The sequence below is a fragment of the Calonectris borealis genome, chromosome 2 (assembly GCF_964195595.1).
Source record: "Calonectris borealis chromosome 2, bCalBor7.hap1.2, whole genome shotgun sequence".
In the NCBI taxonomy this organism is placed as follows: domain Eukaryota; kingdom Metazoa; phylum Chordata; class Aves; order Procellariiformes; family Procellariidae; genus Calonectris; species Calonectris borealis.
Genome location: NC_134313.1, coordinates 106570996 through 106715174, shown reverse-complemented (window position 1 = coordinate 106715174; position 144179 = coordinate 106570996). Strand labels below are relative to the sequence as shown.

At 39.0% G+C, this 144179-nt stretch overlaps 1 protein-coding gene across 1 annotated transcript; it reads right to left on the bottom strand.

Annotated features, from left to right (window-relative positions):
* Positions 1 to 30279: 30279 nt before the first annotated feature.
* SLC9A3 (solute carrier family 9 member A3) lies at positions 30280 to 83911 on the bottom strand. Its single transcript, XM_075140723.1, has 16 exons — positions 83716 to 83911; positions 56091 to 56393; positions 50851 to 51011; positions 48680 to 48758; positions 47692 to 47869; positions 46591 to 46811; positions 44460 to 44662; positions 43548 to 43637; positions 41578 to 41648; positions 39186 to 39315; positions 35798 to 35913; positions 35046 to 35175; positions 34339 to 34515; positions 33687 to 33762; positions 31876 to 31989; positions 30280 to 30527 (listed from the first exon to the last, which is right to left on the bottom strand). The coding sequence occupies exons 1-16, from the start codon at positions 83909 to 83911 to the stop codon at positions 30280 to 30282; spliced, it is 2493 nt and encodes an 830-aa protein (XP_074996824.1).
* Positions 83912 to 144179: the final 60268 nt, after the last annotated feature.

The window sequence follows — 144179 nt, the reverse complement described above, 5'->3', positions numbered from 1 at the left end:
AGGTCCCACTAAGTAACAGAACTTAAGCTGTCAACCGCCTCCTGGCCAGCCACCAGGAGGAAGATCAACAAAAGGAATCCCTATTACTGTGGGATCCTGTGCCCACTCCCTCCATTTTTAATTATACTTTAATTGATAATTTTTATTTCATTGGTTACAACCTTCTAGGATCAAATTGATGCTGAGAGTAAGTTGCATCAATAAAATAACACTAGATTATACTGTCATTACTTACTGTAATTACCAGATTATACTGTTATTACTGTATCTGTTATTATTCCATGAGGAACACCACATATGAAATCAGAATGAATCATTTTGAAGATCAGCATCTCAGAATTGTAGAGCTTGTATTCTGCTTTTTTGGGCCTAAAGACCAATGGAGTTACTACTAGGTTAGCTCCAAAACTGACTTGTGCTGCTGGCCAGTGCAAGTGTCATTATGTTGCTCTGGACCTTATCAGCAGCAGAAAGGAACAAAAATGGGGGCCTGTTCAGGAAAAAATTTTTACCTTTTATCCTCAGTTAGCTTCTCACAGATCGGTCATCATTGCGTTTCATGATAGTGCATTCTTAGGGGCCTATACCAGCCCTGTGGAGAAATGTGAAGAGCAGGGCTGAAACCTCGCATGTTCTGAACAGCTTGAGCTACGATGGACCTTGTGAAGTGATACAATGGCATAATGACAGATGACCTTCAAGCTGGTCATTCTCCTATTAATGGGATCCAGCTCAGCAAAGATATCTTTGCTGACCAGAGAGAGAAATAGTATCTTAGGATATTTCTACATTGTTAAATGAAACAGCATCAGAGAGAGATTCCTGGACTAGAGGCAGAATAGCACACGGTGGCTTGGATCCAGATAGCTGAAATCTTCCTCTTCTTCCTTCACCTTACAAAACAGAGTTGACACCAAGTATTGTTTAGAGAGATCTCCAACTTGGTGACTATACCACACACCTTTGCTCATCCTCACATCTCCTTAGCACATGGTACACACCACTCTCCCTTCAGAGGGTGTTCTGTGCATAGTATGTAGACTTGCAGGCAGGCTCTGTGGAAGGGTTGCTGAATCTGTGACTGCAGGAGGACTTTGGTTAGCACTCACTTCCACAACATGGAAGTGCCCACCTGGTTAGTGCTACATCTTAAGTTACTAATGATCTTGCTGTGCTCTGTTTGCTGCTCATGCTTATGCCAGGCAGACTATGAGTTTTCCTCTGACCAGCCTGTCTCTTCCTTTGGGAGCAGGAGTTCTGCCAGTCTGCATCATAACAGGTAAGTGGAACTCCTGCAGAACACTAAGTCATGCAAGAGACAGATGCCAGAGAAGTAAATGTTTAACAGTGGCCCGAGAGGCTGTTTTGACTACCACCTTTGCCAGTCTCTTGACAGTAGGAAAGAGATTTGAGCTTTTAGAGCTCCATCTAGGCACTCACACTGATTAATTTACTCCTGAGTGATTAAAAGTCTACTTCATAGGCCTTTGGAAATCAGGTTTGTATGGCAAACACTGTTTGTGTGGTACGTAAGGACATATGAAGGCACAAGGTCTTCTGGAATACTGTTGAGAACTGTGCAAAGAAACAGTCCAGCAACACTGTCATCCACGTTGCCTATGGCAGTGATCTCTGATGCAAAAAACTGAACTCAGCTGTTGTCTCAGATGAAGCTAACTGGATTTCTCTTAACAGAATCTAATAACAAAATAAGAATTATGCAGTGGTAATGATCAGGCATTCAGTGCTCTGGTTTATTCCCTAGCATGGCTTTATGCAGCAGAAAGACATACTTTCAGTTATACATAACTAAAAATGAAATTTCTGGGTCATTTTCTCCAATGATCCAACACAGTTTACCTTTAGCTCCCCAGAGCCTAGTATGAAATCCTCTACAGTCAGTCATTCTTTTATGATAATGGTTAAGATAGCCTGGGAAGGCTCCTGAGAGTAAATGTTCACATTTTCTTAAGTAGGTTGTTTAATTCTATGTCTGCATTTGTCTTGTACTTAGATGCCGTCATTTCAGGTGCACTACATTTTACTGCATGACAGGATTTTTTCATTCATTCAATCTATTTAACAGACTAAATAAATATTTTAGAAATTCTCCCTCAGTTTGAGGGTCAAGTGATTCAGTGATTAAATTAATTTTAACAATGAGTCTTAAGACTTACTTCTCACTCCCAATTTCATTTAAAATAAAGTCAGTTCCTTGCCCTTTTGAAACAGGGAAATGGGAAATACATAATCTGCCAGTATTAAGGGATTATGCTTTTTTCCCCCAGTACCAGTGCACAACTTAAGTGTTGTTTGAGTTTTGTTTAGATCTCATTTGTTTCACAAGGATTGGATGTTCAGCGGGCATATAAATATACCACCTGAGAATCATATCTAGTTCTGTTCCCTCGGATTTCTGATGTTTCAGCCAATCAGTAGTTCTGGGAAGAGAATGTAATAACATCGTCTTAAACTCCCTCTGAGTTTAATTCTTCATTGTTAAGTGGGCAGTATCAGATTGGACCACAGCACAAGTATTCCTTTTATAATCGCCAGGGCCTATATTAATCTCAGCTAATTGCATATCATTTTCTCACAGTTTTACTGTGTCTGTTGAGCTATACTTTTGGGAGGTCTCATACAGAAACATTGAGCATGTAGAGATGGGTTTAGGATAGTCAAAGCCCACCTGGAATTCAACTGGTGAGGGATGTCAAAGGCAACAGGAAGAGCCTCTATAAGTTTATAGGTGACAAAAGGAAGACTAGGGAACATGTGGGTCCGTTGGTGAATGAGGCAGGGGATGTGGTTACACAGGACGTGGAAAAGGCTGAGGTACTGAATGCCGCCTTTGCTTCTCAATAATTTTTGATCATGGGGACTGGGAGAAGTGCCTGAAGACTGCAGGAAAGCAAATGTCACTCCTATCTTCAAAAAGGGCAAGAAGGAGGACTCAGGGAACTACAGGCTGGTCAGCTTCACCTCGATTTGTGGGAAGGTGATGGAGGTGATCAGGTGACTGATCTTGAAAACCACTTCAGGCACATGAATAACAAGAAAGTCATCAAGAGTAGTCTGCATGCATTCACCAAAGGGAAGTCATGCTTGACCCACCTTATATGATTAAATGACAGACCTGGTAGATGAGGGGAGAGCAGTGGTTAGTGTCTACTGGGCCTTCAGTAAGGCCTTTGACACTATCTCCCATAAGAGCCTCATGGCCCCTCAAGCTGTTGCTGTAGGGGCTGGATGAGCAGACAGTGAGGTGGATTGAAAACTGGCTGAATGGCTGGGCCCTGAGGGTGGTGATCAGTGGTGCAAAGTCTAATTGAAGGCTGGTAACTAGTGGTGTACCCCAGAGGTCAGTACGGGGTCCAGTCCTGTTCAACATCTTCATTAATGATCTGGATAATGGGGCAGAGCGTACCCTCAGCAAGTTTGCTGATGACACAAAGTTGGGAGGAGTGGCTGATAAGCCAGAGGGACATGCTGCCATCCAGAGGAACCTCAACAGGCTGAAGAAATGGGCTGACAAGAACCTCAGGAAGTTCGGCAAGGAGAAGTGTAAAGTCCAACACCTGGTGAGGAACAACCCCATGCACCAGTATATGCTGGGGGCCACCCAGCTGGAAAGCAGCTTGGCAGAAAAGGACCTGGGGGTCCTGGTGGACAGCAAGTTGAACATGATCCAATGATGTGCCCTTGCAGCAAAGGCGGCTACTGGTGTACTGGGCTGCGTTAGGCAAAATATTGCCAAGTGGGCCAAGGGAGGTGCTCCTTCCCCTCTACTCAGCACTGGTGAGGCCACCCCTGGAGTACTGTGTCCAGTTCTGGGCTCCTCTGTACCAGAGAGACATGGACATACTGGACAGAGTCCAGCAAAGGGCCAGGAAGATGATTAAGGAACTGGAGCATCTCACATATGAGGAAAGGCTGAGAGAGCTGGGACTGTTTAGCCTGGAGAAGAGAAGGCTCTGGGGGGATCTCATCAGCGTGTATAAATATCTGATGGGAGGGTGCAAAGAGGACAAGAGCCAGGCTCTTTTCAGTGGTGCCCCGTGATAGGACCAGTGGCAATGGTCACAAACTGAAACACGGGAGGTTTCCTCTGAATATCAGGAAACACTTTTTCACTGTGAGGGTGGCCGAGCACTGTCACAGGTTGCCCAGAGTGGTTGTGGAGTCTCCATCCTTGGAGATATTCAAAAACCACGGGGCAACTGGCTCTAGGTTGCTCTGCTTGACCAGATGACCTCCAGAGGTCCCTTCCAACCTCAACCATTCTGTGATTCTTTGATTGTGTGATTCTGTGATCAATGGAGATCATACCAAATATGAAGTCCTATTTCTGGGTATATTTAATACAAGAGCTCAAAGAGGAGGGAACTGCTTTTGCTGTCAACAAAGTAAAACAGTATTTGGCTACATATACCCATAGACAGAAATTTTAGATATTTTATTCTGATTTTCTCATTAGATATAAATTCTAATGTAGAACTGTACGGAAAAAAAACAGACTCTGTATTTCATGCATAACATGAAATACAGTTTGTATTCTTTTCTTACTTTTCCTAAATTAAGTCCAAATAAATTCTTGCTGTAGAACTCAGTTCTGCAGCTTTTTTTGTAATGCAGGCATACTTGTCTGGCAATTGGATGTCCCACTGAGCTCTCAGAATAATTAGTAAGGACTGTGAAAAAGGTCTTTTTGGTGAGTCTCCTTTGCTTACAGGAACATCCTTGCTAACCTGGGCTCTCAGTGCATATCACTATTAGAATATTGCAGCAACTTTGAAGCAACCAATTCTACCGTGTTGTGACTTCCCTTTCCCCTAGTCTATTTCCTGGAGAAACTTTTCTAACTTTTTCTGCTATGCTGTTGTATTTCCTTCCCAGGTCTAAATAATCATTTGAGTTTGTCTTCCACAGAGAACCAGGAATTATCAGTGAGAATTTAAAAGGAAAATGCTTTCATTTCCTCCTGACCAAAACCTTTTCTGATATAGCTCAAGGACCTTAGAAAAAAGGAAATCCTTTTAACCATTTGCCAGTTTCTCTAAATCATCTCTAAAGTACCTTACCTTCCCTAAAATCCACCAACAATCTCAATCTTTTGAGGACCCTGAACTTTGAATATGAAGCTGAAAAGGTTTTCTATCCTTTAATTTAGACTGTTTTTTTTCCTTTGGTTTTTAAGCTTTCCCTCTTAATACAAAATAACAACAAGTTCTGTAGTCATGATAGCCTAGTGATAGAGTAGGTAGCAAGGTGAAGTAATGTCCAGGGTAAAATTTACACTGGAGTTTGATGCTGTTCTTTGACACCTGAGGAGAGGTTTGTGTGCTCACCAGCTTGCCTGGTCTTTTTACCCCTCTGTATGAAGTTGACTAATTGTTAAAAGCTGTTTTCCCTTTATTTTTAGGCAATAGCAACTCTACTGCTTTTTTTGCTGGCAGAAGCCTCCACAGAAGTAGCAGACTTGTGAGCATTGCGTACACATATATAATGGAATAGAGGTTTAAGAGAAGAGTATTTTACAAAACGAGACCAGTGTATATCATTCATTATGAAGCTAATACTAGCCAGGCAAGCGTTTTTACTTATACATTGGAAAACGGAAAAAAGGCCATTGTCTTTTAAAGGATCTTGTAACTTTTCCCTATGTGCCCCCTTTTGCCCAAGATATCTGCTAATCTCCACAAGATTGGTGATACTCACTGAAACTTCCATTGAGGACTACTGCATAATCAGACAGATGAAGACGACCCTTGTATTGCAAAATCTCTACTTTGCAATTTCATTGAAAAAAGAGGGCTAAAGCACACGATTGTACAATACATTCTTGCTACTTACCTCACAAAAAAAAATCAAATGATAGCTGAGAATTTTGAACCTTCAACTTTTCTGCTATGCTCCACTATTTATATTTAGGTCAAATTGCTAGCTGCTCATCTCTGAGATTTTGGAAATAGCCTATATAATCCCCACGGAAGCCTGCTGCATACTCAGTACACTTTCTGAAGGTGAGTTGCAGTAACAAGCTGGGTCTAATAAGTATATATGCTAATATCTACTGTCCATGTTTAGCACAAGAGGGAAGTAAGACTCAAAGAGATTTTACCAAGGACTATAAAATAGTGGTAGGATCCTGTTGGAGAAAGTTAGCCAGACTAGGCCGCGGTGGGAAAATTCTGAGTCATGCTGACAAGGGAGAAAAGAAAGTTATGCTGACCTTGCTCTGTGCAGATAAGCAACTTTGAGAAAGTACAGTATAAGGAAAACAGGATGGAACCCGGACCACGTAGCAGTAACCAAAAGTAGGAGGAATATGATAATGTAATTTTTAGAGCTAAGCCAATGATTGTGAGACAAGTATGCATAAGGTAGAACTTAGTGTATAAATATGTGTAGGGTTTTACAATAAAGTTGAAGCTGGCCTTATCACTCACATTGAGTCGACTGCCTGCCTTCCCTCGCTCGTCGCAAGTGGCGCCCGAACAGGGGCCCCCCATCCCTGTTTTCCACCGGACAGCGAGATCGGAGAAGCACTGGTAGCAGCGACCAGGGAGCAGAAGATCAGTAGACGCTGTCGCGGCGTGCCTGATCCGTGCTTGAACCCAGGATAATTAAGAAGGGGTTCGCCGTCCGATAGAAGGCTACCCCTGGGAAAAGGCTGCAAACGACCGGATAATTAAGAGGGTCAGGAGAAGCGCGCAATGGAAGTAGAGGTAGCCTTCGATATTTTAAAATGCTTTTTAGAAAAGCGGGGAGTAAGCCAATTAAAAGACCTGGCTGGTTTAATTGCGTTAGGGAAAGCGAAAGGGTTTTTTAAAGACCCTGAAAGTATGTTTGAAGTAGACGAGTGGCGTTTTTATGGAGATTGTTTGTGGGATCTAGTAATTGATGATGATAAATCAGCAAGAAAATTAATGAAATCTTGGAGAGATGTTATTAATTGTATAAAAAGATATAAAACTGAAAGGCGAATAGCTACAGCCGCCTCAGATCGGCTTGAGCAGTCCGATCCTGCCGCTGGACGTCTCACAGCAGGGGGTGACTACTTTTCACCTCCGCCTTCGGGAATTCCTGTTCCCGTTGTTTGCCGACCCTCTCGTCCCCCTCCTGATCCGCCGACAGAAAGGGCTTGTCCCTCCGCACCGCCGGGGGAAAGGGAGGGGGAGGGTCCAAGTGAAAATGAGAGGGTAGACGGTAGCGGACAGGAGACTGCTCAAGCTGAAAGTCTTCTAAAGGTCCCACCCCCACCCCCCCCACCCCCCCCACCCCCCCCACCCCCCCCCCCGTCCCAAGCTTATCAACAGCCGCGTTTAGTGCGGATTGGTTGGGACAAAATAGCACGAGAAGCTGTTGAGCAAAAAGATTTTGATTTAATTAGATCAAATTAGCCCTCAAGCCTTCCCGGTAATCTACCAGGTAGATAACGCGGGGGCTATGACTGGGGTGCATCAGGCCCTAGATTGGAAAATATTAAATCAATTGCGAAACACAGTTAATGTGCAAGGCAAATGCTAAACTATATCTGGGGTAGCGGAATGCTATGTCCAGAAGATATTAAGAACATAATGAGGCTTATTTTGAAGCAATCACAACAATTACTTTGGCAAGCTCACTGGCAAAGACTTTGTGAAATATCTGCGCACTCGCCCCGAGCCCCAAATGATCGTTTAGCTGGAGTAACTGTAGAACAACTAATGGGTATAGGTCCTTTTGCCTCTGTAGAAATGCAGATGCAAACTGGCCCAGACGTGTTGTTAGAATCTATGAAATTAGCACGAGAAGCCTTGCAGAAAGTTAAAACTACACCAGCTCCTCCCTCATATATGTCAATTAAACAAGGAAGAGAGGAGCCTTTTGCATCTTTTGTAGATAGAGTCACAGACGCTATTGACCACGCAGATATGGCAGATTTTATGAAAGGACCTTTGCTGAGACGGTGTGTATTAGAGAATTGTAATACTTATACGAAGGGCATCCTTGTCACCTTACCCTTAGACGCCACCATAGAAGTCATGTTAGAGCGAATGAGTAGAGTTCCTGTAGGAGCTCAAGCCATGTTAGTTGAAACAACCAGAGAACTAGGGGAAAAATTAGTCAAGGCGCAGGGACAGGCGTTTGCAGCTCTTGCCCCACTGAAGCCTCCGGATGCCCACCAAAGTAAGACGACTGGCTGACGAGAGTATAAGTGCTTCCGATGTGGCTACCCAGGACATCTGCGTCGACAATGTCGGGAGCTGCCAGAACTGTCAAATGAATAATCATAATACTACGGTCTGCCGGCATTCGGGAAACGGGAAACCGAGCGCCAAGAGCCGCAGCGCGCCGACACCAATCGCGGCTCCGGTCACCTTCAGGCCAACGGCAGCCCCCAACCAAATGACAGTGCAGAGATACCAGACGCCATTACCCAACTTCGACCAGCAACCAGGGGGAGCCTCGGACTGGATCTGGCAACAGCAGTAGATGTCACGCTAATTGACGACCGGCCGCGAAAAAATTGCTACAGGAATTAAAGGGCCCATAGTTATCAATGGACAATCTCATGGAGCGTTGTTGTTGGGGCGATCATCCAGTGGTCTCCAAGGACTTTTTATATTACGAGGACTTATCGATTGTGATTCAAAAACTCAGTACCCACATCGTTGACCGAGCAGTGGATCATATTGACCCTGACTTACCTGTGGACTTAACCGTTTTGCACGGCCCCACACATTTTATTGGTGCACTCACGCAGTGCAAAAAGAAAAAGGGGGAGACTGTGAGAGTATTAGAATGGATATTTACCGGAATACAACCAAAGACTACAATTCAAGATAACGACACGTTTGATTGGAATGTGCTAGATTGAATTTATAGCTGTTACTGCTGTTTAGCTATTAATTCGCAGGCTCTTGTGCTTGCCATGGGGCTTGCTTGCCTTAATGTGTATTAGAGTCTTGTGCTCATTAGTGGCTGCTTTTTTGCTCTTGCTGCTTGCTGTACTGCTGCACTGCTGATCGTCTTACTGTGCTGTGCCTGGGAACATTCTGATAACAGCAATAGGGATGCGCCTGGGCCGGCAGATGGCCAGGGCATCGCTGCTGCTTCTGTGCTGCTGTGCTGGACAGGCTGGAACTGCAGCGTGAACTCGAGTCGAAGGGACTGTGACCTGTGGCTGAGTCCATGCGGGACAGGACGCCCCGAGGCGTCTGTGACTGTGGATAAGCCCATGCCCAAGCAGCAGGAACCACCTGAACCAACGGAGGACAAACTTTACAAGAAGCAGCGCAAGTGCAGCAGTGGCCCGACCTGAGCCAACTTTGGTGCCCAGTAACTCCACGCAACGCACCACCTCTGCTGACCTGAGTGACCACCATAACAGATGGAGCCCAAAGTCATGGACTAAATGAACGCAGTGGACATTTTGTGTACATTTATGGATATTTTATGGACATTTTACAGGGGATTGTGCGGGCCTGTCCTACGTGTAGCCACCATGGGCCTGGTCTTGGAATTGGCGTGAATCCCAGGGGACTCGAGGCCAGAGAATTGTGGCAAGTGGATGTGACTCACGTTGCTGACTTTGGCAGACTGAGATATATACATGTTACGATTGACACCTATAGCAAATTTATATGGGCCACGGCACAAACAGGAGAACGAGCACTCCACGTAATGCGACATTTGACTAGTTGTTTTGCAGTTATGGGAGTGCCACAAACGATAAAAACTGACAATGGCCCTGCATACACAAGCGCCAAAGTGAAACGTTTTTTCCAAACATGGGGAGTGCGACATACTGCTGGTATTCCGCACTCACCCACGGGACAAGCTATCATTGAAAGGGCGCATCAAACGCTGAAACAATATTTGCAAAAATTTAGGGAAATCTCTGATGTACAAGAAAGACTTGTTAAGACTCTTTTTGTGCTAAATCATTTATGTATTTTTGCAGATCAGAAAGAGCCACCAGCATGGGTGCATCGTTATCCTAAAGAAAATAAGGATGACAAGCCAGTTTTCGTTATGTATAGAGATCCAGCAACCGGACTGTGGAAAGGTCCAGCAGAAGTGAAGTATATGGGTAGAGGTTATATGTGTGTACTTACTCCCACAGGGCCAAAGTGGATTCCAAGCCGCTGGACCAAAGCTGCTGTTGCTGATGATGATCAATGCAGCTCTGTCTGTACTGATCCCAGCGATGCCCTTGCCCAGCCGTGCGAACTTATGGGTGGCGTGGGCGAATAAAACTGGGATGACAGATTTTTGCCTGAGTTCAGCTACGGCAACTGAGCCCTTTAAAACATGTCTGATAGGCTTTCCTGAAATTATTGCCAGAGATTTTGATAATTGGACGTCTGTAACAGTTAATTGTATAAATGTTACTGTAGCAAATTGCTCGGTACAACTAATAAGAGCCCTAAATCACACTCTCCCTTGGGACCCCCAAGAAATTGACCTTTTGGGGTCAGAAAAAATTGGAAATGCAACTGATAATGTTACTACTCAGACATGTTTTGTGTTTGGCAGCTTTAGCCGCTTTACCGCACAGGCCCAGACCTTTCAGTCATTGATCGGCATAAGCAGCCGCACTGATGATAACAACCCTTTTGTTAATACCACCGGTTGAACTGTTGTTTCACCTTTTACGAAAGGATTCGAAATAGGCCAATATTGTGGGAATTATAACGCTTCCAAAACACTCAGTGCCTATGGACGGAGTATGAAGGGAACCAATAACTCTTTGTGGAACAATGATACGGCCAAAGCTCTTCCCCCCGGATATTTTTTGATCTGTGGGGATCGAGCATGGCCTGGCATTCCAAAGAACGCCTTTGGAAGGCCTTGTTATGTAGGTAAATTAACTCTGCTCACAGTTAGCCAACAAAGTTGGCTCAATATAACTACAGTAGCGACAAATCGACACAAAAGGTCTATACATCAATTGCAAGCAGATTGTAATGACAATATAGAATTATGGTCAACCACAGCCAATGTATTTGCTTCCCTAGTGCCTAACATAGGCACTGCGCAAGCGCTGGCTTGGTATTTTATTAACAATTATAGTTATAGTAAAAATAGCATATCACTGTATTTTAAATAATGTTGTAAAAATGAACCACAATGTATTGGTGGTCCAAAAAGAAAAAGGGGGAAATGTTGGAGAAAGTTAGCCAGACTAGGCCGCGGTGGGAAAATTCTGAGTCATGCTGACAAGGGAGAAAAGAAAGTTATGCTGACCTTGCTCTGTGCAGATAAGCAACTTTGAGAAAGTACAGTATAAGGAAAACAGGATGGAACCCGGACCACGTAGCAGTAACCGAAAGTAGGAGGAATATGATAATGTAATTTTTAGAGCTAAGCCAATGATTGTGAGACAAGTATGCATAAGGTAGAACTTAGTGTATAAATATGTGTAGGGTTTTACAATAAAGTTGAAGCTGGCCTTATCACTCACATTGAGTCGACTGCCTGCCTTCCCTCGCTCGTCGCAGGATCCCACTATCTATAATTAAGAGACACCCTGTTCCTATGATGTGTGAGTTTAGATGAGTTTAAAAATATGCTTACCTCTATAAAATGTACCATCACAGAATGCCTGAATAGCCTTATTAACCCAAGAAATCTAGGCAGTGTTCAGTGGATTAAATTTAGAGTTGTACTTTACCTGTCAGTTTGATCCGGCCTTTAAACATTTCAAAGGAAGCGGGAGTTTGTTGGAGAGATGTTATAAATAGTCTTACTGAAAAACTCATCTGAAATGGCTAATTAATTAAATTATAATTGTCATTTTGTAAAGATGCCATCGTTCTTTATGGATGTCAGGTGATGGATAGAATCAGCTAATTATAAGCAGAAACCAGTTATTGAAAGTGCTATGACCGTGATCTGTTGGAGCAGGTAACTCTACTTATCTTGATAATCCCAGCAACGCAAAAAATACTGCTTGTCACAGACAAAACATAATCAATTCACAGATTTTAAATCATACAATGTTTGAAGAGGTTTTTTGATTTATTAATGACGTGTAGTTAACCAGCAGCCAGTGAACTATTTATGCAGGATCGATATCAGTAAGTGTCTAATACTAGACACTAACAAAATGCACATCTAATTTCTAAACACCTTCCATAGCTAATTCTAAAAAATTCCAACCCAGACACACACATACACACATACTTTCAAAATTACATGCTTCCCTTCCTCCACAGAACGTGGTTACCAGCACACAAACCCTCTTCTGGGAGCATGGGTTCCGCACTTTTGCAAGCATGCTGTTGGAGGTGTGGATGATCTAGCTTTATGTGTTCCCCATCTGCTAGTCTGCATGCTGGTAAGAGAACATCCCACAATGTCACATGCATACACACAAGTATGAGTCTCTACTTGGTACATCCTATAGTGTCAGTCCAGATGCAGGTTAATCATGGCATCAGACAGGGAGGAAGTTTAGCAAAGGTCATGCTGTTGGTGGGACAGTTTCTGGCACTGGGGTTTAACTGACTGGTCCTTTCCACACCAAGGTCTATCTCCATTATTACAAACCTTCATGCTTCTTTTATACTTCTTTATGAGATGACCCTTTGGTCCAAAAGTCTCTTGGTAATTTTCTGGTTACTGTTCAATCTGGTTGATGGTTATCTTCCTCTTTAGCCTTATCAGTTGGAGGCAAACAGCCTTTCAGACCGAGTGTCCCATTTACCTACACTATTTCCACCCACATTCCCATTGACCAGCTGTTATTTTGCCAGTGGTGGGCTATGTGACTGCTCAAGCATGTGCAGTATATGATATCTGTAATATCAGAATAAATATATAATTTTATTATATTTACTTAGCCCTTAATAAGTAAAAGTAGAAAATCTTTGTAATTTCAGAACTTTTTTTTTCCAGAATCTACAATGAAACTGTTAGATTATGAAATAAGAAGTTCATCTTCACACACACAAAGGAGCACAGAGGGACAATGATGGTCAGCAAACCCCTATAACCAAAGTAGAGAAACTGGAGCACTCTGGTCTGGCTCCTTCCAGGGCTGTCACAGGAGAACATTGTCTGTGTGGTGAAAGCCATCAAGATGAGTCAACTGGATAGGCTCTCTGATCACCTTACAGAACAAGGAGGGTTACTGCCTATGGGATGCTGGGCAAGAGCATCTTGGGATTCTGCAAGACATTTTATAAGATGTTTTGAAGAGGAACCAAAGACAGGGAAAGGGGAAGATCAAGGTGTTTTGGGATTGAACAAGTGTAAGAAGGTAGAGGGATAAGGGTATTTAAGGGACTGGTTTTGTGTAAACAGATTGCTGGTCAGTATGCTCTTCTGGCCATGCCCTGCACCTGATCACTGCAGTCTCTCCTGTCTTCGTATTAAAATGCATCTCTATTTTCCTGGGTAAAGGGCTCTCTATTCTATATAAAAGTGTATATATGGAGGTCAAAGTGCCAGCAACTGGAGTCAGACCACAGCTCACAGAGGCCTCTGTATCAGTGGTGCCAGCAACAGGAGAGACCAGACTGAGTGCATATGGTGTGGGTACAGTATGTGACACTGGCAAATATCAAGCCAGATTAGCTGGCAAGTAGGATAAGTGGTTTGGAAATCAGGAATTAAAGCAACCATAAGTCTGGGCTGTATACTGGAGAGACCAGAGGATGTGTAAGTTGGCTATTGGAGAGACCAGGAGGTTCAAGCTAGCCACTGGAGTGAGAGTCCTGTTTGCATGTGTGTGTCTCAATGCATGAGGCAAATGGAGGAATTATCTACAGAAGGGATGAGGTGGTCCAGTCCAACTATTGAAGAGACCATAAGGTCTAGGGGTCAACTGTGAGACACATTTGCATGTGTGTGTCTATGCATGGGGCAAGAGGAGACAGCAGAATCAAAGGGCTAGCCAGTGGGTAGACTTGAGTGTCTAAGCCCTGTTACTGGAGGGATCCATAGCAGGTGTGTCTGTGCATGTGTTAGTGCATGCAGAAGGGTCTGAATACCAGCAACTGGAATGTGGCTGCAGGTTTCAGGGGTCTATATGCCCACTTGTCAGCCAGCTGGGGAGATCAAGGGTTCAGGCCCAGCTTCTTGGTAGCCTGAGTGTTGAAGGCCAGTTACTTAGGAAGCTATAGTATGTGTGTGTGGGTGTCGCTGTGCATGTGAGTGTGCAAAGTATCTGGAAGGCCAGGGGATCGAAGGCCAGTTATTGGATAGACTGTGTCTATGGTGAGTTATTGGACAGTCCCTTGTGTGCCTCTGTATGTGTGTTGGGGAGGGGCTGGGGGTGAGTGTGTGCATATCTGTGAGTGAGGGGTTTGAGTACCAGCAACCGGGGCAGGGTTGCAAGCCTCAGGGGCTCATTTGTCCAGGTGCCAGCAGATGGGGAGGCTGAGGTCCAGAGCCAGTTACTGGACAGGCTGTCTAAAGCCAGTTACCAGAGGGATCCACATTGTATATGGGTATATATTTCCTATTAACAGACCTTCATCCTGATCAGCCATAGAGGGGAACAGAATGAGGCTGTTGGTGCTGTTTGTGTTTATGTGAGTGCTGCTTTTTCTGTATGCGTTGATCTGTGTGACTGGCCATGTGTTTGTGTATATGTGTATTGTGTATCTGTGTGTGTGTGTGTGCGCGTGTGCGTGTGCATGCATCTATCAGAAATACACGTGCAGCCTCACTACTGGTTCAACCTGGGGACAAGGACCTACTGCAGCCTTGCCTCTACTGGGCTACTGGATTTGGCAACCCCTAACTGAAACATTAATTCATCAAAATAGCACAAATCTTACTGTTGAACTGTTTAAAATCCACAACCTACTTTGCCAGAAGTAGGACTCTAAAGCTAGCCTTTTCTTATTTAAAAATTGGAATCAGTGATTTGAAGAGCATGTAGGAATGTAAATTGATCAGAATAGTGTTAATGCTTTGAAGAGATCAGACGTTGTTGGTTGCAAACACAGAGCAAATTCATTTATCTGTTTTGGTTTAAGCTTTTGTTGCCTTTGCAGTAGAACTGCATTTAGTCCTGGCCATCATTTTCACCAGGGATGGACTAATTTAAGCTTAAAAATTCAGAACAGTAGAAGAATCCCTGTGTCAGATTTGATATTCTACTAAAATTTGAACTTATTAAGGAAACATGCAAAAATACCTTGTCTAACAACTTCATACCATGGAAAGGAAAGCTAAGATTTAAAAACATACGTATTTTCCTTGTTTAATTAATTTTACATAGTTCTATCTTCTCTTTATAAAGAACAGATAAACTTCTATATTTTAACCTCCAGTTAGAATCTATAGTAATGTTCTGAGACACTGAGTATAGAACAATAGCAAGTTTTGTAATAGTCACATCGTTTCTTGATACAATCCATGTACCTTACTGCAGATAGTTGATAGCATCACTTTTAGTTCTTTGTTACAGCTTCCTGTGAAATTTTTTCTCACAGCCTGAGTTGTCAATCCAGGATTACTTGTAAGTACACTAATTGGTATTTCTACTGCTTTTACACTAAAGGAAATGTTAGTATTAACACATCAGCTAAAATTGTGCATTGTAGGGTTAACCTTTGGAAATATGTATTTGTAGGTAGGAATTAAGCTTTGGTTATTAGACAGGTCATATAAGTGTCTTGCACATACCTACATTATCTTCCTTTGAGGTCAGCTTTACCCATTTCAGTCTTTATTGTTTCTATCTTGACCATTCACATGCACATACTTAGCCCACATATCTTTTTTCCCGTTCTTAGCAGTACTAAGCTGATCCTTCTGTTTCAGACTTTTCTTCATCTCTGTTATCAGTCATGAATACACTTATAGTGCCTGTCAGGATTCCTTTTATGCATACACATGCATGCTTCCTGAAGGCACACTGCTGAATTCAGCAATAGGTCTGAAAAGCTTCTTCCCTTGTTGATAACGCTTGGAGAATCACCCTGTAAAATAAGCTATAAATACTTCCTACCACAAGTAGGGTTTTGTGTTTATCACTTTGCTTTTCTAAAACTTTGCTGAAACTGATGAAACCATTTCTAAGACTGGTCTGATCTTTGCTTCTCTGATGCTATTTGGTATGCTATAGGACTGACTGACTTCTTCCTTTCTTCACAGGACGCTTCACAATTTAATGTAATAGTGACTTGCTGATGCAGGGAACTAAAATGACTGTGAAACAAAACAGATAACAGCATGACAGAAAAAAAAAACAACAAAAAATCAATAAGAAACACCATATGCTTTCATTTGACTAAAACTGGAATTCAGTTTTCTCATGAATAACTTCTTGACATCAGCAGAAGTATGTAAGGACTAAGATTACAGTAAAACAGTAATAATAACTACCTTTCTAAATAATTGAATCAGACAGAAATTAAATGGCTTACCATTATTGATGATATTCTCCACTTCTAGGGGGTAACGTTTTTCATTAAAGGTGAGGTACAACTCACCTTTATAATGTCTTAGTCGAAAGACTTTGAGCTAATGAAAGGAGTTCTTAAAGCATTTTTTGTTTTTAAACTTGAAATGTGAGATAAAATCCACTTTAAATCAAGGATACATACTATGTTTGCAGTTATGAGTTTGTGACTCAACACAACTATTTCCTAAATTCTAAAACCAACTAAAAGTCAGGCTTTTTATAGCGATAGAGTCCTTTAAGAAAAAGTACAAGACCCTGATATAGAATTAGAAAGATACTCCAGGAAAGTTTGAGAAACTTGTACTGTGCTAGTTTATCCATTCCCATGAATTAAGGAAGATTTTATCACTGATATCAAGGAAAACACCTTTCCTTTTGCTGACATTAGAGATCTGCTTTCAAGCTAATTGGTATTTCACATCTGTGATATTCAGAAAATCTGAAGAGGAATACACTGAAACAGCATATAAGTGAAATGATTAAGTAATAATGAAAATAAACAGTTCATTGCAACTGTGATATTTATCTTTTAAAACAAGAACAAAAATTACTATAGGTGAAGAACATGAATTTTCTGTCCACATAATTTCAGAATATGCTTTCAATTTCAATTTATGTGCACATTCAGCTTATAATTTGCAGTTGCAGTACTTGCTTATGTCATCTATGAGCATGTTCCTCTTTGGGCTTCCATTCTTAGGCTTTCTTTGGGCTTTCATTCTTCTCCATCAGCAATGCATTTAATTCCCTCTGGACACATTGATGGTAGGTCTTCTATTGATACCGACATGATTCCTCAGTCCAGCAGAGTTGTAGATGCTCTTACAGTAACTTTATGACCATTCCTCTCGGGGTTTCGGAGACTTACTTTCCTTGCACAGCAGCGCTGCAGTTCAAGGATCCTGTTCTGAGGAGTTTGGCTGTCAGGGCCACTGGAGTTGTCAGGCCTGTTCCACTTCTCTGTTCAGCACTTTCAGCCAACAAGCATAAATAGACCATACAGGAGCATACTTCTTGGGCTTTTTGATAGGTGTGGATCTGGGGGTTTGGCATTATACCAGCTGTCTCCATCCCAGTCTCTAGGGTCAATGCCTCCCAGTCTAGGTCCTGCTCAGAGGAACACAAGTCTCCCATACGTCTTCCTCTTCAAAGACTGTGATTCCAGGCATAGCTTTGTATAGCACAGCTGTTTTACCCAATAGGTATTTGCCAGTTACTCTTACTTTGTGTATATCCAGCTCAAAGAATCTCTGTACATAAGGTAAAACTTGCCCAAACCAAAGTGAGTGAGTAAAGGGCTGTTACAGTGGGGAAAATAAGGGCTGATTATTCTGCTTGTTACTGCAGAGGGTAGAAAGGTATAGAACAAGCAGCCAATAAACACAGCAGAGAAAGTATTTCTGTGCTACTAGACTGAACATCAGTGCTAGTACAGTAGAGCTAGCTGTGAGGCAGGATCCATGTGGCAAAGAAAGCCCCAGGAATGTGATTATGATAGTAAATATTTTATCCTCCAATGTTTTAATTCTAATCAAAGTCTATGCCTTTATTGACTGGGATTAATTTGTCATTTTGTTGCTTGAGGAAATTACAGTGAGTAGAAGTAAGGAAGAAAATTTAATTCTGAAGGGACCTCATATCTGCCCTTTTCAGGAGAACAATGAAAGCCTGGTTCCCATTCTAGCTTCTAGTTGGCATTGACAGTATAAGCTTTCAGAATAAACTGTTTCACAACACAGGACCTCCAGCTAGTCTGGTATGGGCAGACTTGTAACTACAGTATGATACATTTTGTGTAAGCAAAAGGTTAGTTACAGAATTTACTCCCACTGGTATTAACAGTTATTACTGTCACTGACAAGACCAAGCAGAAATCTCATCTTTTTAAATTCTCCTCCACTGGATAACTGTTCACTCAAGGAATAACTAATGAAGCCATTTCCCTGACAGACTGGAACAGAAGAAAGAAAGAGGGACATTGTCCCCGCAGTTGTTTTTTCTTGAAGAGAGTGGAGTCATCCACCTTCAACAGAGTGACTGGAGCTAGCTGGTCAGCTAGAATAAACTACACACAAATTGAGAAGAAGAAACACTTCTTCAGTTCTTTTTTTCCTCAGAGGAGTATGAACTCCTCACTCTGCCCAATCACTGGAGAATGATATAAACAAACAAACAAAAATCTTCCAGAGAGTCATTAGCTTGAGCCTAAGAAATATGTTCTCATTGCATCAGGGTAAGCAACTCCCTCATATGCAATTCAGTTTTTCTAGATTGCCACTAGTACGGTAGTTTTGGTTAACTTTAGCTGGCCATCTCCCTGTATTGTTAACGACATACAAACATAACCAACCAATATGTCTATTCACTCATATATACACATTCTTTGTCAGCTTCATGGTAAATGTAAAAATGAATTACCAGATGCCTGTACCCGATCCAAACTTTTCGAGACCACCATTGTCAGAATACTTTTAAATGGCCCAAAAAGCTACCAGAATCCACAAGAAATAATCAAATGCCTGACAGCTGATCATGATCATAGATCTTGATTGCCTCACATTTTTAAGATATTTCCAGAATAATTTTTTTAAAAATGTAGACAGTCTGTCTCCGTTCTCCTTATGTTCAGGCAGAAGGAGATGTAGTGTCTTTCTCTGCTTAGCATCATTCAGAGTGCAACATCCTTCTCCCAGAAAGCCAACTGGAAACAGCATCAGTCCCACACAGCTCTGTGTCCATATACTGTTATTTCTTACAGTTGTTATTCCTGCAACCTATTTACTGACAGAGAGTGGAGATCACCCCTTGAGAATGAGAGACATTCTGAAGATTATGACAAGTTCAAGCCATTCCTTCAATTCCCAGCCTGCATATGGCTGTGAAGTAAAAAAGTCACCACTTTTAACACAGATCTTAAATTTGCATTTTATATATATAAAAAAAAAATTAAGTTTTTCAGTAGAAATGAATACATTTCACAAATGAAAACATGAACGGACTATACACTCTTGGTGGTGTGTAGAAACCAGACATTGACTTCGTACACACTGTTAGCTTGGGTTGGTTCCCTGACTGTCCACACTTCCTGCTTGTTAAGTCACTCCCAAGGTGCCTTCTGCAACAGGAACAACAAAGTCCTGCATCCAGCTCTCAGGAGAGATTCAGTGGCTACATGCCTGCACAGGATACTCCAACAGGAAGTGTGGCTGAGACAACTTCAGGCTCTATTCCCCATTTTGTGATCCAGTTTTCTAGCCTTTTCCCTTCACACACACACATTCCCATGCTTCTCTGCATGCAGTACACAGACATTGCATCAGGTGAAAATCCTCAGATGGCAGGCTTTAGTGCAGCTGTCTCTCAGAGGAAGATGACTAGAAAAAAATGGGTACATACGTTATTGGGGTCTTTTTATGTTTCAAGAATGAAGAAAGCTCCAGAGAAAATGCAAAGTTTAAATGATAGATTTTTTTAATGTGGTGAAGACTACTGGAAAGCAGAATTCACTACCTCCTGCAGAGTCTTGGCCACATACAAGACTGTTACAGAGCAGTTATGTGATCAGCACTACCAGCACAGCTTCCTGCAGTGCTGGTTAAAGCTAAAGAAAATGAAGACTACCTATCTGTAATCCTATGATCAGGATCATACTTGTAGCTACAGCCTCTGGGGAATAGAGGAGCAGTGTCTTTCATACAGCAAGGTAGGTCAATGCTTGTAGGGAAAAGGCCATGTGTTCAAAATTAGTGCCACACACATCAGCATAATAAACATCCCTCTATCACACATTTTGAGGATTAGTATATGCAGAAGGCTTTATTTGGCTGGTGAAGTGATCCTAGTCCACTCTTTCCTCAGCATACCATACCATGCCCCTCTGCAGTCTGGACTCTTGGCTCCTGTATATAAACCTCTAGACACCAGGGATGACAGGCACTTGGAATGTTTTCTTGGGGGTACCTTGATGGCCTTCTGCCAGGAAGGTAGGTTTTCTTTTGGTCAGCTGAGAAAGTAGCCTTGAGAGCTGGAAGTGTGTGTATGAAAGGAGGTGAATCCTGCCATTCCCCTATCATTCCAGATTCTAACCTGATTTGATTTCGGTTTGTTACCTCTAAGTTAGTTAGCCCTCAGCTAGCTCCTCAGAGATTGGATTAGATGACTTCCAGAAGTCCCTTCCAACTTAACTTCTTCTATAATTCTCTAATTCTCTGTCTTATGCAGTATCAGCCAACTGTTCACTCATCCATAGCCCCACAGTTCACAGCCCTGTTACAGAGAGAGTAAAATTTGATTTCTTTGGATTACATGTTGGGTGTAATACTGACACTTTCAGGATTCAGGATGAATGCATCAGTATTTCAGAACAGCAAATAATTAAATGGTAAATGCACACAAATGAGAAGGATCAGGTTTTGCAAATAACAGAATGCAGTAGCTCTAACAAGAGCAACGTTGGATGGTTATGTGTTCCAGACTGTTCTTGACAGAGGCATTGCAGGCCAACCAACTCACCTGTAATCAATGGAAGCACAGGTTCTGTGTGGCACATCACCTAGCCAACCAATCAGAAGGACCTGTTTTGTGAGGCAGAAGTGATACCACACAGATCCATAACAGTATCAAATGAAATTCACTGAAAGCCTGCTCTCTTCCAGTCTTCCCTATCCATAACTCTTGAGCATAGCGGGGTGTAATATTGGTAAGGAAACTTGAACCTCAGGTGTGGTTAGGATTTCAGAGTGAGTTAGAATATTGAAAACTCCCTAGGCATACATAGTTTTGACTCTAGATAAGCAAAAGGCCATTGTTGACTGAGCTTCACTTTATGTCTTTGTTTGAACATGAAACCCAATTTGTAAAAGCTCTGAAACAAAAACTCCTCCATCATCCTGTAAAGCACGATGTCTGGGGTGAAGGTGGGGTTTCCAGTCTTATCTGCTAAAACCATGACACACACAAATAGTGGTAGAAGACTATCTTCTGACATTCGCTATGATAGGTATGATGACATATGATGACTGCAATAGCCATTATCTTGTATCATAGCAGGAGCTGATATGAACTGATACCAGTAGATAAAGATACAACTTTTAAATATAGAGCTGCAATGCTCCAAAAATATAAGTTGAAACAAATGTAATTACCATGAAAAAATACACTCCAATTTATAAATCAAACAAAATGGCAAACAAAAGGACAAGCAAACAAAATGATGCAAAGCAGCAACTTTGTAATAGATGCTGCGTGCCCCAACACCAAGCTTCTTTGACTTTCTCATAGTTTGAATATTGTGCCTTCCAAAAGCCACTCTCTTTTGTTCGAGTTGAGAAGCGAGTCAGATCCAATGCCAAAAGCCAGTGTTTATATGTCACTCCATATTTCTGCTTGTTTTTGCTGAAATTGCTAATAACTAGCATTGAGCCTTTCTCTACCTCCAGATCCATGAGGTACAAACCTCAGAGGTACAAAGCTTTGGGATGCCCCTCAGAATATGAGGAGACACTGAAGCAGATGTGAAGGGGAAAGAATATAAAAGCTTTTTGTTCAGTCCACCAACACTGTTTTAAAAAAACGAATATACAGCTGGTATTTGAAACTTAGTTATAATCTCACTGTTTTTATCAGGGATTAGAATTTACGTAGAGTATTATCTAAAACCTCTTGGATTGTTCACTCTTTACCTTGCTTGGTTCTACTGTGCTGACCACAACTTTGTATTTGTTTGTGTTTCTAAGCAATGGACAACACTGAATTCTCTCATCTTCTGGGTGCCAGTTGTGTTGTGCACATCATTTTGCAAAAGCCAGTGATCTGTTTCAGTGTGATGTACCTCTTGGCTCATTAAACTAAGAAGCCATTAAATCTGACCTATCAGAATCCTTACCAATAGCTTTCAATGATGATTTACGAGTTTAATTTTTCCAACAGAAGTGGCTGTTCATGGCTTCTGTATGCTTTGTGTATCAACAAAGGTGATAAGGGATGACTCTCCCCCCCACCATTGATTTAATGAACTGTTAGCTAATTAGCTATTGCGTGGGCATACCACAAAAACGGTTCTATCTAATTTTGCCATTGCAGCATCTTATTTGCTAGCATATGGTTCGGTCAGCTGCGCTATCTTTTTAAACCTCTTCAAATCTGTGCTTAGAAAATAATGTTTATTTAACTCCATTAAATATTTAATTCCATTACACTATAAATAAATTTAGAAGAAGTTATTTTTTCACCGCATGCCTCCTATCTATTGTAGAAAGCAATATCAGGTATGGAAACATCCTAACAGCAGGGTGACAGTAGAAATGGTAATTTTCACTGGGATCACAGAGCTTCCAAGGAAAAATGATTCGTCCAATACAAAACACCTTAGATGATTAAGTTTCCTTGGTTTCTGTGTAGGAAATCAAGCTGGCTGGCTGACTACCAAATCTTCAAAAAGAATTGCACAGTAAAACAAAACCCCAGAAGATCGCTTGAATCTTTGCATCAAAAGAATGATATTATAATGAGATGCTATATATCATCATATATGTAAAGTTTAAATTATAGTGTTGTTGTAATGACAACATCTCTCTCTATATGTGGACAAAATAAGGACCCTTCTGTTCTAAGGATGGAAATATTGCCTTATGAAGTCAATGGGAATTCTGTCATTGACTGCAGTGAGGCTAGAACTATACAAAAAGTGTCATAGTTGTCAGAGAGATACTCGGGAGATCTTCTACAACTTCCATTGCTGCTTTTAATGATTTGCATTTTATAAATGACATGGTTTATCAGCAGCACACTGTTGTCTTTTTTTAACTTTGATTTGGGAGCAGAAATACAAACTTCTCAGCAGTCTTGTATGGAAAGTTTCTCCAAATGTACTAAACAAATGATTCTCTAAATCACTTGCCAAAGCAGTGTGATTCCATCAAAGTGATACAATTTATTGCCAAACTTCTCATTATGATATACTATTAAAACATTTCTATAAAGACACATTAGCAGAACAACTTGACTTGTTTAAAAATATATGCAGTACATTGACACCTTTTGGAAAGTACACAAAAAAATCTCCAAACCACAGCATTCCAAAGAGTGACAATTTAAGGCACGTGATTATTTTGCAACCTTTGTTACATAAATCTCTGGCTAGACCATATATTTGTAAAACAGAATTTCATATATTTCAATAACTAGCTTCACAGGTCAGAGAGACAGAATTCATCTGAATGCAGGCAACATTTCTTTTTTTTAACATTGCTAGGTCATAGTGCAGCATAATAAACATCGTTAAAAAGAACCTTATCCATGGAGCAAAATGTATAGAAGAGACATCAAATATTTCTGCATTTCATCTTTTTTACAACAAGGTAGGCCGTAGTTACTTCTTCAATAAATAGCGACTGTGGAATTCCCAATGTGCCTTTCTTTGACAGAGCATGTCACAAAAAGAATTTAGAGACAGAGTTTTCAGCCAGGGAAGCAAGAACTGAACTGGCGTCACCAGAGGTGAACTGATTTACCAACTGATCATTCCAGTCTAATTCACATGGTAAAAAAGAAGTTAATATATACAGCCAGATCCTCAGCAGCTCTAAATCTATGTTGCTGTGATGGAAATTAGTGGTGCTTGACTGATTAAAGTGTGCTGAAGAAAAAACCAAACACTTGCACCCACAGGACATGTACTGAAATGTGAAAGTACATAGAAAGAGTATGAAAAAAAAGAAGTGAGACAGATGATGAACTCTTATAACCTGCTTTTTGTATATACCCTGGTAGACATTGGGAACAATTGCCACAGAAAAAAATACGGAATTATAATCCACTGTATTCTAGCTAAGAGTATGTTCTCAATATAGAAATTGGGGGCATGAAGCTTTTTTTCCATCACATTTCAAATTGAGAAACTATGCCAAACAAAGCCTTGCTGTAGAGGCAATTATACTAGAAAACATCTTCCAGAGGCATAAGAGCTTCAGAAATTATGCAAACTATTCCAGGGAAAGGTCTCTTCACTATCAGAATTGTCCATTTTATCCTTCATCTGTTCAACTATGGTGACACAACATATAGACAAAACGCCTAAGGCCTTTGAAAGTAAATGGAGAGTTAAGCCCTTTGTATATAGTGTCTTTCCATTTCTTCTGTTGTTAAAAATGGCATAATGTTCCTCTCTGTTTTGCAAGAACTCCTACAGCCCACAGCCCTCTCAAAAGCATACAGGATCCTGCTGACATTTCACAGAGACTGCTCTATTTATAAACACTGTGGTGTCTGTTGATCCTCTCTTGTTTAGCATAAAAGCATACAAGAACATTAAAATCTTACATCCTGTGATTTTCAAAATTGCATACTCTTGTGTGTGCAACACTTATCTGGTGAAAACTCCCAACTGCTGATGACGATTTACAAATGTTTTCCTGAGGTAGCCTGTACACAAATAGATTAGGATGCTCTAACAAGCATGCAGAAAACACAGTCCACAGTGTGGTTCTTCTTCTCACTGCAACGCAGCAATGACCTCTGTACAGCAGCAATAAGAAATGAAAGTTTTATTTCAAAGCCAACACCTGACGAACGTCTTGCCAACTTTGGTGTTGGTACTTCAGCATTATGCTATGAGACTGGAGGTTAGATTTTGACACATTGCACTTTACCTGTGCTAATATTTGGGATCAGTGATGGTCCTGTTATATATCTATGCCTATGATTAAATTACTTGTTCCAATTATAATATCTGGAACAGCATTAACATGCTCTACTTCACCAAAATAATATGTTCATATGTACTCAGTTCACAAAAAATTATATTTACATTATTGAATTATAAAATTAGCATCCCTACTGATGACATCCTTATGTCTTGTGACCCTCATTAACAAGACTAGCTCTGGGTGATGAAGCTTTCCAGTTAGGGACACTGATGTGAATCAGTGCCCAAAATGACTGCAAACAGGCAGCTGCTTGTGGGTTGATATCAAAAGAACCAGTATTCTGAATCTAGTCTCTAAAGGCATATGTTATATATCTATCTAGGTTTGTATATGACATTTGCCATCACATCTCTGCAATTTGCACTAGCCTAACAGGCAGTTTCAGCAAAGAAGACAAAGATAGAAAAAAGTTGTGGGCATGAATTTTCACACATTGCTCCACTCTTTTTGGGTGTCTGGGTAAACCTCAAATTTGACATCTGACAGAATCACCTAGAACCTGTTCAAAATCTGGGTAGGTAGAGTGAAACAACCACTAATTCCTATAGTTAAAGTAAAATTTACCAAATAAGCCTCCGTTGGATCTAGTCTTAAGCAATTCAGATACCTCCCTGAAGGTGACTTAGCTCATTTACAAATGGTTTACGCTGGTATCAAATAGAAATAAGGTACACATTAGGATCATAGAAGTAGCTAAGCACTCATCTTCTATTGATGTCACAGAACCTTTGCAACTTATACCACTGAAGATTTCAAGCCAAAATTTCGGGACTGGAATCATCCAAGGCGAAATACAGATAGGCCAGAGGACTATACACTGGCATGTAGCATTATACAACCATGAGAGGTCTCAGAGTTTTCACTTTTGTTTAGTCTTCATCTGAGTTGGCTTTCACTGATGTCTCCAGCTGTCAAGGTAACGTGGATCAAATTCATACACAATAGGTGTCTAGTGCAATCTTAACTACTATCTTTTAACAGAAAACTGGGGACAAAAAAATAAAGGAAGTTCCTAACACAAACAGATATATGCACACACAGTAGCCAAACTACCTCTGTACAATACTTTGAACCATCAACATCCTGAGTCATTGTGGCACTTGAACCACATGGCAAAACACAGGATAGCACCTGAGACACCATTATCCTGATCAACTATTGAAAGTGATACATAAATTAACAAGATAATCTAACAGAGTATTTGGAAGATGTCTTCCAAAGCAGCAGTAAAAATGACAAATATTTACATTTCTGTCTGAGTGAGGTTATTTAAAATAGAGCAGCTTAATTAAGAAAATTAAATGAGTTGCTTGTGACCACACAAACTAAAATTCTAAACTAATTCTGGATGTTGTTTCATTCCAGTGCTATTGAGTAGAGAAAATGAAGGTGAAGGAAGGAAACGGCCTTCCTGGAGTCCTTGATTAAATTTCAAGATGCCAGGACTTTCCTCTCCCTGGGAAGTTTTCCACCAGAGTCAATATCCCACAATTACTCAGTGACACAAATATTCAAGAGCAGGAAAATATTTTTCTTTAGCTTGCACTTATAAAGGCACTGATCCATTTCAATCAGAGTAGACTTAGCAGGCAAGAGGCTAACCATTGGCTTCTCCTACATTAATTTCATACATCATAAATATTGAATTCCATTACTGAAGCAGCAAATGCAGCCTATTTCTTTAAATGTGTTTATGGCATAATGGCATAATAAACCATTTCCATTTAAAAAAACAACAAGGATTTCTCATTTGAAATGATTCTTGGTTTAGCCCTCCAAAAGTAATATTGATTTTTTGTAACAGTCTACATGAAAATATAACAAGGAGGCATATTTCCCCTTCACTATGCACCCTTCCATTATGAATGAGAACTTGAAAATATAAGTGCAGCAGAAAAGCTCTAGTGTTTCTGACATGATGGGACCCCACTCCCTTTCCTTCTGAAACAATTCTAGAGCAGATCCCATCTTCTCCTTTCAAGTAAGTCCTGGCTCACAACTGTGTTTCCTCTTGTTCCAAAGAATGTGGAGGGACATGGCAAGATGCTGGAAGAGATGCTAGCTTCTGAAGCTTAGGGTGTTGCAGAGGTTTTGGCCTGTGAAAAGAACGTCGGCTTTGTACACGTCTGGCTGCAGCAGATCTGTAATTTCCTTGTACATCAAGCAACATTTTCTTCTCTTGGGGCTCCTTCATATAAGAGTCTTCCAGCCCTTCAAGCATAAGTGGAGAGTTCTCTTCTTGTGAATTCTCTGACTTGTAGCTAACTTCAGAACAATAACCCGAGTTTACTGTCTCTTTGTTATTCGTATCTGTTCCTGCTTCCCAGAAGAGATCAGGTACATTTGGGTCACAAGAAGCTATATACTCAGAGACAGTAGAAAGAGATATATTCCCTCTGTTTTCCAATGAAGAGTAGTTTTGTGTCCAAGGCATTTGAAGATGAGATGGGAAGAAGTGGAGAGGAGTCACTGAAACACTTTGGTTTTGGTTTAGTTGGTCATCTGAAGAGGAGTATTCTGTCATTTCAACATCATGGTCTATATCACCTAGAGAGCACAATTAAATAGAAACATTTGTAATACACACTTTCTACACTAGTATGCTGGGTATTGGGCTTTGCTTTTGGCTAGTTTTATGAATGTCTTATGAAAATGAGTGGTTCAAGATGGCTTTTTTGCTGGGGAACTGTACTCTGTCCCAATTTCTATCTTGGACAACCTAAAGTGAGTTTATTAAACTTCTTATCCTTGCTGAGTATCAGGCAAAACTTAGTTCAGTGTGATGAACTGGCTGTTTCAGATATTTAGGAGATGGAGCCATCATCTGGTCGTTAAGGTGTATCTTTATCTTGAAATATTTAGTCCTGATGCTCGGCAAGGAAATCTTTCAGAAACTTTTGAAAGAAATTGTGCTCTTTCAATCAAGTAGGAGAGGGTATCACCAGGGCATCAATTTCTTATTGACTGGAGCCTATGATCAGTTTTCTGTATACTTTAGACTATGTAGAGAAACTTCACATTTCCAGCCTTGGCTTCCTGTTTAAATTGTTTTTTAAAACCTTTCATTTGAAATTTCAGTATCATTCTCCTATTAGGAGAATTTTGTTAACGAGATAATTCAGAGGACTCTTTCAGAGAGTAATAAAGGTCTAAACTTATTAGCTTGGAAAATCTAACTTCCCAAAACACTTTTTAAGAAACACAGCAGTCAAAAACCAGTGATTTTGATATATCAAAGATACCTGCACAAGAACTTATACATACCAGTTCCTAATAATAAAGTCAATTATAAATAAGGCAATAGAATGGAGGAAAAGAACGAAGGTTAGCAAGAAAATGTTCAGCAAGTCATATGCCAATATTTTACCACAATGTTCTCAGTAGGAAAAAAAAGTGAAGAGAATTTCAATATGGATAAGTGTCAAAGAGAAGTTTTCCTTTTGATTGTGCTCATTGTTCAAGTTTTTAATCAGGATATTGGAATTTATTTCCCAGTTCTTTAATTAATCCAGTGTTCATTTTAAAACACCATTTAAAAAATAATAAAAGATGCATTAATAAGGAACTGAGTACTAGAACCTACAGACCTACAGGCCACTCCAGTAAAGAAAGTGATGTGTTTCCTGTAATTACACTTGAACTAGCACATCTTCTGCAGGGACAGAAGCCAGAACAGAAGAAAAATGGAACTTCCTTTTCTATTTAATTTCAAAAGCTTATGAAGTTGTTCTCAAATCAAAATTAGCAGCATTCACTCTATCCTGAGGTCTTTGTCTGAACAAAGTTTCATCAACTAACTACAGAAGTACTTTCAACTTACCACATTCCTTTATTTATTGATGCACAGAGGACACTAGGTCATACATTTGTGATCATTCCACAAAAGCGAATTCATGGTGAAACTGACTATTGCATTTCATTGCATAATCCCCGCAGTGCCCTATGTTCTATTCAGTTATGATATCTGAACTGTGACCTGACCCACCTCATTTACAGCACTGACTGTGTTGATTATAGAAGTGAAGGCTGCTTCTTATGGTGTGAAATATTTCCACAAAGTGAAAATTAAAGAGCAACTAGGATATTCATTTAAACCCAGAGTCAATTTAATTTTCAGCCTCTAACACATACGAAGCAACAAGTTATTTACTGCATCAGAAAGTTAAGCATTTTTTCTGGTTTCAAAATAAGGTATGGATTAAGATAAACTCACAGTTTAAGGATAAATCTCTAACCAAAACTGGAATTCTGCTTCTCCACAGTCTGGCTGTTGTGTAATTATCTCTACCTGTGCAAGGGAACTCTGATTCATTCTAGTAAACATGCTTCATTTTTAAACCCTTTCTTAAAGAATTTAATGATGATATCAGCAGTGTCATTGAATACTTGTATTGTAGCAGTGGGACCATTTTCCCTTCCTGGGCACTGGATAAGTAACCTGGACAAATGTTCAGAACTGACTCAAGGCTTCTTAGCAATAGAGTCAAAAACCATATTCTAACCATGCTAAAAATGAGAGACTTAGCCCAGCTCATTGCTGGTCTGCCCTGCTGCTCCTATTGTACATCCGAATGCAATAGAGTCCAATGGGTTATATGACCCATCTGACCTCTTGTGGGCAAACCATATCCTTTGGCATCAGCAACTGGATTGTCTTTCTGGGGCTTCAGACTACTTTGCTTGCATCTGCAGACAGTAGTGACAATGTTACTCAAAAAGACCAATCTCTGTTTAAGGGGGTTGAATCAGAATTACCTGATTCCTGTTAGGGAATAAAGGTACAAATTTTATCATCTTGAACTGACTAACCAAGAAATCTGGAGCCTCTTGGAAATGGGTGCACAATAGTCTGGTATTTGGAATACTATTTTCTTGGCATTTAAAGTATTCAAGCCAAAACAAAGAGCAGGACCATTATCTGCTGTAAAAAATAGCAAGGCATTGGACCTCAAATAGTTAGACAACTCTTCTGCAGAAGGAAAATAGAAAGATGTTTTGTTATTCAAGCTGGAGGAAAATAGAAGATGTTTAGTTGTATGAAGAAATCAGGAAGGAAAGAGATGCTCCGGGTGAAGAAAAACCAGAAAAGTAAGTTTACTTGTCAGTAGTCAGGGTTGATAGGAAGGCTGATTAAAAATAAAGGTGGTAATATCATTTAAAATATTACATATGTGTTGATTCTGGGAGAAAAGATCTGGGTCGGTCCTCTGGGCCATCTGCTAGCAGAAAGGAATCTATTGATTTATTGCTGAGCCGGAATGGAGTGAGCCGTCTGAAGTTGTTTGGAGAATACGGGATCTGCACTCGGGCCCTTTGTGATGGTGCCACAGTATCTTCACTAGATAACCATGGTGAGAACTTCATGTAGATGCTTTGATCATCATCAGCTGAAAATACTGGGTTATCAATTCCTAAAAAAAGTTCACGAGTGACAAATACAATTAATCAAAATAATTTCTTGGTAATGCAGCAAGATGCTTTGTAAAAGGAGAATGGCTACAGTGGGAAAAAAATAGGTCGAAACACGCTGGTATAGGTGTGCCTATGCAAATACACAGACCGTGATACACACACAGATTGCTCTTTCTACCTTAGTTATTGCTAGTCCTTTTGGATTTCTATTAAAGAGAAAAATTGGATATTATATCCAATATGCAGTTATGTTTGGGATATGTGGAGACAAAAAATAAAGTCAATAAAGGAAGAAATCAGCAAATTTTAAGCAAAATAAAGCACAATATAAAATAACTGCAGAAAATTCAAATCAAACCCATAAAAAAGAAACAAAAGATGGAAAAAACATGCAAAAGCATAAACTGCACAACTCCATAAAGGAATGAGATGTGTGTGAGGGAGCTAAAGCAGGCCATAGAACAGTCAAAAGTAAGTTACAAGAGCCTTTTAATGTAGATACCAAGTTTGTAGTGTTTGAGCAGGAAAAGAAATTTTAAAAATGAGTCTAGGTCTGCATCTTGCCACCCACTTATTTCTGTATCGATTTCTGGATGTCTTTATAGATTATCAAACATAGAATTTGTCATGGAACAGTGAAAAGGCTATATCAGCATGTCTGCCAAAAGAATACAGACACAAGTATTTTTCTTCACTGTATGCACCATGTTACATATGAAGCGTACAGTGGCATGCTGAAAATTCAAACACAAAAGTGCTAAAGAGAAATACTAAATTTTAAAACTTTTAAAATCATTTAATATAATTTCTTTTATATATAGTGATACACTTTCAATCTGATATTTTCGATCATTTCAGGGCTGGAAATCAAATCCAATGAATGCTCCAGGAATGCTGTAAATCTGCCCTTTTCAGTGACTTCCATGAGCCTGTAAGGATCTGAGGTAGTTGTGAATTTAAGAGGAGAAATCCTGCCTGAAAGAAACAGCATGAAATTTATCACAACAAAGTGCTTCAAATGCAAGTAGAAAATAGTTCCAAAGGACTAATATTAATTGGTCTTGTGAGGTAGGACAACTCTAAAATAACATTTTCTGTTGCTAGAAATAATTAGTGGTTTTATGTCTGGTTTAGGCAGTCATGCTCACAACTTCTATCAGTAACAAATTTGATGCTCTCCATACTGCTGGATATCCAAAACTTGTTATCTGTTAACATTAATATTAAGCAAATATATTTTCTAATCAAACCAAAACAAAACAAAAAATACAGGCTAAATCAGCATAATTTCTAGTATTTTTTTAACATTTGAGAAAAAAAAACTCTGTAGGTAATTCATATTTTTACCTGTAGGAGTATCTGTGAAATTTTGCTTTGTCACATTAGCCAAGAAATCAACTCCTTTGCCTAGATGCAAAGTTTCATAATCATTATTTTCTTCTGATTCAGAAAACTCCAAATCTGGAAAAAAAAAGAAAATCCAATTTGATTAGAGATTTGTATCAGTACTGATAGAAAATGCTATTTCATGCTGTTTTGATGCTGGCATAGTTATCAAAGATAATCTTTAACAAGGATCTAGATAAGGGCAAAATTTAATCAACAGTTGTAGCACTGAAATGCAAATATGAATGTATATAGAGTTTGCAGCTTAGATCCCAATTACATCAGGAAACTCAACACAGGTTTCCGGCTTGCATTATTATCTGGTGCTATGATAGAGAGAGATTTCACACTCTGGCTAAGTTTTTGGCTAACAGAATTGCCTGCTTTCCTGGGACTGAAACAAATCAACCTATGACATGGCACTACTACTGCTGCTGTGTTTTGTGTCTTAAATGCTCACCTGTTGACAAATGTCATCCCCTTACAATGATCAGTCACTGCATTTTCATCATTTGACAGAGGTCAGCATTAGTATCCTGACTGATTTCAAAACTGGTGAGGTCATTGCTACTTCTACTGCAGTAGAATCAGTTTTACAACAGCTGCTAAACCACTTGTTAAGACTGTCTTCCAATGAAGCTTTTTTTTTTTAAGTTGAGGATGATATCTATACACAGTGTTCTTTAACAAGACAGCATTGAATGACCTACTTATAAGTATTCAGAAAGCTCTTCCCATGCAAAAAGGTTCTAGAATATTACACTTATTCAGCCAGCCTGTATTGCCCCTGTCAGTAAAAAAAAAATAATGCTCAGAAAATGATTCAAAGAACATACATAAAGAAAAATATCTTTGCTTGGAGCTATTGAGAAAAGATGAATCCCTCTCTACTTTACTTCAATTATCTTTGAGATCAAGGGGTTGCATTCATAAACAGAGGAAAGAACACAAATAAGAGCTAGTTCAGCGGCTTTTAAACCATGTTTCAGTTTTTAAGTAAGTGACACATATTATTTTGTAATTACATAACGAACATATTAGCGTCCATCACGTCTTGCTATGACTGACATCAATGCCAAAAGATGGCTAAAACATGAGATGAAAGAATTTAGGACTTTACGTGCAAAACCAACTTTTCTTAGGGATGCTCCCTAGGCCAGTCAGCTTCAGATTACACTTTCAAGGCTGATCTGTGTGTTAGATTTGTGCATGAAGTGCTGAAACTGGCCTCTGACTAAGTCTTCCTTTCAAAGCTACACTCTCCTTGAATTCTAACATGCTTGCTTACTGTCAACTCTGATTCAGACCCTTCTAAACAAATGAACCTTAACTCAGATCAGAATGTCATCTCAACTACTGAATTTTATATGGCATGGTATCCTGGGCAGACATATCCTGCAGTGATGAAAAAGAAAAATGGTAGCAAAAGTTGCTCTGTGCAGCTTACCCAAAAGGAAGCTGAAAGTTCATCTACATTGTAGCCACTGCATTGTTTTGTTTTCAAAATTTATATGTGATATTTTAAAAATGTGAGTAAAAAGGCCAATTAATATTTGGTTTGTCATCCAGCTGCCTAGAAAAACAAGTTCTAAATTATTGAGATGCTGCATTTAAGCATGGAGCAGATCCTTACTCTGAGTTCTGAATTATGACTAGAAGTCCCTTTTTAATATCAGCTTCACTGTTGCATATCATGAAATTTTTCAGTGGTGCTTTACTGACAATGTAGCTGTAAAATGCAGTTAATGAAACTGGTCTAAGAGTCTTTTTACCTTTCTCCTTCAAAGTAAAATCTTGTACTGGATTTTCTGAAGGTATTTTTCCATTTGGTATGACAGTGCTGTTTCGCTGAAAAAAAACAAACTAAGTTACCAAAACCACTACCATCATCAGATAGCAATGGCAGTGATATCCTTTGAAATCACGAGTTCAGCAGCATAACCCTGTAATCTGTTGTAATCTTTGCTTGAAACTCATTATGGATGTCATTAGTTTCTCCCCTGCACTCGTACTCACTACAGGAAAAGAAAGGAACTTTGGCTCTTTTTATGCTGTACATTCCCTCTTAGTTTCATGCAAATTTTGTGGAACACTCTATGCTATAGTGCTACCCTGCTACATCTACCCTGCAACATCTCCCCACAGTGTTGTAGCATGGCTCAAGGTCTGTTGTTTTTCAAATGATCAAAAATCTCTCACCCAGAAGAAGGGTCCCAAAGCATAGAGAAAATCAACATGTGAGAAGATGCCCCTTGAATTAACTCATAGTTTAATCTCTTCTTGCGTAGGCCCTTTAAGTTCATGAAGTTCTATAGGACAGAGATAAATGCAGATCATAGGACCCTTCAGAGTCCTCCCTGCCCTCCCCACCCCTTAGTTTGTACAATAAGTGGCTACATCTGGGTCCTTGTGAAAGTATTTTACCCTTTTTTGGCCCCGGTCTCGCTTGTGGATTTTATTGAGCTTCTTGGAATGGTTTATTCCTAGTTTGGTACTCTTGAACGATTCTAAGCGCTTCCTCATTGTCCTATGGAAAATCTCCTTGTCTTGTTTCTCATCTTCACTGTGCATGATCTCATGTCGACTGTACAGGTGTTTATGCTGTGGCCAGGAAGGGAAGACAATATTCATTTATTTAGAAATACAGCTGGAAGCCCTGAATCAATGCATTCAATCAGTGTCATGCAAATGTTAACAACTCCATAAAAAAAAAAGGAGCCAAAGACTAGTCTGAAGACATTAATGAAACTCCTATTTTTCTTCCTCTTTCTTCACCATGAAATGGGTATAAGTCCAGGAATTTTAAGTACATAAGAGTGACTGTCATTCAAAGTAAGCCTCTCCCTATAAGTGTCTGAATCACTTTAGTTGATACACTCCATTTAATCCTGCTTCAGAACCTGTATTGGACCAGTTCTGCATTCCACGGCCCCAGTGAAATCAAAGGCACTAGTTCTGTTAAAAAGGCATGTTCATAAATGAGAAAGAATATAGAAAAGAGCCTATCTTCCTCAAGGGTGCAGATTTTGCAGATGGGTTCTTTCCTTTTGAGTTTCACTCCCAAGTTTTGGTTCCTAATGTCTCCCAGTTTTAGACTGGAAAACAGTCCAATGCTAGCCTTCTGCTCTCACCTCCTGCCTGGGTTTATAGAGGTACTGTTGTAGGGTGTGATGAGCGACAGTGTCTTCTGTGTCCCGGATACTTTTCCTCCTCTGCTCTAAAGCTTGCATGTCAAGGCAAACTGGTCCAGCTTTTTCTCTCCTGAAGAAGAATACAATATACAAACAGCAGTTTTAAAAATCAGTAATTGCTGAAGGAAGAAAAAACAGGAAAATATGGAATGAGAGAGAGAAATGAAGACGAAGTTTAAAAAAAGAGGAAAGGTCAAAATCAGCTAAATGAAAATGAGTGAGCAAATACCTAATGGGAAATGTGAAAAGATTAATGGTTTTTTGTCTTTCAGGTGGGTGTAGCATTAATTTCTGTTTACATGACACACAGTGTGTTCAGTGAAAGAATCATGAAACAGTTAAGGAAGGAGCAATTTTTTTTCCTTGCCCCTCTCCTGACTTTTTCTGGAGCAGACACAGAAATGACATCTAGCCCTGTCTGTAGCAGTTGGTGAACAAAAGGCACATGAAACAACTGTAATGTGGATGTCTGCTTCATCTTACCCGTCTTTACTGCAAAAATTTGTGTGTAAAATGAAACAATATAACTGTATGTATACCCATTTTATATGAGAGAAAAGATTGAGGTTCAAAAAAGTAGCGAATGAAGCCTCTGTAATATACATTTTTCAAAATTTATAACACTGTTTCTATTTCCTCACATATAACATAAAAAAACCCACAACCCCTCCCAATCAGTCCACATTACTTACAGTAAATAAGAGACAGAACTTTCCACAGTACTTGGGCGTGGGGTGCTGAAATCCACATTTACGATGTTGTCTGTACTTGGAGAACGTATAAATGCCAAGGAACCTCTACGTTCTCCCTGGCCACAGAAAGAAACAAGACATTATTACATCTGTAAACACCTAGGGCAAAGTGTGTACCAGGAAATGCGGATAATTTGTGAGGCTGCTGTATGCAAATGGCACAAGAAGCAGGGGAGAAGTTGTATTTAGGTAATGAATACAAACCATTTTTTGGTTTTATGGTTTCTTTATGTTGAGTGACATTATCCCAATGAACAAAGGTAGGAGAAAAACTATTCCACTCTTGTAAATTGATTTTGAGGAGGTAAGTGATTTCTTAGGTCTCAATCTGTTTGCAAATTATATCCCTGCACTTTTGCAGTCTAACACTTCTCTCTTCACAGACCCTTTTAGGGATGGACCTTTTACTTTGTACCACATTGCAAACCAAGTGCATAGGGATATCTATGCAGATTTTTTATGACTTGACACATCACTGCACGAATAGTAGCATTTTCAAAGATACTACACTAAGTTTCCTGTTCTCTACCTGGAAGCAGCAAATGTTAAGTGGTGGTAGTTCCAGTCTCAGACTGGAAGCAGCAAGTTTTAAGAGGTGGTAGAAGTCTACAAGACTATTTGAAAGAAGTTATGACATGAAGAGATCAGATACTGAAGAGATGAGATTTGCTTTCAGTTCCAAAACTAGTGTCACAGAAGTGAATTGCTGGAAAAGCTCAGATTTATGTCTTCACAGTTTTCCCTACTGCTTGCGTAATCTCTTGTTTAGGTGAAGGGTAGCTTTTGAGTGACAACGTGGTTACATAGGCTGAACCCGTCTAAGGTTTTGAATCACAGCAGAGAGAAATCACATAGAGGTCTCTACATTTCAATGTAATAAAGAATACACCAAGAAAAACCCTCCCTTGCACAATATTGAAAGAGATTTAATCTACATTTCTCCAACTTTAACTGTATTGTGTCCCCTTTACATTTTTATATTCACAGAGCAAATCAAACAAATGTTTCCTTTTACTGTCATAGCCCACATAGATGTTACAGTAGTATGTGTTGGATCAGATCAGTGGCGTTAAGAAGTACACTCCAACCTCTGTAGACAGAAGACTTAAGAGGAAAAAAAACTACATTCTGGGTCAGCATCATTCCATCCATTTTCTTAAGTGCATCTGACTTTCCTTTCAAATCAAGTTTAATGTTTCATACATATGTCATACCATATCATCAGTGGAGGAATTTTAGCCAGAAGAAGTTATGAATTGTAAGTATTTTAAGTCGCTTCTATTCACTTGCTCTGGATTATTTTCATTTTGCCTGGCTTAGGCTCTCCCTTCTCAACTGTAAGGAATTTATTTAAGTTCAGACTGAACTCTCTCAAGCTCTTGTTTATTGTGCAGGTGCAGCATAACAGCAGAGCTGAAAAAAGAAAAATTTATAAAATAGTTTTTAAACTCTCAGTTTCTTGCAAGTGAGAAGAGAGTGAGTAGCAGGGGGAGGCAGATCTCTACTCCTCCTGGAAGAAATGGCTTCAGTTTCAATGTCAGCTTGTAATTCACAGATATTTAGCTCAAAGATACTTTTCACAAGTCAAGGAAAAGTTGTTAAAGCAGCGTATCACTGAAGTAAATATTAACATGAGAAAGGTAGAATAACTTTAGGATTCACAACTCATGACTAATCAGGCATATTAACATAACTAATTTCCACTGGAGGAAACCATGTTGTAAATCTTTTGTAGAACCTGAAGAACTTTTAATTTCTTTGTCTATTATTATGAGATCAGTAGACATTTCCCAATAGAATTTGTGTGCAAGACCACATACACAAATAGTATTTGGACTAGGGTAGCAAAAGTCAGTTTCCTTGTGTTATGAACTGTACTAAGATATAATGAAAAGGTAACTCTCCTGAAAATTAATAATCTAACTTAATCTGGCATCACTATATGGGATTCAAGACATTATTGAGTAAAGATTCTGGGGCTAAATCTGCATGGCTTAATGATCTATAGAGTCCTTTGCATCTGTGAAAGAGAAAAAAATACTGTAATGAATCTACTGAACAGATTCAGCAGTGAATCTGAACATGAGTCTCATGCTCATCAACATCAAAGTCATTATCTAACTTTCTTCCTCTCAGGTGTGACCCAGAAAGCACCATGAGAAAGAAAATTAGTTCTTGACTCAAATCGTTTGAAAGCTGAATGGGTAATTTACAAAATCTCAAAAGGAAGTTTTTGCTTATCTTGTGAACCACTCCCCATTTTTCACATTAACATAATTTCTGAATTTCATCTTATTTTCTGAATTCGATCTTTGAAATTCCATGTTTCAGTGGAAGAAGTCTGCCTGGCTGTAGCTCATTTTCAAAAAAAGAAGAGAGATTATTATTAATATTAGTTGCAGTAATAGTGTTTATTTTAATTAAAGAAATTAACTGGTATATCACCTAGCTGTGAAAATGAGTTCACTTGGAGATTACAGGCATAGATAGATTATCAATTCAAAGATCACTCTTTGAAATACTCCATTTAAAACTATCCTGTGCACTGTATGAATACTGCACATTTGTGGTGATTTGAACTAAGGTGGCCAGTTTCATACTAAAAAAGATTAGGAATTCTTACACAATTTGTTAACATTGCTCCAATCTGGGAATGGTACTCCTGCAGAAGGCTGGTAACTTTCTTCCATTCTGTAACTTTAAAAATTTCTCCTGTTGCAAGCCTTAAGTTTCTCTAACTTCACAATTCTGTGATTGTGTTTGATATCTGTAGTATATCACTTTAATGCTAATTTTTGAAGTGTAGGTGTTATGATTCCATTGAATTAAAGTTATCCTTCCAATTTTTTTGTATTACTGTGATCTGGCAGAATGACATTATAGCAGTCCACTACTTTGGTCATATATCCACACCATTTGGAAGTAAGCTTCTTCAAATCAGATTTGTCATCACATAGAACCACTATTCTGCAGGAGCCAGACTCTGTTGACACATTTAGAAAGACAGTAGTTTGCCTGATCCCTTTGGAATTACAGTATATTTTCATGCAATTAATATAGAAACAAAGTTATTCAGTAAAATCCAACAGAAAAGTACACTGACGTAAGTACAATATACTCATACCTGGGGGTCAGGCATAATACTGAGAACTACAGCCATTCAAACAGGTGATAATGAGTCAAAAAATATTTAGAAAAAAAAAGCAGAGCAGAAATGAAAATAGTTTTCTCTTAGACATCTCCTGCAGTATATCAACTAATTATAAATTAAAAAAAAAAAACCAAACCCAAATGATGCTATGATATGTCAACAAGTGTTCATAAGTACCTCAGCCACATAGCTAATTGCATCCTTCAAGTTGAGTTCATGGAAAACATTAAGGATCTGGTCTCTTGATTTTTGAGCAGACCTTCTCATCAGTAGTTTACTGAGGAACTTCCTATCAAAATTGGACCACCTGATAATTTAAACAAACTGTGTTAATGGCAACAAGCAATTTTAGTTTCACAGCATTTTTAGTTTAGCATAAATGATATTTTTGTGAGCTAAGCACGTCAAGAAAAATGGTGAACATAGCAATGTGAGGGATTTGTGTTTTGAAACTTTTCAAATAACATTTAAAGAAAGTTAAGGAAAAGTCTGCTACAGAGCTATGCAGCTGTCACAAAGCATTTAATAGGTTCACTTACCAAACACTACTACAACAGCAAGAGTACTATGATTGCAGTATCCCATTTCAGAGTCACTAGGACATTTTATACTCTGGGAGATCATGCTACCTTATTTTTCCACTTCTGATTATGCATTGTTATATTTAATAGCTTCATTCTAGAAGTTTAATTTTCTTTCCTCCTTTGGAAGGGAATCTGCTTTTCCCCAGCTGTATTGTAGGCCAGCCAGCCTAGAAAATCAGTTCACAACAACAGTGCCCTTACAAAAGCACTTACAGAGGGCCTTATTCATGTCATTGATGTACTCTGGGAGATAGAAGTGATGTATATTTTCTGCGATTTACACTTCCAAGCTTGTCTGATAGTAGGATATCTGCCATTTCATATTTAGGCTCCAGAAGATAAAGGCTGCTTTACTTTCATCTACCTTCCTCAAGAGTTTCTCTAAAGGGCATGAGGCAACTTTGGAGACTACTATTCAAAGTGATTCTATCCATCTTGCCCAATAGCTATTTTGAGTTTATGACTTTTTATTCAGATTGTTGAAACCTTTTTGTTGTTAAACATTATTCATAGAATTGATAACTATTCCTCTCCTCTAGCCAGAACATCTGATAGCAGTCTCTAATTCAGGGTGCCACACCTGCGCACATCAGTGAGGATGATAGGGTCTGCCATTTCTTTGAGGAAGCAGCACTTTCATGTACATATAGTCCAAAAGAAGCAGACTCAAGGTGATCTCATTCAAAATACATTAGTCATCAAACCATACACTCAATGAATCTACATTAAGCTACTCCTTCTCTTGTTACTTAGGAGATTACTTTTTGACATCTAAGAAGTCAAACTCTATAATCTGCCACTTTAAAAATATTTAGCTCCATCTTCAAGACAGTATTTCAAAACTGGGGATATATTCCCCTGTATTATAGCCTGCTGAAATTCATTCCAAAAAAGTAAACTAAAAATTTAGATCAAAAGAAAGAGGATGTTCTATTTGGGATGCCTCATGAAAATTCTTCACTGCATAAATGAACAAAAAGCAAAAGGAAATTAAGGAGACTGTCCCTATAGCTGGGTACAGACAGGTGAACAATTCTGCTTAGGCTCAAATACAATCTAGCACCAGCCTAGAAGTTGTGTAGTTATATGAGCATAATGCTAAACCTAAGCTAATACACTCAGCTTCTCAGCAAGGGTTAGCAGAGTGCTCTGCAGAAAGCTAACATAACCACATGGCTTTTGGACTGGAATTGACATGTTGAGTCAGCAGGACATTAGCAGGTTAGAACTGTGACTTTCTGCACCTATAAAATTACCTAACTCCAGGGAGAGAACTACCTAACCTTGAATAACACTCTTAAAGATGTCCAGATTTAATGTCCTTTTTTCACATTTATTCATCTAGATTATGGAATTCTGCCCATCACAATGGTCACTCTTCATGTGTACTTTAAAGAAAATGGTGTCTGTATCTTTCAGCTGAGTAATTTTGCTTCTCTTAGGGTGAATCAACTATAAACAGAGGGGGATGGAAATGATCCATAATTTTCATTATTGGTTTCAAACCAATAGGCTTAAACTAGCCGAGTCATTTCAAAGCACCCTCTGCCATCACTTTCAGAGGTGTTGAACACATCCTTTGTAGAAATAGAGCAAACAACTAGCACAGTCGTAGTTGAGTTTTTTAGTGTCTCTACACACAAATAATGTTCATGAAATGGAGTATTACAGAGAAGGACCAACATTAACATTTTAGGTTAAATCTTGTGCAAATGGCCAGTTCTCAAATCTTGAGAGAAGCTGATCCCTGGATGTGAACTGAGGCATTTGCAAAGGCCTAATCTGAACTGTGGAAGAAAAAGAAAAGATTCCAGTTGTAGGGGACAAAAATAAACTATTTCCACATTTGCTATATTTTCAGTATATAACCTTTTAAACCACATTTGACATACTTGCTGTCCCTAAACTCACAGGCTTAAAAAGTGATAATTTACAGATAAGATTTCCTAGCAGTATTTCAACATTCCAAGTCAGTTACTACTTACTTGTCTCTCAGATAATTATGTCCTATTTGTCCAGAAATGTCTTCTATAGCAGAAAGAATGTGATCAAAGGCCTAGGAAAGGAAAGTGGAATTAATATCTCTACAGAAATAAAAGTCATAATTAGAAAAATGTTCAATTTATATCAAGTTAGACCAGGTGACTATGCAGAATAATTTTATTGCTGCTAAGCAGATTTTTCTCCCATTTACAGAAATACTAGCTACTCTATGCTTTTCTTCAAAGGTCCTGAGATTTCTAACTAATTCTTTACAAATTCAGTAACTATTCTTGAATTACAAGAGTCTCAGCAAGAAGGTACTTAAGTCCCCATTTTAACATTCAATTTTAAGACTCTTTTTTTGACCCATTTTACTATCTCCATTTCTGCCCTATGAAGTACATCAGCCACTATTAGTGTCAGTGATTAGATCAGTTGAAAAATTGCCCTAGTGTTTCTTTTTAGACATTTCAGGAATCCATACTTCCCTCAGAGTAGAAGTAGGCACCATTCTTTTGATATCTAGGGCAAAATCCCATACTGGGTGTATTTGATGCCTGATAGAAATCCTGAGGTTTATAACTCTTAATTCAAACCAAGGCAGCTACAGGTAGAATTTGGTCTTTTTCTGTATATGGTTGTTAGCATTTCACTCTGAACATTGGAGTGATTACTGCGGAATATACAGCATGCTAGGTTTAGAACAACATGGGTGATATGGATTATTCCTGAATATATTTATTACTGCCTCAGGAGGAGATATCTGACATGGAAGTGGAGAAAATGATATTATAAATAAGTAATCTCCCTCCTACTCCATGAGAACAGACAGTGCTCCCTCTCTCTGAAGGCTGCAATTTATACAGTTCTAGGAGCACTGTGCCTCCTGAGACAATATCTGCTAGAATATTCTAGGAAGTGGTGAAACAGTACATACAACTTTAGAAATTGTTAGGATTAACATTACTGCTCGGCCTGCACTACTAACTGATGTGTAAAGCTATATCCCATAAATGTAGACAGACTGTATTTCTTCACCTGGGGGAAGAATCCTGATTTTCAAATAGTAAAATATTTGAATGGAAATGGAAATTTGAATTGCTGGATAACAAAAGCATAATGTATTTATTCAGTAGTCTGTTAAAGAATTCCTCAGAAACAATCCTGTCCATCGTTAAGTTGTTAATTCACTTCAGGTAACCCCCAACATGAAAATAGACAAGATTAGAAGCTCATACAAGGATGTGTTAAAATACAGCAGGATAGCTACGTAATCTGAAAAGTTTATGAATTAAAGAAGGCCATGAAAGATGTCTTATAGTCTTCTGTCCTTTAACCTATATTTGTATTGAAAATGTATGTTTTCTTTTACTGAATAAAAAATTTATAATGTTGTGTGAAAGTGAATTGGAAGAGATCATGTTTCAAAATCTTTTAAAAGGTTAAAGAAATGCAGGCACACACAGCATTCCCACTGAACTAAAACTATTACTATTAATCTGGAATTTCAGTATATAATTAACATCTGCATTGGGTAGCAGACTAGTTTTCTATGTAATATGCAAGATACAAAGTCTGCTTTCATATCTTTTACATAAATAAACAATATTTAAGAAGGAAAAATAAACTTACTTCCACATGCTTTGCCCTAGCAATCTTCAATCAAACGTCCTCCTCTTTTAGATGAAGAGAAAGAAGCATATTCCAGCCGTGCTGTTTCCCCAGTACTGTCAGCCCCCATTGAATTCTCAAGTGAATGACCAGAACCTTCAGTTGAGTATCCCCTCACAGGACTCAACCCAAAGACAAATTACAGCCTACAGATAACTTTTGAAATGTTTGAAGGATTTTGCACTTGAAATTCGGTTCTCCCCTCCCTTCCAAAACCAAATTTTTTCTAATTTTTGTTTTCCCCTTAAGGCACTTTGTAAAAATCCAAAAGATACCATAGATTTGTTTAAAAATATCTTACTCTGCCATGAAGTTTCTCATTCAGTTTTGGCTCTCTGTGTTCAGTTTTCTTCACTTTCAGCCACTGTACCAAGGGCTTGATAGTCAGTCCCTAAGGATTGAAACATGATAATAAATACTTAGGAATTATCTTAGACTTTCCTCCAGCTGGTCATTGTTAAAGAGAAATAGAGCATTTTTGTATGTTGTATGGTGGTTCTCATACTTCCTCTGTTGATGTCTGTCCTCTTTAGAAGATAAAATATTGCAATACCCTCAGCCTCTGTTACAAAAGTTTGAAAAGACACCAACCAGTGGAAAAATATATCTTCTGTAAGAGAAATATGGTAAGTGGAAGGGTTAAAGTGTTTCCTATACCATTGAATGTGGTATTTTCTGCACATATCAGGAGTTTGTCACCACAATTAAACTTTCTATAATAAATTTGAGAAAATTCCAAGCTGGTATATACTGACATATCTCCATTTAAATTAATGTTGGTTTTTTCATCCAGAAAGTGCTATTTTGTTTGCATGCTAAATACTTTCTTGTCCCACTGCTTACTGTTATATTTTAAAACAAGGATTTAGGCTCAGGTAGATCAGCTTAATGACTGTATTTGCCCATAAAAAGGATGGTTCCCTATAGTTATTCACATGAGGTGAAGGATGTTTAATCAGATATTAACTTGAGCACTATTAATACCAAGCAGCTAAGACTGAACATTTTTTAGCACAGAGGAAATTGTGTTTTGTCCCTTGTGGTGCCATATGAAAACATAAAATAGGCTCTTTGTTACTAAAATTACAAATTCAATTATGCTTTCAGTTCAGTGAAACAATATGCAACCTTCAGAGAGAACTGCTTTAAGCATTCGGTACTTTTGGGGGACTCCTTCTCCTTGCAAAAAAGTATGCTTAAGAAGTTGAATTACCTGGAAAATAACAGTAAAAAACACAACAATGATAGTTGTGCTGACAAACAGGTTTTTCTCTTTCACTTTTTCCTCATCCAGAAGTACGACCAGAGCAAAAGCAACCGCTCCACGTAGTCCACCATATGACATCACCACCTGGTCTATTATCTCCAACTGGACCATTCTGTAGTGGTTAAGAATCCATGTCTGTAAAACTACACCTATAAAAAACAAATGCCAGCATGTCTAGAAATATGCTTATGAAATGTCAATATCCCAACCATGTGTAACACGGTTACCACCAGTCTGCTTTCATAACAAATTCTCTACGCTTCTCCCTCTGTGTTGCTACACTGCCAAGGAGGGCAGGCCCACTTGGTACCTTCCCCTTTATGTTTAGCCAAAGGAATTAGATGAAGCTTCTTCTGTAAGCCAGCAGCTCTTCTGAGAGTGCTGCCCTCTGGCATAGGCACTACAGGTGAAATTCTGCTATGTGCTGACCTTTGAAATTCGCAGTTGAGAAAGAAGGGAATTTCTAGCATCATAGCCAGTGATATGCACAAGATCTTTTAACAAAAAGAGAAACGGGTTGAAACAGTGTTGATTTAGAGAGTAAGTGTGGTACTCTTTACAAATCACTAAAAATGACATTTATGTCATTGTCTTATGGAGGGTTGTGTAGTTATGCTAACACTGTCTTCAGGCCTACAGGTGAGATGCTGCCTGCTGTAGGAGACCTAAAGAAATCACAACGTCTCCCAGAGCTCCCACCATACAGAAGGAAAACAGCGTCACCTTTCCTAAGAGTGGCACAGCACGTGTGTCCCACTGCAGCAGGCCAGGACTGTTAATGAGTGCAAAAGAGATATTTCTCTTTTTAGACAACTTTGAACTTGTGCTAAGGGAAGAGTGTCTTGTGTATATCACTGTAAGCAAGTCCTCTGGTGGAGGGGACATTGAAAATTAATTCATGCCACCAATCTGACTCCTCCAAGGGTAAGAGAGCTGCAATTATGTAAGGCCCAATATCATCAGGTCTTCAGTAATTTATCAGTGTCTAAGCTCAACTACTTTAATATTGTTATTGCTGAATATTTACTATTTAATTATTGATCACACTTATTACAGGATTGTTAACCAGTCATTCCAGGAATACAAGAAATGACAAAGTCAAGATACTGAAAACTTGTTTAAACACCTCACGCACATCAGCAGTTCCTGAGAGGTGGCTAAATGAACAATGGTTACAGACTATTTAGAAAGGAGGACGTGGGGCTAGGCCCTTCATTCAGCCCAGGAATCTCTAGACAGAATAAGAATACAAAGTCTAAGAAAATTGCCAGCTAGATAGATGCATTACCTTTCATTTGAATTTAATTCAAGACAAACAGGTAAATAAACCCATTTTATTTATTCCCAGATGTAAGTACATACACCAAATCACTATGTGTGTTACTCTCTAGAGGTACTTCATTCTATGCCTTTTTTGCGATTTTAGCCCCTTTGCTATTTCACAAAACAGTGATTAAGCAGTAGAACTACTTAGCTGGTCAAATCGTCATTGGTATTTTGAAATGTTTGCAAATTTATATAAGCCCAGTAAACTGACAGTACGTAATCCCTACCTGCCACAGTCTTATTTACTCAGTTTTCCACCAGTCCCTGAGAATTGTTTTCAAGCCAGAGAACCTGCGGTGTAATTATGTATGGTCTTACATCACTGTGTGTCTCAAACCTGAAGTCAACCATAAAATTAGCTTAAGACAATCTCTTTATTACCAAATTGAAAGAGCTGAAGGAAAGAGATGGCTGACAGGACTCACATCTTTTCTTAGGCTGCAAGTTAAAGATCAAAGTCCATTTCACTGGGAGATTTTGGCAATACCATGTGCTGGGTCAACAAAGCTTAGCCACTGGGTGATTCATATCCACACACATCATCATCCTACTATATTTTCAGCATACGGTGAAGCTTACTGTAGAGACCTACCCTCCTAACCCCAAACGAATCATAAATTCAACTAAAATAAATGGAATATTTTAAAAGGAACAAGTCTAGAACTCCAAATTTTTTTTTTTTTCTTCAAAAAAAAAAAAGTGATTGCATCAACAATACAATGCAAGGACAGGAAGAAGATCATCCCCTTACCAATAACTCTATATACTGAGATGAAGACCAGAGTCAACAGAATAAAAGCTGTATTCCAAGTCCAGATAACTGGATTTACAGCTGAAATTCCCAGGAACATGAAGATAATAGTTTCTGCTCCACTAGCCATCATTTTCATGGTATATCTTACAGTTGTAGAAGATTGTTCTGATATGTTAGCCTTGACATATTTCTGACAGCAAATGCCACAGAAAGTTATCCTAGTAAAAAAAAAAAAGAAGCAATTGTTTGTTGTAACATTTAATATTATTTCCATCTGCCTGTCACACACTGATAAAAACCCACCATTAATTCCTAAGAAAAAATACACTCAGGAGACATTGTGGAGACTAATCTAGGTAAAAACCATTTCTCAAACATTCATCCTGAGGTGACCCCAAGAGGTCTGAAGACAGCATTTCATTAGATCGTAACAGACCTTAATTCTCTTCAGATTACCATGCTGCTTTACATGCAAAATTTTAAATCTTGTTTACATTAGACATAATTTTAAGCTAATGATCTGTTTGCAGTAAGATTTTCAGATCTTGAATATACTCACTGTAGCATCTACAAACATGACAAGCAAAATTGAGAAGAAAGGTATGCCAGGAACCAATGGATACTAAAAGAAGAAAGACCACAGAGGTCTTTTCCAAAGCCAAAACAGGCAAGATTTAGGCAAACCTTAACAGGCCAGTCAAGACAGTGAGAGCAGCAAATAATGGACATTCACATAATGCCTTAGAAAAATATTGTTTTAATTACAGATTATAGGGAAAGATGTCAATACAGATGGACAACTGTTAGTTATTGAAGTATTATTAATCACAAAGAGGAAAGAGTCAAGTTTGTATTTTGCAAAGGAAGTTCTCATGTTGCACAGCAGATACTGGAAAACTTGCATTCCTTTTCAAGGCCAAATGACAGTATTTGCAAACTATAATCTACTGCAATGTGATGATAGTAATATTCAGCATAAGCTTAATGAGTGTCATATTCTATAGCTGTCCTATATAATTTAGGTCTTTCTTTTCAATGTTTTTAAAAACCATATTCCCTTCTCAGCCCCTTCACAGGCAGTAATAAAAAGAGACTTACGCAAGGATAGCGGAAAGAGAAAGCATCTCTGCTGTGAGGTAGGACAGGTAGGAAATGATAAACACAAATCCAGGTTCAATGATTCTCACGTGCTTGGTGAAACGACTGACCAAGGAGAGCAGGAATGCAAAGAAAATGCCAACCAGTGTCCCACCCAGGCTCACCACAAAGAATGACACTGAAAAACAAAACCAAACACAGCTTAAACAGTAGAAATATAATGGTTTGAACTAGTTCTTCATTGTATGGCCAGCAAATCAGAGAAAGTTTTAGAGGACATGTCAAAAATTATTTCTAAAATGCAACAACATGAATTGCTTTTGAGCACTTGGTATGTGAATGCAGCATTCTGTAGAAAAAACAAGATTACTTTCTGTTAAGCCTCATGATTTTAGGCTTATTCAAAACCCACTACATTTCTTTGAACAATTTTTTTCCCACGTTCTGTAAATAAATGCTTTTCCAAAAGCATATGCCAAAGTCACTGTTAAAACATTGATTCGTAAGATAATATAGTATCATGTCATGCTTGGAATGGGAAATAGTGACTAAATTTTTAGGTAGGTAACATTTCTTGATAGTCACTGGCAAACGTTATTTGATGGCAATCAGCGATAAGGAGTGAAAATGTCCATATGCAGTCTCAACCTTCCTGGAATGCAGGGAGAGCATAGGCTGAAACTAAGGACATGTTATAAAATACAAAGAAAATATGTATAGCTGTGAAGTTTGGTGGTCTTAACAACTGAACTCCACATCTGTTGAGTCTCCTCAGAAGAAAACAAATCTGATTAAGTTTCCCCAATATTCAGGAATATTCACTTATTTATTTTCTTAAGCCATTCATCTATGCCACAGGAGTGTGGGAATATGAGTGACAAGGGAAAGGGCTGAAAAATAACAATTACTGATAGCATAATAATAATATTTTGTTTAAAAGTCTGCATATGTACATCAATTATGTGACATGGAATTCAATTCTACGCACCTATGCCTTTGACACATTCAATCCCCGTCACATTCTCTGGACCTATTGTAACAAAAGATTCAAAGACATTGTACAGCACCTGAAAAGAAGAGTAGACTAACTTAATATTTGCTTCTGAATTAAGCCTATTAAAATAATCTCATTATGGGCCCCAACATTAAGAATTCTGAAGTTATGTATGACTGAGGGAAATTCTGTGTGGAGGGAAAAGATTTTGCAGATTTTTGAATTTTTCAAAATGGAAAAAATGCAGTAGAGCAAGAATAAAAAAAAAAATTTAAAAAAACAACTTTCCATTTCTTATTTCTATGTAATTTCTAGCTACAAGAAGCATTGTTATGTCTAGATGTGTTTCCGAAAGCACTTCTCACTCTAAAATCCAGGTATTTGGCAGATTTATTTAATCGCCTGTATAAGATAAATAAGATACTTAATAAGATAATAATGAGATGCTAATAATAAGATACTGGATGGAAATAGATTGAACATACATAAAATAAGTTGAACATAAAAGAGAATAAACTATAATAATTGTATTAAATTTTTTAAAATAATTGACTAATAGTGATAGTGCTGAAAGTAAAAGATTCATCTTATCCATACCCCTGCCTAAGGAGGTTTGTATGAGCATCATTCTTGACACATGCCTATCTGATCTATTCTTAATTCCTCCAGTGATGGAGGAGAACTTTACTATGGCTTTCTCAGCTTTCCTTGTTGCAGCTAAACTTGTTAATTCTTATCATATTTACCCCAGTCATGACATACAGGTTACTTTGTTCTGTAATAGTAGTCTTTTACATATTTACATTTAAAGAATGCTACTTTCTTCTGTCCTCCAGTCTTTCCTTTTTCAAGGTAAGAACTCCAGTTGTTTCAAACTTTCTCATAGGCTGTCCTTTCTGACTCTTGATCATGCTTACTCTTCTCTTCTGGATTTTCTACAACAATCAAACTTTCTTTTATTTGTAGAGTGAGTGTGTGTATTCATTTCACAGTCACAAAAATTCCTTTCCTTCTGAAAGCCAGTGATGTTGATACTTGAGTTCATCAAGGGTTTATTTTAATATTTGTTTCTTGTAATATTCCAAAAGTACTAATAAGACTGATATCTAAAGGCAATTAGGTTTCTCTGGAGGTCCTAAATGTCATTTTCAAACTCCTGTGAACAGTTAGGCTGCTGCCAGTGACCTTGAGGTGCCTTGCTGCCTTGGTTGCAAAAAATTCGGTCACTGAGCCTGGTGGACAGGTCTTACCCTCCTTTGGAGATATGCAGGAGCAGGAATAGCAGGCTCCTGATTCAGGAGCGAATTGAAGCTCTATAGCAACTCAGTTGCATAGCATTTTTCTGCCATAGGACTTCCTGGTCCCTGCCCACTAGCACTGTACTACAAAACTATTGACTATTTTATTCAATTTTGAAGAATTAAGAAAAATTTTGTGTGAAAAGAAAAGGTGTTTCAAATCAAAATAAAAACATCAGTAGAAATTTGGGATTATTTTAAGTTTATTGAAGTCTATTAAGTTTTCCTTTTCTTTCTAAATGAAAAAAACCCAGAAATTAACATGTTACCAAAAAAACCCAACCCAAACTAGAAACTGTCTAAAATGTCACACAATTTTTCCCAAACTGGCTCTTTGTTATGTATCTGTTTGATAAAGATCTGATTTAAGTAAAAGGGAGGGAACAGGCATAAGCACTTTGGTAAGTATTCTCTCTCTCACTGTCTATATATCTGAGGTATGCATATAAATTACGGGCATAATGGAAATATTCAGAAAAGAGTTTGTGCATTAAAAAACAAGAGCAAAGAAAGGCTTAAAATCCCTGGAAGTAATTTCAGTAAGTCATGAAAGCCCTGCTTGAACAGCAAAGGCAAATAAAACATATGCACCTGTATTTTTTAATGTTAATTTTAAATGTTTTTATGCTCATCCAGCCCAGGACTGTTTATTTTTATGTGACTTTTGGGCTCCAAAGATCTTTTGTGCTCAAACATTTAATCTTTGCAATACAGTGTTTGTAAGCAAGACAGAGAACACCATGAGCTACGCTACACTAGCCCATGAGTAGATACGCACAGATGATACAGTATTCATTTAAGGGGAAAATACGCTTCAGAAGAAACCCTCTAGAGTTTGGGTGACTTTAGGATATATAATTTACTTACCACAGTTACAGCATCATTCAGAAGCGATTCTCCAAAAACAATGATGAATAGAACTTCGTTGACATGGACTTCTTCAAACACTGCGAGAACAGCTACAGGATCCACAGCGGCAATTAAGCTGCCAAACAGGAGGAAGTCCAGCAGTCCACTATTCAGGTGGCCTTCAAAAACAAAGCAAACAAAGTATAAGCAGAGTCAGCTCTGTATTATCTATAGTAATGACAGGTCGTGATATTACAGATAATGCAAAATCCTTGAAAACAGAGATCCTAAGGTATCAACTGGAAGGCAGGGCACAGAAACTATTTAACAAGTTCTGCATTGTGTCACCTTGTATCCTACAAGGTTTGTTGGATCCAGTATTGGCCCACGTGGATCAAAGTTGATTCTGGGAGCAGTACAGTCCTATTCTTATGGCAAGGCACTTGAGATAAGTATTTCCAGATTTAAACTGGGTTTGTATTTGTGTGTGATATGGTTTATCTAACTTGAGTAAATTATCTCATGGTAATGACAAGATGGTAAGAGGAATATACCAGTACTCCTGAAGTAAACGTTCCAAAATACTTCATGCCACAGGCCAAATTTGACTCTTGGTCGCTAAGAACTGGTACAGTGGGGCTTAACTGCACTCAGTGCAGTTAAACACCACTTGTGGCCACCTTATTCAAGTAGACATTCATTGATAGGTGCAGTTAAGACACTTGTTCCCAAATTATGATTCATGAGGCCACTGTTAAATTGTCCACAAGTGGACCATAAAAATAGATGAAGGACTAAAATGTATCTCAACATTTTTGGGTTGTAGCCCCTTGGGAATTTTGGCAATGATTTCAAAAGTTTTGGAACTCCAAAACTCTGGTGGCAAGTACTTATCCAATATTTTAAAATATTCTTTTAGTTATTAAGGTTATTTTGTTCAGTTGTGCAAACAGAGACAAGCATCACTATCATTTTAAAAGTAACAGAAAACGGAGAGCCACAAAGATCACTTTGCTCAGCTTCCTAAATATCTTGCAAAATTTACCCTCTTCATGCAATCAAGAGTGGTATCCCAGTCATTTTTTCTGGGGAACATATTTTTAAAAGGGTAGAGAACAGGAATATTCCCTTTGTGTTCATTAACAGATGGAGCAGGAAGGAAGGTTCATTAAGAGGTGATGAAGCCCAAAATTATATAAGAAGAGCAAAGAAGGAATATGTTGAGAGTTCGTTCATTAGAACACAGTGCAGAGGTCCATGCCCAAAATTAATAGGCAGTGGTATCAGGCATGATTTCTACAGGTCAGGGAGAAATCCATCTGATTAAATGATTTGGAAGCATGAGACAGACAATGACAGTCAGTAGCCAAAGGATCGATATTGCCTGTAAGGTACTTCCAGAACAACATGGCCACTCCTCTAGCAAGAACTCTCATGAGAGAATTTTTCAAATCCAGAATGTTTAGTGCTTGGAAAGTAATTGAAACAGAAACTAGATTCCAAATATTTTTGATACAAAATGGCATGGGCATATTTACTCAAGAGAAGGACACTTACATGGGCAGCCAGAGACAGGAGTAGACAACACCCTGTTGTACGCGACAATGGCCAATAATCTGGGGGAGCTGCAGAAGTACATACTCTCTTAGCTGCTGTCTGCCAATCAGAGCATCTACAATGTTTTTCATATAGTTTATAGGGACCTTGGTAAGGCCCTGAAAACAGAAATTCATAGTTTGCACAGACATATAATGACTTTATATTTTCAAAAAGAGAAATTGTCTTATTCACTCTTAGACATATTGGGCTGTGAATGAGGACTGAATCTATCCATTTTAGTCTGGGAGAGGTGTTGAAGCAGTAAGCTGAAGTCTGTGCCAAAAATTCTGACAACAGCCTTGAACCTGAATCTGAGTAATGGTTCCATCAAATGTTGTCTTTCTCTGCCATGCTTAAGGAAAGAACAAGCCCAATGACAACAACTATTGGATATCAGGGTATAATAGAACATAAGATTTTAAAATAAATGGGCTCACTGAGATTGCTTATCTTTTTATATGTTACCCATTATAATCATTGGTACATTCTTTAAAGACTTGCAAAGCTAGTGAGCAAATATTTATGGAAAGGTTAAGACACATCTGTAATTCCTACAAAGCAGTGTCAAGAGGCATGGGGTTTCTAAATCAGACTTTTATTTAGACTAATAATGCAAGTTATTTCCAAGTGATACATGACCATTGCTTCCTCCAGTTCACCAGAGTCTGGAGTGACTAGCTGCCAGCAGTGACAACTGGGCAAGGTAAGTTCACTGGGCCCAGTTTAAGACTTCTACACATACTCAGCATGTTGTCGCTATGACCTAGATTGTACAGGAAAAATTTTTCTAAGCATTAGTCACCACCACAATTTGTGTTAGTTCTCCAGCAGATGGTGAACAGTTAGGTGTAATCAGCCAGGAAGATTTAGGATTAGATACTTTTTCCTATTCTGTGAAAGCAGACTGGTATGGCTGTAAGTTAATAGTTAAGGTGCTGATCTTTTAATTTCACTCCTAAAGGAGGATTTCTTTGTTATTATCATCTTTTTTCTTTTTCTTCTGTAAATTATAATATCTGTAAGGATATTGAATACAAACAAAGAGCTACTTTTATGTTTATTTATGTAGGAAATCTATGTAATACAATTTGGATTATGTACTCTCATATTGATGGACAGTACTATAGGCCCATTCAATGGTAAAGTTGGAAGTAATTTGGTTTTAGTTCATCTTAGTCTGTAGTGGATATACATTACTACATTTTAACGGTATTACTTTTAGCATTATTCATTCCGATTGTAGAGAAAGTGGGGTAGAAACAAAAATATGCCGTAGAACTTCAACCAGAGCCTGCTATGAACTCTTCTAGAAACTGAGTAACTCAGCATTCTCCTGTCTTCAGCAAGTAAATAACAACAGCAAGGCTTTTAACAAAGTGTGATGCTCAGATCTTGCTGACATCTGAAGTCAACACAATGTATTTGGTGGACTAGTAAGTGTGTGTCATGTAGATATTTTAAAGTCCCACTTAGCTTTGCTGGAGAATGACATAGTTTGAATCCGGGACAGGCTTCTCTGGCCTTTTCCGTAGCTGAAATTAGAACTCTAGTAGGTTATAATATGTCTTCGTGGTAAAGACAAGTCCCCACAGTATTCCAATTAATGCTCATTCTAAACATTTAAATTTGCCAGGCATGTCAGTTTATTGTTTGCCGTTGTTAACATCCCTATTTTTAGCTTGTAGAGCTTTAGCTGTGACCTGTGGCAGGGGCTGATTCTCCTGTTTAACTGTAAGCTCAAAGTTCTAGTATATACTGTCACTGAAAGATTTGCATAATGACGAAGCAGAACATGTAACCATCAAATCCAGCTTTTACAGTTAGTTGAGAATTGTTTACGGATTGGGAGGAGAGCAAGAAATAAATGTATTTTTCACTTAAAATAAGATTTTTGGGAAAACACTTGACTTTTCCATTTCACATGTCATAAAGAGGACAATACTTTTCCTTTAATGATTTTTATCAACATATTTTTGAAAGTAATTATCATTCATTATATTTCCCAGAACAGGATGTTAGTAAAATATTTTTGGTCATATTTTTTAAATTGTTCCAAGTTGCTTGGATATTTAAAGAAAGAAATCCTTGTCCAATCTGTTGCAATAGCAATATCCCTTTGTCATCTTTTGCGTTTCTGAAAACCTGTATTTAACTATAAATGTGAAATTGTGGATGCAATATATTGTGCCTACAGGCTGAAAGCACATAAAATATCTTACCTACCTTAGTGTCTGCATCTGAGCTGTCACATTTGTATCTTCTAAAGAAAAATTGTTACTTATAAAATGTGAGTTATAGTAAGGTAAATATCTAAAGTATAAGCTAAATCTATCATAGATGTCTATATTACAAACATCTGCAGTTACGTAAGATGAGTCTCATATGAACAAGTCTGTAGTCTAGTTCTTCCAGACTGTGATTTTCAAATAAGGACAACACAGGTTTCTCTTAAAATGAATGGAAGAGATATCTCAATTTTATGCTCAGTTTTAAAGAACCTAGGCCCAAATTCTGCTACTTCCCTGCGCTGGACAATGGGAACAGTTTTTGAGGCTGGAAAACTCTACTGTTATCTTCTGTAATAATCAGCTAATAGTTTAATTCTTCATCACAAAAATGTTCTCTGTAACACCTACAACTTCTGACATTTGAGGCACTCTTTTTATCTGGACTGAAAAGGAAGTCTATGGTAAATTGCTCTGAGTCAATTTTGCATCACTGTGGTTAGAGAACAGCCCCATGACTAGCTGTTGAGCCTTTCGTACAACACAACATACCCCTTGTGATCTTGGAGCCACTCACTCAGTCCAGGATCTTAGCACTGGTTGCTGAGAACAGATGGGCAGAGTGCAGAGGCACAGCAGCACACTGTATCTGTACTGCTCGCAGCAGCACTCAGATGTGCCCTGTAAGTACTTTCTAGAATTCACTAACCTAAGAGAATTTTGTCTTAGAAGGGCTCTCGAGCTTCTTCAGTACAGACACTAAAAAAGCATAGATAGGATGCCTGTTTCAAAACACATGCAATCCACATACAGTGTGAATTATTGTTCTTCAGGTGGCAGCGTATAGCTTATGTGCATGCCACACCTGCTGAGGAGATTAAGAATTGGTGTTCTGTGCCTCTTCTAGTAGCCCCATGCCCTTATATTGTAGTATAATTAAGATAAAGTGTGTCTTACATGTGCTACTTGGCTCTGTAAGTCTTCAGTTACAATTTCCAGCCTCAGAAGACAAATGCGTCATGCATACATACCCACTCAGCAACCATTGCTTATTTAATATTAAAGCTGACTGAAGGAAGGCAGTTCCATTTCACAGTAACTTTGAAGGTTTCTATCACAGCAGAAAGAAACAAGCCCTTCGGAGTGTGTTTTTGTCCAGATGTCCATTAGCAGGGTGAATCCTAAGCTTTATCCTGAGAGTGTACACACACATTTAGAGCAGGGAAGTATGAAAAACACAGGTTCAAGTTCCTTCTGTGCTTGCTTCAGAGAAGATTTCTCAGATCATTCTTAAATTTGGTAAAAATATTACAAATTGCTCCCATTAAAATTGGATTTTTCTGCTGAAAAGAGTTGTAAAGTTGTAAAGTATCACCCATTTAACAGCTGGCATACAGTAGCATTCACAATTGTGCCTTCACAGATCAAACTTACCCATTATTCCTGTCCGATAGACACCATAGAGAGATAAACCAGTGGTGGCAGCATTCCAGACTGTCCCAATGACAGCATACAAAAGGATGGAACCAAGATTCCCGAAGAACAATCTATTTGGCATAAAATATCCAGCATCCAAAACGATGGGGGGCAGCAGATAGAAGAAAAATGCAGTTGGCGTAAGGGCGAAGGAGGCAATGTGATCTGCTGCCCATACAATGCCACCAAGGAAGAGACCAAGAACTATCAGCAGAGCACTCTCTGGAACCACCCGAGTGACTTTGTGGGACAAGTGGAAAACTGCAAGGAAAGAGGAAAACAGTTTGTCAGAATTGGAATGGAGAAACAATTTGAGCAACAAATGTTGTTAGCTGGCAATTTTGACTTCACACAAACTTCCTGCTTTCATTGTTATTAGACGCAAAAGCATGCATGGAATGCATGGGATACAGGCAGTGTCAGAACCCAGCCACTTATAAAATAAAATAAAATAAAAAGGTTGATTTTCAGATTTTATCCAGCATATTTCAACATATATGAAACCAATAGTCCATGACATTTATTTCCTTTATTGGATTATCCTCTCCATACAAGATCTGTTTAGGGAAAGAAGGTGTTCTGTGCAAAGCAGTAAGTGCAAGACTGAAAAGAAATTATAGAAGTGCTGGAAATGTATGACTTTATGGTTTATTTCTGTATCTAAAAATACACATCTGACCTCCCAACATTTGTCTTTAAGAATGGTCCGTGTACTAGCAGGTTTATTGGAGGATGGGAGAAGAATGCTGAAAGAAGAACTAGTTTCAAGAAAACTCTTTTTAAATTTATGAAGAATATTATTTGACAATGTAGCCTGCAGCAGGAGCAGAATGGAGCTGATAACATCAGAGATCCCTTTTGGGCCTTTTCCTCAAAATCTGTATAGTAAGGATTTCAGTTAATTCAGAGGCTTTCTGGAGGAACGGGGGCTTTAGTGGTGCCGTCTTTATATTTAGATATATTCGCGGGAAATGGTTCTGCAACAGGCTACTTTCTTTTGTATAAACAGTGTCATAAAATACTGTATCTTACAGTATTATGTCAAATCTATTAACAAAGATGAACAGTATATGGTATCAATTATAGAAAAAAATGTAATGGTATGGTGTGGTAAGACTATTAAACTAGCCAATAATTAGAGGGAGAGAAAATTACAGAGTGCCATGAGTGAATCTAAAGAGGCAGAAAGATGGCAAGGCCAAGTCAGAAAAAATAAAATGTTCAAGATGACAGAATCACAAGTAAGACTGCAAATATATGTGGCAACATATATTTACAGTGCACTTGTTAGATATCAGATAAGAGAAAAAAAAAAGCAGAGAGAAGAACAGAGAAAAGTCAAGTCTACAAAGAAAGGTGGAACATGAAAAAGGAGGAGGTTGCAAAGGCGTTTGATAATAAGGAAGCACAGGTGTGCTAATTGACTTTCTTGTGAGCTTTTCCTTCAATTTATCTTAAATATTGATGTGTCGCAGATGGTCTGAACCCTGAACCCATCCAATAAATGGGATTTTACTTATATAACTTTGTGTTGAAAATGTGAGTTTCTTCTTTAGGAAGAAAATTCCACTAAAAACCACCGAGTTTCTCCTGGTTTGATCATCAGCCTAGAACTGTGTTGAAGCTTTTACAATGGTAATGCAAGTTAGCTCAAAACTAGTCTGGACAAGAAGCCATCATTAAGTATTCCAGGCTTTTAAGATATAGTGGAAGAATCTTTCCCGTGACTATGCAGAGATCTTAGACCAGGTTACTTTACTGAAAGACTATTGTTTTTTCTCCCAGCCAAGTATTTGACCTAGTCAAACATTTACTAGTTACCTTTTAGAGTGTTTTAAGGGCCCCATTCCTGAACTGTCTGTCTTCGTCTTGGTTGCACCTACACAGGCAATATTAGAAGCATCACCCGTCATTGTAGTAACCCCACAATAAGATGGTTCCTACTAGTTTTATAACCTCCATGGCCTCATCAGAACAGAAAACACGAAAGGAAAAATGACAATGGCCTGCCTATACCAACAATGAACATGAATGTAGATGTTCCTAAGTGTTTGTAGACAAGACTTGAAAACTAAGCCATGTTAGAACATAGCTTCACAGTGGGATTAATACAACAGCAATCACACCTGAAAGCAAACTGCATTCAGTGAAGTTGGCTAAACCATGCCAGTTTTCTATATCACCTGTGCCATGTAATCAATAGCTGAATAACACTTCACAGAAACAAACACTGTGTTTTTTCCCAGTTAGTTTCTTCTCTTTATAATAAAATCCCTTGGGCTTGCATAAAAAAAAAAGAAGAAATTAAATAAAGAAAAACAAACTAGCTACTATTCCATGTGTATAAATTGTAGCATTTAACTTCTCAAAAGTCTTTCCTACTGATCATTCTTGACTCCTTGAATTTCCAGCCAGTGAATTATCAACTAATTTATCACCTCACAGAGTAGGGATTATCTCCTTATCCCTGAAAATGAATGTTGCTGAGCTAGTCTTACTAACCCAAGTCTGTTTTTCCTACTCTTATGCTTGCAGATAAGCCATGACTACAAGAAGTTAAAGTTAAAAATTTAAAATAAACCTGTGAAGACTTTTCAGAACTAGACATTTGGAAAAAACCCAATGTCCAGCTAAAAATTCATATTCTGTAGAATTCTCACCTTTACAACCAAAACCAATTTCTCCCAGTGAGTGCTGGGAAGCCAACCTGATTTTGGTTATAACATTGTCTCCTCCTAGAAGTTGCATGTTCCCAGTGAATCAGCTACATCATATCTGTCTGTGTTCCCTATAACTCCAATTGACTGATTATCTGTACCAGATTTTAATGCTATCAGCAATAAATCCTTCTACTCTGTTAGTTTAGGTATGCAGGCTGTGGACAGGAAAGTTATTGCATGAAGCAGGGCTCTAGAGAAGTCTCTTCTCTTTTTTGCATTTGGCCCAAGAAAAATCTGAACTCTAGACCGTATTTGTTTTAAGGTAACTGCCTAGCTAACTCTGCAGGCATATAGTCCGCAATATGATTAGCAGAATCCTAGTGTCTATAAACATAGAAATATGTAAATGGAAAATACCACAACTGATGAAATTCAATGATATAGCTTTAAACTAAGATGTAATTGGAACTTAGATTGGTGTTTGAGTTCATATTTGCACTTACAGTGATTGATTTTTTTTTTCCTGGCTATGTGCATAAAATATATGCATATATCTTATGCATTATGAGTAGATATTACATTTATAGAAATTGATAGAAATAAATTCCAAATTCCCTCAATGTTTTTTTAACAATTCATTATCCTGAAGTTATGTCTCTAATACATTCTGAGTGTGTTACAAACTGACATAATGATAGTACATTCATTTCATAAAGTTTGCCTTTACTTGCTTAGGAGAGATCCAGAAATAGTCCCAGAAAATGAATTATGTCCCCATGACAAAGTAGAAGAATTGGAAGCTTTAATTAGAATCAAAGAATCATAGAATCATTAAGGTTGGAAAAGACCTCTAAGATCATCGAGTCCAACCATCAACCCAACACCATCATGCCCACTACACCATGTCCCTAAGCGCTTCATCTACACGTCTTTTAAATACTTCCAAGGATGGTGACTCAACCACTTCCCTGGGCAGCCTGTTCCAATGTTTAACCACTCTTTCAAGTAAAGAAATTTCTCCTAATGTTCAATCTAAACCTCCCTTGGCGCAACTTGAGGCCATTTCCTCTCGTCCTATTGCTAGTTACTTGGGAGAAGAGACCAACACCCACCTCACTACAACCTCCTTTCAGGTGGTTGTAGAGCGCGATGAGGTCTCACCTCAGCCTCCTCTTCTCCAGGCTAAAAAAACCCTGTTCTCTCAGCTGCTCCTCTTAAGACTTGTGCTCCAGGCCCTTCACCAGCTTCATTGCCCTTCTCTGGACACGCTCCAGCACCTCAACCCTCACCTTCTTGTAGTGAGGGGCCCAAAACTGAACACAGTATTCGAGGTGCGGCCTCACCAGTGCCGAGTACAGGGGCACAATCACCTCCCTGCTCCTGCTGGCCACACTATTTCTGATACAGGCCAGGATGCCATTGGCCTTCTTGGCCACCTGGGCACACTGCTGGCTCGTGTTCAGCTAGCTGTCAACCAGCACCCCCAGGTCCTTTTCCTCTGGGCAGCTTTCCAGCCACTCTTCCCCAAGCCTGTAGCGTTGCCTGGGGTTGTTGTGGCCGAAGTGCAGGATCCGGCACTTGGCCTTGTTAAACCTCATACAGTTGGCCTCAGCCCATTGATCCAGCCTATCCAGGTCCCTCTGCAGAGCCTTCCTACCCTTGAGCAGATCAACACTCCCGCCCAACCTGGTGTCGTCTGCAAACTTACTGAGGGAGCACTCGATCCCCTCATCCAGATTGTTGATAAAGATATTGAACAGGACCGGCCCCAGTACTGAGCCCTGGGGAACACCGCTCGTGACCGGCCGCCAACTGGATTTAACTCCATTGACCACAACTCTCTGGGCTCGGCCGTCCAGCCAGTTTTTTACCCAGCGAAGAATGCACATGTCTAGGCCGTGAGCCGCCAGCTTCTCTAGGAGAATGCCGTGGGAGACAGTCTCAAAGGCTTTACTGAAGTCCAGGTAGACCACATCCACAGCCTTTCCCTCATCCACAAGGTGGGTCACCTAAATGTCTAGCATGACTAAGTATTTCACCTGATTGAGCAGTAAAATACAATCCAGCAATAATGGACAAGGAGTTTAGTTTGATTGTGTTGTGAAAGAAATTACAAATATCAGGAAGGATAGCATGCAGTGGTGCTCAGATAAATTACTCTGTGAGGGACCCAGAGATGAAATCAAGTCTGTTTTCACTGCTGTTAATAATGAAAAGTTCATGAATATATTTTAATGAGCAAAGGGAAACAGCAAAGGCAGAAAAATTATAGCCAGTCCATGACATAAAAGAAATAACAGTGCACAGGGCAATCTTGTGATCTATAATTTTTAACATTCATCATTTAGAATTCATCTACATAAGTCTAGGCACAGTATTAGTGAATAAGTTAAACGTACGCCTTCCATCCAGTACATGCTAAACCTGTCTTGAAAGCAGATTGGACTGGCTAGTGGATAACCTGTGTTCAAATTCAAGCTGAGGATCACTGAATTAGAAGTTTTCTACAAAGTTAAGAAACAATTATGTAGTATAAACTTCCTGTGAAATTTTTTTCTGACACTTCCTTTGAGATCCAAGAAAAGAGACTGTGACATTTAACGTACCTGATGAGAAAGGCAAAACAAATTAGCAATCTATGATTTAATGGCTGGAACCAGTTTCTTTTGACTCAAAGAAAGAAATATACTTTAAGTAGTATGTTATTTTTTATCACCTTTTAAAAACACAGTAACTTAGATTAAATCCTTCAGTGGAATTTACAGCATTCAGTGAAGTATCTGTTGCTTTCTGAGGCCATCTGAGACTTCTTTGCAAGAAGTGATTAACAGAATAACCTTTTTCTCATTCACTAAATGAAATGAAGACAGAAAGGACTAGTTAAATAGCAAGAATAATAAATAAAAGAGTAATCAAGAAGAGACAATGTAAAATTAATGCTCAGGTCACTTAATATTTGTAGACATACACAAAAAATTTTTCTGAACTAAGGTTTTCCCATATTTCTTTCCAAACTATCTCCAACAGCACCTGTTTTTAATGAATACTGATTTTTGCTTATCAAGCGAAGCATTTCAATGATTTAGTTCTAGAATTTTGTGCTTTGTTTCCAGCTGAAATGAACAATTCAAGATAGATTTGCCACCTTTTGAAAATACAGTGCTGCAAAAATAAAAATCTGAAACTACCTATTTAATATACTGTTAAATTTCAGGATTTATATGGTCATTTCAACACTATCTCAAGTGACTAATGACATTTCCCTTAACTTTATTAGTGTAAAATCAAGGCCCTGAAAACACCAAAATAATTTTTTCAGATAATATCACTGTCCCAGTCAATCACAAAACTGCATGTGCACCATATACAACATGTCATCCAGAAAAATCAAGAACTGACTTACAATAATGCTAGTAATTCTCTGCTGAAGTTTCTTTTCCATGTATCTTTGGATAAAATCCAAGGAATCACAAAATAATTTAGATTATTAAAAGATTTTCAACCTCTTTTTCCAGACTTATCATTTCCATAGTTCCCATGAAAGAATAGATATGAATTTGCAAACATTTCTCAGCTCCTCCTACCACTGCTAGTGTGTGAGGTCTACCATATGCATTTTTGCTAGTAGGTCAAATATGCACTGATATTATGCTATTAGTCTATTTTTCAGTTTTAACTTTTTATTTTCACTTATAAAGATGAAGTTATCATATTAAATCAAACCATGAGTGCTTCTAATTTGAGATCCAAGACTTGATTCTCTGCAACTGGTGAGAACCCTTACCATTGAGAGCAAAATGCTGCAACCTTTTCTTCGCGATTCTTTACATTTACTTTACAGAGATGCAAATAATAGTATCTCCAAGGCAGTATATAATCAGGTTCCTGAAATGCACAACGTAGGAGCTACTTAAGAGAAGGCATGAAAAATTCCACAAAAGAATATTCTGCCCAAAGGAAAATCTTTCTTCGAAACATCTTCCAGCAGCTGGACTCTGACTGGCAAGCAGGAAATGTTCATTTCTTATCTTGTCTACCTGTTCATGTTCTCCTTAGTGTTAAAGAGGGGGAATTCTCTTTAAAAACTGTTTAGTTCTACCCTTTCTGCAGTTTTTTCAGTAGTGTCTTCTGCAGATATATGTTATTACTTAAAAAAACCCCATAAATCTGAAATATATTCCAATAGCATACATGGAAAAATATGCTTTACCTTGCCTGTATAATAGCTCAAAGTTTAATCAAATACCAGTTTGTGAACTAAATTGATAAAGTGTAGCTGGGCAGTAATGCAGTCCAAAAGCCTCTGGAAAGTCCCAATCCATTCCTATTATGTTGGTCTACCTGACTAGGGAATGGCCACAACTGTCTAAAATATAATTTGGAGCATACCTTTTCAAGAAGGAATCATTTTGCTTCCACCATCCCTAAAAGGCATGCATCCCTGGCCGCTCTCTTGCTCCATATCTTCACACATTAGTTACAGCCAGTTAGTAGATCACAGATCAAACTAACCAGCTGCATCTGTACCAAGAAAGAAACAGCAGTGCTGTAGAAATGCGTGATATGGCCTACACAAGCCCCTGGGCAGAGATTGTAGCATTCATGGTGTAGGAACTGTGTGTGGATGCTGGGGCAGAGAGAACTGTGTATTTTCTATCCTTTTCCTCCTGTTTTTCATCTGCAAACTCCTTTAAAAGGTTATTTTAGATGCTTAGTGCTTGAAAATTTTTTCTCATTAAGTTGTATATGTAGGAGATCCAGATTCTCTGACCTCCCCAACATCTAAAAAGAAGCTGAACAATCTCTGTTTTAAAATTCCTTCTAACTCTTGGTTTACTAACAGTCTCATATAATCCCTGATCTTTATTGGCTGTCTGTAGTGTTCGCTGTGGTCCTCTCATGATGCTGAGGGCAATGTATGTCAGTTTCATTCTGCACATCACCTAGTCCAGAATAATAGTGAATGTCTCTTAAACAATGGACAGTATAAACTCCTTAGAAACTTCACTGTTGCAATTGTTTAGAAAATTACTTAATAGTAATGACCATTAGTGTTTCTCTTTTTTTTTTTTAAGGAAGGGTAGCTGTCTTCCACTCTTCAGTCACCTTGGCTTCTGTTTGATGGGCAACATTCTTTATACTTCTACAGCTTTAATCTCAAATTTCTCCAGAGGTTTAGCTACTTGTCCTTAAGTATTTGGTGTTAATTGCTATCTATCTCATATATTTGTTCAAGAGCACGCTTTTCTGATAAGTCCACTTTCTACTTACTCCACTCTTCTACTAAGAGAAGATTTTTGATCCAATTTCCTGTGTAATGAAGTTTCCTGTATTTATATTTCTCTTGTTATAGCTCCCTTTTCTTCTCAACAGTCCTGCCTACCTACTAGTTCTCTAATAAACTTCCTGCTCTTGCTATACTTGATTTCTTTACACTTACATGTCTTCCATTTTCTGCTCTATGCTTGTAACTCTTATTATTTTCATATGACGTGCCAGTTTTGCATCACTGTGCATGGACCTCAATTGTGCTGGATCTCTTTTTTAAGATCTCCTTCATGACTTGACTACATAAGTTTTCTATCCTTGCCACATTACCAAACACAGCGTTTCTTGCCTACATAGCTGTAGGCATACCTTCCAACTAATTACAGTTCTTTATGTGGCCTGCACAGAGGATCTAGGAATTTTAATTATGGCCATAAGAACCAGAACAGCTATTTGGTTGTGTAGCCAGGCCCTCCATTATCACACCACCACGTTTAGTGATCCTCATATCAGTGGACTTTTGCTCCAGCTAAGTCTATGTGAAGGCACACCAGCAGCCCTCATTGCATAGTTAGAGACTTCATTCTGATTTCTAGCCTGAACTTGTTCACAGCTATTTTATATCCATTTTCCTTTGTGACAGTGATACCTATTTTCTTAAATATATTAAATCCTTCATTTCCTATTACATAAGGACAGAGAGAAACATACTCTCTTTTTGTTGCTTGTCTTTGGTTTGTTAAACTAAACCACTTATTTTCAGTCTTCACTTCAGCTCTCTCTGTATATTTCAATCTGACTTCACCTTTATGGACTCAGAGTCATCAGAAATATTGACTGCATTCTGCATGAGTCACAGTAGTAGCAGTTCCAACAGCATTAATAATTTCCTATCACAATCTATAGTTCAGCTATATCCTGGATTCATTATCACATTGGTAACTCACAGTCATCCTGTATTCACTTCATACAGATGTGTACCTCTCTTCTCCTTCTCATTCACAACCTCATGTAGAAATTCTTGTCATTGAATTGAGTGAAACTGCCCTTGATATTATTGTATTTCATCCCTTCCCCTAGTCCTCAAGATTATATAGTTTTTCTAGTGCAATAGCCAGATCTACATGAATACGGGTAATGCCTAAGTAAATGTGTCATCAGAAACTTCAGTAGGATATCTCACCTCTTTGTGCAGTGGTAATTAGAAAAAAAAAACCACAACAAAACCCTGCATAAGATCAGTGCAAAACCAAAACTCTAGTGACTTCCACAAATAACCTTCTTATATTTTCACACTTTATTTTGTCCTTTCCTTACCCACCTGGTAGCTGTTCTACCCCCTGTCTTATTAACAAATGAATTTAGGCCTAAATCTAGGAAAAAAAAAAATCTTCCATTGTGTTCTAAGAGTGGTTCGATTGAAGCATTGATTCAAAGCATTAGGGAACAGCTTTTCTAGTCTGTCCAGGAAGTGTTTGAGCAGACTTGACATGGCTGAAGCTGATCATTATTACTTGTATTTAACTTTCTAATCTTTATCAACAAAATGCACTCTTTTTTTTTTTTTTTTTCCTGGTCAGGAGACTGATAGCATAGTTTATAGTCCTTTAGATTCTGTTCTGTGGACCTTGCAACAATGGTATTCTGCAAGTCTGATGAATTGATTTTGTCATTTTGAATTGTTTATATACAAGTGATACTTGTATATAAACAGAAAGAAAAATCTTTTACTAAAGAAAAGCTTTTACTAATTTCTTCTAAACAATATTACTTAGACAAATCTTAAATGATTTTATTAATCAGTACCTTATGCTTTTACCAAATCTAGCAAAAATTGAAAGATTTACTGAAAAAAACCCTCAGAGATATTTTATATTTCAGACATATTTTATACCTGAAGAAATTCAGAGATATGTGTATTACGTTACAAGCAATAAAAGCCATTTTTGGTATAGATCCTTGGGTACTGTCTTATAACATACTACATGAACACGACTATTAATACTATTCATACTTAATCTTGGACGTATTTTTCCTAAGCAAGGCACAAAGTCCTTCATATTTAACTTGTTTACATGAACTGGTTTGAGTTTGGTTTTGTCCAGCTCAGGAAAGCTTTCTTTATTTGTCACACATGTAATGATCACCATTTACAAAGTGTACAGCATTGTAATGAGTTCATTAAACAGAAGAGTTTAGGTTCATTGTTATTTGTAGGTGAACAATTAACAAAATATATTAGCAATTAAAAATGCGACCAACATACAGGTCAAGGTTCCCAGTGATAGGTCATAACATAACAAGGTAGCCCCAAGTAAAATTCAAAGAATTGTGTGAGTAAGCAACTATTACCTCTATAAGCACTTAGAACATAATGAAGTTTAAACAGTCAGGTACAGTTTATAATAATTATGCCAAATAGTTCTTTTTTGAAGGAGCAGTCCCACTGCAGTGCAAGTGTGGTTGCATTTGGCCCTTATGGAACTGAAAGGCATTAAAAGAAAAATGGGAACAGTCAAAAATAATATTTCAAAATGAGAGCAAAGTACACATTAGAAACACCTTGAAGTATAGTAGAGGATATAAAACAGGACAGCAAAAGTGCAAAGGTGTTAGAATTAATTTTGAAAAACAATCTTCTTGCTCAAGTTAATAGTCCTCACAGACTGAACTCAGTTAAGGGTTAATATGAGTTTTCTGTGTTTAGGATGCTGTCAGTACATGATATTGCATACTGAATATAAATATAAAGAAGTACAGCTGAAGCATATTACATACTAGAGCTACTCTGTACACAAAAGAATAAAAAGAGTATGTTTCTGTCATAACATCTTCCAATTACATGTTAAAGGGTCAGCAATAACTGTAAGTAGAATTAGCAGTAATTTTCTGATCACTAAGGTAGTTTTGACTAAAGTGATTGCCTGAGGTCTAAAAATCCAGCTGATTTTACAGTATAAATTAAAAAAGCATTTTGGGGAATGAAAACAAGGTAGAATTTACTGTCTATTAATGGTATACATTGCAACTTCTCCAGCTTTAAAATTATCTTCAAAAATACATGGAAATTTACTGACAGATAGTGAAAGCAATTTTTTATTTTTAAAATACCGAACTATTTTCCAGTAACATGGGGAGAACTGAGTTAAATAAAGAAATGCCAAGAAATGCTGAGTTAACTCATTTCACACTATGAATTTTAGAAATTTTTTTCCTTTTGACCTTCAATTTAATATGATAAAGGAATTAAAACAAAGGTCTCCCTTTGGGAATGTTTTGGCTTTTGCTCATACAGAGAAAGAACTGCAAAAAAATGCATTACTAGTAATACATAGAAACAATTGTTCTGGTGTCACGATAAATTGCGTGAAGAATTACCAAAGTCTGAACACAAACCAGAATCAGTTCTTCTCCTTGGTTCAGGTCCACTGTACAAAGAAGAAAAAGAAGGTGAAGAAGAAATAATTTAATGAATCCCAATATTAGGTTTTAATGAATCCCAATATTAGGTTGAAACTGAAAATTTTCTTATACTATAGGAACTTCCTGTTCTTCCCCAGAACTGCTTCTTGCAGGGCACAGTAAGGATTGCTGCCTGCTAGGAAGGGCATGAGGGACATAATTAAAGCCTAAGGGCTAGGGGGAATAGCTATGAAGGCTGCTCCAAGTCATGGGGTAGGAAAGCACTTTTTTTCAAGCCTTGGTAGACTGTCTTGCTTCCTACCCCCTACATTCCACCCTGGCAAGATTTTAATTAGTACAGCTGGAATAGCATGGGATTACACTGGAAGTATTCCTGATTACAGCAGTAAATTAAATAAGCATTAGGGTATTCAAATTTAGCAGTGATGCCCACAGACAAAAAAAAAAAAAAAAAAAAAATCACAAATGTCAAGTGGCTGTTGCTTAAAACTGAAAACAAACTTAATTTGAGAGAAGTTAAGAAAACATACCTGGCTAGTTTCCACTGAAAGTGAATACGGCTGTGCACCCTGCAAGGTTTCAAAATTTTGCCAGAGTTTTCCTGTCTTCCTCCAGAGCCTTTCTGGAGGAAAGGTTCCAGCAGCTTGATAAGAGGAGTTTCATGATGGATTACAACTCTTGTACATAATTTCAGAAACTCAAGTATGTTGTTTACATGTGCTAGGAATTTAGTAATCTCAGATTTTCTAGATGAGATTATTTTTAACTCACAAGTTAGAAACACTTTTAAGAGAAACACTCCCTGTTGCCATAAGGTGTCCAGAATGACAACAGATAAAGGACAGAGTCTTTTCCTAAGATTTTTACAGGGCTGTGGAAGCTCCTCAGTGAAGGATTTGTGATTCCAAAGATTTGTCAGGAAATGGAGAAGTGAGTAGAAACTGTTTTCTATAAGAATGCTGGTGAAATCTCTTGTCACTCACCTGTTTCTCCATATACAATTCCCTTTGTGGAGTTTTACTTAATGACAGAATGGCTTTTTAACATCAGGAGTGCTAGTCAGAAAAAGGATGGTAAGGAACTGAGCAAGGTGATATGTGGGAAAGAAATAGGCAAGGATTCTCATGCACACTACTCTGTCTATTTGTTCCACTGAAGGTTAAAAAAGCACCATTTTCACCAATCAAGCCTGGGAGTTTCTGGCTTAGGCAATAGAGAACAGAAGACATTACATGCTTCCTTAGTGAAAGGTGCACTCATTCCTACCCATAAAGGAAGTAATTTTGCTCAGAAATCCAGGTACATGGTTTATTTTTCCACAGATTTAAGAAAAGCAAAGTGGAACTTAATTTATATCACTCTAATTTTTACTTGCAAATGGCTCTGAGATACTGCTATCATTCAATGTGCTTTAACATGGCTTTTGATTTTTGTCCTTACAGCTTTTCTGATTAAGTCATACGTTAACTCTCATACCTTCATTATCTCATTTGAGAGGTGAAGTACACAATGATAACAGCAGGAAGAACAGTAGTTTAAGTAGTGTTTTTATACAGCAAAATGTAGTACATCGAAAATTATGTTTGATGTTTCAAAATGGGGTATCAAGGTGATGATGAGACAGCTGTTTTTTCAGTTATGCATTTGTGTTTTTTAGTGCATACACAGGGAAAATGAGAAAGGTTAGCATGCAAAAGGAAGTTCACAAGGAGATTAGTTTGAACTGATTTTCCACAGTGAAGAAAGAAAAAGGAGGGGAAAAAACCAACTGGCTAAAGGTGTATTTGAAGTAACTCACAACTCAAACTTTTTAGTTACTCAAGATGACTGCTTGTTTCAAGAAATGAGGAGGGTAGAAACCAGACGCAAATCTCTTCCTAACTAAACAACAATATCCCAGAATGTTACATACATAGAATTAACATGATACACAGTACAAAGTCATATCAACATAGGATTCTTTGCTTTAAATAGGAAAATGTCCTTTACATAGTCAGTTCCCTTCCAACATGGGATAAAGATTTTGCATACATTCCTGAAAACATCTGTGCAAAAATTTATTTTTGGGGAGCAGTAAGAATTCAGTATAAATCAAATGTTACACCTAGTATATGCACAGTAGTGCCTCTTTTTGTCTTCTATTATCATATATATATGAGCTAAACTTCAGAATCATAGAATCATAGAATAGTTTAGGTTGGAAGGGACCTTTAAAGGCCATCTAGTCCAACCCCCCCCTACAATGAGGGAGGGACATCTTCAACTAGATCAGGTTTCTCAGAGCCCTGTCCAACCTGACTTTGAAATGTTTCCATCTACCACCTCTCTGGGCAACCTGTTCCAGTGTTTCACCACCTTCACTGTAAAAAATTTCTTCCATATAGCTAGTCTAAATCTACCCTCTTTTAGTTTAAAACCATTACCCATTGTCCTATTGCTACAGGCCCCACTAAAAAGTTTGTCCTCGTCTTTCTTACAAGCCCCCTTTAAGTACCGAAAGGCTGCAGTAAGGTCTTCCCAAAGCCTTCTCTTCTCCAGGCTGAACAGCCCCAACTCTCTCAGTCTTTCCTCATAGGAGAGAAGTTCCGTCCCTCTGATCATTTTTGTGGCCCTCCTCTGGACCCGCTCCAACAGGCCCATATCCTTCCTGTGCTGAGGGCTCCAGAGCTGGACGCAGTACTCCAGGTGGGGGCTCACCACAGTGGAATAGAGGGGCAGAATCACCTCCCTCGACCTGCTGGCCACGCTTCTTTTGATGCAGCCCAGGATACGGTTGGCTTTCTGGGCTGCAAGTGCACATTGCCGGCTCATGTCCAGTAAGGGAGTTAAATTATTTACACACAGATAAATCATAAGTGAGAGAAAGTTTATAACTGAAAAAAATTTATATATGTGGACTTAATTCTAAAAGGATTAGTGTAGCATCTTCATATACATGTAAATGCCAGGATAGGTTCTGGAAAAAAAATGCTGGAGTGGGAAAGCATCAACCTGACAGAAAGACCTAGCTTAACTGACACTGCTTTATACCAACTATAAAATAAAAAATGCAAGTAGGTTGGTCCTGCTTTTGTTCTAAAACAGAAAGTGTTGTGAATAGCCAAACTTCATAATTTTCTGCTAATATTGTTTTTTTCCATTAATATCTTGAAATCCTCTACCTGAATATACTGCTAGGCTAGTCCTGATAGGGAGGAAAAAAAAGATGAACAAATGTCAAGACAGAAGCCAAGTTTCAGCTGAATTTTCCTTAAATCTATGGATTCTCCACTTTCTGCCATGTTCACTAGCATCTAAGTAATTATATGATATGCAGGATATATTTTACTATTTTTCATGTCAGTTATGAATGTTTAGTTTGTCAGCAACTGAATCTGCTTGATGATTTATCTGTACTTCCATCATATTCTTAACTGATAAGCAGTTCCCAAAGTATGGGGCTCTTTATCAGGCTTCTTTCAACCCCAGGTACAGATACTGTATTTTAGACACTATAGCATGAACTCTACTGTTGGCTGTAGTACTATTTCACTTGACTATAATCATAAAACATTTATCAGATGAGGGCATATAGACAAGATTCTACTGACTTTGAACACATTGGGATCCTCCATCGTGTGACAGAGAACACATGCTACACCAGGCAGTAAGAGGAAAATATAGCTATAGACCATTCGTCCTTACTTTTGGATAGGTCTTTCCTGACGTAAGAGCTTCAGTACCCCTACAAAAGCTGAGTTTCCACCTACAGTGGCAGGTTTATCTTGGACTGGTTTTAATCTTTACTTCTAAATCACATAAACAGAAGGAAACTTCATACTTCCTCCTGCTGTTTTTACATCCTCATACTTTCAAACACCAAACAACATTATTCAAGTGAACATGCCTTGAAAACTATGTTTTTTAGTGAGGTCAACTATGTTGTATTCCTTAGGAAAGGCTGAAGAATTAAGACGCTTTATTGAGTGCTCAAAAACAATAGTTTTGTCTCACAGCAAAAAGCTTTAGCTTTTCATTTAATTACCATTTTCTTCAGTACAAGTATTCAAGACATGAAAACAAGATGTACTTCTGTTTACTGAAATGCTAGGGAACATAAGGTTGCAAATAAGATTAATGTATTATGTACTAATGAATTGCTGCTCCCCTTAACTCCATGATAAATGTGACAGCCCTTTCTTTAGACTCATGTGAAGTGTAATAACCTTATCCTCAGATCAGAAAATGACTGAAACTTGATTGAATTAACTTGAGCAGGGGGAAGGGGGAAGGTGAATTACAGACCATTTATTTTTCACTGACTTCAATTCCATATCTATCACACTGTGAAGAAAAAAAAAGTATAGTTTCTGAACTTGCTATGTTCTTTATTTCTAATAAAAATTTTGGAAGAGTACAGACCTTTTTTCTAAATATTATCAAGAAGAAAGTAACAAAACCAGCCTTCTCTTTCCAGACACTTTTACTGCATAAGCATTGTAAGTTTTCATCATTACAGGATACAAATTTCAGGCTCTGTTATGGATGCTACACAACCACTTAGATAACTGGTCTAAGTGAGCTACCACCTTCCTTGTTTTACAACCCATCTTTCCTTCTTGTCTTGAATCATAAGACTTTGATGCGATTGAGATTGTGGAACACAGAAGTAAAAAGAAAAAAAAAGGTAAATACTAAAATAGAAAAGCACTTCAAACTCTGCAACTGTGGATAGCTGCACCATACTGTTTTTTTTAAACCTGTTAGCTATAATTATGTACAGATCAGCAACAATGCAGCAACTGGCAGATATATAATTCACCTTTAAAAAGCCCGGATAAAATGAAGATTTATAGGATTATTGGGAGCAGATAGAAAGGTGGCTCCCTGATTTGAAGCAATACTTAGCATAACATTGAAAAGAACAAAGCGATGCTGACTATTCATCTTGTCTAGGAAATGCCTTGTTAGTGGGGAAAAAACTAAGCCTTGCTAAGGTAACATCCTCTAAGATACACTGTACTCCACAGGACAACATGTAGAGCCACTGGATGAGTCCCCCTGGGGACAGGTTGCCCAAGAGAAAAAGCTATCCTCTTGATGCTCTATAGAGCAAAGTCTTAAAAATCTTATACTGCTAATTCATGGTAAGATATTGACTAGATTGACTAATGGACATACTGATAGAATCTGTCAGGCAATAGTTTATGACAAAATCCTTTCAATGAATGGAAAACGTTAACAGAAAACTCTGACAATAGTCAAATATTTATCTTCTTTATGATAACAAACCAACAGAAATTATGAAAATAAGAAATTAATACATTGATTTGTTAGACACTGTATGTAAATATGTACATACTTTCTGCTTTTTCCCTCACAATCTAATTACATCATTTTTATGCAACATACATAATAGTACTCTCATCTGTAGCTTCCATCCTGCTCTTTCTCTCACAGTACTTTCTATCCTACCTCTTTTCATTATTAATCAGTGCACTGATCAACACAAAACTGTTCATTTTTTTTAAATGTAGACTATCTTACTCTGCTTGTTACACTAGAAAGATTGTGCATGCAACTTAAATTATTTGTTTGCCTTTAAAAATATCTATGATTGCTTTTCCACATGGCATCTATGGTAGCAATTATTAAAAAACCATGAGAATAAACACAGTATTTATGCAATGTTTCTACTTAGAAAAAGAATACACTATCCTTCACTAGTGATCATCCATGGCAACTAATCTAAACAGATAACTGAGCTCAAAATGTCTTCATCTACACTTCAATAATGTACCTTGACAAAATACCAGTTCAATAGTCAAAAAGTCCTCCTATCCAGAGTCAGAGCTTGCAGTCTTTTGTGAAATGAAATGAAGATAGGAGACAAATGAGTATCATATAAGGAAGTGATAGGAGACCACTATGGCCATAACTATCATGGACTTGGAAATTTCCTGGTCCTTCCTGTAGGAGAGGAAAGAATTGTAATGATGGAATATCCACCCACATAGTTTTGTCTGAGGGGTTTTTTTTGGTTGGTTGGTTGGGGTTTTTTACTTTTTTTTTGTCTTGGGGTTCTTTTTTTAGGGAAACAAAGGTAATCTTCTTGAGAAAAATCGCATTAGAAATGGGGAAACTGAGGGAGGATTCCAAAATACCAGTGCTGCAATTCACGTAAGTGGAGAAGAAATACCTACCTAGTACAGAGGAGGACTACAGAAGTGTGCTTTCTAGCATACGGTTGTGGCAGAAGCAGATCTATCATCCTGTTCTGCAGGAAGCAGGGATCACTACAACCACCGCCTCCAGACTTACACATGTTCCTGCTGAATCAGCTAGCTACTGCTAGTACTACCAGTTAATAGATCTCACTGCATGTTCCCATCAAGTAATACTATTCATTAGAGTATCAGTTTATCCTGGAGAATGGTTTGTCTAAAATAAGAGATGGAACTCATACTGTATCAGCTAAGAGAAGGCAGAAGAGTGGGTGACATATGAGTGAAAGCCATTTGGATCAGAAAATTGAAGCCATTCTGATCAGAAAGCACCCAGGTTAGAGGAGACCTGAACTTTATGCTGGTACCTTGTCATTCCTTTCTATAATTCATGATGGTATGACCATCATGGCTACCATATGGCCCACCATGTATTCTCCTCTCCTTTTTATGTTAGCATGCAATTTTGCTCCAGTTTATCAAAATATACTGATTCAATCAAAACAGCATGCAGAAGTGTTGCTTTCTTTGACCAACTAGGATGTGGATAAAGTTCCATCTATGTATGCTAATGCAAAGACCAGGATCTGCACGTCTAACTGACAGAGCAACTAATTCTGGAAACCGTTTCCAGGCACTGAAGGACAAGAAATTCCTCAGGAGTAGTCTGCATGGCTTTACAAAGAGGAAGTCACGCTTGACCCACTGGTTAACTTGTATGATTAAATGACAGACCTGGTAGATGAGGGGAGAGCAGTGGTTAGTGTCTACCGGGCCTTCAGTAAGGCCTTTGACACTATCTCCCATAAGAGCCTCATAGCCCTTCAAGCTGTTGCTGTAGGGGCTGGATGAGCAGACAGTGAGGTGGATTGAAAACTGGCTGAATGGCTGGGCCCTGAGGGTGGTGATCAGTGGTGCAAAGTCTAATTGAAGGCTGGTAACTAGTGGTGTACCCCAGAGGTCAGTACGGGGTCCAGTCCTGTTCAACATCTTCATTAATGATCTGGATAATGGGGCAGAGTGTACCCTCAGCAAGTTTGCTGATGACACAAAGTTGGGAGGAGTGGCTGATAAGCCAGAGGGACATGCTGCCATCCAGAGGAACCTCAACAGGCTGAAGAAATGGGCTGACAAGAACCTCAGGAAGTTCGGCAAGGAGAAGTGTAAAGTCCCACACCTGGTGAGGAACAACCCCATGCACCAGTATATGCTGGGGGCCACCCAGCTGGAAAGCAGCTTGGCAGAAAAGGACCTGGGGGTCCTGGTGGACAGCAAGTTGAACATGATCCAATGATGTGCCCTTGCAGCAAAGGCGGCTACTGGTATACTGGGCTGCGTTAGGCAAAGTATTGCCAAGTGGGCCAAGGGAGGTGCTCCTTCCCCTCTACTCAGCACTGGTGAGGCCACCCCTGGAGTACTGTGTCCAGTTCTGGGCTCCTCTGTACCAGAGAGACATGGACATACTGGACAGAGTCCAGCGAAGGGCCAGGAAGATGATTAAAGGACTGGAGCATCTCACATATGAGGAAAGACTGAGAGAGCTGGGACTGTTTAGCCTGGAGAAGAGAAGGCTCTGGAAGGATCTCATCAGCGTTTATAAATATATGATGGGAGGGTGCAAAGAGGACAAGAGCCAGGCTCTTTTCAGTGGTGCCCTGTGATAGGACCAGTGGCAATGGTCACAAACTGAAACACGGGAGGTTTCCTCTGAATATCAGGAAACACTTTTTCACTGTGAGGGTGGCTCAACACTGTCACAGGTTGCTCAGAGTGGTTGTGGAGTCTCCATCCTTGGAGATATTCAGAAGCTGTCTGGACAGGATCCTGGGCAACCAGCTGTAGATGACCCTGGTTGAGCAGGGAAGTTGGACCAAATTATCTCCAGAAGTCCCTTCCAACCTCAACCATTCTGTCTTTCTGTGATTCTGTGAACTCTATAGAGACGCAGTGGCCAACAAAATATCAAACTGATACCTGTGTTACAGGACAGTATGCATGTATTACTGTGTTCTTTCTCCCTAGCCATCAGCTTCAGAGAGAGTTACATCACAGGAGCAGTGTATCACTGACTTAAGCCTTAAACACAGTCACTTATCACTGACTGACCCAATTTGAAAGAAAAAGATTACTTTTCCCCAGTTCACTACTGTCCCAAAGTCATCCCCAGAACTAAATAGGATGGAATAGCTGAGGACCAGAGCTATTTCAGTGGAAAATCTGGCAACTTAATACAAACCAAGTCCTATAGCAGTTTATACTCTAGAGTACGCATTGGAACAGAAGAGCAAGCATTCAAACACTGTTTCATTCACTCCGGCATGAATATTGTAACCACTTAAACCAATAAATAACATTTATTAAATGAATTTGTTAAGCATATGTCTAAGCTGTCAAGGCCAGAAAATCTACATCCAGATATTCATCAGTACTGCTATTCTATTGGAGTAGGATGATTGTAATAATTCCATACTACAATAATATTTAGTTTTATGTATGATCACATAACAACTATACCTCCAGTACAACTGTTAGTACTGATGTACTTACATTACCATAAACCCATTTTATATCAACCTATGTCATCTAGTCCCTGGAATATTATTATACCACCAAACCAATGTAACAATATTCATTTTAATAAAGGAGTTAGGATGTTTTAACTATGACAAAAGAGTTAACAAAATCAGTTTTTCATTTAGACAAGTCCCACCATCAGTTTATGATCTGTTTGCACCTGGGAGATTTTCATTATGGAATCTTACTTGCTCAAGATCTTTAGAGGTTTCTGAATATTTAGTATTTTCCTCAAAGCCCAACTTTTGGAAGTAGATGAATCCATAAAGCTTCCACTTTCCACTTTTTTCCCACTTTTAAAAAACTGTAATTGAAACAGAGAAAATTGTAACCCAATGTTTTTGTAAATCAGTATACAATTTACTTGGAGGTTTTCTTTCTTGGCGTCTGACTACTGCTATTTTAACATTTGGGGTTGACAAAAGGCTGAGGCATTTTTTTCTTTCAATAGATAAAAGCAGAAGAACTCACCTAGGCACATATTAGTGAATCCAGAATGACGACTTCTACTTTCAGTTATTGGAAGGAGAAAACGCTCCAGATCCATCTACTTAAAAACCCTGCTTTTGCATAGACCTTTCAGAATATCTTCCAGTTTTCTTCTTCCATGAATAAACATTAAATATTCGTGCCTTAATTAAAAGTGTTTCCACTTGAGGTTTTGCCTTCCATCTCGGCCAGCTTTTCCTTGTCAGCCTGTAGTTTCAGTATTTATGACTTTACAGTGCTTTACATAGCAGCCAATTGGGTATCAAGTCACTCCTTTCATAGGGATGAATACTCTGTAAGCTGTTTTACAAAAGGAATAAAAATATTACAACACAGCCATGCTCTGCAGTTTACCAAGACTGTTTTAATAGTCTGTAATTTTAAATGGGTGTCACTTGTTAGCAAGTTGAAGAATAATTAGAGCCCCTAGTTCTTTGGGACATTAGTTTAACTGCACTACTGCAGAGAGATCAGAAAAATCAGACACAATTTCCTGAAAGAGAAAAAAGAATATTCATATAAGAAGTATTCTTCTCAACTTTGGACTCAACTCTTCATCTTGGAATAGAACGAGCCGTACAGAAAGAACTCCTCAGTAATCCATTACCCCATTACTTCAGAGCAGTTAAAACATGGTAAATAGGGGGAAAAGAAGTTTTGTATTTGAATTCAAAACGTTTCTTTAAGGAAACTGGTGGTGAAATTCACTGACTTTTGATAGACTTCTGGTGGTATGAGTCAAAACAACTGGAAAAGCAACTTTCTTACTGCCAGGTCGAACTAATAATTCAGGATTTCCAATACCAGCTTCCCTGCAAACATCTCTAACACACAAAGCTCCACAAAAACAAAGGCGACCTCACAGAGCCTTTCACTTGAAGAACCTGTGTACACCTGAAAGGGTTTGCTGCTTGCACTTATTACTTGCAGGCCTATGGTCTGCTGCATTACCACATGAGAGATTTACAGTCACTTTGGGGGTTTGTAGATCACTCTTAGTAATAAGTGGCTTTAGCTCTGAAGACAGTAAATCAATGGTTTCAACAATCGTAAGACTACAGTGTTAAAAGGATTCCATTGTTCTACAGAGAACGCCGAGCACTTTGCACACAGGTGCGTGAAAGTAATTGATGGCAGAGATCCTTTCTTAGGTATGCATGCCTGAACTGTATTCAATTCAGGGCCATTCTCAAAATGCCATTGTTTTCTTATGTAATTCACACAAGTTACCATTGTACATTTGCTGTTCGTCGGGGGATGTAATCTGAATCTTGTCGAATTATACTGTCCTGATATCTTCTTCCCTACTCTAAATAATTAAGACTTGAGACTTGCAAGACTTGGAGGGAGAGGGCGGAGAGGAGAGATGTGTGTTTCAGGGGGGCAGGAAGGACAGAAAAAGGATGAGTAAGGTACAAAAGTAAAATGGAAATAGAATGAGGAAATAGGCATCCATTTACAGATCATAAATTTAACAAAGACATGGCTTACACAGTTGTTCCTAGGCCTGGAAATGCTAAGCTATTATTCTGTGTCAGAAATGTTCTTTTCAGCTGCCTAAAATGTTGCATACAAAAGGTAATTCCTTAGAAGGTAGAGATTTTATGGTATTTAACATTCCTAGCTCACAGGTATTTTGAACAGCACTTTGCAAGAGGAAATACAGCATCTTACTAAAATGAAGACACCCCAGTTATATTACATAGTTGCCAGCACAAATTTATAGCATTTCTGTGTAATTGTTTTTAAGATAAATAGTAAAGGGCTATATCCAGGTAAGAAATGCATATGCCTCCCATATAAGTACGCCAACCTTCCAGCTTCTACTGAGTTCACAATAAAAGTAAAAGATGTATTTTTTCCTTGTTATCTTGTTCAGGATGTGGGGGAAGGTAGCCAAGTCCAGACTTCCTAGTCACAATGCAAAGTCCTTTTTCATATTATCACTTGCTAATGCAAGCAGCTTTTAACAAGCACTACAATCATGACAAGGCTGATACTTTAAGCTTTGCAGGGTCTGGTAGTATCCTCACCATTTTCAGTTAAATACTTCCAATAAAGTTCTGCTAAGCATGCTTCAACATTTTTTCCTAAAGATGTTATTTACTGAAGAATTGCCAACAGAATAGCTATTCTCACATTTTTTGCTTTTATTAAAACAACACCCTAAATCACTTTCTCTAAGTAATTGACACTTTTTACTAGTGCTTAAAATGCCAGGAGGAGAAACTTGGGAGTCAAATAGGCTTTTGTTTTGACAGTTTGCTTTGGAGGGAAGGGTATTGATTTCTTCAGAGAAAATATTGCCCCAGGAGTCTAAACTGGATGGGTTGTTAGACCTGCATTTCACAGTTCCTTCCCTAGCCCATCCCTAACATGCTTAAAATTCTCCACAGCAATTGTTTGTATTAACAAAATATTCTGAAGAGCTCCTTTCTCAGAGTGGTTTGAGACAATATAAAGGGGCCTGGGCATGCAGAAACTAGAGCATTTGTAGGAACCCGTATCTCTGTTATCTTAGAGATACAGTGTGCTTTACAGCTCATGTCCTCCTGGGGTCTCAACACTTGATGGACTCAAGAAGTCCATCTGACACAGTATCTTTTTGAGATGTCACTAGACCAGCCTTCTCCTACGTGTTTGTTCGTTGTTATTGGCACACTTCTTCCCCCCTCCTCCAAAGCATTGTGGCACTCCTGAAGACGGATTTACCAGCTGCCCTGGATTTAAATTTCACTCCCACTTTTAAATTTCTAATATAAAAGCCTTTAGAATTTGTGAGCAACTACACAGACATTTAAAAAAAAAAAGCTTTTGTGACATTCTTAGACTCAGCATAAACTATACCAACAAAAACAGTTGGCAAGAGGATTGACTCACAGGTAATGAAAAGGCTATGTACCCTTCCTCATTCCTGTTCATAGACACTCACTCTCCCACTGTTTCTTATAGTTGCTTATCTGCTCCACATTGAGCAAGTTCAGGGGGCTAAGCAGACAGAAAGACTGCTTTGTAGGGTTTTTAAATTTTATTTTGGGACAAGCAATTAACTGTCCTTCTGAAAAATGTTATAGTACACAAAAGGATTTAAACCACAAGTAGGCATTTTACAAGTTCCCCAACATAACTTCCAATGAAAATATAAATACAATCTCTCTCTGTCTCCTAGGATTTTGAACAAGTATAGAACTTGCAGTGGATATCCCCCAAGTAAAAAGCTTCCCCCCCCCCCCCCAACAGACATGGCCTCAGAAATATCCTCAGAAAAAATTGTATACAATATTCAGAGTTTAAACTATTTCTTCTCTTACCCATTTTTAGCTCCTGAACTGATTATTCCTTTCCTTCTACTTGTTTCCAAAGTTGTTTGCTGATCTTCCTCCTACTTCTGACTTTTTCTGGAGCAGAATTTCCTGCCACTCTTTGTATCTTCTACATGTCTATTTAGTAAAAGGTTATTTTAAAGATGTGATCTATTAAAGCCATATAAAGAAGGAGGAGAGCACATGATGAAGTGAACTTAGAAAGTATATGCAAGGCTGGTCAGCGTGCATGTGTCTTTAATCTTAAATCAGAACTATACTGTGCAAGTATGTTGATAAAATCCTTTTTCAACATAGTTACAGCAGGAAATGCCCTAGTCTCTAACTATATACACATACATGTATGTATTTGTATATTTTTTTCATTGATATTGCTTGTTTCATCTGGAGAACTGAGGTATCAGGAAGTGGACACCTGAAGTCCACTAGGAGAGTTCTTAGCTGTACCTCATGTACCTTCTTCATGTAGATAAGACAATTTTCTGGCTTAGCTTTACACATTTAAGTAGTTTATTGGCCTCATCCCATAAGGATACTCATTTGTAGTGATAAGGAAGCCTATCAAAAGAGGAAATAAAGATCATTAGCCAAAGTGGAACACTGTGTACCTTAAAGTGAAGAGTTAGAACATTTCAAATGAAGAGGGTCAAATCAAATCAATTATAGTATGTAAAACAGTACACTGAGATGCATCAGAAGTTTCATAGTAGACATGGACAAACTAATTTATTTCCTATAGTGCATGAAAGCCAACTGTATGAAGACTCTTCTTCCGCAGTTTCATTTGTAGCAATACTTAGATTTGCCCAAGAGATATAAGTATTCTTCACATGAAAAAAATAAGATAGCAGCTTCCTTCCCACAAAGCCCAAACCACTGGGCACTTCTTCATGTATTTGGGATGCTTACAAGATTTCACATGCAATAGTTTATGTTGCAGAATACCCTGTCAGCACCAATTTACATTCTGAATGTACACAACATGAACATCAAGTCCCGGAAAATCCACAAGAATCACCTATTAAATACACGTTCCCTCAAGCCATATAACATCATGAACTGAAACTTTTTTGAAACTTTTGAACTGAAAAAAACCCCTACAACTAAAACCAATCAAATAAAACAGAACAAAAAATGACAAAACCCTATGGTTATTCTAATGCAAGAGAAGGCGAAGTATTCTCATACACTTTTCATCCCCAGCTACCAATTGCAATTCCCAGAACACCCTTTACTGACCCAGTTGCCTATCATCTACCAGTAAAATAGCACTCCCAACCTCTGTAGCTGTGGAGAAGTGAGCTTGCATGTATAAGAACAGCTCCTCCCCTGCTGAAAAACCCACAGCAAAACCAGGATTTTGACTCCACCACCTTTGCCCTCCTTCAGTAGTAAAACAAGAGACACAAGGGCAGATATTCTGTATTTTCTGCCTCTGTTCTTTTCTGCTTTTTGAATGTATAAAACTTCTTTGATCCAGCATAGCATTTTTGCCATTCAAAATCTTCCGATAGGTTTCTGTTCTATGTTCCAGAACTCTTGATGCACCAGGGCAGATAGAAGGCTGACAAGCTGTTTTTTTCAGTTCCCTTTCTCATTGACTTATATGAACACCTTCATGCTTTTTTCATTAATAAGCTGTTGAATAGTGAGTGTACATTTCTGCTTTTCTGTATTTTATTTGTTACTGGTGGGGAAAGCAGGAGCATTCATAGGCTCTCAGTGGAATACAGCAGTTGTCCATTGTTTCTTCAGAGACAATGTCCACAGTAGTATAGGATTGCAATTAGAAACACGAAGAGAGAAAAGAACGAAGCTTGAGAGCTTTGGGGAAGAAAAATGATGGAGTTGATGATAGATACTATCTACTAGTAAGTGACATGCTCTGTGCAGCTGTGAAAGAAGTGCAAAGAATTTAAAAACAGAACCAGCAACATTCAGCTCCTGAACTCCAAGGACAATTAATGCTTTGTCAAGAGTTTATACTGAGGACTTCATCGTAAAATGGCTCATCTTAATCCAAGCTAATCTTAACCTAATTGCAATTTAAATATGGGACAATCTAACTATCCTGTTAGCTTCATTGGGTTTCTGACACAGCACTGATACTGTTGTGAAGCACTAATATTACTCTCTACAACTGTGGCACATGTACAAAGCAGCAAAGCCTTAAAAACACAGAGGCAAATACTTATTTAGAAGAGTATCTCAAAAAGAAGGTTCAAATGAGCAACCTGTGTATATCAGTTTAGTTAGCACAATTTTATACGGACTCAATGTTGTCACTTTTTTTTCCTGTATCTGGTTTCCCCAGTTTTCTACTTGATATAAACCACCAATAAAAGTCAATTAAAACAAAACTGTATTTTTATGTAATCTACGTAATGCAGCAACCATCTGAACACAAACTATTTGAAAGGTGTAGTCCAACAGTAATTCAGTTAAAGATATTTAGTTATATATCTATGGTTAAGCAAGTGAAACCCAAGATGCAGGTATCGCTGAAAAATGCTTTACAATATCACCTCTACATAACTTACTCCTCATTTTTAAAATGTTCTATTTGGATTTGGAGACAGCATTTTCCACCCAAGTCTTACTGTGTTTAGCTTATGTGCTAGACAGAATATACCTAAGTACACCTTTTTACATCTTCGATTCTCTGTGACATGCAAAATCCATGGAATGTGATTCTGGTATCCCAAATTAGTATTAACAGTACAAGCACAGAAAAGTATTAGTAGGATTTTCAGCTGATCATACCTTCTGAGCTGAGACTAATTTTAGAGATGATTTATTGAAAATTGAAAATTACATTTTCAATGTCAGTCGAACTGGAGGTTTGGTTTTAGATCCAAAGTTAAAAGGACTGAAAATAATAGCATCAAGCAAATAAAATACATTCCAATTAAACAGTGACTCTTCTAATTCAGCAAACAGTGTTATTAATATAAAATTGCTTTTGGAAAAGTTGCAAAGTTCAGAACAAAGAGTTGGAGCATTCATATAAATTCACTTAAAGTACACTGGAATTAGACTAAGTCTTTGCTTTTCACCGATTCCAATTTCTTGAAGAAAATTCTATGTGCTCTAAAGCTTATATTTTTTCAGCTGCATCAGATGGTCTGGTAATACATATTACTTTTCTTTATAAACTATGCTCTTCCACTAATTCAGCAATGCACTGCAAAGAGAACGCTATGTTCATATGTGTAGTTTACAGTGTTTATTTTTGATGATGCTAGCTAATATAGCTAGCAATCATAATCAGGAGATCAGCATATCATAAACTGGAATAGGTATTGTATAAGCAATAAGGCCCTATTTCTGTTTCACTCCGGCAAAAAGTTTTTCCCGGGAGCCACAGTAAAGCACGGTTTCAAGGAATTGCAAGAGTTTGCAAGGAGTCAGATGCAGAAGGCACAGTCCTAGGCGCTGAAAATGAACTAGGTAACCCACTGGGGCAGATGAAAAAGCTAAGCACCGTGTAGGGCAGTGTTATGAAATCAGGACAATACAGTAAACCTCCTGAAAACGGGTCAGTGGACTTATGATAAGCTTTCTTCATTTACGTTGGGTGGGAGAAGGGGAAGGGGGAAGGGAAAGGGACAGGACATGTATTAATATATAACTCCGGACTTACCGATTTTGGCCAAGCTAGCCACAAGTATCCAGAGTGTAATGACATAAGGGTCCTTGACGTGATCCCATTTGAAGGAGACGATGGCAAAGCTTTGAGGCTGGCTGCTATTTATAGGGCTTCCCGAGCTTCTCTGTCCCAGCGCCGCTGGGAGAGCCATCAGCCCCAGGAGGAACCCCACTCCAGATACCTGCCTCATCTCCAAGCCACACAACAAAATCCTGCTTCCCCTTCCCGGGGAAATCCCGCCTCTTACGGAGGTCCTTGGGGGCGAGGTCCTTGTCCCCTCGCAGAGACGCCACCGAAGACTGCGGACCGCGGGACACCGGTGCGTTCAGCAGGCGGCAGAGAGGGTCCTATCCCGCCACCGTCGGCACGGCTGCGTCGGCTGGCTCAGGTGCCGCTTTGCACGGGGTGGCCAAGGAGGGGTCAGGGGCTCTGTGCATACGCAGGTGCTTCGAGCTGGGGTCCTGCTGCTTGCCCGCACCTGCCTTTATCAGGCTGTTCCCGAACGGCCGGAGGCGGAGCTTTCCTGTCGCTCCCGCGAAGGCTGCAGTGCGGAGACAGCGATGCCCTGACTGAGCACCTTTCGGGATCGGCAGGGGAGCTCCGTTCCACCGAGGCGATGACGGCAGGCTGTGGGTTGTGTCCAGCGTCCCGGCTCGTCTCTGGGCACATGGAGGTTGGAAAGAATTAGCCTTGAGCTTCTGGCGCTAGGGGCCAAGGCTGGGGCGCTCCCGCGGGCATGTCCAAGGTGGAGCCCGGAATCCCTGCTCAGATCTTAGCCAGGTAAGCAGGTGACCCACAAGTCTCCGTTTTGGGTGCTTTGGATGCGCAGCCCAAAGGATCAGCCTCCCTCCCTCAGACTCACTAGCCTAGAGGAAATGCACTCTTTTCTGCTCTTCAGCTTCAAATCGCCTCAGGATTTAGCTCACTGAAGATACAGCAGATTTCTCAATCCAGCTTTTTCTTCTGTCCACCAGAGAGCACCTCTCCCCACGGTGCTCGCGGAAACGACACCAGCAGGCAAGGTTTGGCTTTCCACTTAGATTTGCTTGCAGCTGTTTAAGATGCGCTATATCAAAAATGCTACCTGGTTTCTTTTCCTCTTCTTTTTTATTGTTACAACCTGAAACCTTTTAGGAGGTTCTCAGTTTCCCCCTAAAGCCTTCTTTCTTGCTGATAACATTTGCCTGATATACTGGACGGTTCATGTTGTGTGTTGTAGGCAGGTGGACCCATGATAATCATCACCGTGCAGTAAAAAGGCAGCAAAGCAGCATGTTGCCAGCCAACAGAGCTGAGTGCACCTTTCCACACACCACAGCAGCAGCAGCTCCTATCATCTGTTGTGTGCTCTGAAGCAATCTAGCTGGCAACACGTGCAGTCCACAGCTTCTGTGACTTTCTCTGGAAGAATACTGCCTTTTGCTTTACTTACATGATGGTTTTATCAAGAGTTCAAAAATGAACATGATAAAGCTCTCCTTTAAGATTAAGAAATTATTTTGATTATTTCAATCACTTGGGAGAAAAGTGACTTTTCAAAGTCTAAGTGACCTGCACAAACACTCTATAAATCAATTAACTGGTTAATTAAAACAATAAATTTGCATGGAATGTCATTTTTATAAAGGGTGTTTATCATTACCACATAATAATCTTACTTAGCTAAGGAACTCAAGAAGCAAAGTTCTCTTGAGTTAATGCACTGAAGATTCAGTTATTATTACCTCAAAGCAAGTGCAGGCCTTGCCTTGGACCTTCTCTTCAAACAATGAGACATCTTGGTTTTTTTATTTCCCCTCTTCTTCATTACTTAAGGGAAAGGAAATTATGGTGGAATTTTTTAAACGAAGAACCAATCTGAAGATGGAATTGGCAACTCCTTTTAGGAAGCATGAGAGACGACAAAATATTTTCTTTACATTTAGGAAATGTTGTAGACAAAGACCTGAAGAAAATTTCAATTATTAACAACTGAAATCCTATCTATATTATTTTTATCTTTTTTGGAGTATGACTTGGGCACCCAAATGTCCTTTAGAATTTGCTCCCAAGTTTTTTAAAGGTTCTACAAATTACTCTGGCCAAAATGAGAGTAACATTTTTGTGCATTGCCATTATAGAGAGAGAATTACAGTTGGAAGTAAGTAGCTGCTGATCATCTGTGTAACCTGTTGCTAAGCCCTGTGGAGAGTTGTAGTTCCTGGTTGTCAATGTTGGTTACATTTGCTAATATTAGGAGAACATTTAGCAGAGACAAGCAGAGACAAGCTGTCAGCACTGTTTTTATTATCACAACTTATTCAGCTGCAGCTGATAAAAGGGCACCACAACTGTGTCCCGTTTTATATATGTGATTCTTCCCAAATCTAGTTCCACAAAATGATAACTGAGTTACAAATAAACCTGACTATTGAAAGAGTTGAAGCTAACCGTGTTGTTAGGACAAATGTGTCATAGATCAAGAATACCTGCAGCTGTGCTAGAAAAATGAGAAAGCCTTCTCCAGTGGATCTTTTCTACAGATAAGCAAACTTCACTTGGAGGAGCTGCAGCCAAGATCATGCCTCTGATTGCCCTTCGGTAATGTTCCACTCATGACAATAGTGACAACAGCAACCAAGTTACATGACAAGTCTGAGTTTTCTGGTGGAGGTAAACCAGTATTAGCAAACAAAAAAATGTTGGAAGTACCATCTTGGCACAAACAAGCTAAAGTTAATATACTCCTCAGTTGAAAGTATAATGCCCAGCAACCTATCTTAAGTGTATGTTATGAGAATCTTGGAATTTGTAAAGATTTTTTAAGGATTTGGTCTAAACTGGTACAAAAGTACATAATTTTGCTTGTCACAAAACCTTCTCAAAACAAGGTTTACAACACTGTTAAAATGCCAACACTGTGTTTTTGTTTAACAAGTTAATGGTTCAAGGTGTATCTGTGACATTTGTCCTATCATTCGACTGTTTATGGAATTTTTTAAAGTAGGCTGAATATCAAATGACTGTACATATCAGGGAATTCTTGTGCAATTCATTAATATGTTAGAATGACACAGAGAGGACGGAGGAAGGAACTGGCAATCATGAATCTCCTGTAGGTACAGGAATACATGCCAAAGCAACAGTCCACTGAATATACATGAACTCATGTACAGAATATATAGTTGTACAAGAATACATTTACATTTATCTATTTATTAATAGATTCCATTTTCTTGAAGGTTCTTTATGGAAGCCCTTATGTTGTTTCCTATGACCTCATTCTGTATCGGTAGCAAAAAGCATTAGCTTGAGTTTGTAATAAAGATATCATATCACACAACAGCTGATACTTCCTGACTCTCCAAAAAGATTGCACATGGAAGATTTCTACTTACTGTAAAATAATGACTTTGTGTCCTGAGTGATTTTTTTTTTCTTTTTTTCCAACTGAAAGAACTCCAACATTGTTGCTTCTGGAAATGTTGTGTAAATAATTGCTGAGAGAAAAGAATTAGTAGTATCTTATACACCCTTCATATGATCTGTGTCCTGTAAAGATTACTTCTTGGGATTTTTTTAAAGCTGAGGTAAAAGACAATTTCAGTTAAAAAAAAACTCCAACAGATAAACTGAAATCTTTAAAGTTATATTAGTTTTCTCTAGAAAGCATACACAGTATTTCAGTTTTACTAACTTAGAGATAGAAATTACAATTAACTTTCAATATTAGCATTTACAGCAAAGGTGTTTAAGCTGAGGTGAAATTAAGAAGTGCATTCCTGTGGAACCCAGAAGTTTCATAAAGGAAAAAAAATAAACCTAAGTAGTGAAGAATTGGCAAATGAATTGTGAAAAGTCTCCTGATGCAACATAAACCATCATAAATCACTTATTATCATTCCTGTCTTTCCTCAGGGAAATGAAGTCTTTTTATATTAATGTCTATTAAATGCATAAGCAGGTTAAGGTAAGATTTTGAAAGGAATATAGTTCCAACATGTAATTTTTATGCCATAATTCCAACTGTATACATAGTTAAATAGAACAGTAATTGTTGTGAATGGCATTGTACCAATATAATTGTATGACTTGGTGAAAATTAATGTGGTTTATATGCAGATGAATGCAGAACCATATGAATTTATAGTGAATTTACTTGATTCAACAGCTGACATTTTGCCAACTTCTCTCCAAGTGAAATGAGTGCAGCTGTGCAAGTTTATGCTGCAAGGAGTTGCACTAATATTGCTGGACTGAGTAATGTTGCAGAGCATTATGTTACAGCGTGATGAATATGAACCTCTGAAATCGCTTTGAGAAGCAATGTATTAATTCTGCCCACACACATTACTATCAGTTTAGGTGAACAAAATGAAGAGTAGGGTGAGGATGAATGAATCAGAGAGGTAGGTGAAAATGGATTTGGCTGGGAAGTAGAATGACAGGGGAAATTAGCTGGATTTTTCATGACTCATTTCAAGACATGACTGAATTTAAGGACACTAAGTGGAAGAGATTTTTACCAGATCCCTCACTTTTAGCCTCACATCTTTTTGAAAACATTTCAGGCAGATTGTGAGATTTTTCTCTTTTGTTATTCTTACTATTGTTGTTTTTAATGAATCACCACATTTATATTAGATTAGCAGCTAATCTACCAGGAGTGGAAGGGTACAAGTGACAAATATTAACCCCATCTATGACCTCAGTTAAGGATGGCCCCCTGCATAAGGGATTATATCTGTGTGAGCTCTCAGTGTAATGAGCAGTGAAAAGGGAATCGGATAGGGAAAGAAGTTGTTACATAGCACCAAATACCTAATACATTTTATCATATTATGTTCAGAAAAAAAAATACTTTTATAAAATGTGTACTTTTATAAATGTGTATTAAAAGTCCTCCTTCTTTAAGTTCCAAAGTCAATGGAAATTTTTCTATTGTGTATTAGGACTCTTCCAGGCTTGCTACTAGTCAAAGATGACCACAGAGATTTTCATCTGTGAAAGCCTGCATCTTCCACACTTTCCCTCTTGTACTGTTCGCATTCCCTTGTTTTTGGCATCCCACTCCTATTCTATTTCTCTATACTCCTGGTCTCTGCCCTCTTCCTTTTCATGCATGTCTTCCATCAATACTCACCAAAAATCCCAAATACTGAGACCTAAGGAACATTCAAAATGCTATTTGTGTATGATGTTTCATCCCAGTACTTAAGCTCCCACATGACTCTCTCTCTATCCGTTCAAATTCAGCTTTGTCATTTTTCACCACATATCCTTCTTCCAGGTATTCACACCAGCCTGCCCAACACAAATGCATATACTAGACTCAAGACATAAGTCACTACTAGTTTTCCTACTCATAAGGGAGATGATTGTATTTGCTGATCTTTAAAATTCAATTGTCATTTTGCTCTATGTTAAAAAGGCTGGGGGAAGACTATGTCAGAAACCATAACTACAGATTGCAGAGATTAAGTGGGTAAAAAGGAGGAAATAATAGTGCATCTCTCTGAACTGTTTCCATGCACAGGTATTCAGCTTTCTATAGCTTAAGCTGAGAGGGAAAGCAAAACAAAACAACTGAATTGCTTAGGGGAAAAACAAATGACAAAGGCAGCTAAATAGAATAGTTTCAATTTCTAGCACCATAATTTTACATTTATTTCTTGGTTTTGTGTCTAGGCTCAGACGCTTCTTGATCTTAATTTTTGGCTGATCTATGGAGAGGGAATCTTTCCTTTTTCTGATTCTCCATATACCATGCCTCTCTGAAATCCATGATTCATGCCTCCCCTGCCTAGCTTAACATGTGCATGTTCACATTAAAAAGTCCAATTGGTTTCACACAGAGCAGGTACAGAATTCAGTATGTCATCCGCAGTGCTCCTCTTTTGGCAGACATATAGGGCTTGTTCAAAAGCATCTGTGATATCTGCAGGCAGAGACTCCTCCCCCCCTGCCCCAAACTGAACAAACTGAGTCTCCTGTACTCCCTCCCTTCATAAATTACATGCTGAGATCCGCATAGCTGGCAGCAGCCACTATCATGTAGTGATTCACAGTCGTTTCTATTGGTGGGCCATGGGGTGGATGTGGATGGTTTAACCAGTATGTGAAAACTCAGCAACACGAGTAAATTTACTTACTTGTTGCAATCCGAAGCTTATTCCAGCAGAGGGAGTGACCCTGCAGTCTGCCCGAGCTTGAGGGCCCCCAGTAACCTGTGGGGAGGGGGCTTCCCGGAGCTTCTTGGATCTGATGCTTGTTTAAGCTGCTCCTACCTTCAGAATGCCTCCTAACGTAAAAACGCCCAATCTAAGCCTCTTCTCTGACATCACACATAAAGGAGCTTTCCTCTGAAATATTTTTAGAAGGCAAAATTTTTTTTTCTTTTTTTTTAAAATCTAAATTGTGATAAAGAAAACAGTGAATCTTGGCTGATGTGCAACAATAATTATGTAATAATTAGCAGTTACTTTGAACTTAAATCAGGTAAACTAAAGAGTCAAATAATTAAATTAATTACGATCCAAACAAAATTTGCCAACACAATTTATGGTTTAAGGTATTGATTATGGCAATTTGATCAACAAAAAAGACATAAATAATTGTCAGTACTTCCTTGTTGCTGATGTATAGTTTAAAACCTGCATACATTTAAGAATGATGCATTAAAGGTAGTGGGGAGTTTTGTTGGATAATTACTGTTTTTTAAATCAAAACATTTAACCAGAACATACCTATTTTTATGAATCTTTAGGAAGTTTTCACATGATCAGAATGGTATTCCTAGTCAAAGCCACAGGGGAAGGAAAAACTTCAGAGCCGATGATAATATCAATAATCTGCCTAATTCAGTGCAAAGACATAATCTTGAATCTCATATATTTCAGGTGAATGCCCTGATATTGATCATTACTCAGAAGAAATTAAGATGGTCCTGATTTAATTTTGTTGTGCACTGAAGCAAAAAAAATTGTTGAAACTTCAATTTTTGAGAAACAATAATTTCAACCAGTTTGGGCTTTTAAAAACATTTACTATATTAGTACATAAATCTTTGCACTAACTGTGCTAGAAGTTACAATCCATTTTAAGTTTGCATGTGGTATTTCAAATGTCAGTTTAAAAGGAATGCAGTACATGTTTTGTAGTCAATTGGACAGTAGTGGAGTGGAATGGGAACAGATGGTCCTTTGCTGCTGTGTAAAAAGTGACAGAGATTCTTTGAAGTAAAAGGGCTCTCGACTTTGAATTGAGGGAATCTGAACTGGATTGCTGCTTATCTCACTGAAGTTCCAAAGGCCACAAGGTGCAGCATATACATGGCATGCACTTCCACAATACCAAAATAGCAGCCATAAACTAACTGACCAAGATCGTAAATGAATGTGTAAACAGGAAGAGGGATATTTTCTAAACATGCAAAATAATTTGACACTATCGTATTTAATAATTAACTACATCAATTTGCTTTGACAAATTTCTGACATCTGGAAGCCTTGGTCAGAGTTATTATTACTTAGTTTTCAAGAATTCTTTTTAAAATCAAATAATATATTCAAAAAAGTAACTTTCTCATGGTAACTTTAAAGTGAAAACAAGAAAGAAACTGATTAGAACATTACTTTCATGAAGCTGTACAAATAAAATTATGCAGTGGATCTAGGTTTTGTCAGACTAATGTATTTTAAACTGCTATTTTCTACAAAGTCACACTTTTGGAAATACAGAAAAATAAGCTGCACAGTTGCAGAGAAGAGTTATTAATTTTATGTGCTACATGAAAATAAGAATCCATACAGTAAACAAGTCATTTGGAAAACCTTTTTAAATTTTAACTGCTGTAGCTGCCCTGGAGACACTGTTCAATATAATGACACAGGGATGCACCACATCTTTGAGAGCTGCTGGAGAATTTGTGTCTGGGACTAAGGATTCAATCCTATTGCTTGCCTGCTGGCTGCACATTCTTAACTGTTTTCCTTCTATTTCCTTGCTGGACCTTTTGATAAGCCATTTCTGCTTTCAGTCCACTGCAGTCCTGAAGTGAGGCGATATTAAAATTAGAGGTACTTGTTCTGAAAAGTCCTTACCAGCATAATCTCAGTTCAGGACATCATCAAGCTTTATGTACTGTACTCTAGTCTTAAAAAGTGAAGAAAAATGCATGGAAATGCAGATAATACTGGAGACATACAGGAAGATGAGACTATGAGGGCTGCCCTGGTCACTAAATCCAGTCTCCTGGCATTACAGTCATCACGTTGTGTGTTTCCTGCATGAATTTACCACACATTGTCTTGAAAATGTTATCTCAAATACTTTCTGCTGGTTAGAAATATTCATATAATTTCCTGAAGCCTAAATTTCATCAGGAAGTTCACAACCTATTTATTCTTGTGTGAGCATTGTCCTTTACCGTTGTTTCTTCTTCTGATGTTTTTTACCTTAAAAAAGTAATCATACTCTCTTTCAGCATTTCTTTTAACCTAAACTAGGTTAACCTAAGCTAGTCTTCATTTATATGACAGGGTCTCCTTTCCCTAACCTGAGCAGTCCTTCTTTGAAAAAAAGCTTGAATTACTCCTTGAACAGAGCTCACCAGGACACACACAAGTGAGGTTTTACTAAGCCTTGTAGGATGGCAAAAATACTTCCTCATCACCTCTGAAATATATGGCCCGAAACACACCAGAATGGTATTTGTTTTTAATGGCTACATTCTGGAACCTGTCACAATACTCATCCTGAAATCAAGTAATGTACCCAGGTCCTACTCTTTCCCACTGGTTTCCAATGAATGAGCTTCTAGCTTACTGATGATTTTTTTGTTGCTATTACATGATCTTTCATTTTATAGTGTGGAATTTCATTATGTTAATATTACTCGAGTCCTCAGTGTCATCATGTCCTTTCAATACAATCTTCCTCTGTATGGATGGCGACTCCAAACTTTGCATCATCAGCAAATCAGTTGCGGATGCCAAAAGCATTGATGAAAATATTAAACAAGATGGACCCTAAAATGTCACCTTGAGGTATTCCTCTTTTTACCTCCTTCCAGTCTGATTCTCTCCCCCCCTTTTTCAATAATAGTTGTCTCCACAGATCATTGCACTCTACAAACAATAACTTAGCACCTTGACAAACAGAACACTGAGAATGTGGTATTCCTGCATGAAGTTGTGATAAACATTTGCATGTCCTAAAATATGAGCATCATCTCTGTATCTCTAACTCTGCTGTTTATACATTACAAACTTACAGTTATATATGGTCTGAAGGAACACGCAATGCTGTTGCAGCATAGTGTACACTAACGAATGAGGCAAAATTTCCCGCATGATTATTAGCTTAAAAAAATTTAAAACGTTTATGCTGAGTTAAAACAAGATCAAATTTCGTTTGGTTCACAATTTTTAAAAAATTGTCAGCTTAATAGATTTAGCTATTTGAATTTTTAGTATATTTAATTGTCCACACATAAAGCCAGCAACACTATTTAAAAACAGGCCTTCATAATACTTGAATTTTTAAACCAAATCAGTTTATGACAGTTTGGGAAAACCACACAGTCAGCAAAATTTGCTATGATCAGGTTGAAGAACTGTGACCAGGCTGAAGACTGTGATTTCCTATAAAATTGACAGATATGTGAGAAAATTTTGAGTTGGATTTGAGAATAGGCATCAAGCTTTTTTTTGCTTCTTCAATGAACTGAGCCTGCAGTTTCAAATGATGTGGTGAGCTCACCTAACATCTCATAGTTAGGTGGCTGTAGGTGGCCCTGGTTGAGCAGGGAAGTTGGACCAGATGATCTCCAGAGGTCCCTTCCAACCTCAACCATTCTGTGAGTCTGTGATCTCATCATGAGAATGGGAGGGCCTCACAGCTTGTATCTGTTTCTACTTCTTTTCACTACTGCAGCTTGTCATTTACCTTGCTGGCTTCAACAGTCAACAGAACCATCCCTGATGTCATTCTCATAGCCCAGCAAAAAATACCAGAATAGTTTTCTACTGAGTTAGTAAGATGAACCGGTCCACTGAAGGTCCAATAAGCTCCACAGCTTGGGTAAGAGAAGAAATCAGGGCCATCTGTCCCAGAGCAGGGAAAAGAGGAACAAGTAGACACAAGCCAAAGCATAAAAATCTTTCCCTTTTGGCAATGGTGAGCAGTTTAATTGAATTTAAATATAAGCAAATAACCTAGGATGCTTTCACTCCATTGTGTTCCCTAATCTTCCATCTTCTCTATCATCTTCTACAAAAGAATTTTTTTCTTAATATTAAAAAAAATTCTTTTATTAAAAATATATAGGGCTGTAATTTAATTCATTGAAAGCCCAATTTTCTTGAAATGGAGAAGTCTACTATTGATTTTTTGCCAAAAAAGTGTTCCTCTCAGGACTATATTTGATAATGAATCATAAACAGTAGGCCTACTATAAATTAAAAAAAAAAAGAAATAAAGCACTAAGATTTTGCCAAGGTAGCTCACAAATTACAAACATATTCCCCAAAGTTTTCCCTGCAAGAGTGTTTTTTATGATGCCATACTTGGGAAATCAACATCACACTTGGGCATCAATAAAATTCTACTTTTCTCTGTGTCCCTTACCTCATAAATGTCTTGCTTCACTTTTTCCTTCTGTGACCCCTAGAGTTATTAGGTGCGTAACAAAGCAAGCATCAAACATTATTGTAGTGATTCAGAGAAATTTACAGACTTACTGATCTTGATACTAATATTAATACAGGGTAGGAAACAGTGCATAATTAAAATTTTCATTTTTACTTCTGCTTATTACTTAAACTTGATTTAACTTTTACTGTGAAAAGAGGAATCACTGAGAAGTACAGCTAATACTTTCCTTAATGAGATTAGGTAAAATAAATTGTACAACTCTTTCTGAAAACATTTTAAACTATGATCTCAACATTCCACATGCTTTACTTTTTTCTCCTCTTAAACAAATTGAAAACTTCCTTAATCTACTTCTACATGTCCATTTTTACTTTCTTTTTTAACTAAATGTTGCCTAAATTTTTTTCTGTAGAGAGAGAAACAGAGAGAATGCAGTGCAGTATTCTGTGTCTGAAAGAAACCACACAAGCTATAAGTTATTACTTCTCTATTTCCTTGTACACCAGCTGTGATAGTCCATATATCGGGTCAGGCAATAAAGTCTTGGTTTCTCCTAAATCAGTTTGCATCACCTTGCATCGTCATGTTCTGTGCTAGGTGACCTTGCAACAATTACCTTTATCCTAGTCCTCCATGTCAGATCAGGGGTGAAAATAACCATGGCCATGTTGAAGTAACAAGTACTTTCTAAAGCAAGCAAGTACGGAAGCATACCAGACATAGGGTGTATAATAAACTGGTGTCTAGTACAGATGTGAATACAAGCTACATATTACAGTTCTCATTCTTCAGTTAAATCAGAGATCTTTTTGAACCTCAAGGATGACATATTTATGATGGAAGGAAGGAATTTGGCTTTCTGGCCCTACTTGCACAGAGCTCTCAAATTGCTAAGAGAAAGGATAATGTCACAATGTGTATGTTGTGTCATTTTGAGAGAGTCATTATATATGACCTTAGTGGCATTAAAAAGCAGACATCAAAATGTAAACAGCGTGAGGTTAAAAACATATCTATGTTGTATATCAAATGATCTAATTGCATTAATTAAGTAATTTGGATCTACATACTGCATAAGGGTACTGCATCCTTGAATACTATAGGCTGATCACTAGAGTTAAGGATGAATCAAATTGCTTGCCATATCATCTCCTTATTTATAGTGGTATTTATAATCTTTAGATAACATTGAATACTTATCAATGGTGATAGATCTACAAGAAATATTAGTAAACATCTCTGTTTCTCATTTTTCTCTTGAGCAAATGTCTTTTCTTTCTCTCCCATAATAAATTATGGCAGATTAAATTTTGCTCTCTTTACTTGTAAATAGGTGTATCATAATTTAGCTGATGATACTAATATGACACACTATTCATAAAATCATATTTACTTTTCAGTTATATCAATTGGAGTATGTTTATAATGGTTTGTAGGCTGTGGGAGAGAGGAAAGAGGAAGAGGCCCAAAAGTATTTCAGTGGAAGTCAGTCATTGAAATTATTTTGATATTCTCTAGACTATAATCTATGGAGAAAGCAGTCAGTCCCAGTTCCCAGTCTTGGAAGACTGGGCACCTTCAAGACACATTCAAAACCTGCAAGCTGCTCAAAATTTTAACAGGAATTGGAAATCAAAATTCAAACAAAACTCCAGCAATAAATACACAGTTTCCTTCCGGGAAAAAATACCAGAGGCATACTCATCCTGTTCTGAAGTCCTTACTAGGCATCAGGTATTTACCACTGTCAGAGAAGTAGGTGGCTGGTTTGAATCAGGGTGACCTTTCTTATATCCTTATGATCATACCACATTTAGCTCTAGCAGTGGTGCTCATCAGTAACATTTAACGTGAAACTTCCTGACCTTGAAAATAATCTAACAAAGGAAAAAAAAAGCTAAACAGTGTCAGTTTCTCATTATAGGGGAGGTTTCTGAAAGGTCAGAAAGTTTCTGAAATAGAATGCAGTAGTGTATGAACAATACAGTTAAAAAAAAACCCCAAAACTAAATCATCAGCAGGGGTTGAGTTTACACAATATTTGGAATGATTAGGCTCTATATAAGCAAGAGAAATTTTCATAAAATAAGTAAGCATTTAAGCCTGGAGAGCTCTTAAAAAATAAAAAGAAAAGATTTAGATTTACAGAACAGAGCATTCAGTAATTCTATTATTTACTCGAAATAATGTGGCACCCATGAGCGTTGACTAACCTCTTTGTTGTTCCCACCTTTAATTTCTAGGATTGTAATTATGGACTGAGTGGGTTTTTCTCTGTTCATGAGTTTTGAATTTATTATCCTACAATTTCACGGAATATTTCCTTGTTCCTGTTATATGATAGGAAGAACAAAAGGTTCTGCTTTATTTCCTGTGTTATTTTACCATGTACAATTACCATATACCCTCTTACTCATTTTCCACTTAAACCATATAATTCTTTCCACTTGTTCTTTAGATGCAAGATTTTTTTCCCATGCTTCCCATCTTCCTCAGTGTTGCCTCATCGTGAACTACCACTTCGGTATTTTGGATTTCGATACAGGTTAATTTAACTTTACATTATAAACCTCACTGAAGTTAGGACCATATTCACTTCAGCATTCTGTATTCAATGGAAAGACACAGGCTGTCCATAGGGAAACTCAGGACATTCTAAAATAAAAATTAATTACCTTCTGGAAGTGTCTGTTTATGCTTTATATATTGAAAGTAGAGTTAAGGGGTCTACTTTCATAATTTAGCCATCTCAATGGTACTTTTACAACTAAGCAAGAAGAATGTGGACTGAAGTTACAGATAGTGAACAAAATATTCTAAATAAGATTGTAATTTCAACATGTGTCATTTTCTCATTCTCTTCCATGTATCATATCTTTTTTTTTTTTTTAATTCTAACATCCTTATTACTGCTCCATGCTTGCCAGGGTTGTTTGTTTTTGTTTTTGTTTTTGTTTTTTTGTGTGTGTGTTGACAAAAATTATTTACATATAACCTGTCCTGAAGATGATAGGATTTACTTAGAATTTTATGAGTGGTAGTTCAGATCCCCAGTCAAATACTTTGCTTTAATCAACACTGACTTTCATCATTGCTAAGTCAGTTCCTCTGAAGTTCCTCACAGTTTTATCTTTCCTTGACTAGTTTCTGTAAAATAATATCACTTGCATATTTTAAGTGTATTAAATTGGAATTTATTGCAATTTAAGTTTAAATACATTTGAAATTAAAACATCTTTAACCAGGGGGTGGTATACACATTTACTTCTCTTAAGGAGGGAGATTAAGGCTTGATTTCTACTGATTCAAAAGTTTTCAATCAATTGCTACTAAAATACCGATATCAGCTGAAACCTTGTTTTCAGAAGCACTATCTGCAAACGCTAAAATCTCTTTGCAATTTCACAGTTATATAAAAATGACTCGTATTTTCTTTTGAACTGGTGAGAGTATGGTCTTATTTTAGATCAAATAAAACATTGCTTTAGTTTGCAAACTGAACTACAACCCTCAGTAAACTCTAATCTTGGCAATGTAACAAATGCAACAACAACAAAGCCACTTCTACATGTTGTTCTTCCTTACAGCTATGAGTAACTTCCCATATATCAAACACAAAGCTTAATATAATATCAGTCATTCTTTTCCCTCTTGGGGGTCTTTGTAAATTGTATTGCTTTAGGAAATCGAGTATGGTGAGTACCCCACCAAAGATATCACAGAGGAGTGGGGAATACACACTTAGCAAAAAGATCTGTTTATTTGTAGATTTTTTTTTTTTTTGCCTCCTGCATGTTATCCTTTAGAAGTCATATTGTTATCTGGCATGTTTGAAATGTTTTAGCAGAAACACAAGATTCCATTCAAAAGAAAAAACTACTACAGACCTTGACTTTACTGTCATGTCTTTTTCCCCAGAAGACTTGCTTTATTGCACTTGATTTTGTATTGAAAATATACGTACGTTCCAATGTGACCATTAAAATACTTTCTACAGAAAATATGTTTTTAAAGCAGATTGATAGCTCCTGGCAGAAAAGCAAATGGTTATTTTGCACCTGGGATTCTGGGAAGGCAGACAGCAATATTTTTACTTGTGGAATTAGGTGATCTTTTGCCTGGGATCATAAAGGTATTTAGAAATTAGGGCTTTTTTTCTTTTTTTTTTTTTTTGTTGGCATTGAATACACTCGAGAGAGGGCTTTTCTGTGTTTCTATTTTTTTAAAAATAAACTATAGCTATACATGGGAAGATTCTGTAAGGACTACAGAACAAATGAAATGTTAACATAACAAGAAATTGAAAACTGAGAAAAAGAATTATTTCAATACAAATGTTAAAAAATGTTTGCTTTTGCTTTCAGTTATTTAATTCCAATAGCTAAAGAAATTAAAAAAAAACCACAATAGAACAAGGGAAAGTTCCAACATTTTAAAGTCATACATGAAGGAATGAGTATAAGTTACAGGAATTCTTCGAAATCACCAAGTGGGCTACATGAAATCAATTGATTTAGCATAGTTAAGGAAATAACCTCAAAAACTCAGCCAAAATGGAGTTTTTAAGGAAAGATACCTTATTTTATAAATATGAGCTAGAGGTTACAGTACAAACATTATGTTGTTTGGAGAAACAAAATAACATTATTACCATAGGATGCACATCATTGAGCAATGTTTTATATTTTTTTATGTGTCTGCACTTTGGCGTGTTCACGGCAAATAATTTGCATATAAGATCTTTAGTATAAGGAACAGACTTATTGGCTTATTTAATTGAATTTGTCACAGACTTACTGGGAGTGACAGAAGACATTTTCTAGGTTCTCTAATGCTATATGGCATCACAACACCCAGCTACTAGCTAGGAAGTCTCCATTTTATATTACATGGTCACAACTTTGGTACATGCAAAGCACTGTTTGCACTGAGCACATTACCTGTCTGATTATTTCACTAGCCACGTTCTGTATTACTGTCATTAGTATAATTTCAAGCCCAGATCTTTATAATTCACCAGAATTTTTAACCCACTCTGATCAGGATTTTCCTAAATTGATAACAATTTAGTGATCATCCTAATCCAAAACTGTAAGTGTGAGGTTAGTTCAGAAACCTAATTTGATCTTGAAGCAGCTAACCTCTTCTGGCCAGATACTCTGGTATCCATACTTGTAAAATGATTTTCTTTAGGACTTAAGGGCTGCCATCATTGTAGAGAGCAGTAATGCCAAGCTGCACCTTCATAACATTTATTATGTCCTGTGTTCAAACTCAGAAGTCCTATTTTTTTCTCAGCCTGACTGCTGTTTGTGGCCTGATAAAACTTACGAAATTCAACTGCTTGTGGCTTATATTTGTATTTTCTACTGGCTTCTGAAAGGATGTACTTAGAGAAGTGCCAATATTTTTTTTTCATTCAGTGGCTACATCACTAGGATCGAAGCAAAAAAGAAGTATTGGTTTGGGTGAAATCACAACAAAACATCATACAAAATTTTTAAAAAGAAAAACACAGTAATTTCTGATAAACCTGAAATCCTTCACTCTAGAAAAAAAAGATCTAAAAATTTACTTTCCAAGTTACTTAGCCTCAGTTTTTTGCATATGATAAAACAAATGCAAAATGAAAATTACTGTTCAAAACAAATAATTTAATTCTGAATTGTTCAAAATCAATAGTCCAGACATTTTAATATTTCCATCACTCAGAAATTTTTTTCAAGTAAAACATTTTCTAGCAAGCAGTTCAGTCCTCTTGGAATTATGGTTATCATTGAATTTGCTTTAAAAATAACTCATGTTGCATTTAACTATACATAACGAAGATGGAAATGGTCATCATATGCAAAGTAATCGTCTTTACTCTCTGAATTGATTTATTATTAATGTTGAAATAATTTGCCCTAAAAAAGAATTTGAAAGCACAACTAATTGTTTTCTATTTTCTTTTTCCTGCCATGAGTGTTGGCTTTTCAGTACTGATACATTAATAAGGTAGATTCTGATATAAAGGAATACCTGACTGGGACCCAGGTTCCATTTCTGTTTTCACTAGTTTGTTTGTGAACGCTGGGTGAGTGGGATAAATTGGTCTGCCACTGATTGCTCTGTACAGAGTTCATTTTTGACAATCATAATTGATTAAGAATCAAAGTGTTCCAGCATCATTCCACAGAGTATAGTAGAAAACAATGTTTTCCTATTATTAATTGTAATACACAGAACAATAAACAAAATGACACTGATCAATAGGAACAGAAATATTTGGAAAACAAACTTTGTGTTAATTCAGAATGTTAATCCCCTAACATGCATCCCATAATTCTTCCAATTTACAATAGGTCTCTATTCAAGTACAACGCATTGTTCTGGTACACTAACATATGAAGAAAGAAGTGAGCTAAGGTTTAGCGTATCGGAGACTGAGTAATTTCAGAATGCTAGTGTCTAGACTCTGTCTACTAAAACGCAGTCCGTGCTGAAGGAGATGTGAAGTACAAGTTGTCAAGTTCACTGAAAAGCAGAGTTTGCTCACTCTTGTTTACATTTGGTCTGAAAAGGTCTGACATATTATTTAGTTAGTTGTATTTTCAGAACCTGAAATTCTAAGGAAAGTGCCCCAGATGCCCTGCAGCTGCTCAGGGGATTTGAAGTTCATGTAGCTATCAGTATTCTTCTAACAAATTATTAATCAGTATTGACAGGAATGACGATTTCTCTGGACAACTGCAGCCACCTGGGTGGGAATCAACACCTGCCCTTGGGGTAGACCCAGTCTGCAGGCTGCCCAGAAGCCACAGACCCATGAAACCTATACTAACACTTCAGGATCCCCAATATGGAGAGGGAGATTAGACTCCCAGGACTTTCACTGGCAAAGAAACAAAAAAATACTCATGTTCTGGATCAAGAAATCAGTATTTTCTGACAAATTTTTGTTTCACTGAAAGGTTTGTTACTAACTGTAGTGTGAAGAGGATGTAACAAGGAGTGAGAAATGTCTGTGAAATTTCCCCAAGAGATCCCAGGAAATGTATGCTACAGCTGCATGCTTCTCTGCTGCTATGGAAAAGAGAATACTGATGTTCCTCTCTACTAAGGCTAGTGGGGATGTAAAGCTTATTCTTCACTTGCATCTCCTCAAACACTGAACAACCATAGGGCATCACCTATGAATGATGACTGTCTCTCTGATATATGGATACAGAAATGATCACAATGTCATTATTTAACAATAACCACACAGTATGTATAGTAAGAGCTGGCAAGCCATCCTAAAGTCTTGCTGGCATTTCTGGTTTTGTCAGCCTGGATATACTGGATATATGTGACTAACTGAATATAATTATTCTTACTTTCTCACTTTCCGAGCTTTAGGGAAAGTTCTTAGCATGAATGGCCCTAGCTTTTGCTGTCAAGGTGTAACCACAGGACGGTCATTTACAGAACTTCTAATAATGAGAGAAGATATGAATGAGGGAAAGTCAGAAACCCTGTTTTTAGGTGTTAAGGGAAGCCACAGTATAAGCAGTGTGAGTAATGAAGAAAATTGGAAACACCCAAGATGAAAAACAGGGACATAGTGAGCACAGGGAAAAAGAAGAGCACAGTAAGACTCTGGATGAATGATTTTTATGTGGAATGGCAAGGAAATGCCCTTAAATAGAATGAGATATGTGCAGTAAGCTGGGCCTAGGGCCGTGGTACTGGCACACACTTCATGTCTTGATACCTTTTCATTATTTTATCTTACTGGGAGCCAGTGCTCTTCTTTCTCAGATCTATACTGATTCTTATATCTGGAATGAATCTCTCCTCTCACGGTATGTCAGTGATGGTAGATTCTGTAATGCTAGAGGCTGAAGCTAAGAACAGAGTCAGGCACAACAGGAAGAAATCTTTTTTGCCAATCCTTCCCTTTCACTGTAAGATTTGTGATAGTGTTGTCCAATTATTACAGTTCTGTAGCTGAAGGAGCACATAACATTATCAGACTCTGACAGCGGAGACAAATAGCCAAAATTCTCTTTTTGGTAGATTTTTACTTTCTCATGCATGTAAAAGAGGAGGGGCACATCTTTGCAGATTTGATAAATCATGCCATCACAGCAAATTCTCTTAGGACCCAAGAAATCATACTTCCTTTTTAAGGTGAAGGCAAGATTCATTAAGATAAAACTAGTATTCTACTAGTAGGAAAACCAGTATACTACTAGTAATATTCTACTGCAAGAAAAGTCTGCTTCAAAAGTCAATACATACAGCTTTGATTCTTTCTTATTTATATTAATTTTAACTTACTGTAACTCCATTAGTTTCAAGAGGGTGAATCTATGGGTATGTTATAGGAAAATGGCTTCTTACTGAGTTTTCCAGTCCTTGATTTCTTATCAGCTGCTATACCATTACCATCCTGTCTTTCTCCTCTATTTTACATCCTCCCACAGTTCTGGAGTGACACTGCAGAACTTCTACTTCTCCCATGATATACACTGATAAGGAATTTGCATCTGTGTCAGAAGCTGGAATTGAATTGCTTTTGTTTGCATTAGGCAACTAGGCTCTGCTGACTATGTCTTCTACAGCTGTGGTTCACATGTAGGGTGGCTCAGGAGCCCATTAAGAGCAGCTATTAATGAAAGCAAGACAACTCAGCTGTCCCATTAGCACACTTTGTTGAATTTTGTGAAGAGTTTACTTTTAGTTTGGATTTCTCAGCAGGTTTAGTCATAGCCATGAGGACTTGTCTTTAATAGACTTTGTTGTTCAATCTCCTTTTAGCTGCCACTTCCAGGATAGTTCAAATTACATACCTGCCTATCACAGCCATCCAACAATCCGATCTTGTCAGGTAGACTTTTTTGAACAGAAAAAATAATATGAGTAAAGCGTTTCTAGACAAGAACATTCCTGTTTTTTTGAACAACAAGACAGCATCAATAATAAAAGGATCAAGGCAACAAAAGGAAGAATTTTATATGATCATTAAAATTTTTAAAACTGAAATTGCAATGAAAACAATAACATTAGAAAATTAATATTATCTTTCTTTCTATTAATCATTGATCAAATAAAAAGGGGTCTTATAACATAAACAACACTAAGTACAGATACATGCTTTTCACTGTTCACCTATTCATTTCAGTCTAGTGGCTTTTCAATTTCAAACTAGCTTAAATTTCCCGAGGCAAAGCCTGTAGTATGTTTTTGCTTTTCCAGATGCAAACATTGTTGCTCCTGAAACTCTGATGCCCTCCTACTCATCTGAGGATATAGCCAAGTCAGAATTTTGAACCATAACAGTAGCTAAAGAAATTACTGCCACTGCAGAAAGGGGGGTGCATACATGGTCTGCTACAACAGAAATTAAAGAGTACTAAGAACGATGCACTTAAACTCTTTTTATTGGTACTATTTCCCCCCTGTTGCTCTAACACAATAAGAGCTCAAATGACCACAATCTAAGCCCATATATCTTTTAATATAACTTTAGATGGATATTATAGAAATACTATAATTGGGCTGAGATTTTGACTGAAATAACTTCAAATGAAGTCATTTGGCTCCAATAAGCCTAGATGACTTAAAGCACATCAATCTCGATGTTCATGTACACTCAAACCTTTACCTTGACGTAATAGTGTAACAGTGTCTTGACATATGTAGGTATACAGGGGGAATCTGCAGGTAGGAGGGAGAAGCATTTTCTCAAAGTGTAGAACAGGTACACATGAATACCAGTGGGTGCGTTTCCTATACATTTGCAAAAAGAAAAAGGAAAAAAAAACCTTACTGTCAGACAGACAAGACACACAACTGCTTGCTTTGGAACACCATGTAACAGTCAGCTTAGTTTCAGGCTGTGGTTTCTGAGTCTGCTTGTGTTATTTGGAAAAATCGGCCAATGATGTTCTGCATCTCACTGGGATCAGTTTCCTACCCTAAGCCTTTACCTCACACTGCTCCAGGGCTGCTGCTGCTGCCACTTTCTGGCTTCTAAGGCCAAACAAACAAGATCAGCTAATGCCATTAAGAATTCTCACTGTGTCCCTGCACTGTGCTCCTCAATGCATCTCCTTCCAGCAATGTTTGGTGCAGACAGCAGAACTGTGTTCTGTGGTACAAGCGGAAAGTCTATTTATTCGAGCCCTGTGCTATATTTCACCTCTAGTGTCCATGTATCTTACTCCTGTGAACCACTCATTAACAAGCAAGCGGGAATGACTTGTACAGAACATATATGTTTGTCTTTATACTATGCCCAGGAGGAAAAATACTTCAGTGCATTATTTCTACAGGAACAAAAATACACAGAAACCAGACCAAATACTTCACTGCATTTCTTAAAGTTAGTACCCAGGCCCCTGAACTAGCAGATGCAATGTCTTTTTCAGTATGTGTTAGTAATTGGTCAGTAATTTACCAAAGGAGGATATTAAACCATAGTGTTTTAGTTGTTAAACCACATTTAACTGTTATGAAGGCTCTTGTGGAGTGGGTCACTTTTAAAAAACTGCTTACACTTTGTAGACACATACACACTTTTCCTTGTGACAGGATTATTAACTGTTTCTTTTTGTGTGGGCTTCTGCTGGCATTTTAGCAAATCTGCACAAACTCGTACAAGGTATACTTATTTGTCATTCATTCTCACCCTTTTATATTTGTGGACAGACTTCCTTTAAAAAGCATTTGCCAAATGGGGGTACTTAGTTGTTTAATAATTATTTAGACTTCAAAGTGAGACAGACCAGAAAAAATGGGAATATTAGTAACTATAGCCAAGTCAAAAGAATAGGAAATTGCTCTCCAGCTGCTGTAACAGACTAGTGCATGGATATTAACACATTAGGAACATGTCTCTCTTCTTGCATTATCACCTACCACTGTGCATAACTGTTAACACTTCATTACCTTCTAAAGGTAAAAGGACATGGGAATATTGATATTTCTGATGAACCAGGGAGTTCTATTGGCCATAGCCTATCATTAACCAGGGAGAGCAAAGGGCCATTTTGTAACCTTTGGCTCTTACCTGGGAATCTCTCTGAATACACTAAATAAAGTAATATGCACATGTGGAGGCTTAATAACCACATTCAGGAAGCTCTGGGCTACTCATTTCAGTATTAATCACATCTATTTGTATCCTGTAGTTCCTTAATTGTTAATGCAAGAAGATATGAGGTTATCTGAAATCCTCTCCACCCTACTTCCTCAAGAAAAAGACTTACAATGTGCCCCAAAGTTTAACTTAGCCTGGTGGAGATATGCAAACTGAAAAATACAGGGTATTCCATCAGGTGTTGGCCTTCACACTACTGCCTCCAGTGACCATCAACTCAGGACATCCAGCAAACTGCTAGTGATACTGCAGATAACAAGATGTAGGACTTATTAATGACTGACCCAAGCCATGCAGTAGCCTTGAAATACAGAATTAGCAGGATGAAATGGGTGCTGAAGCAAGTGACAAGCCTATACATGCTTCCTAGTTTAAGGCAGACATATTTTGCACTATAAAATTTATATAATGTAGAAATGCACCACAGAAGCCTTGTAGAAAATTATGGCAAACAAGTAATATTTACTGAATACCCTAAGTAACAAATAGTACTGGTAGAATGTATTCACATTATTTTAGAGCTTTATTTGGCCACATATAGAATCAATCAAACATTCCTAGAAGCATTTCCCACATATGTGATGTAGTAAGTAAGAGCACTGCGTAATGGCCCTGAGATATACTACTATATGCACATTAGCAGCCAAGTTCAAATCTGAGAGAATATTGGAAAAGTCTAGATACAAAAATACATTTAGCCTCTACAACCACATACATATAGGAAGCAGAGCAGGATTAAAGACCATTGCCCAAATTACGATGGTCTTTATGAATACACAATCCCTTAGAGAATAAGTCTTACAAACTGAAAGTTTTCTGCAGCCAATTCTACTCACTATCATTTTGCATTGGTTATCTGCCTCATTGAGACTCAAAGCCCAGCCCACCTCTGGGAAAGCAAAAGCAGCAACAAAAATATGCAGTGAAACTAAATGTCGTCTGCATCTTTATGAAACTAGAGCCTCAGAAACCTTAACATTTCACCCACAACCAAATACAATGATGGAAAACTGATTCAGGAATATCTGAATTCTGGTTGGCCTTTGCCTAGCACCACTACAATGGAGGACAGGGCCTCCATTGATACACTCTCCCCCACTCAATATCTTGGCTGACTGCATACAGTTAAGGTCAGAAATAAAAGCCTGAATCTGCATCCAAAAGGTAGACTATACCTTTGGGCACAGCCCTAAGCAAAGGTTGGTGTTTAACCTTCATTATGGGAGTGGGAGTCACAGGAGGCACTATGTCCCAGAGACACACCTCTGGGGCAAAACATATACATCATTTCCTCATTGCTTCAAGGGGGTAATAATTTACTACTCAATCAGCAGTGTTGGGCATCATCTTGGGGAATGTCTGATGCAAGGCTTAGACTGTTTCTCCTCCATGTTTTCTGTCTACCTCCATGCTCTGAGATGGTTATGGATGTTGACATGGTAGCCTGCACAGAGAAAGGAAAGCAAGTGTGTGTGAGAGGGTCTGTCTTCCTCAATTCCTTTTGTAAGAAGTGCCTAGTCAGATTAAGTCACCGGAGAACTGAATCTCTGACTGAATTTATGTAGAAATTCTGGCCTCCACAAGACCTGGCACTTTCCTTTTGGTGCTTAGTTCATCTTTTGAATATGAATTAGATTTACTGCTTCTTTCGAATTCATTTTTTACTTAGTTGTAGGCAAAGGAATAGAAGGTAGTATTTACTGATGGAAAAGGGTGACCAAACAAGGTCTGGAGGGAAGAAAAGCATACTTATTCTGCTCATTTTAATTATTTCATAGAAATAACCTTAAAAGCAAGACTTTATATGCTCAACTTTATTTTAATTATATATAAAAATAGTTAAAATAGTTTGTAAAATCCTAGGAAAAGATAATTATTGAAAAATAACAGAGAAAGGTTATAAAAGGTTGCAGACTCCACTAGAAAATATGAAATAGTTTGAATTCTGAAAGTCTTGCTTTAACTAAGACTTTTCCCAACCTTAGCCAGACATAGCATCTAGAAATTTTCTTTCCCTATAGTTGTCGTGGTTTAACCCCAGCCAGCAAATAAAACCCACGCAGCCGCTTGCTCACCCTGCCCCCCCCTCCGGTGGAATGGGGGAGAGAATCGGGAGGGCACAAGTAGGAAAACTCCTGGGTTGAGATAAAAACAGTTTAATTGAAATAAAACGAAGTAGAACAGTAATAATAACAATGAGAACAACAACAATAACAGAATATACAAAGCAGGCAATGCACAATGCAACTGCTCACCAACCGCCGACCGCATGTCACGAACGGGGGGCGAGCCCTCCCTCCCCACTTGGTTTTTATACTGAGCATGATGTCCCATGGTATAGAATACCCCATTGGCCAGCTGTGTCCACCACCCTGGCCATGTCTCCATAAGACTTGTTTTTCAAGGCCCAGGATGGTGTTCTGGGCGGTGGCATGGGGCACAGGATATGTTTCCAGCCATCCTGTGGTTACTTCCACCATGATGAGCGCATGGCTCTTGCCTTGTCGGGTCTGTGGGAGTGTGATATAATCAATCTGCCAAGCCTCTCCATATTTATATTTCAACCATCATCCTCCATACCAAAGAGGCCTTACGCGCTTGGCTTGCTTGATTGCAGCGCATGTTTCACATTCATGGATAACCTGTGCAATAGTGTCCATGGTCAAGAGCCCATCTGTATGTTGCGTTTCTTCCTTGATGGCCCGAGGTGTCATGGGCCCACCGAGCTATAAATAATTCACCCTTATGTTACCAGTCCAGATCCACCTGAGCTACTTTGATCTTGGCAGCCTGATCCACCTGCTGGTTTTTTTGGTGTTCTTCAGTGGCCCAACTCTTGGGTACGTAAGCATCTACGTGATGTACTTTTACAGCTAGGTTCTCTACCGGGGCAGCAATGTCTTGCCACAATGCAGCAGCCCAGACAGGTTTACCTCTGTGCTGCCAGTTGTTCTGTTTCCACTGCTGCAACCACCCCCACAGGGCATTTGCCACCATCCATGAGTCAGTACGGAGATAAAGTACTGGCTATTTTTCTCGTTCAGCAATATCCAAGGCCAGCTGGATCTCTTTCACCTCTGCAAACTGGCTGGACTCACCTTGTCCTTCAGCAGTTTCTGCAACTTGGCGAATGGACTCCATACAGCAGCTTTCCACCTCTGATGCTTTCGCACAAGATGACAGGACCCATCAGTGAACAGGGCATATTGCTTCTCATTTTCTGGTAGTTTGTTATAGAGTGGGGCCTCTTCAGCATGCGTCACCTCCTCCTCTGGGGATATTCCAAAATCTTTGCCTTCTGGTGACTGGGGTTTTCTATTTGGGCCCGTTGTGTGATCAGTGCGACCCACTTACTCCATGTAGCATCAGTTGCATGATGTGTAGAAGGGACATTCCCTTTGAACATCCAGCCCAGCACCAGCAGTCGAGGTGCCAGGAGGAGCTGTGCTTCAGTACCAACCACTTCTGAAGCAGCTTGAACCCCTTCATATGCTGCCAATATTTCCTTTTCAGTTGGAGTATAGCGGGCCTCGGATCCTCTGTATCCCTGACTCCAAAACCCTAAGGGTCGACCTCGAGTTTCTCCTGGTGCTTTTTGCCAGAGGCTCCAGGTAGGGCCATTCTCCCCGGCTGCGGTGTAGAGCACATTCTTTACATCTTGTCCTGCCTGGACTGGCCCAAGGGCTACTGCCTGAACTATCTCCCTTTTAATTTGTTCAAAGGCTTGTCGTTGCTCAGGGCCCCTTTTGAAGTTGTTCTTCTTCCTGGTCACGTGATAGAGAGGGCTTACGATTTGACTGTAATTTGGAATATGTATTCTCCAAAAACCCACAACACCTAAGAAGGCTTGTGTTTCCTTTTTGCTAGTTAGTAGGGACATGGCTGTTAGTTTGTTGATCACACCCATTGGGATCTGATGACGTCTGTCTTGCCATTTTATTCCTAAAAACTGGATCTCCTGTGCAGGTCCCTTGACCTTACTTTGTTTTATGGCAAAGCTGGCCTTCAGAAGGATTTGGACTATTTTCTTCCCTTTCTCGAAAACTTCTGCTGTGTTGCCCCATACAATGATGTCACCAATGTATTGCAGGTGTTCGGGAGCCTCACACTGTTCCAGTGTGGTGTGGATCAGTCCATGGCAAATGGTAGGGCTGTGTTTCCACCCCTGGGGCAGTCGGTTCCAGGTGTACTGGACGCCCCTCCAAGTGAAAGCAAACTGTGGCCTGCACTCCACTGCCAAAGGGATTGAGAAGAACGCATCAGCAATGTCAATTGTGGCGTACCACTTGGCTGCCTTTGAGTCCAGTTTGTATTGGAGTTCTAGCATGTCCGGCATGGCAGCACTCAGTGGCAGCGTGACATCGTTCAGGCCACAATAGTCTACTGTTAGTCTCCACTCTCCATTAGACTTTTGCACTGGCCATATGGGACTGTTAAAGGGTGAGCGAGTCTGGCTGATCACTCCTTGGCTCTCCAGTCGACGAATTCAGCTTATGGATGGAAAGCAGGGAGTCTCAGTTGGTGCGGTATTGCCGCCGGTGCACTGTTGTGGTAGCTATTGGTACCTGTTGTTCTTTGACCTTCAGCAACCCCACAACAGAAGGGTCCTTTGAGAGACCGGGCAAGTGGACAGCTGTTTAATTTCCTCCGTCTCCAGGGCAGCTATACCAAAAGCCCACCGGTACCCTTTTGGGTCCTTGAAATACCCTCTCATGAGGTAGTCTATGCCAAGGATGCATGGAGCCTCTGGGCCAGTCCCAATGGGGTGCTTCTGCCACTCATTCCCGGTTAGGCTCACTTCGGCCTCCAATACAGTTAACTCTGGGGATCCCCCATTCACTCCAGAAATACAAATGGGTTCTGCCCCTTTATAGCTTGATGGCATTAGGGTACACTGTGCACTGGTGTCTACGAGAGCCTTATAGTCCTGTGGGTCTGATGTGCCAGGCCATCGAATCCACACAGTCCAGTAAACCCAGTTGTCCCTTTCCTCCACCTGGCCGGAGGCAGGGCCCCTCTAGTCCTGGTCATCATATCCGCTACCCACTTCTTGTAAGTATGAATCAGAAGTCCCTTTATTAAGGTCAGAAGTGGAATCAGCCCTTCTACTCTGTCTGGGAAACTGCTGACTGGAGCAGCGGTTTTCCTGGAAGAACCAAGAACCCCCTTTTGTGGTTGTTTTTCCTTGCAGCTCATGTACCCGTGCCTGTAGGGCTGAGGTAGATTTTCCATCCGACTTCCTCATGTCCTCTCCGTGGTCACGCAGGTAAAACCACAGGGTGCCCCGGGGTGTGTACCCACGATATCTCCTCTCTTGAGCAGAGGGACGCTTGCTCCTAATGGCTGAGACACTGGCCCATGCAGGTGGGGAGTAGGACATATCCTCTTTGAGTTGCTGGACCTCCCGAGACAAATTCTCCACAGCAAAGACACAGGCCTGTACGGAGGAAGAGAGACTTTCTTCATATTGCCGGAGTTGGCCAGCCAATTCATCCACTGTTTGTTCCTCTCCGTCTTTCCAGGTCATTATTGCCAATGAGTTTGCATGTGACGCTGGTGCGCTCTGTACAAACTTCCGCCACATGGGTTGGATGCATTTGACTTCATCTGGATCTTCGGGTAACTGCTCGTTGTTCAGGTCATCATAAATCACTTCCAGCACGGCTAATTCTCTCAGGTACTGGATACCTCTCTCCATGGTGGTCCACTTGTCTGGGTGGCATATAACGTCTTCCTTGAAGGCATACCTTTCCTTCATGCCTGACAGGAGTCGCCTCCAGAGGCTGAGGACTTGTGTGCCTTGTCCAATCGCTTTGTCAATGCCTTCTTCCCTAGAAAGGGATCCCAGATGCTTGGCTTCTCTACCCTCTAATTCCAGGCTACTGGCCCCATTATCCCAGCATCGGAGCAGTCAGGTGACAATGTGCTCGCCTGGACAACAGCTGAAGTCTTTTCACATATCTCGCAGCTCACCCAGGGATAGGGATCGGGTGGTCACCATCTCATTTACGGGTTCTGCCTCCTCCTCCTCCTGTTCTCATGGTGGTTCATTTCATCCCTGGTTCATTTTTATCCCTTACTAAACGAGTTGATTTTCTTGTGCATTTTCTTTTTTGTATAGGGGCGACTGATACCGGCACGGGTTGGTTCTCTGTTGCAGGGGGCGGAGCAGCTGCCGTGCCTGCCATGGGGGGTGGGGTAGCCGCTGTGCTTGCCGTGGGGGGTGGGGTAGCCACAGGGCCTGTTGCTTTGTCATCAGATGCAGAGACGTTTCCTTCCCCTTGGGGGTTCTAAGTGGTGTTAAACAGGGTTTGGTTGGCGTGGGCCAGGCCCCAGCACATTGTAGTGATCTGTGTCTCCCTAGAATGGCCAGGGTGACAGCATCCTTCTTCCAAATATTCTACTAATTTTTCAGGGTTCTGCACTTGTTCAGGGGTGAAGTTCCAGAACACTGGAGGTGCCCACCATCCTAGGCATTTGCCCATACTATCCCACTCACCCTGCCACTCCTAACTATCCAGCCTCAGGGCAGATCTCTGGATGACATTCTTAAATTGCTTACTAACCTTGGATAAAACCAAAACAATATTCCCAAGGAGTACCAATAGATGTATCATAACTACCCAGGGATGTTCATGGTACTGATAAGTTATTTTAACAAAGGAGATGACATCATAGAGGAAGGTAGCGAGGGTTACATTCTTTATTTCCTCCATAAAAAATCTCTCAGAGGAAAAGGTATAATTGCTAATGGTCTCCATGAGGTGGTACCCGAAATACAGTAACGGCTTCATTACAAATACCAAATACCAAATAACCCCCAATGCCAGCGTTTTAGTAACAAATCTCCCAGGCAAAACATCATTAATCACTGCAGAGCACAGCAGACTACAAAACCCAACTCCAATCTTTAACAGGTACAGTAAAAACAAGAGCATGGTGCAGAAAAAATTAATATGTTAACAGATATGAATTCCTTAATATGCTCTAGTTAATTTGTTGTTATCTCAATCCTTTGCTGCCCCACGTTGGGCACCAAAAAGGACTGTCGTGGTTTAACCCCATCCAGCAAATAAACCCCACGCAGCCGCTTGCTCACTCCCCCACTCATGCCCCCCGCCCATGGGATGGGGGAGAGAATCGGGAGGGCACAAGGAGGAAAACTCCTGGGTTGAGATAAAAACAGTTTAATAATTGAAATAAACCGAATTAGAACAGTAATAATAACAATGAGAACAACAACAATAAGAGACTACACAAAGCAGGCAATGCACAATGCAACTGCTCGCCGACCACGTGTCACGAACGTGGGGGCGAGCCCCCCCCCCCTCCCCCCCCGGTTTTTATACTGAGCATGATGTCCCATGGTATAGAATACCCCATTGGCCAGCTGGGTCCACCACCCCGGCTGTGCTCCCCCCCCCCCCCGCCCCGGTGCAAGCACCACCCAGCAACAACCAAAGCATCAATGGGCCATCAACACTCCTTTTACACCAAACCCAAAACACAGGACACCCCCCCAAGCTACTGGGAAGAAAGTTAACTCTGTCCCAGCCGGAACCAGGAGAATAGTTGTTGTTTGTTTGTTTGTTTTCTTGGTTTTCACTTTGAAAGTAACCAACACATAAAAATTCTCCTAAACAAAGAATGCAATGAAGAAAAAAATTGCTTCAATTTTACCAAAAAGGCAGTGTATGTGTTTCACATCCTTTTTCTATTGAACCTGAAGTACTTTGCCTTCAATGTATTTTTTAATTTGCAATAGCCCACATGCATTGCTATCTTCAAGGCAAAGGATTAAACTTATTTGAAGGATTGAAAGCAGAACTATGATTTCTATACTGTGCTCCTGGACCAGATTGGATAAAGTTTTAGGGCAATAAGCCTTACAGGTAAACAACTATTTCCTATTTCCTTGAAGAAAAAGCTGACTTTAGGCTCCCTCTCTAACACATTGACAGGGTCAAACTAAGCTAAAGAACTGGTTTCTCTGGCTTGTTCCTATTACAGCAAGTTTTGTTGGAATTCAAGATCTGCCACTAGTTTTAGACTTTCTCACTCTCCTGAACTGCCCTCTATACTAATTCTGATCTCAGCTCCTTTATGGACTTGCAGAATGTGTTCCTGGGGAAAATTCAGCCCAAATAAAATGGGACCCAAAATTTTCATTGCTTCTAGGCTTCGACCCAGCACAGGTTACATCATCCCAGCACAGGTTACATTTAAGGAACATATTTAAGCCCCAACTAGTTTCTGAAATTTTTGAATGCTGATCTTGTCCCATCTAGGTGTAGTTCCCTTCAAGATGCAAGATGTTGACTCATTATTGTCATATTAATTGTATATAAAGCCTAAAGGCCTTCCTTGTTCTTTTTACTGATCATTTTTGTTCTTTTTTTTTTTATCTTACACAGTCCTTTGATGCTTGAAAATAGCTGATAAGCTAAATAATGAAGTGTGGGCATGAAATCTAAAGTACAATGAGGCAGGATGTGTTAAAGCTTTGACCTAACAATACATGGAAAATACATGGTCTGATATTATAATTTAATTTCCTTTAAATCTATAAAAGGAATAGCAGAAGGGAACTAACTGGTATGAATAAAAGCTGATGTTTTGTTTTATATATGTAGGTATGTATGTATATATTTGTACCAATACAAAATGTATTTTAGACTGATTGAAACTGCTGTCTTATCTATCATACAGACTTCACGGCAACTGGATAGCTAGTACAATTATGGCATTGCACTAGTTAAGAAGGTGAACAGTAGCCAATAGGTGAGGACAAGCTTTATAATTAGGCAATTTAGAACCTTTTGATTATTGCTTTGTTTTTCTGTAGACTGATGATCTCCATTGACAAAAATTGAGGAAGAACACCTTTTGTTATTTACTTTCAAGAGTTTACCAACTCAACTGAAGTGGGAGGACTTATGAGCCTGGGCATTCCCGGGGTAGGTCCATTCTTGCAAATGCACCTTCAGGTGAACCAATTCTAAAACTTTTGAATTTCTAAAGTAAAACAGAGGGACATGACTCCTTTCTGAATGCAAAATGTACATGATACATTACCATTGTTATTCATATGCAATATCTTAATTATGCTCGTACCAGTGACCAGAAAAAGAGCAAAATACTCTGTATTTTGGTTTCAAATTCCCTTCAAGTATAAATTTAGCTACCAAAAGCACAGTTGGATGAGTGGGACGTTCTTCTATTTAATTCTCTTCCTATAAGCACCTAAATCCTTTCCCCATACCAGACCTGGTGCATGACAGGAAATAATATATTAAACTTTGCCTGATCTAATAGCACACAATAGACTGGTAACCTTAAAAACAAGATTCTTCCATTAAGCAAATCATCAGATTGGCAAAAACACAGCATTTCCTTTATTGATTGGCCATCTTGAGATGAGCAGACATCAAAATCCAACCTATTTTGCACTGCTTTAATGCTTCTTTCTTGCAGAAGTGTATCAGGAAAAACATATTGTCAGGCAATAATCACTCTACTTGTTTTCTTTTAAGTTTAGATACCTGAAGTATATACCTTTGAATAATAAGTAAAATTCAATATTGAGTGTTCTGAATTGACAGAATTTAGTGCTTTGGGAAAGTACATATAGATATACTTATTGTATAATATACTATAAAAATAGTTTTGACTAGAAGAGGTTAGGACACAGGGAGGAAAAAAGGTAATAAAATTATAAATACCAGTTTGCATTTTATGCAGAACATACGTGCTAGGTTGTCTGCAACAATTAACATGCTGTATTACTGAAAGTTGTCACAATGCAGGGAAGCTTGATGCCTCCATGAAGGACTATGCTTGAGAAGCAATGGGATGGCAAATTAAAGCAGTAATAAAGGAAGCAATGTCTTGCAGGGAAGAAAGCTTTGCCTAATCTGAGATACTGAGAATCTGGGCTCACACAGAAAGTGAAATCAGACTAGGATAAGGTGCATCTCTAACATCTAAGTGTTTTAAAGATAAGATGACTTTAAAGAATTCTTTGCTAAATTTCTATTTCTGACTTCCAGCCATGTTGTCCCTAAAGTGATTAACCTAGAAGCTTGGGAATTTGACCTGTAATTCCGCTGATGGAAACAGCAGTCTCTATATAGTCCTATCTGGCTATCTGTCCTATTAGGACACAAGTATCACACGAGTACACAATGGGACTTGGTCAGGCTCAAACAGATCTGTCCAGCACATTTCAACATAAATTTACACCCCTCTGTTACATGTCTCCTCTTCCCCATTTGCTAGTGATTTTTCTAAAGTGAGGCCAAATGTCCCAGTGTTGTTCTTGGCTCATTTGTCACTGTCTGTTTGGATCTCTCAAATGTACAGGACAACATACTCTGTAAATTAAACTTTATTTTATAAGCTCATTAAGAAAGAAATCTAACAAACATGACAAACAAGGGCTCAGTCCCCTCTGTACAGACTAGTCTAACATGTGAATTCACTAATTCATCACTTAATTCATGAGGTTTATAACTCACAAGTTCTCTAATTCATAACTTGCAGCTCATAACTTGTAACTCGTGCACCTATGAACAAAATAGTTACCTAGCTGACGGTGAGAGTGCTCATCCTTTCTCCTCCATCATGGTGCCAGCATTCCCTGTATCCCACCAGAAAGCACGAACGCCTTGGAGTCCAGCTGCTGTTGGATCCACCTGGAAAACTTTTTGGGTAAGCTGATGTATCTATACCTTCCAGCTTGGAAGTTTTGTCTATTTCCATCCATTTTTAGCAGATGCCGAAGAAACTGCCAGACAATTGTTAATGCAAGTATTATGGCTGCAGGAGACCACAAGCGGTAGGTGATAGTAGCTGCAAAATGACCTTTAGCCATTTCTGGCCACTGCATCCTGCCTACGTGTTGCCCTCGCTTTGAGCTAATTGTGCTGCTCCTAGCATACATCAGGCCTTAGCATGGGCTGGCTTAGCCAAAATCTGAGCAGGACTTGAGTGAGCAGTCACACTTACCTTAGAAAGAATTTTCTGATCATTATTCTGCTGGCAATGGTAGGGCTACTCAAAGAAAGACCTACATGCTTCCTTACTTCATACCTGCAAATGATTTGTGAACAACCACAAAATTAAAAAAAAAAAAGTTCTAGAGATTATTTTTAGAAATGGAACTTCAGCAGGTATTCGTCCTCTTTTCCGACAAACTGTATTTACTCTTTAGCATATTCAAGCATATTCTGTACCAGCTTGACTGAATCTTGAACTGAAATTGTTTGAGAGCAAAGAATTTGTCATCTTAAATTTGTCTAAAATTTTTTGACACTTATTTCAGGTTTCTTTAGAAACAGAGTTTAGCAATGCATAGCCTAATAAGTCATTTAATTCATACCTTTTTTCATTAGCAATTGGTGTTGGTAAATGTAATACTTATGTTGTTGTATATATTAGCTGTAGATGCTAATACAGGATTTTAACCAAAATACTTCAACAGTTATGTGTAACTTTCCTCCAGAAGAAGAGCTACATTCAAACTGTGCCTGTTCTTATTAATGACTGTGAGCCATTCTGGAAATGACTGTATTTTATAAATTCTCAAGCACACAAGTTAAAGAAATGAGAAATGTGCATTAGAACATGCTCTTTATTGATATAATCCTTGTCTCTGCAGAACAGTCACTGTACTTGCAGTTTGCTTGTATAGCTAAATATGGTTTTATATTACAATGAGCCAAATTAATCATTTTTCATCACTCAAAAGGAGAGATCCCACTTCCTTTTTCATCCATCTTCCTTTTCTAATCAAACACTGTTTTCACCTTCTGTTAACTCTGGCACTTGTCTGCTTGCACTGTGAGCTTATTCAAGCTAAACATAGACATATTTTTTCTTGGTTAGTGAATTGAGTCAGCTTACCATGTGATCAAAGGAGTATTGGCAAAAGCTGGGGAGAGGGAACTACACAATTGAGAGCAGGGAGACAGAGGTCTCAGCTGCAATGTGATACCAATTTCCACACACTTGCAATTTTTTGTGCTCATTATAAAGAACTTAGGTGGAGAAAATGAGAGGGAAAGAGGTTTTATTGTTAATGGGGGATCACTGTCAAAATAAATATTCAATATAGAGAAACACAGTTAAATATAACCATCAAAGCACCCATTGTCTCCATTGGCTTTTTAAATAAATGCACATAAAATACAACAGTTAGAAAGATATTCAGTAAGTGTGTCTCCTCAAGCATTGATAATAAAATTTTCAGAAAGAAGCAAATGGGCTAAAACGCCTCTGTTACCTTCCATCGGGTGACTCCTTAAAGCTTAAGTATCTGTAAGGGCTTGAAGTCAAGGTCAACCCTTGGTATCTCTTAAGTGCTATATATAGTCTGAGTATAGCACAACTACTGTACTGTTTTCAGGGCAAAGAGCAGAGGACAGACCTGTGCTGAACACTGAGGAGATAGCAGGTTGCACCCTTAATAAAACTAAGGTGGGCTCTGCCCTTTCCAGGGTTGTGATAGCTGACTCAGTGTTGTTTGTGGGGAAAAAGAATAATTAATAATGTATCACTGGTGAAATGAAGCAGCACGTTTCTTTTCAGATGCATTCCAGGAAACATTTGAATTCAAGTCTGAAATTACAAGCAGACTTGGATTAGTTAGGAGGTTTTACCCTTTTATCCCATATCCCCTGCTATATACACTCAACAAAACAAGATGATACAATATATCAGCGTTGCAATATAGAATACCTCTATGCAGCACAGGGCACTGACTTATCATGATACTTATGCTAATTCAAAGCTAAGGGGTCAGCATTGTGGCCACCTCAGTGTGGAGCTCTGTTGCTGTAATTATTCTTACTGGGAAGCAGGATATGTTATCGAGAGTGGAGTCTGAGCTGATGTAATTATATTGCTTTGAGAATCAAGGCTAGTATCTCTATGGCACTGAGCTGCCCTCTGTAGACATACCAGTTTAATCAGAACTAGCTCCAGCTTTGCTATATAAAGCTGCACTCTGTGATGGAGAAAAATTCAAAATTTCAGGCTTTGGACAGAAGGATATGCTTTACAGTCAAAGTAAGATTCCATTGTATTGCACCATTATCTGAGTGAGTCTATCTGAAGTAATGAGCCATTTATTAAGCATGCCATGGAAAGCATCATGTTGCAAGTTCATCTCTGTTTGATGTTTTAAGCAGTATAACCCAAACACTTAAAATAGTCTTGAAGGAGTCAGGAACTCATTAGAGGTGAGAGTCATCAGGTTGCACATATGTGTTGGGAATATCTAATTATTTCATCAGCATTGATTTACTCATAATTGAGATAAAGCAGATAAGTGGATGGGCACAACATTTCAAAGGAATTCTCACAGTCCACTAACTCAGCACATTACTTGATTTTTGTGAAATACATGAACCATCAGTCTGATGGAAACACCAGAAAAACAGACTATAATCAAGAAACTGATAAACAGAGAAGTAAAAGGAGAAACTCAATTCAGAGCAGTGATTTTAAAGCAGCCTCCCTACCATTTAGACTGACAGAAGTAAAATCTGAAAAGGGCTCACTGCTCACTGAAAGAAACTTGGAACCTTTGATAGAATATCTAGCAAAGGATATTTCACTGAGTGTGACTGGGGAGAAATCTTCATAATTCCTGTTGCACAAAGAGCCTTCTGCTGCATGATGCAAAAGCATCACGTGCAGCATGCAAAGCTCACAGAAACCTGAAAACAGAGATACTGTTATTCTTTTTACTGCATATTAAACATACTGTATATTAGCAGGTATTCACACTTAAAACATTCAAAGATGTATGCACAGAACAGTCAGCTAACCCCAACACCTATTTTGTTTCTTTTCAAAAGGCATTATCCTGCAAAGACCTACGGCATGAACTTTCAGCTCTATGGAATTCCAGATTGGCCATCAATATCATCATGTAAGAAAAAAAGGAGGGTAACTGTTGTAGGCGATTCCCTTCTGAGGGGGACAGAGGGCCCAATATGCTGACCAGACCCATCCCACAGGGAAGCCTGCTGCCTCCCTGAGGCCTGGGTTAGAGACATTACTAGGAAACTCCCTAGTCTGGTATGGCCCTCTGATTACTACCCACTATTGGTTATACAGGATGGCAGTGAGGAGATTGCAGAGAGAAGTCCAGAAGCGATCAAAAGGGACTTCAGGGCACTGGGGTGATTGGTGGAAGGATCAGGAGCACAGGTAGTGTTTTCCTCAATCCCTTCAGTGGCAGGGAAGAATACTGAAAGGAACAGGAAAACACACCTGATTAACACGTGGTTCAGGGGCTGGTGCCATTGGTGGAATTTTGGTTTTTTTGATCATGGGGAGGTTTACACAGCACCGGGCCTGCTGGCGGCAGATGGAGTATAGCTGACTCACAGTGGGAAAAGTATTCTTGCTCATGAGTTGGAGAGTGGGCTTTAAACTAGATTCGAAGGGGGAACGGCATAAAACCAGGCTCACTAGAGATGAGCCTAGGGGTGGCACGCCAATGTTGGGGGTGAAATCGATAACCCAGCTCAAGTGCATCTACACCAATACACGCAGCATGGGCAGCAAACAAGAGGATTTGGAAGCCATTGTACAGCAGGATAGCTATGACTTAGTTGCCATCACAAAACCTGGTGGGATGACTCTCATGATTGGAGAGCTGCAATGGATGGCTATAAGCTCTTCAGAAGGGACAGGCAAGGAAGGAGAGGCAGTGGGGTGGCTCTGTACATTAGGGAGTGTTTCGATTGTCTAGAGCTCAACGATTGTGATGATAAGGTCGAATGCTTGTGGGTAAGGATGAGGGGGAAGGCCAACAAGGCAGATATCCTGCTGGGAGTCTGTTATAGACCACCTAACCAGGATGAAGAGGCAGACGAAATATTCTACCAGAGGCTGGCAGAAGTCTCACAGTCGCTAGCCCTTGTTCTCGTGGGGGACTTCAACTTTCCGGATGTCTGCTGGAAATACAACACAGCAGAGAGGAAACAGTCAAGGAGGTTCCTGGAGTGTGTGGGAGAGAACTTCCTGACACAGCTGGTAAGCAAGCCTACTAGGGGAGGTGCCTCGCTTGACCTGCTGTTCACAAACAGAGAAGGACTGGTGGGAGATGTGGTGGTCGGAGGCCGGCTTGGGCTTAGTGACCATGAAATGATAGAGTTCTCGATTCTTGGTGAAGTAAGGAGGGGGTCCAGCAAAACCGCTACCATGGACTTCCGGAGGGCAGACTTTGGCCTGCTCAGGACACTGGTTGAGAAGGTCCTCTGGGAAACAGTCCTGAAGGGCAAAGGGGTCCAGGTAGGCTGGATGTTCTTCAAGAAGGGAGTTTTAAAGATGCAGGAGGCAGGCTGTCCGCATGTGCCGCAAGAAGAACATGTGAGGAAGATGACCGGCCTGGCTGAACAGGGAGCTCTTGCTGGGACTCGGGAAAAAAGGAGATTTTACCACCTTTGGAAGAAGGGGCAGGCAACTCGAGAAGAGTACAGGGATCTCGTTAGGTTGTGCAGAGAGGAAATTAGAAAGGCAAAAGCCCAGCTAGAACTCAACCTGGCCACTGTCGTGAGAGACAACAAAAAATGTTTTTACAAATATATCAATGACAAAAAGAGAGCCAAGGAGAATCTCCATCCTTTATTGGATGCGGGAGGGAACGTTGCCACCAAGGACGAGGATAAGGCTGAGGTACTCAACGCCCTCTTTGCCTCAGTCTTTAATAGTCAGATCAGTTATCCCCAGGGTACTAAGCCCATCAATGGCATCCTGGCCTGTATCAGAAATAGTGTGGCCAGCAGCAGTAGGGAAGTGATTGTGCCCCTTTACTCTGCACTGGTGAGGCTGCACCTCGAGTACTGTGTTCAGTTTTGGGCCCTCACTACTAGAAAGACATGGAGGTGCTGGAGCGTGTCCAGAGAAGGGCAACGAAGCTGATGAAGGGTCTAGAGCACAAGTCTTATGAGGAGCGGCTGAGGGAACTGGGACTGTTTAGTCTGGAGAAGAGAAGTCTGAGGGGAGACCTCATTGCGCTCTACAACTACCTGAAAGGAGGTTGTAGTGAGGTGGGTGTTGGTCTCTTCTGTCAAGTAACTAGCAATAGGATGAGAGGAAATGGCCTCAAGTTGCGCCAAGGGAGGTTTAGATTGGACATTAGGAGAAATTTCTTTACTGAAAGAGTGGTTAAATGTTGGAACAGGCTGGCCAGGGAAGTGGTTGAGTCACCACCCCTGGAAGTATTTAAAAGACGTGTAGATGAAGCGCTTAGGGACATGGTTTAGTGGGTATGTGGTGTTGGGTTGGCGGTTGGACTTGATGATCTTAGAGATCTTTTCCAACCTTAATGATTCTGTGATTCTATGATTCTACATTCAGATGTGTAAAGTGACCTGTAGGATTTTAATCATCAGATAACAGAATATTTCCATGTGGAGTCACTAGGATAGAGGATTACATCTCTTCATTACTGTTTGGCATTGCCGCAGACTTGGTAATGAAGAATTGAACAGACAACAGAAATGCCAGCAGAACAGATATGTGCAAAACCACACAAGTCCTAGATTTTGGGTCTACCAAGCACATCTATGAAACGCTAAAAAGAAGGAAAAATAACCTGGCAGAAATAACAGACCAGATTCAAAATCAATTAAGACATACTTAAACTCCCATAATATCATATCTAAAGGGAAAAACATCAACAAAGGAAAAAGATTCCCCAGCCGCTACCACACAAAGACATAACTCAAGTAGGTAGCACATCAGGTTTAAGAAACCCACTAGCAGCATTTACTAAGTTATTTTTTTCTGCAGTAAAAATAATGTATATTATGTTCATTATATTGTATTATATTTTAAATAACATATCTCTCAGAAGGATGCTTTTCTCTCATAATTAAACTGAACTACAAGCAAAAGACATGGGTGACCCTTACATTGGCTGTCCAGTTATTTCTTTGGATTTTGCTAGAAAGTATGTGAGTAACCTTCCAGTGAAGAACTAATGGTTTAGAAAGTCTTTAAGATCACCTTTCATTTTCCTAGACAAATTGCATAGTACTACTCATCAACACCTGAATGAAAAAGAATTTGAAGTTCTGTTTCATGAGCTAGGTTCTAGCACTATACATATGACTACTTGCAATAAATAATTAAAAAAAAATTGAACAAATTCTTTCTTGCAAGGCTGTATGTATATCATGACTCGTAAATGTTCTTTTATCAATGTTAAGCTCTTCTGAATAGAAACATTTCCCCATTCATCGTCTGTACACATCACATCATCAACTTTTAGCCAAATTCACATTATAATACATTGGAATTTACAATCCAATTAAAAATAAAAACAAAAACAAAAACAAAAACAAAAACAAAAATAAAAATAAAAATTAAAAAAAGTGATCTATAAACAATCTAGGTGTCCGAGTGATATGTTTCTGTCTCTACCTATGCCTATATTTTATTTAACATAAAGTACAAAGTCCCTGAGATAAAGAGCATCTGTGATTGCCAGATCAGAATAAGATACTTAGACTCCAGGTTTTTACAAAATGAGAAGCTGAACAATACTCTTATGTGGAATTTTTGATGTGTTGAAAAGAGGTCTTAATCATTAGCATTTGAAAATCAAGATACAATGAGATAAAGTGGGTTGCCTAAACTCACTGACTACCTCAAAAACTGAGCTGAGACCGGACCAGCCCTGCTTTCTGTCCCAGTCATTGCTTATAAAACTACAGGCCCTAAGGAGGGATGGCTGTAATAGGGATGTGCCTGTGGTCTTGCAGTTCTGTACTGTCAATGCAGGAGCATGTCCCTGTCATTTAACCTAATGCAGGGCACCGTGTGACCAGATGCAAGGACTGAAACCACATCCCTCTGCCATTACTATGCACCTTGGGGAAAGCTAGCTAAGGTGTTTTGATTAAGTTATATCAGCTGAAAAGCTGTGTCTAAAAAAGGAAATTGGTTTTACCTTTTCTAAAAAGATGCAAAACTTCAGCCAGCTTTAAAAACTAGATGCCTTTGAAGCCAGACTTTAAGTATCAAAGCAGAGTTACTCTATTACAGTACACACAACTGGGAAAAGCTAAACTATCTGTTAAATGACCTAGTGACAGCAGAACTGTGGGACCTCTAACAATTCCAAAAGATAAAAAGCATTAAAAAAAAAGCCACCATTGTTCTCAGTTTGCATGAAGTAAACACAAAAAAAAGTCTGTAAACACAGAGAAAGGATTTCCCACAAGTTAGGTGGGGTATTCAAAGCTTGTAACTGAATCAAATTGAGCCAAAAATGCAAGAGTTCTGGGGACGTTTAAAAACTCATACAAGGGGATATGTCTGTGTCTGTATGTGCACGTGAGTAAAATCATAAGTATTTCCTACCTCTTAATTATTGCAGAGGATATAACAGTGTTTGCACAGCAGCAGTTTCCTGTTACTGATATTTATGTATTTTTCTTTTTGTAAGTATTAAACTCTGCACCAGGGACAGTCTTGGTTTTACTGTCTGAATCACTGAATATCTTACTAGACATCAGTAAATTATATGCCTGATACTAGAATGTAAGAACATATCCATTTTAATATTTTAATCAACAGATACCGTAGTCTCAAGACTGCACCCTGTGACAATTCATACAGCTTGCACTGAAACCCTCAGAAAAGATTGTAGATCAGTAGAAGCTAGTCTGTGCAGACTTAGTAATGATGAAATGTAGTGAGGTGGGTGTTGATCTCTTCTCCCAAGTAACTACAATAGGACAAGAGGAAATGGCCTCAAGTTGCACCAAGCGAGGTTTAGGTTGGACATTAGGAAAAATTTCTTTACTGAAAGAGTGGTCAGGCCTTGGAACAGGCTGCCCAGGGAAGTGGTGGAGTCACCATCCCTGGAGGTATTTAAAAGACGTGTAGATGAGGCCCTTAGGGACATGGTGTAGTGGGCATGGTGTGTTGGGTTGATGGTTGGACTTGATGATCTTAGAGATCTTTTCCAACTTTAATGATTCTATGATTCTATGATTCTATGAAATGTAGTTCATGAGAAGGTTTTAAAATGCACTATTTTTTTAAGCTAGTTAAACACACATGTTAAAATGGAACTAATTTGTATATTTTAGGAGGATTTTTAGTATATGGAATGAGAACTTCCTGAAATACATGATTTTGTGAGAAGACAGCATAGTAGGAAATAATCTTATTTAGCAAAGATGGCTTATACCAAACTTACCAGTGCCCTCCTACCCAAACCTCATGCTTTCCAGTTGCAGCTGACTGACAAATTTCCAGCACTGTGATTCATCAAGATTCATTATGGGTGAAATGTTTCCATTAGGATCCCAAGTTTCTAATAGAGGAGATGTCTAGGCTGCTGGATCTCTTCTGCTCAGAGAGTACCAAATCAAGAAGTTCTGATTCAAAACCAGACATTTTATGCAGAGAAGTGCTCAAAAAGTTTTTCCTCTTGTTGAAGGATGCAAAAATAAAGGTCAAAACCTCAAAAGTTCTCATGAAAAAAACCTGATACCAGGTTTGGTCAGTCTTGTTAAGCTTATGTAGCTTTTGGAATTATGATCTTGTTTATAATTAAACAAAACTCAAAATCTTACATTTCACATTCACATAGAGATGTAGAGAGACTAAATCTTTAAAATCTAATGTACTTCTAATCTGTGTTGCACCATTGTGACTATGTCAGACTTACAATTAAAGAAAAGCACTAGTTTATTGATCAGGCAGAAGTCCTTGGCTGCTTTTTGATTCACAAACTAAGTGAATTACTCAACTATTTCAACATTTTTTTCTTTTAAATAAAGTAACCTTTTGTTCTATTGGTGAAAAAAAAAGCAGGAATTTTCCTTACTCCTGAAAGGATACAAGTTAGTGACTTGTCTTCGTACCTGTCAAATCTATCCTTTTCAGGAGTCAGCATTTGCCTGAAAGCTGTCTCAGTTGTTTCTTTGCTGACAAAAGACCATGCCCTCACAGTTATAATAGCTGATGAGTGAAAGACCTTGTTTTACTGATGTCAGCCAAGCTGTTTTCACTTGTATAATGCCTGTTGAATCTGCATTCAAACTGAACGGCACAGTCCTGGAAGCCAATGTTGATCTATGAACTATCCCAAGTGAATTCTCTGTGGTCAAGAAAAAATTGGGATTAGATAGGCTCCAGTTCCATTTGCAAATACTATAAGAACAAGACAGCTGCTCTGACATAGAAATTATCAGTTTCCAGTCCCAACCACAAGCACCTCCAGAGTTCTTGACAATCAAGAAGGAACAATAACATCTTAACTACTTTTCACACTGGCCCGAATGTGCCTGACTGTATTTTTAAAGAACAACATGGCAGTATGTGGACAGTGGACTGTAAATGACACAGTTTACATATATATGATGTTCAATAATGATTGCTTCCATCTGCTGAAAAATGCTACAGCAGGGAACAGGAGACAATATTGGGAATGTAGACTCAGCATGGTATCCTTGACTGCCTTCCAATCACTCACAGACCATAATTATTTGTTCATTATGCCCCATAGCACTCTGGCTTAAGTCCTTTCCTCACGTGAAAAAATATTAGAAGAAAACTCTGAAAAACTTTGTAAAGATTTTTGCTGCTAAAGCCTAAGTTTCCACACCTTGGGGCTAGTTGGATACACAAAATGACATAAATAACTGAGCTGGTTTTGGCTGGGATAGAGTTAATTTTCTTCACAGTAGCTAATATGAGGCTGTGTTTTGGATTTGTGCTGAAAACAGCATTGATAATACAGGGATGTTTTAGTTACTGCTGAGCAGTGCTTACACAGAGTCAAGGCTTCTCACACCACCCCACCAGCGAGTAGGCTGGGGGTACACAAGAAATTGGGAGGGGATAGAGCTGGGACAGCTGACCCCAATGGACCAAAGGGATGTTCCATACCATATGACGTCATGCCTAGCATATAAAGCTGGGGAAAGAAGAAGGAAGGGGGGGACGTTCAGAGTGATGGCGTTTGTCTTCCCAAGTAACCATTACGCGTGATGGAGCCCTGCTTTCCTGGAGATGGCTGAACACCTGCCTGCCGATGGGAAGTAGTGAATGAATTCCTTGTTTTGCTTTACTTGCGTGCATGGCTTTTGCTTTACCTATTAAACTGTCTTTATCTCAACCCACAAGTTTTCTCACTTTTACTCTTCCGATTCTTTCTCCCAGTCCAGCGAGGGGGGAGTGAGCAAGCAGCTGTGTGGTGCTTAGTTGCTGGCTGGGGTTAAACCACGACAATAACCCATCTTTTTATAACACAAAACTACTGCCATAGAGTGATTTTTTTTTAAGGGCAAAGAAAAAGGACCAGAATGAATTCTTCAAATTACTATATAAAGAAATGCTTTTATAGCATTTTTGCATTTATAGCATTCCTGCACTAAGGCAGGATTTTAAATTCTGATTCAAACTAAGTAATGTTTATCACACAGCCAATCTCCGGAATATAAGAAACGCTGTCTTCCCTAGAGCAATATATTTGTTTACATGCTCCATATTGAGTGTGAAGCTCATAGTAAAACAAGCTCAGATGGGATCAGGATAAAAAGTATGAATGGTAAGATGCTGCTCAGTCAGCTCATTTTGATGAAAAAAGACTAGGGAGTGTTCATACAAACAGCTCTGTAAACAGATTTTAGAGGCTGTAACTAGGAACAAGAGCTAGCTGGCTCCTAGGAGCCAACTACTCCTGCTTGAGAGTAGTAACCTACTTGCTTACCTCAGCAGCTAAGTGATTTACACAAAATGCATGCATTTATACACGTAACTGACAATAACACTGTCAGTAAGGTCAGACATACGCAACTGTGTAGAATATGTGATCTAGAAGCCAAAGATATGTCATATTTTCAGTCCCACAACAACTTGAAAGACAGAGCGTTCACTGGAAATATGTCATTGACAGTGCAATATTCATCCAGATTGGCAAGCTGCACTGCACCTAGCACTGGTTGAGTGGAACAGGGTCACAGCAAATCATTTTGGCATCTTGGGCAGCTTGCCATGTCTTGCCTAGGAGCACTTTTGCATTCCATAGGCCTGTTTTGAGAAGGTACCCCGTGTGAGGTGAGGCCGGCACAACCTTTCTACTTTCTCTCTCTCTCTCTCCAGCTCAAAGAAGCAAATCTTCAGCACTGTGCCTGAAACAGTAGAGTGATCCATGTTTGCTGGGGATGTGGAAGATAACTGTATGAGAGTGGGGAAGCTGATCACTGTCCAGGAGTCAAAGCTATCTGACTTGTCCAAAAAAGGACTTTGTCTTTACAATTGCAGTCTCCACATGGAAATGACCTATTACAGGGTGTTGCTCACCAGTAATCCACTTTGCCTCTGTCATGCTTATCAGCAGTGGATGGAGCAGGACATTGCATGATATGTCTGTGACCATCGGCACTAGATTCCACTCATTTTTTGATGTCTGACTTGGTATAGTTGTACAAAGCTTGTTGTACGCACTCCTACTGCCCAGTGGGCCTGACCAACTGTACTTATGTTGCAACTTCATTCAACCTTGAAGCTCCTTTGTCATTAGCAAAGTTTCTCTTCTACCGGTCTTATTACCATCTTGGTTTCACAACCTTATTTCTTTTTCAAAGTGAAGTCAGGCAGTCTGGAGCAAATTGTGATGAACACAGGTAGTTGTTGCCAACATATACAAAGTGGAGAATAACTTGTGAATCAGAATCACCTGCAAAGGAAGGCAGTGGCTTTGGGCTCAGTCAAATACTACTCACTAGAGGGCCAAAAGACAGGCATGACATGGCAGCAGAACTGTATGATCTCAAACCCACTTTCTTAGAACTCTCTGCTTAGTCTGTTCTATAGCTGCAGATATTACCTCCCATACATGAGAACGACCTCAAGACAGAAAAGCGTGTGACAGTAGTTATTTTACCACCCTCGTGATTCCTAATTAATTTGGCATATAAGTAGCTCAAATGTTAGGGCTGTCATAATAGAGACATGTGACTCTATCCAAGAATAGTACAACCCAAGCTGTATCTTTTATCTACATTGATTGTTACAAATGGCTTTACATAGCTGGCAATCTCTAAATCAAAAAAGGCTATTGATTGTACAAATGTTTGGGGTTTTTTACTCTATAACCCAAGTTTCATAAACAGAGAAAAATGTTTCTCCATGGTATGTCAGTGTTTGTTCTGCGTATGGAAAGTTCACCTAGAGTAATGAGTAATGAGAAAAACCAAGACATAATACAGTGACACATCTAAAAGACTGAAAGACAGAGATTCCAGAGGAAAAAAAACATGTTCCTTTTGATTGCTTCTTGATGTGTTTTGCAGAAGCTCAGGAGAGCAAGTAAGAGAAAATCTTGCACACGGGAGTAGGAGAAAAACAAGCTTGGTAAGTCAGAAAGGAGGACTTAGTGGAATGATACAAATTCAAAAAATGAGGGATGTATTGTACTCATACACTGATACTAATTTCAGCTTTTCATCAGTATACATTTTTTTTCATAGAGGACATGTCTTAGGAATGCTACCTGTCTTCTTGGCTCAGTGTACTGGTATCACAGTTTAATCAGATTTGATAAATGTTATCACATTCAGTGTTATTTTTGCTGCATATTCATGCATAATTTGTAATACAGTTCTTGTAACAAGGTTGAAGTTTCCATGTTATTTCGGAGTCTTTGAATATGTTATGATGATAATGATATAAAAGGGGGATCCATGACTCAAGTGAGAAGAAAAAGTCAACTCTTTTATTCAACACATAGCAATACCAAAAAATTAATACTATTCTTATAAAAATCTTGGCCTAGGCTTTCATAACACTATGTACATTCAAAAGACTACCTTGCTATGTATTTCAAGAAAGTTGTTTGCCTTTGCAACATCATTCACTATCCTTTCTCCCTCCCTACCCTTTCTTTTTCATTAGAGCTATAAGGCAAAAAGCACAAAACTTAGCTTCCTCATGTGCATTGCTACTCCCCAGGTGTGATATGAAGCATCACAGTAAAAACTGGTTGCCCTGCCAACCTCGAGAAATGAATGACCACTGACAAGCTGGCTGTTCCTGTGAATATTGTAAAGCCTCATAATGACAGTGTATTAGTGAAAAGCTGAGAGTTATGTATGCTCTTTCATTCTCTCCAAGATATCACTTACTGGGTCTCTGCACATCTTTCTTTAAAACAGTCACCTGGATATCACCCTTTTCAGGGAATTAAGAGTCAACTACGCAGAAGTGAAGAGATGAAGCACCATGATTGGGGACACAGAGTGGGACCCTGTTTCTGTTTGTATGTACTTACAGAAATAGGGAAGTGGTAACAGGTGGTGTGCAGGACAGCTGAAGAGCAGTCAGGATGCAGGCAAGGTGGTAGGAAAGGCACTTAATCCATGAAACAAAGAAAGGCTGGAAAAATGTGTTACTGCCATTAAGTCATTTAAATCTCCCTACCCACCTACATTGAAGTTATATTCCATTGTATCAGTTTCTATTTACTGGATTTGGCCCCATGCACGAGTTTTGTCCTCTGCGGTTCAGGTTGATTCTTCAGTGTTTTTCAGGGACTTCTAATTCTCCACATCTCTGTCAGGGTTTATGAGATCCAATGTGTATGACATTCTCGTATTTGTGTTACTGAGACTGCCATAGCCTAGTTAGCAAGATACCATTAAACTTTTCATAGAAATAGCAGACCATGGTAATTCTCATCCAAAATCTACTGATGAGGTATTTAGTAAAACCAGAATTCCTTCATCTGCATAATGGTGGTTGTTTATATAACTGCAGATCAGTTAAAGTAATGCAGATCATTCTGGTGAAAAACAGTCTCCACTCCAAGCTTCTCAGTATATGAACCCAGCCAACATCATATATGGCAGATGAAGCACCAAAAGCTCTGGTTTGTGAACTCCTTATGAATTAGGCATGACTATTTAAAAGTCTTCAGATCAATGTTTAAACAGCACAATAACCATCTCTCTACTATGACTCCAGGACAGAAGAGGCAACATGGATGAACAGAAAGCCTAGAAGCAGCAAAACATGGTAGAAAAACAGTGGCAGCTTTTGACGGTCTTGCAATATGACGTGTTTCACAATGTAGAATCATCCATACTGGTTTTGGTGCAAGTAAATTTGTAATATTATTTAAGTAAAATGCCAATCATAAAAGCACAATTTAATGCCTGATAATTTACAATAAAGCATTCTAATCTGGATTTAAGACATTGTAAGATGAACCAGCTCAAGATAACCCACAACAGATTTCAAATGTAGACAAACCCTAATGACCTCAGAACTAAGCATGCTCTGAGATATATTTGTCCTTAATCTTTAGCAGCTCTATAATAGTTTTATTAGTTTTATACTATCACGTAATTCTGAGCAAACCAACAGACTCAAAAAGAAAATATTCAGAAAGGATTTCATGTCCAAATATGGAAAACAAGCGACACACTTATAACATACATAATTACATGTCAGTTATGTGTTAAGTACCTATATATGAACATATTTGGTTTTTACTGCTTTATGTTTATATAGTATATTATGAATGGTGTTAATTTATCAGCCAATAAGCAGCTACTGCCATCTATTGGAAAAATTATTAAAATACAGAAATTACCTTATACTGCCGGGAAGGGATCTGGAGTAAAATATCCTTTCTGGAAATGAATGCTCAGTATTTTATCACATATAAAAACTGTTACAAGGATATTATCAGGGGCTGTTAGCTTAGCTATAGATAGATTACAGGTAAGGAAGTATAAACGAAACAAATTTTGTTCAGCTCCGTTTCAGAACTGTTGTTAAAGCTTGCTTCTAAGCTACCAAGTAATTGTAATCAATTTCATGCCCCTCCTCCACGCCACACAGCTGTGCTGACTGCTACTCTTCCACTTGACGTGTAACAGCTCTTTACAACAACAGCACCTGTTGCAGATGTCTTTTAACATAGAATCATAGAATCATTAAGGTTGGAAAAGACCTCTAAGATCATCAAGTCCAACCGTCAACCCAATACCACATACCCACTACACCATGTCCCTAAGCACCTCATCTACACGTCTTTTAAATACTTCCAAGGATGGTGACTCAACCACTTCCCTGGCCAGCCTGTTCCAATGTTTCTTTCAGTAAAGAAATTTGTCCTAATGTCCAGTCTAAACCTCCCTTGGCGCAACTTGAGGCCATTTCCTCTCGTCCTATTGCTAGTAACTTGGCAGAAGAGACCAACACCCACCTCGCTACAACCTCCTTTCAGGTAGTTGTAGAGCGTGATGAGGTCTCACCTCAGCCTCCTCTTCTCCAGGCTAAACAACCCCAGTTCCCTCAGCCGCTCCTCATAAGACTTGTGCTCCAGACCCTTCACCAGCTTCGTTGCCCTTCTCTGGACACGCTCCAGCACCTCCATGTCCTTCTTGTAGTGAGGGGCTCAAAACTGAACACAGTATTCCAGGTGCAGCCTCACCAGTGCTGAGTACAGGGGCACGATGCCCTCCCTGCTCCTGCTGGCCACACTATTTCTAATACAGGCCAGGATGCCATTGGCCTTCTTGGCCACCTGGGCACACTGCCGGCTCATGTTCAGCCAGCTGTCAACCAGCACCCCCAGGTCCTTTTCCATTGGGCAGCTTTCCAGCCACTCTTCCCCAAGCCTGTAGCATTGCATGGGGTTTTTGTGGCCCAACTGCAGGATCCGGCACTTGGCCTTGTTGAACCTCATACAGTTGGCCTCAGCCCATCGATCCAGCCTGTCCAGGTCCCTCTGCAGAGCCTTCCTACCCTCGAGCAGATCAACACTCCCGCCCAACCTGGTCTGCAAACTTACTGAGGGAGCACTCGATCCCCTCATCCAGATCATTGATAAAGATATTGAACAGGACCGGCCCCAGTACTGAGCCCTGGGGAACACCGCTCGTGACCGGCCGCCAACTGGCTTTAACTCCGTTCACCACAACTCTCTGGGCTCGGCCGTCCAGCCAGTTTTTTACACAGCGAAGAGTGCACCTGTCTAGGCCGTGAGCCACCAGCTTCTCTAGGAGAATGCCGTGGGAGACAGTGCCAAAGGCTTTACTGAAGTCCAGGTAGACCACATCCACAGCCTTTCCCTCATCCACTAGGCGGGTCACCTGGTCATAGAAGGAGATCAGGTTCGTCAAGCAGGACCTGCCTTCCATGAACCCATGTTAGCTGGGCCTGATGCCGTGGTTGTCCCGGACATGGCTCGTGAGCGCCCTCAAAACAAACCGCTCCATGATCTTCCCCGGCACCAAGGTAAGGCTGACAGGCCTGTAGTTCCCCGGATCCTCCTTCTGGCCCTTCTTGTAGATGGGCATCACATCGGCAAGCCTCCAGTCGTCTGGGACCTCTCCAGTTAACCAGGACTGCTGGTAAATGGTGGAGAGCGGCTCGGCAAGCTCCTCCGCCAGCTCCCTCAGTACCCTTGGGTGGATCCCATCCGGCCCCATAGACTTGTGAACATCCAGGTGGCATAGCAGGTCATTAACTTCTTCCTCTTGGATTATGGGGGGTTTATCCTGCTTGCTGTCCCTGTCTTCCAGCTCAGGGGGCTTAGTACCCTGGGGATAACTGATCTGACTATTAAAGACTGAGGCAAAGAAGGCGTTGAGTACCTCAGCCTTATCCTCGTCCTTGGTGGCAACGTTCCCTCCCGCATCCAATAAAGGATGGAGATTCTCCTTGGCTCTCCTTTTGTCATTAAAATACTTGTAAAAGCATTTTTTGTTGTCTCTCACGACAGTGGCCAGGTTGAGTTCTAGCTGGGCTTTTGCCTTTCTAATTTCCTCTCTGCACGACCTAACGAGATCCCTGTACTCTTCTTGAGTTGCCTGCCCCTTCTTCCAAAGGTGGTAAACTCTCCTTTTTTTCCTGAGTGCCAGCCAGAGCTCCCCGTTCAGCCAGGTCGGTCATCTTCCCCACCTGTTCTTCTTACGGCACATGCGGACAGCCCGCTTCCGCGCCTTTAAGACTTCCTTCTTGAAGAACATCCAGCCTTTCTGGACCCCTTTGCCCTCCAGGACTGTCTCCCAAGGGACCCTCTCGACCAGTGTCCTGAGCAGGCCAAAGTCTGCCCTCCGGAAGTCCATGGTAGCGGTTTTGCTGGACCCCCTCCTTACTTCACCAAGAATTGAGAACTCTATCATTTCATGGTCACTAAGCCCAAGCCGGCCTCCGACCACCACATCTCCCACCAGTCCTTCTCTGTTTGTGAACAGCAGGTCAAGCGAGGCACCTCCCCTAGTAGGCTCGCTTACCAGCTGCGTCAGGAAGTTCTCTCCCACACACTCCAGGAACCTCCTCGACTGTTTCCTCTCTGCCGTGTGGTATTTCCAGCAGACATCCGGAAAGTTGAAGTCCCCCACGAGAACAAGGGCTAGCGACTGTGAGACTTCTGCCAGCCTCTGGTAGAATATTTCGTCTGCCTCTTCATCCTGGTTAGGTGGTCTATAACAGACTCCCAGTAGGATATCTGCCTTGTTGGCCTTCCCCCTCATCCTTACCCACAAGCACTCGACCTCATCATCACTACCATTGAGCTCTAGACAGTCAAAGCACTCCCTAACATACAGGGCTACCCCACTGCCTCTCCTTCCTCGCCTGTCCCTTCTGAAGAGCTTATAGCCATCCATTGCAGCACTCCAATCGTAAGACTCATCCCTCCATCTTTCCGTGATGGCGACTAAATCATAGCTACCCCCCTGCACAATGGCTTCCAGCTCCTGTTTGCCGCCCATGCTGCGTGCATTGGTGTAGATGCACTTGAGCTGGGCTGCCAATTTCTCCCCCGATATTGGCGTGCCGCCCCTAGGCTCTTCTCTAGTGAGCCTGGTTTTATCTCCTTCCCCCTTCGGACCTAGTTTAAAGCCCTCTCGATGAGCCCCGCAAACTCATACGCGAGAATCCTTTTCCCCCTGTGAGACAGCTGAACTCTGTCCGTCGCCAGCAGGCCCGGTGCCATGTAAACCTCCCCGTGGTCAAAGAAGCCAAAATTCTGCCGATGGCACCAGCCCCTAAGCCACGTGTTGATCCAATGAGTTTTCCTGTTCCCTTCAGTATTCCTCCCTGCCACTAAAGGGATCGAGGAAAACACTACCTGTGCTCCTGATCCTTCCACCAGTCGCCCCAGTGCCCTGAAGTCCCTTTTGATCCCTTCGGGACTTCTCTCTGCAACCTCCTCACTGCCTCACTGTATAACCAATAGCGGATAGTAATCAGAGGCCTGCACGAGACTAATACAGTTCTGTTTTGTGTCATATACTATTCCCACTGAAACTTGTTCCCAGGGGCGACAATAACAAACAAGAAATTTACAGCAGGCAACCTCAGAAATTGTTCTTCCTGCCAATGCAGGCTATAGCATCAGTAGAGGCTGAGGGTATGGACTAGTGACCTCAATCTGCTGAGGTACCAGATCATAGTCAGTGACCATTCACCAGCTAAACTGTGGTAATTGAATATGTATGTGCTCTTAGCCTCCCCTAAAATACATTGTGAAAGAAAATTATCTCAAATCCTACTCTAAGACTTGTTGAAAGCCAGGAAAATAAGATTAAGCTCTCTTAATTTTAGAGATAATGCAGATACTTTATTCACCTACAAGATCCCCTTGTAAACCATGGAGAGAAAGTAATGAAAAAGGTTATTCCTATAACTTGTCTTACAAGATGAATTATCATGTGGAGAGGTCTGTCTTCACAGACTACAAAGAGAGTTTAGATTTGAAGATCCAATTTTGAGATGCCTCAGTATAAGATAAGGTAAAGTGATGCACACTGCTCCCCAAAAATGAGTTTCTGCTCCTTTCTGCCTATAACCCCATCATCTTCCTGTCTCCAGCATGTCCATGTCTTCTGTTGTCTGTGGTGGATTTTGGACCTTTCCATGAGTGTCTTTAACTGAGTAAAGTAAGAGAAACCTGGCTTAGCAAGAAAGATGCCAGTTTTCTGCCTTGCTAGTGAGTTAAAACAGCTCACAGGAGAGTCTGACAAGCACCAGACCTGCACAAAGAAAGGGACAGTAGCATGTGACCTGGAACAAGGGAGGACAGAGTAAAGCAGGGCAAGAGAAAAAACCTGTAAGACATGCTACCTTCAGGAGCAAGAAAGCATCTGATTAGCTCCACCAGCTGTAAAACTTGAGATTCACAATCTGTTTTCACATAAACCCTTTGAAAAAGTCAGTCTAGAAGAGAAATGTCATTTTTACTTACAGTTCAATTGTCTTTTCTTAATTGAGAAATGTAGACAATTACTGTGAGAAAAGATTAAAGGCTGTATGTTACACTTAATAGACATCTGTATACAAAGAATAATACATCCAGAAAGTATTTGGATGGAGAAAAATGCAAATAAGATTGGTGGTTCTCTTTCCAAAAGTAACACTGAGTTTCTCACTTGTCAAAAGTACATCTGGACCTTCGGTGATCACTGAGGGCAAGCTCCACAGAGGTAATTTTTGACACCTGCTCTAGGGCTTCAAATAAAAGTTTGGTACTGAAGTCCAAGATAGTGACCCAATGACCCCAACATCCAATGGTCGGAAAAAATCAATGAGATATCTTAAATATGTCAGTACCTATCTAAATATGTTAGTACCTATCATCTCTTGCACTATAAAAACCCTTACAAGGCTAAACATCAATTTCTACAGCCTAAACACCTGTATAAATTGGCTTAGTTTTTTAAATTCCATTTATTTTCAAATTTTGGTTAAGTCTGTACTGTACAGACATGTAACACTTCTAAGTTGAATACTATTTTACTTCAAAAGTTGAATCCGAATGTATCAATTAAAGGATCTGTAGGGAAATTAGAAAACACTACAGACACACTGTTCTTAACATTATGCTCTGTAAGTCAATGAGACTATCATCAGAAATTGGAAAAAACACTCAGGATGTAAATTTATACACTGATATGTTGCAGTATCTCAAGTGTACAGTATCCGAAGTACTTAATTTACTAGCTACATGACACTCATAAATTGGTTTCTTTTTGGCTATGAGTGGAAAGTTTTCAGTTGTTAACCTTACACATAAGAATCTGATTTTTTTTTTTTTTCAGGACACACTTTCCATTTTCTGATCAGGTTTAACCAGGACCTTGGTTTTGTTTGAGGAAAAGCAACGAAGTGTCCTGCCGCGGTACTGACCGAATACCAACTGAAAGAAAAGAGCGCCATCTGCTGAGTAACCATCACTCCTTGCTATAACATTTAAGGATATTTGGGGATTTCCTCACAAACGTCCAATCCTGCCTGATCTTTATTCATTATCCTAATAAACACCATAAGGTAAATTATTTCATGTAATTTCATTTGCAAAACAAAAGACACTGAACACAGCATGTATCTTAGTGTTCAGATTACAAATTTAATGCTAGTTTATTTATACTTGTTGAGAGTGCCAATTCAAGTGACATTACAGTAAAAAGCAGATCAGTTACTACTTTTCTCCCTTTTGTTTAGTGAGTATGAAAAAAAGTGGAGTGTTGTTTCTTATGTTTTCAAACGAGGTTGAAAATTAGCACATTCTTTCACAACTAATCATTTTAGGGCAGAACTATTATGTGATAAGTATAAACAGGTAACTTCAAGGAAAAGTTAATTACTATACAAAAGTTAATAATTTAATAGCTGAGAGAGTTCAGTTATGCAATATTACATGAACAAGTTTTAAAACATATTCTATTTCTTGTATATACATATATACACAGCAGTATACCATACCTATGCTTAACTACTTTGCTTATCAGCACTTTCTATAAAGAATAAATAGTACATTAAAAAAATCAAATTGAGGTATTTGAAAGTCAGTTTCTATACTGACTTTCGCAGACTGTATCAAAATACCAAAATACTACAACTCAACTTTGATTTTGAAAGTATACTAGAGAAGATGCTCTAAAAAAAAAAATTCAATTTTATTTTTTATTTATTTTAATAATTAATTCAGTGAACATGACCTTCAATCCCCTCACCAAAAAGATCAAAGTAAAGGCTTCTTTCTTTACATGTGACATGAAGGACTGGCATTTCTAAATTTCTCTCTCCAGTGCTCTCTTTTGTGTGTTTTGTGAGAATAATAATCATATACTGTAACTTAGCATGTATTTTACCCACATGCGTCACTGAAAACATATTAATAGATATGGAAGACTTCGTCTCCATACAAAGCAATCTGATATGCATTAAAATCATTCTGTACAACTGGTTGTAGTCTGCACACTGAAGAACACACTATTTTTTCCACTAAGTATTCCACATAATAGAGGGGATATAGAATGCTGCCTGTTCCTTGCAGAAGTCGCATAAGAACACTCACAGCAAAATTTTAGCATGCACAGGGAATCTGTTCCAAAAGAAAAACAACAAAAGTCAGACCACAATGTCCCTTGACAAGATCAATAGCTGTCAGTATTCAGAGTCCCTTACCAGTATTTCACAGCTTCACCTTTCACAGCTTCACCTTCACAGAATATCTTGCAGTCACCCACTATTTCAGGGACTTCCTTTTAGAGAAAACTGAACAGATCCTGGGGAAGGAAACACCAATGGAGGTGCTTCAGTGGACTGTGAACAAAGAGGTCTGAAATTCTGAATTGACTCTTTGTCATACTGACACAGACAGCTAAAGACAGGCATTAAGCAGCTTCTTCCTTTCTGTAACGTTTTGAAAATTAAAAAAAAAGGTAGTCATGTGTTTTTGGAGTCCCAAACTCTCACCTGCATTATAGCCACTTTGCTCTGTTACATTAATAAGAGCAGCCTTAGAAACGAAAATTACCACGATATAATCACTGCTGGATTGTCCAGTGGTGTACAAGTTCTTGACAGAACAGGATTTGTGGGTGCAGCATCAAGTATGATTTGGGAATCTAGTGTTCTAGTAATGATTCTAGTAACTCATTTGGACTGCAATGGATATATGTTGCTTAAACATATATCAAGGGCCATATCACATGGGCTTAAATACAACAGTCTCCTTAGTCTTGGACAATTGTCATGCTCTTTCTCAGCTTAGCTTGAACAGTGAAGTCTGGAGCACTCTGTCTCACTGTAAAGTATCAAGCATAAACTACTTTCTTTTCCCCCAGCATTGGGCTAAAATGCCTTAATATAAATAGACATGAATTGCAGATTACAGCACTATACCTTCTCTGAATGTAGCCAGTGTTATCATGGGGGCAACTGTTCCCAATGATACCTAAATGATTCTAAAACCTGAAGATTATCTTTTCTCTGGGTTGAGAAATGTATCATGTGCCTGAGATAGTTCCTAATCTCAGTTTCAGCTAAAAAATTCTCATAATATCATTGAACCAGAGACTAAAAATGTATTGCAGCCAAAAGCAACGTTATTATAGTTGATTTGCATGTGTTATATTACTTTTTTTAAAAAGTCTTAAATAAAATATGTATTTCTCTCTTAGTGCACATGTATTTTAGACTCTCATAGGACTTAAGCATTCTTAGATTTCATAACAACATACATGTAATGAAGCATATCAGAAACAATTAAAACAGCCTTTTAAAAACCATGCTTTTATTTACTAATTGGAAAAGAAACATATCCAAATCACAAAAAAATTTAATTATGTCATACCTTTCAATGTCATAAGAATGTGTATTCGAAATAACAAAGTAAGCACCTAATAGTTCACTTACCCAGATGAGATCCAAGAGCCAGGATCCAGAAAGAAATGAGATAGGGTACAGGAATGTGATAACAACTGAGAGCAAGTATGTTTAATCTGTGTTTAATATCACTTCCTTTACTTCCGTTTCATCTGTCTGGAAATTTAACCTTGTCTTGGAATGCTTCAAACACCGTAACTGAAGTGCTGAAGGGAAGACCCTTCCAGCTGGTTTCTCAGACTGCACAAAAGTAAGGCCAACAGCACAGTTGACAGAGTTTCCTTGCCTCTGTTACCAATAATTCTGCTATAGATGTCTTTGCCTTGATTTTGGACTTTATTTCCCAGTTACCCCTGTTCTGCCCAATAATAAGCCTTTGCTCAATATGACTAAACTTTGCTTCCAGTTATCTTGATCCCCTTTTTAAAAAAACCCCAAACATTCTGCTTTTAAATATTTTTTTTTTACAACATTTAGAGCTATGGACTGTTTCTTTGGCTGAACGCCACTTGTTCTGTTTCTCTAAATTCCTTAACACTGTAGCCCCAAGCTTTTGTTTCTTGATGCAGTACTGGAAGTAAGAATTCTAACCCAGACTCATCCTACTGTTTTTCTTACCACTGGGTTTTTACCTCCTTTGAGGAAAGAGAGATGTCTTTTTTTATATGTTAATGTATCAGAATGGGAGCGGTTTACTTACACCTATCAGTATATCTCATTACACTATCTTATCTGCGAATAGTTATGATCAAAATATTTCCTCTTATGCATAAATCTTTTGACATAAATTAAGTAGGAGAGCTAAATTAAAATAACCTATTATTGTGCATAATTTTAATGCCATAACATTTCAGAGACTAATAAAATTAGAAGCATGCTACAGAATTTGTCCACATTTTGTCCACAGAATTATACAACATTAAATTTTGCATTCTACTAAAAATATAAAAGTAAATGAGATATACCTCAATACCCTATTCCCAGATCTATCCAAACCACATTATGGGTTCTCCTTCCTTATCTTCTAACATTAATAATTATTTACTGTGCTAGTAAAGCTACGAGTCACCCACGGAAGTATAACATTAAGGTTGTGTTTTGTCACAGAACATCACTCAATAGGGACCCTAGTGAGGAACTGTGAGTCAGAAAGAGACTTTTTGCATCATGACATAGGAAATGTGACAGAACCACACCTATCCACACACTACTTCATCTATTTGTTTGCAAAATAGTGTACTGAGAATGCAGTTCTTGTCCCATGCAGCTGAATCCAGGACAAAGATTTATGTGGCTACAGTACTAAAATGATCTTGTCATGTGCCTTTGCACAGCCACAGTGGTCTAGAAAAAAAATGTCCTCAGACTGAACTCACATACAACAAACTCATGAGATCTAAAGGCTTACCACGGGTGAATGGCTGTCTTGCTCCTGCTGTACACTCAATGGTACTTAGGTTACCCTGGCTTTAGCTGGGTAGACAGCCTTGTGCTACATTAAGTTGAATCAATCACAGAAAGGTCCAGCAAAAAATAAAGGTGGTACAAAGGAGTGAGTGGAACTGTGTAGTTGGAAGCAGAGCAAGAAGCATTCAAGAAAACAAATCATTCCTGGATTACCATTGTGAAAATTTGGAACAGACCACTGATTCTAATACTTCAGAGCAATTAACCCCTGCTTCTCCTTGAAGTAATCAAATTCATAAATTGTGCTGAAATACATTATTCCACCTGGCTGCTTTCTTCTTTTTTTCCTTCATGTTGGAAAATAAACTTGCTTTTGGAAATAGATGATCAAAAAAATTCTAAAATAATTCTTCCAGTAATTCTGTAACACTGATTCAAAGATAAGAAGCATTTACCTGCATAGGCTGACACACAACCATTTTGCCCACATATTAAGCCAATTTAGACCATGTCATAGCTGCATAGCTTCAGGTAAAGCAGTGTTGACAGGCAAGGTGTATTAACACTCTTAGTAATGATGTTAACACTGAGCTTAATATGGTGTCCAGTTGGTTTGGAGTGTGAGCATAAGACTGAATAGACATTAGAAAAACATTCTTCTCACATGGAAGATGAGACAGTCACTAGTCACAAATGACTAGATCTGTGTTTGCTGGTAAGTAGGTGCAAGCAGTCAGTTCTGCAGAGTACACTAGTAAAACCCGCATGAAGAAACAGAAAACAAACAAGCGTCTCCACATGAAGCATTTTAGCTGAATTCCATGCAGAGATTTTTAAATGCCTTGGCAGACACCTATGACAAGCATTTATTGGTATTCACATTTGGTTTCACACATGCTTCTCTGATTGTTGCACACTGCAGGATACCTGTAAAGCCTTATCACTGAGAATTAAGAAATGAAAGAATAGATGTGACTTTACTTTTAAAATTTCACAGTTTTTCAAAAGAAAAATTGTGGTCATCAAGCCCAGATTCCTAACTTTGCAACACATAATCCTTGCCACAAGCAGCACACAATCCAAGCATTTTTATGGTAACTGGTTCTAGGGTGGCACTTGTTTCTAACAAGCTATTTCATAATTTCAATGAGAAATATTTTTCCTTCCCATCCTATCTTAAAACAATATGGCACAAAATATCTTATGATCTGCTTTAGTTTGTTATGAATAGCCTTAATCAGCCTATAGCTTCTGCCAAATCACTTGAAAAAGGGAGTCAAAACTGTGGTATGCTGCTGGTTTGAATGACCAACTCCTTTGGGCTTTTATCTAGTAGAAATGTTTAGAAAAAAATGTGTTAAAATTCTCCAGTTATATCACCGCTTTCTAGTTATTTATTCTTCATTCTTGATAATATATTCATTCCTTTAATTAATTCTGACTTCATATTAATCATATTTACTGAAGCATATAGACTTTTATTAGCCGTTATCAAAGCAAAGTATTATCTTTGGTGGGCAATTGAAATTGCCAAAGAACTCAAGAGAGGAAAAAACAATGAGAAAAGATAAGGACTTTATAGCTTTATATTTATATATAGACACATATATACATATAAAGTATATGTAGATATATAAATACTAGAACTGGAGTCAGAATTTAATGGAAATCAGTGGCATCTAATTTATTGTATGATTTCAGTCATGAAACTCAGATTTTTAAGATATTTTAGAGGAATTAGGCACATAAAACTCATAGAAATTAAAATTAGCACTTATCTTCCCCAGACTCTTTAGAAAATCCTGTCCCCAGATCAGTACAAGTGCTTACCATAAAATGCTTACAGTGAATACTTCAATTGTTTTATACCTTTCGGTGTTCTGCTCCCGACCCTACGGTACACTCTGATTCACTGCTGGTAAATGCCACCTGCAAGATGTGTAGAAATGGCCTTGGCAAGATCACGCTTTCAGGATAATCTTATTTTAAGGAGCAAATTCATTTTTTAAAAGCTATATAGTGTCTGGTTAACTGGTGGAAGAAAACAGCTGAATAACTAATGTACAAAATCACTGGAAGCTAATCCCTAGATGTGAGGCTTTCCAGTGACCCAAACCTGATAGGGTAGTCCTAACATTACTCACTCCTGACCACTATTACACAGGGCTCAACCAGAACTTCAAACCTGCAGCAACTTCCAATTTTCTTTCATCTCCAATATGAAGGAAGAAAAAAAAGGAAAAAAACCCACATCTATTTTTGGCTAATTCTTCACCACAATGGATAATACAGATCTGAAATGAGAACTAGTCCCCAGCGTTCCAGATTTTTTTTCTATCTAGACACAAAAAACACCACAGTAGGCTATACACTTGGCTTTGCAACCCAAAGAAGATTTTAGAATTCTGAAATGACTTCTCAGGTCTCGAAATTATTTTTGGCATTGTATCATTGATCCCAAGTCCATGGGACCCAATGAGATCCATCCATGGGTCCTGAAGGAACTGGTAGATGAAGTTGCTAAGCCACTATCCATTGTATTTGAGAAATCTGGTGAAGTTCCCACTGACTGGAAAAGGGGAAACATAACCGCCATTTTTAAAAAGGGAAAAAAAGAAGACCCGGGGAACTACAGGCCAGTCAGTCTCACCTCTTTGCCTGGGAAGAACATGGAACAGATCCTCCTGGAAGCTATGCTAAAGCACATGGAGGACAGGGAGGTGATTCGAGACAGCCAGCATGGCTTCACCAAGGGCAAGTCCTGCCTGACCAACCTAGTGGCCTTCTACGATGGAGTGACTACATCAGTGGACATGGGAAGGGCTACCAATGTTGTCTATCTGGACCTCTGTAAGGCCTTTGACACGGTCCCCCACAACATCCCTCTCTCTAAACTGGAGAGAGATGGATTTGATGGGCGGACTGTCCGGTAGGTGAGGAATTGGTTGGACGGTCACATTCAGAGGGTAGTGGTCAACAGCTCAATGTCCAGATGGAGATCGGTGATGAGTCGTGTCCCATAGGGGTCCGTATTGGGACCAGTACTGTTTAATATCTTAATCAATGACATAGACATAGCGGGATCGAGTGCATGCTCAGCAAGTTTGCAGACAACACCAAGCTGAGTGGTGTGGTTGACACACCTGAGGGACGGGATGCCATCCAGAGGGACCTGGACAAGCTCGAGAAATGGGCCCGTGTGAACCTCATGAGGTTCAACAAGGCCAAGGTCCTGCACCTGGGTCAGGGCAACCCCCGGTATCAATACAGGCTGAGGGATGAAGGGATTGAGAGCAGCCCTGCCGAGAAGGACTTGGAGGTACTGGTGGATGAAAAGCTGGACATGAGCCAGCAATGTGCGCTCGCAGCCCAGAAGGCCAACCATATCCTGGGCTGCATCAAAATAAGCATGGCCAGCAGGTTGAGGGAGGTGATTCTCCCCCTTTACTCTCCTCTAGTGAGACCCCACCTGGAGTACTGCGTACAGCTCTGGAGCCCTCAGCACAGGAAAGACATGGACTTGTTGGAGCAGGTCCAGAGGAGGGCCATAAAAATGATAGAAGGATGGAACACCTCTCCTATGAAGAAAGGCTGAGAGAGTTGGCGTTGTTCAGCCTGGAGA

Excerpts from the sequence above, each read along its gene's own strand:
- SLC9A3 (XM_075140723.1), bottom strand. The coding sequence starts at position 83,911 with ATGAGGCAGGTATCTGGAGTGGGGTTCCTCCTGGGGCTGATGGCTCTC. Across the intron at positions 56,394-83,715 it reads GGCTAGCTTGGCCAAAATCG|TTTTCCACTTGTCCCACAAA; the intron begins GTAAGTCCGGAG and ends CTTTCCTTGCAG. Across the intron at positions 35,176-35,797 it reads AGTTCTGTCTCTTATTTACT|GAGAGAAAAAGCTGGACCAG; the intron begins GTAAGTAATGTG and ends ATTCTTCTTCAG.